Source organism: Mytilus trossulus, chromosome 7 (assembly GCF_036588685.1).
Source record: "Mytilus trossulus isolate FHL-02 chromosome 7, PNRI_Mtr1.1.1.hap1, whole genome shotgun sequence".
Classification (NCBI taxonomy): domain Eukaryota; kingdom Metazoa; phylum Mollusca; class Bivalvia; order Mytilida; family Mytilidae; genus Mytilus; species Mytilus trossulus.
In genome coordinates, this window is record NC_086379.1 from 16,513,374 (window position 1) to 16,657,552 (window position 144,179).

The 144,179-nt window shown below is 32.0% G+C and overlaps 6 protein-coding genes across 7 annotated transcripts in view; 4 read left to right on the forward strand and 2 right to left on the reverse strand.

Annotated features, from left to right (window-relative positions):
- LOC134724711 (DNA-directed RNA polymerase III subunit RPC8-like) overlaps nucleotides 1-5,709 on the forward strand; it is an 18,948-nt gene extending 13,239 nt beyond the window's left edge. The window contains exons 6-8 of one of the 2 annotated variants that reach the window (XM_063587893.1): nucleotides 2,291-2,377; nucleotides 3,263-3,380; nucleotides 4,181-5,708. In XM_063587893.1, the coding sequence (XP_063443963.1) occupies nucleotides 2,291-2,377; nucleotides 3,263-3,380; nucleotides 4,181-4,231 (256 nt within the window). In that variant the 3' untranslated portion in view covers nucleotides 4,232-5,708. Of the gene's footprint in view, nucleotides 1-2,290; nucleotides 2,378-3,262; nucleotides 3,381-4,180 lie in introns of both variants that reach the window. The other variant, XM_063587892.1, reaches the window with a different exon arrangement.
- Nucleotides 5,710-12,610: 6,901 nt separating this feature from the next.
- LOC134726859 (uncharacterized) lies at nucleotides 12,611-17,582 on the reverse strand. Its single transcript, XM_063591258.1, has 2 exons — nucleotides 17,274-17,582; nucleotides 12,611-14,703 (listed from the first exon to the last, which is right to left on the reverse strand). Exons 1-2 carry the CDS (start codon nucleotides 17,415-17,417, stop codon nucleotides 13,042-13,044), a joined length of 1,806 nt encoding a protein of 601 aa, XP_063447328.1. The 5' UTR covers nucleotides 17,418-17,582; the 3' UTR covers nucleotides 12,611-13,041.
- A 17,353-nt stretch (nucleotides 17,583-34,935) lies between these two features.
- LOC134724714 (nudC domain-containing protein 3-like) lies at nucleotides 34,936-82,014 on the forward strand. Its single transcript, XM_063587895.1, has 8 exons — nucleotides 34,936-35,120; nucleotides 40,802-40,883; nucleotides 42,140-42,251; nucleotides 42,578-42,800; nucleotides 43,537-43,639; nucleotides 51,160-51,336; nucleotides 58,730-58,918; nucleotides 81,691-82,014. The coding sequence occupies exons 1-8, from the start codon at nucleotides 35,014-35,016 to the stop codon at nucleotides 81,832-81,834; spliced, it is 1,137 nt and encodes a 378-aa protein (XP_063443965.1). The 5' UTR covers nucleotides 34,936-35,013; the 3' UTR covers nucleotides 81,835-82,014.
- LOC134724713 (uncharacterized) lies at nucleotides 75,144-76,637 on the reverse strand. Its single transcript, XM_063587894.1, has one exon. The coding sequence runs from the start codon at nucleotides 76,609-76,611 to the stop codon at nucleotides 75,193-75,195; it is 1,419 nt and encodes a 472-aa protein (XP_063443964.1). The 5' UTR covers nucleotides 76,612-76,637; the 3' UTR covers nucleotides 75,144-75,192.
- A 10,976-nt stretch (nucleotides 82,015-92,990) lies between the features above and the next one.
- LOC134726860 (uncharacterized) lies at nucleotides 92,991-107,886 on the forward strand. Its single transcript, XM_063591259.1, has 8 exons — nucleotides 92,991-93,104; nucleotides 96,468-96,527; nucleotides 97,017-97,310; nucleotides 100,257-100,376; nucleotides 101,696-101,989; nucleotides 103,009-103,134; nucleotides 105,504-105,632; nucleotides 106,631-107,886. Exons 1-8 carry the CDS (start codon nucleotides 93,026-93,028, stop codon nucleotides 107,119-107,121), a joined length of 1,593 nt encoding a protein of 530 aa, XP_063447329.1. The 5' UTR covers nucleotides 92,991-93,025; the 3' UTR covers nucleotides 107,122-107,886.
- A 21,141-nt stretch (nucleotides 107,887-129,027) lies between these two features.
- LOC134726206 (L-rhamnose-binding lectin CSL3-like) lies at nucleotides 129,028-132,577 on the forward strand. The gene is made up of 3 exons (XM_063590606.1): nucleotides 129,028-129,113; nucleotides 131,724-131,783; nucleotides 132,276-132,577. The coding sequence occupies exons 1-3, from the start codon at nucleotides 129,044-129,046 to the stop codon at nucleotides 132,575-132,577; spliced, it is 432 nt and encodes a 143-aa protein (XP_063446676.1). The 5' UTR covers nucleotides 129,028-129,043.
- Nucleotides 132,578-144,179: the final 11,602 nt, after the last annotated feature.

A 144,179-nucleotide genomic window follows, 5' to 3' on the forward strand; every position in this document is an offset into this window, starting at 1 on the left:
TTGGCCACAATTATCATTGGGGTATCTAGTTTAAAAAATGTGTGGCGTGACCCGGTCAACCAACCAAGATGGCCGCCACGGCTAAAAATAGAACATAGGGGTAAAATGCAGTTTTTGGCTTATAACTCAAAAACCAAAGCATTTAGAGCAAATCTGACATGGGATAAAAATGTTTATCAGGTCAAGATCTATCTGCCCTAAAATTTTCAGATGAATCGGTCAATCGGTTGTTGGGTTGCTGCCCCTGAATTGGTAATTTTGAGGAAATTTTGCTGTTTTTGGTTATTATCTTGAATATTATTATAGATAGAGATAAATTGTAAACAGCAATAATGTTCAGCAAAGTAAGATCTACAAATAAGTCAACATGACCAAAATGGTCAGTTGACCCGTTTAGGAGTTATTGCCCTTTATAGTCAATTTTTAAGCATTTTTCGTAAATTAAAGTAATCTTTTACAAAAATCTTCTCCTCTGAAACTACTTGGCCAAATTAATCTAAACTTGGCCAAAATCATCTTTGGGGTATCTAGTTTAAAACATGTGTGGCGTGACCTGGTCAACCAACCAAGATGGCCGCCACCGCTAAAAATAGAACATAGGGGTAAAATGCAGTTTTTGGCTTATAACTCAAAAACCAAAGCATTTTGAGGAAATCTGACATGGGATAAAAATGTTTATCAGGTCAAGAACTATCTGCCCTGAAATTTTCAGATGAATCGGTCAATCGGTTGTTGGGTTGCTGCCCCTGAATTGGTAATTTTGAGGAAATTTTGCTGTTTTTGGTTATTATCTTGAATATTATTATAGATAGAGATAAATTGTAAACAGCAATAATGTTCAGCAAAGTAAGATCTACAAATAAGTCAACATGACCAAAATGGTCAGTTGACCCCTTTAGGAGTTATTGCCCTTTATAGTCAATCTTTAACCATTTTTCATAAATCTAAGTAATCTTTTACAAAATCTCCACTGAAACTACTAGGCCACAATCATCTTTGGGGTATCTAGTTTGAAAAATGTGTCCAATGACCTGGCCATTCAACCAAGATGGCCACCACGGCTAAAAATAGAACATAGGGGTAAAATGCAGTTTTTTGCTTATAACTATGAAACCAAAGCATCTAGAGCAAATCTGACAAGAAGTTAAATTGTTAATCAAGTCAATATCTATCTGCCCTGAATTTTTCAGATGAATTGGACAACTGGTTGTTGGGTTGCTGCCCTCCAATTGGTAATTTTTAAAGAAATTTTGCCGTTTTTGGTTATCTTGAATACTATTATAGATAGCGATAAACTGTAAACAGCAATAATGTTCAGCAAAGTAAGATCTACAAATAAGTCAACATGACCTAAATGGTCAATTGACCCCTTAAGGAGTTATTGCCCTTTATAGTCAATTTTTAACAATTTTCATTAATTTGGTAAATTTATGTAAATTTTTACCAAATATAGTTCTCTGTTACTAATGGGCAAAGTTCATGATAGATATAATTGTAAGAAGCAAAATCGTTCAGTAAAGTAAGAACTTCAAACACATCACCATCACCAAAATACAATTTTGTCATGAATCCATTTGTGTCCTTTGTTTAATATGCACATAGACCAAGGTGAGCGACACAGGCTCTTTAGAGCCTCTAGTTTGTATCAGTTAAACCAAAGGTAGTAATTACATGTTTACCTTAAACATCAATAGATGAAACACCATTGTAACATTTTGTAAACAGTAGTACTAATCTGATTTCTATCAGAGAGTAAATATAAAGAATGCATGAAAAAAAAAGAAGAAGATTTCTTTCAATTAACATGCTTATTCAATTCATGAATATAAGTAAGTGCACAACATTAAAATCTCTCTTGACTCTTATCCAAAAATAGATTTATTTAGTTAAGGAATGACAGTAATATTTTTTTTATCAATAAACAAATAACATAAAAAATGTGGTGCACACTGAATAACCCTTGTAAACAGTTATTTGAAAGTGTGCACCACATTTTTAATGTTATTTCAATAGACAGAAAATTACAGTCAATACTTATAATATAATTGTAAACTCCATTTTAAATCAGAGAAAGTCATGAAAAAATGTTGATGATGTCACGGTCACATGACAAAATTATGTCTATGAGCTGATAAACAAAACACTGTCAGCCAATGAGATGACATGTTCCAAAATTAAATTACGGTATTGATCATTGTGTTATTTTTTCGTTCATTATATAATTTTAAGAAAAAGATGTCCTACATGACTTAAATGCCATAATTTATGTTTGCTTCCTTAACACATCCAGCGATGATAAAGAACAACTTTGGGCATGGAGTTATGAAGTTGAAGAAGAAAAACATGATCTTTTTATGGATATTGGTGAAGAAATTAGGTAAGGATATAATACCAATAAATTTTAGTAAGTTATCTATATTCCTTTTCATTCTTTTGCTTGTCTGTCCTTCTCTTGTATAAGGGTATATTGTTCCAAGTTTAAGGAATATCTGGTTTGGTGTGAATTAGGTTATGATACATGTATTGAAATGTTCTTTGATTCATAACAAATTATATAAAGAAATAATTTGTTGAATTCAGATTTCAACCTTAACTGCAGTTTAGAATCTGATTTATTTTCCATTAAAAAAATGGAATTAGTATTTCTATAAATAGTAGGTTTGATATAAGTGTTATTTTTTTCTTTTGTTGAGCCTGCAGCATTTTGTACAGAATTGATAGATAGCGTGAGTGGAACACTATGAAATGTTCAAATAACTTAAAAGATTTTTTTATAATTGCGGTTCCCCCTGTTGTCAACAATAACTTACTAGTGGTTTTAAATAGGCATCATTATATGAAAACATAGAGTCACCAGCACAGCCTAGTAATATCAGCAGCACATTTTGAATTTTAATGAATAACAGATTAATATTTCTGTTAAGAAGGTCTCACAGATTGAATAAGATGCCTAGTTTTAATAATTGGATATAGATTAAAGCAATATACACTAAAATTATCAACCCGTTAAAGGTTTGTAGAAAGACCACAGAGCCACAGACTACACAATTATTTAATAAACAAAACTCCCTTTGTATGCTTTCATTATGTTTGTGTTTCAGTTGTATTTATTCATGTGACCCTAATTTGTCTTAAATAAAGAGCCTAGAATTATATTTTTAAGTACTTTTTACAGAAACTCATTCAAATTAATAAAAATCACTAAATTTGTAAAAGTCATTGTTGTTTCTTCATTGTATACAACATATTATTTTGTTTACAGATTCCGAGTTGTTGACGAAACTTTTGTAGATACTACACCTACAGGACCAGATGGTACCAGTGTTGACACCAGTGAAAATCCTGATCCGGAATCAAAGAAATCCCCATACACAATTGTAGTATGTAACTTTTGTATCATAGTTCGTGAATGCTAATACATTTGTAATAATATCATGTGTAGCGTCGTATTATTTTTTTAGCTGAAAAATTGCCCATACTGTTTTGATTCGTGCATTTAAATCATAGTAAAATCAATGACAAGGTAGGAGATGTTGGAACCCCCCCTTTTTTTTGGCCAATCAATGCATTAGAATGGGGACATAAAGTTGGAACCCCCCTTTGTTATGTGTTGGGAACCACCCCTTTTTAAAATGGCTGGATCTGCCAATGATGTGTCTATTTTAGAGAATTCATGTATGAGAATTCTAATGCTCCACTAAATCTAATGAAAACATTGTGTAATATGCTCTACATTTAGATAGTTTGTGCCTGTTATAATAAACTTGAAATTCCAAAAGTTCCATGCTTCCTACATTACAATCAATACTATATAATTCTGTTTTAGCCAAAGTTTTTTTCCCCCATAAAAGGTTGGATCTGTAATTTATCGATGTATGAAATTGATCTCAGTATTCATATTAAAAATTCTTGTTAAATGTTGACTAGATAATTTGCAGAGAGATATATATATCAAATGTATAAATGTATTTTCTAGCCAAATTATTCTTTATGAGGACATATTTTTAAAAGCTGTTCAACTCATGAGTTAAACATGATTTAAGCATCATTTGGGAAAATTCTTTTATACAGTTTGAACTTTTTTGTATAAAGGTATGGCTGGTTAACAGCATGGACAGTTAGTGCAATTTGTCTTAAAAGGAGTGTATTATAATAACCAATTTTAATGATTGTTTTTTAGGGATCTATATCAGAACCTGGCCTTGGATTACTATCATGGTGGAACAGCTAACAGTAAATTTACATGTCTCCTCATCATTCACGGACATCATTCAATGTGAAGAAATTATTTCATGTTCAATGAATATAAGATTGAAAGGGATACTACATGTTTATAATTTTGAATATTTATCATATCATACTCATACCTGATGTCAAGATATTCACCCAAATTCATGGTTTCATGCAATATTTAAAAAAAAATTGACCATAATATGATGACTTATTTTTTTTTTTATAAGCATTTTAAATGTTGATATATAAGCTTAGATTGGTTTATAAACTGATCCTTGATCTACTGTTATAAAACCATCATTAGTAATATCCTTTTATATGATTCAAAGAAGAAAACTGATGTAAAAATTAGCTTTATAGAGCTTTCCCATAAAAATTATGTAACTATCTGAAATTTTCCTGTCTAATTAGACCGTTGGTTTTCCCGTTTGAATGGTTTTACGCTAGTTATTTTGGGGCCCTTTATAGCTTGTTGTTTAGTGTGAGTCAAGGCTCCATGTTGAAGGCCCTGCATTGACCCATAATAGTTTACTTTCTTAAGTTGTTATTTGGATGGAGAGTTGTCTCATTGGCACTCACACCACATCTTCCTATATCTATATAATGTGTCTTTTTTTATTTGAGTTAATGTTATATCTCACAAAAGATGATAAACAATTGTTTTTACTATTGACTTGTCTAAAATTGTCTAACAGATTTATATGAATGCTTGTGATGTTTTGTCAGATATTAACACATTTTTAAGTTATCACCAATCAATAAATTTAGTTTCGAAATGATAAATATTCAAAATAATGTTTACAGAGAGAAGCTTCAGGTAAATACATAAAGCTCATAATTATCATTTATTATTTGATCTATATCTCCTTTATATGTGAAAGTGAGCTACCTTGATTAGCATAAATGCAAAAGCTATGTCGCTACATGCTAAAATAAAAATGGACATTAACGCTTCCTTGTTTGTCAGGTCCAAGTTCCATACAGTTTCCAATGAAATTTCATTGTTCTTGTGATCACCATCAAAAAGGAATAAATACATATTCTATTCTGGTAGCATCCTAAATGCAGTATATTTTTTTTCCCTTATTGTTTTAAAGATTGACTGAATAATAATGCCCCATTTATGAGCATTATGTTTTCTGGTCTGTGCGTCTGTACATTCGTCCAGCTTCAGGTTAAAGGTTTTGGTTCAAGGTAGTTTTTGATGAAGTTGAAGTCCAATCAACTTAAAACTTAGTACACATGTTCCCTATGATATGATTGTTTTATTTTAATGCCAAGTTAGAACATAGAAAATGATAGTGTGCAGATGGGGCATCTGTGTAGTAGGGACACATTCTTGTTTTAATATTGTAACCATAAATCTTCGATATGGCAGTCAAATCCAAGCTTAAAAAAAACATTTATAAAGTGGTGTCATTATTACTTTAATTTTGACTATTTTGACATATTGTTTCATGTATTGGTAATCTATTTTAATTGAATAATCTTATCATAATGTTCCATTTGTTGATTGATAACTGAATTAGTTACAAAATAAAACGAATACTATTGTTTTCGTATGTCTGAAGTCTATTGTGGATTAATCTTCATAAAAAATGCTAAAACCTGAACAAATATTTGAAGCTAAGGTTGAGTATACATGTAGTATAATAACAAAAATACTAACTCTGAGTAAAATTAAAAAAAACAAAAACATTATCAAATGGCCAAATCATACCTCAAATATATTAAATGAATAGATAACAACTATCTTATTCCTGACTTGGAACAGGCATTTTCTTATGTAGAAAATGGTAGCTAAAACCTGGTTTTATAGCTAGCTAAATCTTTCACTTGTATGACAGTCACATCAAATTCCATTATATTGACAATGATGTGTGAACCAAAAAACAGATATAACAAGAAAAAGTGTTAAAAATAGGGTACAGCAGTCAACATTGCGTTATAATCTTAATAATTACAAAAACAAACAAATATAACAGAGACATATATACTTATACATGTCACTGATGTAAAAAAAAAAAGACTAGAGGCTAATGAAATGCTATAGCAAAAAAAGAATGAAAATCAACCAAACTACATACAACAGAGTTCAAAATAAAACATAGAAAACTAAAGACTGAGCAACACGAAATTTAATTCCGTCAAAATCTGGTGGGATCTCAGGTAACAAGAACATGACACTTGACATCTGTTGTATTTTTAGATGTGTCAACAAAAACCAAAGTCATTAAAGCCTTAGATCATGAGGCAGTTTTGAAAAGACAAAACAATAAAAAAAAAATCAGTAATCAGTCAATTTTATAATTATTCACAAGGGTTAATATAGTACTATATACTATATGTTTGCAGTCAATTAAGATATGTTCAGTCTTAGTTCAGACTTGTCCGTAGTTGCTGTTTACCTGTAATCATACACAACATATTGAAGTGTCCGATAACTGTAATGGCATACAAAAGATACCAGAGGGACAGTCACACTCATAGATTGAAAATCAACTGACAACACAATGGGCTAAATATAAAAAGACAAACAGACAAATGAAAGTACAGAAACACAACATTGAAAACTAATCACTAAGCAACACGAACCCCACCAAAAACTGGGGGTGATCTCAGGTGCTCCGAAAGGGTAAGCAGATCCTGCTCCACATGCGGCCCATGTCGTGTTGCTTATGTTATTTATACAAACCCTGTAAATTGTCTAATTCGGTAGATCACATTCATGAAAAGGGAAGCGTATGGTAGTTACGACATAGGGAACATATCCGATATCATCTATGAAGCAGTTATTCCGGAACGATCAACCAACTCGTGATGGCGTCTGTGAAATTTACGAAGTGACGATTTCAACTTCGCCATTTGGAACTCTTGGTTTAATAGCTTCCTTGTGAGCAGCAATCCTCTATCAAGGAAATCATGATAGTAAATACAAGCCCGGGAATATCGTATCAACTTCGAGATATACACTCCGTATGCAGATGCTGCTGGAATGTTGCTACATAGAAATAGAAAGTTCACAATTGGGAAGCTGAAATCATCTATTTTTGTCGATCCTGCAACTTTTGTTGCAGAAAGCTCGATATAGGGATAGTGATCCAGCGGTGGCGGCGGCGTTAGCTTACTTCTTAAAAGCTTTATATTTTAGAAGGTAGAAAACCTGGATGCTCCATACTTTGTATATAGATACCTCATGTTACGAACTTTCCGTCAGTCACATGTCCAATGTCCTTGACCTCATTTTCATGGTTCAGTGACTTCTTGAAAAAAAAGTTAAGATTTTTTGTAATGTTAAATTCTCTCTTATTATAAGTAATTGGGTAACTATATTTGGTATGTGCGTACCTTGCAAGGTCCTCATGCCCGTCAGACAGTTTTCACTTGACCTCGACCTCATTTCATGGATCAGTGAACAAGGTTAAGTTTTGGTGGTCAAGTCCATATCTCAGATACTATAAGCAATAGGTCTAGTATATTCGGTGTATGGAAGGACTGTAAGGTGTACATGTCCAACTGGCAGGTGTCATATGACCATGACCTCATTTTCATGGTTCAGTGGTTATAGTTAAGTTTTTGTGTTTTGGTCTGTTTTTTTATACTATATGCAATAGGTCTACTATATTTGGTGTATGGAATGATTGTAAGGTGTACATGTCCAACTGGCAGGTGTCATCCGTCCTTGACCTCATTTTCATGGTTCAGTGGTTATAGTTAAGTTTTTGTGTTTTGGTCTGTTTTTCTTATACTGTATGCAATAGGTCTACTATATTTGGTGTATGAAATGATTGTAAGGTGTACATGTCTAGCTGACATGTGTCATCTGACCTTGACCTCATTTTTATGGTTTAGTGGTCAAAGTTAAGTATTTGGTTTTGGGTCTATTTTTCTAATGCTTTATGCATTAGACAACTATATTTGGTGTATGGAAATGTTTTATGATCTATATGTCTGTTATGCTGGTTTTATTAGACCTTGACCTCATTTTCACGGTCCAAAACTTAGTGTTAAGTGTTTGTGTTTTGGTCTGTTTTTCTTAATTTATAAGCATAAGTCAACTATATTTGTTGTATTAAAGAATTGTTAGCTGTACATGTCTGCCTGGCATGGTTCATCTGACCTTGACCTCATTTTCATAGTTCATTGATCAATAGATATAGGAAGATGTGGTGTGAGTGCCAATGAGACAACTCTCCATCCAAATAACAATTTAAAAATTAAACCATTATAGGTTAAAGTACGGCCTTCAACACGGAGCCTTGGCTCACACCGAACAACAAGCTATAAAGGGCCCCAAAATTACTAGTGTAAAACCATTCAAACGGGAAAACCAACGGTCTAATCTATATAAACAAAACTCTTGGTTTAATATGTTTAGTTTTCTTTGGTTAATGTTGAGTTTATGTGACAGTTGTAATAAAGCTTTATATTTAGGTATATCAACATAATATCAATGATAAGTAAAGAAGGCGAGACATTTGAGCGTGTGCACACTTGTGTCGTAAAGTTTTGTTTTCAACCGACCTTCATTATCAATTTCTAGATGTAAGTCAAGATATGAGGTATACTTTACTGTATATGCAGTATCCTTTATCTCCAGTTCGATGGAATAGATTCGTTCAACAGTCACAAAGTTTTGTATTATTTAGTGAGAGAACATCATCTTTATAGCGGAATGTAAAGTTAAAGGATATTGCTAACTTTTTATCTTCCTTTCTTAGAAGTTCCTGTATGGAGTCAGCCTCAAAATAATAAAGAAACAAGATAGCAAGAAGAGGGACACAATAGGTTCCAAATTTGAACCCCGACGGTCTGTTGAAAAACACGTCATCCAAACGTAACAAATATGTTGTCAATCAAGAAATCAAGGATCTTGATAATGTCAGTTTCAGAGAATTTTTTGTTTGAATCGGAGTGATTCTTTATAAAGTAGGAGTTATCCCTCCCCAAGACAAGATGCTTGTAATTACGTTCGCCATTTTTTTTAATGAAACAAAGTAGTACAAACTCTTTCAATTTATCTTTTAGTTTGGACTAATGAATACTTGTGTATAGTGTAGAAAAGTCAAATGTTTTAATACTGTGGCAAGATGAAAGAGTCTTAGATTGTATGTACTCTAAAAGATCTTTGTAATTTGTTAGTATCCACATCTGATTCACTCCACCTACAGAATAGCCAGTTTCTGAATAACCTTGAAGCTCGGCCTTGATTGGTGATAACATAGATGTTAATAATTTAGAAAAAGAGGTTTCGTGGAGCACTTGGAAGACACATGCAGAAATATACCGTTGTTTGTAAGGACACTTATGTAATTTAGGTATCCAATACAGAGATAAAAGATCCAGTTCTCTTCATCTTTGGTTGAAATTCCAAAGGAACATATAACAGACCTTTGATTATCCAGGATTTCCTCTTTGGTAAGTGTCGTCAGGGTATATGTTGAGTACCAAGTGAATTGTCAATACATATAGCTAGTTGATTTATCAAGAAGTTTGTGTAATGATATTTACACACAAAACGATGTTGTTTGGGGCTTAATCTGCGGGGACAACAACAAAGTATCTTTCATGGAGGTAGGACAAGTGTTTTGCAACATTTGGATCTTTAAAAATTGACGTAGCGTGGGTATTGATAGACACATTTAGTTTCTTAATTCAGATTTGTATCAACAATCTCACAGCCTTAATCCATTCAGAAAGAGTATCTACGTCTTATTTCTCGCGTTTGGCCGATTGCCTGGCATAATGCTAGACTGAATCCATCAGTATTTTGATGTTGTATTTCCAATTGATTGATTTAGGCCCACGATATTTAGGACCTTTGGATAACAAATTTCGCAAGGAAGTGTCATTGACAATGTTGAGGTCTCCAGTAAAAACGTGGCCAGTCGTTTTAAATGTGATTTGGGAACTAGCACTGGTGCAATCTGGATGTTTAAACTTTAATTCGTCAATGTTAAGATGCTGCAAAACGTGTTTGATAATTGAAAATTTTAGAAGCAATTGGTTTGGTATAGGTATAAGAAATTATTGATACAGACTGATCTTTAATATAAGGAGGTATTTTCGACTGAACTAATTTATGATGAAGGATATTGCCTAAGTTGACGCCATCGAAACCTTTGTTGGCAAAGGTATGTTTAAGAAAAGATCTTTTCTCTTTTTCATCTGTTTCAATCAATGCGAACTGGTTTAAAAAGTCTGCATGTGACTTGCAATATCCGAAATGATAGCTGTAAGTTTGTATTGGTTTAAATGAGAGTTTGTTTTCCAAACATAAATTGAACATAGAATGAAGTTTTGAAAGGGGTAATGAATAAAGATTTGTGTGAATGTGATGAATATCTAACGGCTTTTGTATAAATGGCAGAAAGTGATTTATAGAGACATCATGCAAATAAGGTGATGTATAATGATGATGACCATGATTGCGTCGACGTCAAGGAGTAGAGTTCATACAAGTGAGAGATTTAATTAGCTACAAAACAAGGTTTTATCCACCATTTTTTACATACGAAGTCAGGAATATAACAGTTGTTATCCCTTCGTTTGATGTGTGTTAGCTAGCTGTTGATTTTATCCTTTGATTACGGACTTTCCGTTTTGAAAATTCGTCGGAGTTCGGTATTTTTGGGTTTTTACTTTCTTCTGAACTGTATTGAACTGACTGTAAGGTAATTGTCCGAACAGTACCAACATTACCGCAGTGGATAGGTATGATAATTGATTGAAAGGATTACCTTTTTTATCAGTCTATTCCAATAATTTAAAAATAAAAATATTTCTGGTACAACTTTCATTACTGTGGATTCATTTATTTTCGTGGGTACCAATTTTCGTGGATTGAGGAAAACTTGCATATTCGTTGATGGTTTTTGTAAAGTCTGCATACATTCCTTAAGAAAATTTGTTATTCGTTGAACATTTAAATTCGTGGTTCTTCGGTATCCACGAAATCCACGAAAATTGGTATCCAACGAATATTAATGAATCCACAGTATTAGTGTTTGTTTTTTTTTTGTATTGAGACAATAATTAAAAGTACTATAACCATGAGAGCACATCTTTATTGTAGACAAACATAGATATACACAATAAAAGGATATGGTGAGAGAAATGATCTAAAGAATAGAAATATGATGTGGTTAAATACAAAATAGAAAAATAGAAATACAACGTGGTTAGACAACTGATATTAAAATAGAAATATGATGTAATGAGATAAATAATCTAAACGTAGACATATGATGCGGTTAGAAGTTGAAATTAATATTTTACAAAAATACATGTTATGGTATCACTCCATTTGCAGTTTATGTAATACCCTTTATCAAGTTATTTTGTTAATATTTGAAATGGAAAACATAGGATATTGAAAATAAATCCATAATAAAAATCAGAAAATGCACAGCAAATACCACACATAAAGTATAAAAGGTTAAATTATTTAGTATCTTCTGACTTGATTTATAACTTGAATATCAGGAAACTACTGCTGCTTCTTCTACTGCCATGTTATTTGCAAGTGCTGTGTTTACGGTATGATGAAATAATATTGCCTCGAATCTTGAGTCATGATGTTTTAACGTGTTTTTTTTTAACTACAGTCACCACAAATTTATAGTCGATTTGTTTGAAAGTGTTAGTCTATACAGCAACAATTGTAGCCGCGAAACTCAAGTTTTGATTATTGAAAGTATTGTCCTTACAGCTTCTAATGATGTCTCGAAAATAAAGCCGTGTTATTTGACAGTGGTGTCTCTGCAAAGTAGAGTAGTATCATATGGAACTGTTGTCTATTCAACAAATTCTTTTGACTCGAATCTGAAGTCGTTTTGATTGAACGTGTTGGCTGTACAACAACAACTGTTTCCTACAATATAAAATTGTATTGTGTGAAAGTGTTGTCTATACTGCATCTAATAACGCCTTATGTTGTTTGAAAGTTATTTTTATAGGGTAGTTACTGTGAACTCAAATGAAAAGACGTATTGTTTGAAAGTGTAGTCTATTCGGAAACTAAGGCTGCATCGAATCTACAGTTATGCTTTCTTAAAGTCTTCACTATACAGAACCTAGTGTTGGCTCAAGTTTAAACAGACATGCTTATTGAAAGTTTTGTCTTTACATCATGTTTCCTCAATCTTAAGTCATTTGGTTCAAAAGTAGGGGCTTTACGACAAACGTATCTTGCCTCACATAAACTCGTGTTGCTTGAACGTATTATATCTATATCAAATACTGTTGAATCGGATCTATACTCGTGTTTTACAGTATTATCTATACAGCAGTGACTCATAGCTTCATACTATAAACTCGTGTTGTTTGAAAGTGTTGTTTATATAGCAACTTCTGTTGAATCGAATACAAACTAGTGTTATTTGAAAGTAATGTCTATATATCACATATTGTTGACTTAAATCTATTCTCGTGTTGTTTGAAAATTTTATATATAAAGCTAAAGTTCTGTTGTTTGAAAGTGTTTTTGTACATCAACTTATGTTGCCTCGACTATAAACTACTGTTGTTTGAAAGTGTTGTCTATGAAGAAACTTCTGTTGCCTCGAATGCAAACTCGTGTAATTTAAAGTATTGTTGATACAGTGACTACTGTGGCATAGAAGATAGAGCCATGACGGTCCAGTGTGTTGTATTTACGATAAACGACGGTTTAATCGAATATGTTATGTTGTTTCAACGAGTTGATCATACTATTTATACGGCTACAATCAAATTATATATATAGTAATAGGCACATATAGTCCAACATAGATTCTGTTTTATGGTTAGAAAAGGTTCGAGGTCCAGTCAGGTTTTTGGCATATTCAAAATTTTCAGTGAATTTCTTTCAATTTCTATTTTTTGGGTAGTTTGTTCATTTGGTCTGCAGAACATTTCGCTAATCTTTGATCTTACGTGGCTATTCAAACCAAATGATAGGAAGATGAATAATCCTTGTGAAGCATTAAAGATTATAAAAGCATACGAAAAGACATCGACCAGTGTCCACTGGTAAACGAATGCAAATATCCAAGTTATCCCTGTCAAACACGACATTCTTGTATAGATAACCAACATCGGGCGGTTGTTCCTGGTTTCAGATTTAACTTCAAGTGCCATTGCCAGTTGATAAATGACAACAGAAAATAAGATGATATTCAGGAGAAGGAGAACTCCAACGGGAATCGCAAATGTATACAGTATCATTGTTTTCTCTATGATATAGCAACTTTCTCCACCATATCCTAAATACCCCTGTGGGTTTTCGTCGCTGCTGAAAAAGTTCACTATATTTATAGCTACAAGAAGACTGGGAAGGGAAACACTATATATAACGTAACGTGTGAACTGCTTTATTCGATTCGAAGTACTTTGGTTATTGTAATAGAACACTCTGAACATGTGTAATGTGCAGATATGCATCCACATAATGGACCCTAACCAGAAGTAATGGGTGAGTAGACCAACAGCAGCGCAGAGGGTTTCAGTTGATTCCGCATTAATTCCAAATAGGTAGAGTGCGTGCGCAACCAACAAGTGGAATGACAACATCATTTGTTGTAACCCTGGGAGAGTTCGGAGATCCTTCAATAAGATGTAGACTATTAAAGTGAGGGTTAGTGATGTGATAGATGCAATTGAGCAAATCAATGACAATAATGTCTCGATTTTATTTGTCACAGCTACAACTTCTTGCACAAAGTTTATGCTTGATGTCATGTAAACATTTACACAAACTAAAAAATACTTTTCATTTTGAAGCACAGTATTGATATCATATTGTATCTTATTATTCAATACTATAAGATGATTGGTAGATAGTTCGACTTCATAAAATTTGAGCTTGATTCTTGGACAGAAGAAATTTGAAACAACTTGTATGGCCGGGTAAGTAGAAGCACATGCCATATTATCTTCTTCATTATAATACTGATAGTCATAATAAGAGTCATAGTAATCTGTTAAATCCCATTCTACAAAGTTTGAGGCAAGATCAAGCGCTTTGTGTGATATTGGTTGAACTAACAGTATATATCTAAGGTCAGCAGGTCCTGAATTCAAGTTGATTACATCTTCTTGACGATTGACTTCAAATGGTGATGAGAGTACTTCAACATACGTTCTTTGGTTATGAGACGTAATTGCTAAAAGAGATATACCAACTATATATTCGCGGCGATGTGTTACGCTTTTAATATCTTTTGGATAGTGATATTCCAAAAGATAACAACAGTCAATTCCACTAAGAGTTTTCTCAATATAAGAACAGATATCATATTCCACAGTATAAGAATCATCAGACACACAGCTCGTTGAACAGTCATCTTCATCCAGGTTTTTGTCTATAATTGTTACTTTGTAGTAAGCTTCGTATTTCCGTTTTTTGATTTTTCGAAAAATTTCTTCACATTGTTGATTCTTTTTATTAAAGTAGTGCATTCTGGGACATACAACTTCCCGACATTTATCCTTAAAATAAACATAGATGGACGACAATTAAGAAATCAAATTAACATTTGATTGGAGATTGAATCAACGTCAAGTAGTAACTAAGAAGAAATTAAATTCACATTTACAAAATTGTTTACACTACCACATGAAAAGTGTCGGTCTAATTTATAAATTAGTATTAAGTTATACAGCTTTTATTTGAAGGCAGAGACGTGAAAGATTTATCAAGTGTTTCGTTTTACAATTTTTTTTTATACATTTTGAGATCATTTTTATTTATTCTTTCCCATTAAAAAAAATGCTCCACAGGGCGCAGCTTGAAACGACCGCAGGGGTCGAACTCTGAATAATTGGGGCCAGTATGGACACAACATTCAAGCTTGATGCATCTCTGAATTTGGATTGTGATGATAAAATATTTGGCACAGCATAGTTTTCTGACACATAGTGAATGTGGTCTAATAATTTTTAAATAATTAAATTTACCTATTATGGTCCAGTATTCAAAATCTTAATAAATGGATTGATTGAGCATATTAAAGAATCCCAAGAATTCAGTTTTTGATGAAATGAAACAAAGTTCAATTTTACAGGGCCCATAAATAAAAAATCTTAATACATGTTTAGTTAAAATAAGTAAAATTTTAGACCCTTTCGACCTTAATTAATGTAGCACAATTTGAAAACAGGAACAAAATCTAAAAAAAACAGTTAGATTCGGCGGCATATTAAGGAACCCCAATAATTCGAATTTTGATGAAATCAAACAAAGTTTAATTTTGGACCCTTTTGACCTCAATGTGGATCAATTTGATAACGGGGCCCACAAATCAAAATTATAAATTCATTGTACATGGCTAGATTTAGCATATCAAAGAACACGATATATTAAATTTTTGTTAAAATCAAACAAAGCTTAGTTTTGGACCCTTTGGACCTTGGTGTAGACCAAATTGAAAACGGGACCAAAAATTTTAAATCTTAAAACACAGTTAGATTCGGCATATCAAAGAACCCCAATAATTCGATTTTTTATGAAATCAAACAAAGTTTAATTTTGGACCCTTTTGATCTCAATGTGAACCTGATGATAGCGTTTCTTCGTTTACATCGCACATGACGTCACAACTAAAATCCCTTACAACAGAAAACAAAATCGGAAACGTTACGGCATTTCCGTTTTCTTTTTGAGGCCATTTCAAAGTTGAAATGTTTGAATTGAAAATGAATATTCATACAGACTTCGTCCCCTTTCACAGGTAATGCCTGCCTCATATTATCTTCTTTAAATGTTTTTTTCGCTTAATCCTCAGCAAAACCTTTAAAATACGCCGATACAAAATGGATTTACCTAATTAAATTTATAACGCACCATCTTTTTCACAGAATTCTGAAATTGGGAAACGTAGTGTAGTATTTTATAAAAGTCCAGAATCAGATATAAACTGTTTGTTTTGTTAACCACGTTTTTGTAGATATTATGTTATTGATATTATTATGTTCTGAAGAACAAACGACAACAACATGATGCAAAAAACATGTTCCCGCCTTTTTAATGGTAGAACATTAATGAAAATTCAGTGTTTTAAAACAATTGATGTTTAATCGATGATAATTCATTAGAATATAGATCATGTTATTTGTTTTGTATCAAGTAAAATTACAGAGAAAAAAACGTTAGATCACCGTTCAATAAAAAGAGATATTACGAAAAGGCAGAATATCTGAACGGAGCAGATGTAGAGAGGCCAAAGATAGCACAGGGACAGTCAAACTCATAACTCGGAGATAAACAGACAACGAATGGCACATTTAAAGTAATAAAAAAACCGTCTGACAATTTCACAATCGGGATAGGACACAATCGACAAATAACAGATTATACGACTATTCTAACTAGTATGTATCATCCCAAGCGGATATATGGATATGTTCCCCCGAAACTAAGAAACAAAAGTGAAGTCAGGTAATGTCAAATTCTTCTTATTTTAATTAAATTCTACGTTTTTTTTATACTGATTCTTAATTACTTAATTTTTTTATTCTGATTCTTAATAACTTAATTAGTTACTAATTAGGACTAACTGGGATCATTAATTGGCTACCTCTCTCTTCAAAGAGTCAGAACTTGACCAGATTGTACCTCTTCAGAGAAGCATGTGACAATTTTAAACTTGTAACAAATTTATGCTTCAACTATATTCATTTGACGTTTTCGTAGTACAAAGTTCTATCATATTTAAGCTTAAAAAATTCTCTTCTGTAAATAATAATCAACTGTTTTCAAAGAAAATAATATAAATATGCACAACGCCAAAAGATTTTTAGTATACGGAATATATATATATAGACTAAATACTTTTTCTTATCATTGTTTCTTTTTTGTTTGCCTTTTGTCTATTTTTTATTTCTAAGAATAGTGTTGTCATTTTTGTTTTCGACTTTTTGATATTCTTCGCCTCTCTTATAGGGAACAACCATTTAACTTCAAGGTCCTGGGGGGGGGGGGATAATTTTTTGTTTGTCTGAGGCAGTTAAAGGGTCGTTCCTTTACATCATTTCCTCATCAATACTTTATGTAATCTTACCTCATATGCATCAAAGACTTCATCATTTCCACATATTTTATCTGTTCTCTTCTGTTCATCGTCCATGAAACTAATCAGGCCAACAAATGTTCCCGTTTTAATTCCCCCTTTACCTTTTCCAAGGTCAGAGTATTTACAACCCATAAACGGTATTTCGTTGGAATTACAAAGGAAGCAGAAAACATTTCTATATTTAGCAAGGTAAACGGAAGTATAACTGGTACAAGAATCCTCTATGAACTTGTCATAAGCCCCCCAGTTACCAGTTTGATTACACGTGGTATATATTCCCCAATCACATTGTTCTAGGTCAGAAATCGGATATAAGCCTTGAAAAAATATATTACAATCATCAGAATGACTGATCTCTTTCAGAACGTTCCCGGAAGCAGTAAGATTATCAAACGGTTCAAATGACCCAGCTGTATTACATGACAACTTTCCAGACCAAGAGTACATTTCATCAGATGCATGGTAATTACAAATGGCGCAGTATTTGTTCTTGAATAGAATAGAAGTGTTCAGAATTGAAACAGGTGTAAATAGGGAAATGTCAAATGGGTCAATTTCCCCCTGGCCGACCGTACATTTCCGGATAACAGTGTCATCATAAAAATCATTTGCGCAACTTGATATCATATAATACGCATCGTCAGCCGTCACGCTTGACCTTCCGTGTGGAAGGTACTGTGGGTATATACATGTCTTCACCGGCGTTGATAAGGTTATTTCGCTATTTGGACACTTTCCGTTCTTGCCTAATCCGTTCTCTTGGCATGCACATGAATAACAGCAACTTTCAACATCCGATGACGTACCATTTGGGTAAGAATCTTGTCTCGTCAAATTGTTGCAGAGAGGAACCATTGGACAGTACAATAATTGTTTTTCTAAGATTCTTCTCAGATTTGCATTTTGAAAGTTTTCTGTTAAATCATACACTTCTTTCAAATCTACATTCGACGGATAACGATATATAAATGAACCAGTCTCCTCAGCAAATGTGGCACAGAAGAAGGCAAACAGGCAAACATTGAAAAGCATAATGACTTTAAACTCGTCTACTGAAAACAAAACAAACGAATTGTTACCTTAAGATGGGTACATTGTAATATACGTGATGAAATGAAAGTAGAAAGTATTATAATTGAAATCTATTATTTACCCCTGAAACTGCAAAAAACGTAAAAATATCCAATTCGTTTGTAAATCATGCTTTATGTATTGTTAAGATTGATTGATTGACTGACTGATCGATGATACGATTGATTGATATGTATTTAACGCCACTTTTCAGCAATTTTTATTGGTGGAGGAAGCCGGAGTGAACGACCGAACTTCGATAAGAAACCTGACAATCATAGTCAATTAGGACAGGAGTCGAGCGCAGCAATCACGTGCCGAATTAGAACACACAATCTGAATGTTGACAAACTTGCGATTCAGCTGTGCTGCTAATACCCCTTGGCCACCAAGTCCATGGATTGTTAAGAGAGCTTTGAAGATACCTTAATGAAATTTAAACGCATAGGCCGAAAACAAATGGACAACGCATGCCAATCCAAAATAACGACAAAATGATTACTAGAATTGATATTGTTTACATATTCTGGATACAAAAGTGCAAGAAGATATTTTATCATGTCAATGCTGGTATCATGTCGTAGTTGTATTATTTGATTATTAGCATTAGCAACAATAATCTGACAAATTGCTCAATAGTACCTTCTGTTGAAGGGATCTTTCGGCATCCTTGAATTTAGTACTTAATGATAAACGCCTTTACAAAATTGGAAACAGCAATATGATTGACCGATATAAATAAAACCAATAGTAGTATACCTCCGCTCAATAGTCAGAAATCGATTTTACTGAAAAAAATCCGGGTCACAATCTAAAATTTAGGGAAACACATCAACTTTAAGTAAAACAAATCGGAACAACAGAAACAATGAACTGCTACAAAAACAAACACAAACATACAGAGAAACGGACTATGTGATAACAACTGACACATTCCTGACTTGGTTACACAGGACGTAATCTGGATACTTTAGCACATGATACCAACATTGACATACAAAATACCTTCTTGCACTTATGTTTCCAGATTATAAAAGTTATCAGAACGTTACAATGTATCAGAACAGTAGATGAAACCAAGTGTTTTCAAATCCTAGTGTCATTCAAATGAGTGAAAAAGGGATTGGCGTCATTAAGTAAAACTAAAAATGGGCATGGCGTCATTTAAAAATGGCATGGCGTCTATCCATGTTAAACATGCTTGGGGAAAACACTAGACGCATGATTTGTATTTCGATCATAGTGGGCTCAGATATGGGTCCGATTACTCTCAATGTAATTGATTAATACAATTAATTTGTTAATTGTACGATTAAATAAAATTTATGATTACATCATTTCCGAAAGTAGCTAATTAAATTAATCATTACATTGGCAAGTAATTATGATTATATCTAATTACAATGAATTTCAAATTCAATTTGAATGATGTTAATACTTTTTTTATTCTGTAGTTAGTCACCACTTCGGTTTTATCATGTATATCTATTATATAGTCATTTTATAAAATTTACTGCAAAAGTATGAATTATTCTAAATAATGAGGATGTCCTTATCCCAAACAAATAATTGTAGCCGTGTTGGTCACCACTTTTTGGAATCTTTGGTCCTCAATGCTTTTCAAATTTGTACTTGTTTTGGCTATCGGACTTTTTTCATTTGGACGTCGCTGGTTGGTCTTGTGTGGACGAAATGCACGTCTGGAGTATTAAATTTTAAACCTGGTACCTTTTGTTACCTATAATTCGTGTGTTTCTCTGTCCTTCATGATCTCCCATTTATTTGTATTGTAGTCCTGCCATGTAATGTTATAATTTAAATGGTATATTTAACAATGCCATAACAGCAGGATGTTTGTCATGCCACAAAACCAGATTCAACCCACCATTTTTTTCTTAAAATGTCCTGTACCAAGTCAGGAAAATGGCCTTGTTATATCGTAGTTCGTTATTGTGTGTGTTGCATTTAATGCCGTGTTTTTGTTATGTCGTAGTTATTCTCTTATATTTGATGCGTTTCCCTCAGTTTTAGTTTGTAATTCCATGACTAGTTATTTTCTCAATCAATTTATGAATTTCAAACAACGTATACTACTGTTGCCTTTATTTAATATATATATACTATAACTGTAGCATGTTTTGAGAAAGGATTGTATTCGATAAAATATTCTACATAAGAAATACCTGTACTAAATTAGGAATATGACAGTTGCTGTCCATTCATTTGTTGTGCTTGAGCTTTTGACTTTTCATTTTGAATATCCATGGAGAACGGTATTTTGTAATTTCACTTTTGGTATTTCATCAAATGATAACTTTAAAAGTAATCAATGTAATTGACCCAAAATATCATAACAGATATAAATGTACATTTTATCAATGGTTATGGTCCTTTGCACTTTCCATTATATAATTATTAATCTTTGAAATATTTTGGCTTCAACTGAATATTTCAAGGTTTGTAAAGAGGCGTGGTTATTGTTTTTCTGACATCTTACAGATTTTATATGTATTTCATTTATCAGTCAAAAACATTTGCATTTTTTACGTGAAATTATATATACCGATATTCGTTTATTTTAAACAACATCTTTGTGACAATTTTTGTTTATGCTACCTAGATTTTATCTTGTACTATATTGTCCTTGGTACACGGATATTGACCTTTATGCTCTAACAACACGTCCCTCTTGCAGCTCAAACGAAAATGCTTATATCTGCAACTACCAATTCTTGTCATCTTCATTTCAATTTGATTAATTAGTCATATGAATACGTACCGTCATTTCATTTCGAACAATAACTACGTAAACATGAAATATGCGTTTCTTAACGTAATTAAACCGTGCCGTCAATCAAACAACTGAACAATAAAAATCGATGAAATAATGAATGCTCAATCAATCAATGAACCTACCTACAAACCAATATATATGTATATAAAAAAGTCCCTTAATTGTATGCAACCAATTAACCAATCAACCAATCAATAAGGATGTTATGATGTTATATAAAATCACAAGAAACTGAACTCCGAAGAAACTTCAAAACGAAAATTCCCTATTCAAATAACAAAACCAAAAGCTCAAACACATCAAACGAATGGATAACAAATGTCGTATTCATAATTTGGTAGAGGCATTTTGTAGAAAATGGAGTATACCCTTTTTCAGCTAGCTAAACCTCTCACTTGTATGATCACTTTTTGAAATATCTCAACTGTAGACTCTCGACTTTAATTGTCTTTTGTAAATATATTTATCTAACATGTCTTTCAAATGATTATATTTAAGAAAACTACAATCTTCTGTATACATTATAATTAAAAAAAAAGATAACCCGTTATTAGAGATTTTGCATAATCTCTAGCATTTGAATATTCGTAACAGTTTTAGTAATTTTTTTTCGAATTCCAGAAACTTAAGCAATTTAAAATCTATTCTGAGGTAGAACTGTCAGTATACGTTCCAGGGCACAGTCCATCTGTCAAAATCAATTCTAGTATATTATTTTTAGAACGCGAACAGCCAAAAAAATTGTTCTCGGGTAAAACTTAGAATATGTTGCTGTTCTGTAAAATTAACATTGAATTTTTTTATTGATTTTTTAAACGTTTTGATTAAATCGAAGGGAAATAAATAAATTACCTGAGAACTAGTGATGGTCCCTGCTGTTTGATATCTTCATATTCTGAAATTGGTCATAATTGTCTGCGAAATGATTTTGTTTTACTTAAATGTAATAAGTAAGTGTGGTAAGATTTAATATCAAATAATTTATTATTTCAGTTTTGCAAATTTTATAATGAATTATTTTGTACTCTAACGGATATTTCCGGATGTAAACCAATATGCGACAAACATTTCTGTATCTTCGTGTCACACCTTATCAGTATCTTAATACTAGATTACTTTGAAATTGTTTTTTAATATAATGTATGATAATATTTTTCAGTCTTGAACATACAATGTACCTAAATGGACTGAAATGAACAAAATATGAAGTCATAAGTCTGACTCCGAGACGTAAGTCTTTAAGGCGTCTCCCAAATACCATATGCACCCTCACAAATTTCGTTCTTCTAAGTTAGCTGAGCATGATAGAACATGCTGTTTTGTACTTTCAAATAGTAAGATAACAAAAATATCGAACTCCGAGGACAATTTCACACGGAAAGTTCCTACGCAAATGGCAAAATCATTAGTTCAAACACATCAAACGAATGGATAACAACTGTCATATTGCTGACATGATACAGGTATATTATTATGTAGAAAATGGTGGATTAAACCTGTTTAATAGCTAGCTTAACCTCTCACTTGTATGAAAGCGGGACGAAAGATACCAGAGGGACAGTCAAGTATGACAGTCACATAAAATGCGTATTGAACGTTGGAAATTATTTTTTTTCAAACGTTTTGAAAAATCTACGTTAAATAATAAAATTACCTGACTATTTATAAACGTTCCTGAATTTTTTTTTCATCTGCTAAAACAAATCAATTTCTGCGTAAATATATAAAAAAAAAAAAGAAGTGGTATAATTGCCAATGAGACAAATCTCCACAAAAGACCAAAATGACACAGAAATTAACAACTATAATTCACCCACCTGACGGCCTTCAATAATGAGCAATGTCCATACCGCATAGTCTGCTATAAAAGGCCTCGAAATGACAAATGTATAACAATTCCAACACGAAAACTAACGGCCTAATTTATGGACAAGAAATGAACAAATACATATAACACATCAACAAACGACAACCAAGGAATTGCAGGATCCTAACGTTTTTTTTACGACTTCGTTTCACCAAAATTTATCAAGTTATATACATATATCATGTATATATAGTTATCAAATGGATTAATATTTTCAATATTGCGAGTTTTATAAAGATCTCTTTTGTTCTTTATCGGTCATTGACATGTTTTTACGTAAAACAATAGTATATATGTACTACATTTGTACGTGCCACACCTTGACAATATCCTAATAATAGATCATTTTAAAATTGTTGTAATATGATATGTGATAATCTTCTTGTGTCTTAAACATACATGAACATGGTAAAGAAGATTAAAACAAGCTTTTAAAGTGTGAAATCCGTGAAAAGTGAAGCCTCGATGATAAACGTTCATTTTGCATTACACAAGCACGACAGTCCTATTTAACTAACGTAGAAGACTTTGGAGACTCTTATGTTCAGTTCATTGCTAGAACAAACTGTCTTCCATTGAATATATTGTTTTTCTGCATTTAATTGAAATATCACAGGGGTTATTTGGTATATTGAGAAAGTGACCGTGAATAAAAAACTAACGGTGGTCAATCAATGCGATCGAATCGTGAAAGATCTTGTATCGAGTCCTGAAAGCAATTAAGTGCAATTCATTCAAAAATCTGGGAAAAATCAGCTGTATTTTCAAATGGAAAAATAGAAATATGTCTGTCAAAATGTTTCATATTTTTTGATAATACTTGCAATAAGTTAATAAAATAATGTACAGTAAACCACAAAAGGCGACACACAATCCTATGAGAATCATAACGAAAACAAATACGTTTTGTATTAATTATGGTCGTATTCTTTTCATAACTTAATTTTCAGTTTGTCAGATAGTGAAGTAAATTATATATTATGTTATTACTTGAACAAGTTCATATCAGTTCTGAAAAAGGTATAATTTGTTGGTTTTTAATCCAAATTGATCGTAAAAGATCAATCATTGCACTATTCTGATCGTGAAAGACAAGTCGTGACCAGAATCAATGACAAGGATACAACATTTGTTTTGCGCTTTGACAAACTTGTATTTAGTTGAAGCGTGTAATAACTTACTAAGAATGTCAATTAATAATCTCATTTTTAGTGATATTATAGGTTTTTAGGTTTCAGACATGGTATATACTATGACATTCTCGGCTTAGAGTTTATATAAAAAAATCATAATTGACGGATGCACGTCATTATTTTTCCTCTCTGAGCCTCTTACATTCCTTAGTGTTCTGCATAGCTTCTGACTACGTTACATAGTGAAAAATGAAATCACAAACTAACTCACGGAAATTCAAAACGGAAAGTCCATATTCTGATATTCAAATGGCAAAATCAAAAGCTCAAACACATCAAATGAATGGATAACGACTGCCAATTTCCTGACTTGGTACAGTCATTTTCTTGTGTAGAAATTGGTGGATTAAACCTAGTTTTATAGCTAGCTTAACCTCTCACTTGACAGTCACATCAAGTAACAGTTGATATGATGACGTTTTAGAGCTTCTTATTGGGGATCAAAGTGTTGTATTTTTTTTTTTACTTTGGTCATCTTATTGTTTTCAAATACAATAAGCAATCCTTGGAGGAGTGAAATTGTCCAACAAACAACCTCTACAGGCTATTTACGGGAGACAACGATCTTTACATCAAAGTCTATCTTTTTATTGGTCCAGTGTCCTACACGGAATATATATAAACTTTATTACAAAGAGTCTATTTGTCAAATTTAATGAATTATTCTGCTTTACAAAATCTTATACTAGTAACTTAAACTTGAAACGGAAAATTATTTGACAATACGAAACTGTAATTTAATAGAAATGTTGATGCATTTAAGTGGTCCACTGTGATCAGTCTCCTTCCGACAAAGTCTGTCTATCTGTCGATCCGTCAATATGGAAAATACAGTGTTCCACACTTTAGCTTGAAGATATTGATTTGATCTTTTATGTGTATTGTTTCATCGTGACAAGTTACAGATCAAGTTCGAATTTTGTTTCGGTCTGATGATTTTATGCAGAGTTATGGGTTCTTTGACTTAATTAATCAGTTTTGTTTTTCAACACTTTTGTTGGTCATGTTTGAAGATATTGACGAGATATTTGATATATAGTTTACACCATCAAATTATATATTAAGTGATTATTTTGTACCAATACAATGAATTGTTACCGGTAAGGAACTAGCTACGTATTTTCATGCAATACTCATACACTGGTATCTAGTTTCTGAAGCTCGTAAATCCAAAATTCCTCAATTTATGATCTGAAATTTCTAGTGAACGTCCATGGTCTAAAATTCTAGGAAAATGAATGAAGAAATAGGACATTTTAATGTTTAGAGTCGGAAAACATGACCTAGAAAACTGGCACCAGAGCAACACGAATCCTTACCAAAAACCAAGGATATGCAGGACCCGGTCCACATGTTGAACCCATCGTTTTGCTTGTTTAGTAAGTCAGCAAAATATATAAAAGAGGGACAAAAGATACCAAAGGGACAGTCAAACTCATAAATCGAAAATAAACTGACAACGCCATGGCTAAAAATGAAAAAGACAAACAGACAAACAATAGTGCACATGGCACAACATAGAAAACTAAAGAATAAGCAACACGAACCCCACCAAAAACTAGGGGTGATCCCAGGTGCTCCGGAAGGGTAAGCAGATCCTGCTCCACATGTGGCACCCGTCGTGTTGCTTATGTGATAACAAATCCGGTACATAGTCTAATTCGGTAGGTCACATTCATGAAAGGGAAAGGGATTGTAGTTACGACGTTAGGAACATATCCGATATCATTTGTGAAACGGTTATTCCATTACGGTCCACCAAATAGTGATGGCGTCCGTAAAAATTACTAAGTGATGTAAATGTCAATATCGAAATAAAAGAGGACAAAGCTGTGTTTTCGACTATTGGAACAAATAAGTTTATTACTAAATCGTCAACCAGCTGATGTAGTGCACAAAATTACGTGTTATTTAACACTTTTCTATACAGACGGTCACTACCATCGTGACATTTGTTATGAGGCCTGAATTTACAAAACTTTTGTATTCAAGAACACCATGAAATCGAAATGCAGAGGTCTTGAAATATTTGATATATAATTATGCTAGTTTTACCGAGTCAGGAAAATGACAATAGCTAAAAGTTGTTTGAAGGGTTTGATCTTTTGATTTTGCCATTTGATTTTTTAAAGGACTTTGCGTTTTTAATTTTCCTCTGAGTGGAGTATTTTGGTGATATAAATTTTTCCTACTTACCACACACCTGAGACTACTATTATAGTACACCACCACATACCACACACCACACACCACACACCACACACACACCATGCAAATCAATGTCTCATTGTTGTATTTATCTAACCTACTGATCATTCACTCACCCAATTCATCAATTGCAACTATTCAAAATAACTCCACTGCATGGTCAGATAATCTCGTACACCAACATTCTCCCTCTCTCACTCTCCCATTAACACTGTCTCTCATTCATACACGAACACATTTGGCAAACCACTTGCACAGGCATTTTTTTTATTCGCAACCATTCACACATTCAATTACCAATCTTTCTTTCTTCCCATTTCCCAGTTAATCTCTTTCTAAAAAAAATAAAAATACTATAGAAATACAATAGTTCTACTTCTTCAATACCGTGTTTGTCACAGTTCGTCGGGGAGAAAACAACAGTCTAAAATTATTTAAGAAAGAACGATACCGTATCGATATTACCCGTCCGTTCAGTTTTTCTGTAAACTGAATGAGTTTTTAAATGCCCATAATACATCAATCTTTAAAGACTAATTGTGTGCCAATCACCTGTCCTACTTCCAGGATGTGGTCGTCCCCGCATATAAAACCATAAGGAAATAAAGACAATTCACTTGGAAAAGCAACATATACCCCCGCGACAATCAACTGGTTGTTAGTTCTGATTAATCATAAGTCTGGAATTTCAACCAAAGATTGATAACTGGTTCTTCCGTCATTGTATTGGATGATTAAATTCAACAAATGTCCTTACAAATAAGGTTAATTGCTTGGTTGTTCAAGTACTCTGCGAAACCTCTTTCTATATTATTAACAAAATTAACATCAGCATTCAAAGCCGGGCTTCAAAGTAATGGTGAAACTACCAACTCTAGGAAAGATCACTTTGGTTTATTTTGTTGGCATAGTTGGTTTTTCATCATAGTGATTCAGATTTAAATAATTATAAAATGCTGTACCATAGTTTTTGACATTTTCACCAATTGTGTCTGTTTATTTTGCCTACACATTGTTGCCAGTATTATGGAATTATATGCGACTGTCATTTAATTAAGATGTTCAGCTAGCTAAACGCCAGGTTTAACCCACTACTCTCTGCATAAGGAAATGTCTTTACCAAGGCAGGGATATGACAGGATTTTTTAAAATTTGTTTGATGTAAATAAATAAACTCATCAAAGATATTAGGACTAAATTTAGTATTTACGCCAGACGCAAATTTTGTCTACAAAAGACTCATCAGTGACGCTCGAATCTACAAGAGTTAAAACTGCTAATAAAGTACGAAGTTGAAGAGCATTAAGGACCAAAATTCCTAAAAGTTTGCCACATACAGCTAATGTAATATATTCCTGAGGTAGAAAAGCCTTAGTATTTCAAACATACAAAAGTTTTGTAAAGAGTTAATTTATAAATATGACCATATCAATGATGTGTCTGACTTCTGGGCTGGTGATACCCTCGGGGAATTAAAACTCCACCAGCAGTGGCATCGATCCATTGAGCTTTTAATTTTGCGATTTCGATAAGAGACTTTTACATATAAAAATAATTCTTGGACATCAATAAACTCATCATAGCTACCAGGATAAAATTTGGTATTTAAGCTAGACGCACGTTTCTTCTACAAAAGATCTACACTCACCAGTGACGCTCGAATAAAAAAAAGGTTTAAAAGGCTAAATAAAGTACAAAGTTGAAGAGCATTAAGACCAAAATTCTAAAAAGTTTTGCCAAATACAACTAAGAAAATTTATTCCTGATGGTAGAAAAGCCTTAGTTTTTCAAAAATTCAAATGTTTTGTAAACAGTTAATTTATAAATATATTCATATATAAATAAAGGCAACAGTAGTATACCGCTGTTCAAAACTCATAAATCCTTGGACATCAATGATATTTCATGTCAGCACAGGAGTGCTGACTACTAGGGTGGTGACACCCTCGGGGAATTAAAACCCCACCAGCAGTGGCATCGATCCAGTGGTTGTAAATACACTCATCATAGATACCATGATAAAATTATTTACGCCAGACGCGCGTTTCGTCTACAAAAGACTCATCAGTGACGCTCGAATTCAAAAAAGGGGTTAAAAAGGCCAAATAAAATACAATATTATTATTTTTTTGCTCTTTTTTTTATTTATTTTTTACATTCAATCTTAAATTCTTTTCTCTTGCAATATAGAATTTAAACAAGTCATTCGACTTTTCTATCCTAACCACACACTTGTTTCCATTCAAACTTCTGGTAAAAATGAAAACAATGGTCCTGCTTTACTTTTGTTTCTTAAAAAAAGTTGCTAACGTATATACAGGAATGAACAGAGGCTAGCATTTTCCTTTAACTCAGCTTTCCGGTATATAAGATGATCACTTATCTCCTAGATAAAAAATCAAATTTGGTGACTATAGTGGACGTATCCATCCCATAGAACTTGATATTGAAGATACAACAGATACAGTCAGGTCTGTCTAATAATATGAGTAATTTCAAGAAATTGACAATGGACGTCGTTTTAAAACAAAAAAAATTAACACAAAGTTTACGAAATGCTTTCAATCGCCGAATTGTAGACTTTCCATTTTCATTTAGCAACATTCCAACAGCGCCTGCATATGGAATATATCAGTTTTGTTTATTCAACAATACGTCGGTGGAACAAATCTCAAAATTTAATCAATATTATCATCACCGACAGCTTAAAGTTAATCAACAGAAATCATTGTAGGTGAACATTTCGTGTAGATCTTATAAATGCCATATTACTTTGTTAGTCATGGATGTCTAATTACTAGAACATGTCAGGAATAATACTTATAACATAACAGGTCATAACAAGAGACATATAATTAAATTATGCAGTATGTTTTTTTATTTATTATAAACCGGCCCTGTGTTTTGGCTTATTGGTCGTGTCAGAATCGTTTTCAAATTTATTAGCCACCAAAAATCGGCACAGGAATATGAACCCACATTTTCTTTTCATTTTATTTTTTTTCAATTTCAACACCGAAATATAAAAAAAAACACAAGTGGAATGTTTTTTTAAACCATAAACGAATCAAAAGTATTTGGTCATGTTGGTAAAACCCAAATTTTTATAGTACCTAAAACTAACACAACTATAGGAGAGACGAAAAACATCACGTTTACTTCTGTTTTACAAAGTAATTCACCAGATTCCAGAATACTTGACACCGGCAAGAATGATGCGTCAGTTCAATCAACGACAATTTGTCAGATAAGGATCAAGTTTTGAACAAAAAAAAACATAGCTTCTTCGTATGAACCATCACAAACTCGAATGATCTACCACCTAGCCTATTGAACATTGATGACTAGCAGGCATTCAAGTCCAACCTCATATAACACGAACAATCCAACAGGCTTAACACGCGTACGCACAACAGTGATACCTGGGGTTTCAGACCACGACATTGTCTTCAGAGAAATAGACACCCAGTCCTTATCTAGGAAACAAAACCTCGGTACATCCCCTTATACAGAAAGGCAAACTGGGAAACCATCAAAGAGGAAATAATCCAAACTCATCAAAAGATCAGAAATCTAGCTTCAATTGAAAGCTCAGCAGATGAACCCTGGTTATTGTTCAAAACCAAGCTCAACCAATGTGTAACAAACCATATCCCGCACAAGATAGCAAAAACAAAAGATAGCCTACTTTGGCTAACACCGAATGTACGTAAATTAATACGCCGCCGTGACAGACTATACAAAAGAAAGAAAAAGGTCAGCGGATCCTAAGAATACATCAAAATTCAAAGAAGCCAGGCAAAAAATACAGAGAGAACTACGTCGTGCATATTGGAAGTACATCGAAAATATAGTAACACATAAAGAAGAAACCCAACCACACAGCAATATAAAACGTTTCTGGACTTAAATCAACCATATGAAGACTTTTCGTAGCGGTGTAGCACCACTTAATTGTAATGGAGTTCTTCACTCACACCCTGTGGACAGGGTAAGTAGTTTCAATCTGCAGTTCGTCCAAAGAAACATATAGTCCAGAAGAATTCAAATCTCGTTGTAACATGCCAGTTCAGTTCCCTTCTGCTAAAGATCTAAATATTACAGAAAGAAGATTGCTGAAATTTTTTACAAAAATAAATCCAAATAAAACTTTACTTTAGGACCAGATAATCTAAAACCTAGAATACTTAAAGAACTTGCAACCGAGAAAGCCCCCATTCTAACTATCATCTTTACAACATCACTTAATACTGGGGAAGTATCATTTGACTGGAAGAACGCCAACGTAAGCCCAGTCTTCAAGAAAGGAGAGAGATACAATGCAGATAATTATCGCCCAATATCTCAAACATGCATCTGCTGTATAAAACTCATGGAACACATAATAACTAGCCATATTATGAATCATGCAGATATCCACAACATTCTATATTCATTACAACATGGATTTCGTAGCAAAAGATCATGCGAAACCCAGTTGATTGAATTTGTGGATGACATCACCAACAACATGAGCACAGGAAAGCAAACGGATGTTCTCATTATGGACTTTTCGAACGCTTTTGATACGGTCGGTCACAGTCTCCTAATGCATTATCTGGAACACTATGGTATTAAAGGAAATGTTAATAAGTGGATCTCTAGCTTCCTGTCTAAGCAGTAGTTGTTGATGGCGAAAGTTCATCTCATATTGACGTAGAGTCAGGAGTATCCCGTGGCTTAGTACTTGGGCCGTCACTATTCCTGTTCTACATTAACGACATACCAGATGGAATTAAATCTACAGTCCGACTATTTGCCGACGACACAATAGCTTACCTTATGATATCATCAGACAAAGATTCACATGATTTACAACTAGATCTGGGCAAACTTGGAATATGGAAATCAAAATGGAAAATGTCATTCCACCTTGACAAATGCAACGTACTCGCCATTAGCAGGAAAAACAACACAATTGCAACTTCATACAGCCTACATGGTCAAATTCTTGAGTCAGTCAGCGGTGCAAAATATCGAGGCTGCACATTTACATCCGAACTCAGATGGAATGACCAGGCAAATCGAACAATTGGTTTCCTAAAAAAAAATTAAATAAAGGATCAACTACAGTGGAGGAGAATGCCTATAAAACATTGGTACGTCCAATTTTAGAATATGCCAGTCCAGTATGGGATCCATACCTTAAGACAGAGACTGACAGACTTGACATGGTAAAAAGAAAAGGAGCTCGCTATGTATCTAACAAACATCATAACCACTCCAGCGTTAACTTGATGCTACAACATCTGAAATGGACATCCCTACAACAGAGAAGGAAAGAAGCGAGACTTACAATGCTATTCAAAATAAACAACAATAAAGTGGTCATGTCAAAGGAAGGTAGGTCTAATACCACCGAAAAGAATGACACAAAATATGCATGGTAAATTCTTCCCAGTACCATCAGCATCCCGTGACTACCGAAAACACCGATTGGCCTTTAAAGCCTCGATTACAAAGCTGAATTAAATTTTAAAACAAAACTTTACGACATAAGTTATTATTTTAGCTTTCTAATTGTGAACTTTCTATTTCTAAATAGCAATATTCCAGCAGCACCTGGATAAGAGGTATATATCTCCCAATTGATACGATATTCCCGTGCTTGTATTTCCTATCATGATTTTCTTGATAGAGGGTTGCTGCTCACAAGGAAGCTATTAAACCAAGAGTTCCAAATGGTGAAGTTGAGATCATTCCTTCGTAAATTTTACGGACGCCATCACGAAATGGTTGACTTTTATGGAATACCCGTTTCACAAATGATATCGGATATTTTCCTTACGTCGTACCTACAATCCCCTTCCCTTTCATGAATGTGACCTACCGAATTAGAATATTTAGGCCTTTGAAAATAGTGGAATAAACTACTTTTGGAGTGTCAAAAACTCGTTGGAAGTACTTGATAAATTGCATACATATATTGGTGATTTTGAATCTGTTCGAAGTTTTGATTTTTCTACCCTATATACCACTTTGCTTCATATTCTTAAAAATGACCATCCCTAATTAACTGGGCATTTAAAAAGTCAGAATGCGAGTACATATGTTCAAACTCTTGTAGGTCATTTTTTTAGTAGCAATAAACAAATTAAAAGAAGTATGTCAATTGGACATGTTTTGATACGATATATGCGCTTGAATTTTTACTTGATAACATCTTTGTTCGCTTTGGAGATTCCGTATTTCGTCAAGTTATTGGAATTCCAATGGGAACTAAATGTGCACCACTTATTGCAGACCTGTTTTTGTATTGTTATGAGTTACAACTTCTGACTAAAATTAGCAAAGACCCATCGAAACAACATTTGATACAAAAATTTAACAATACTTTTAGATATTTTGATGATAAATTGGCTCTCAATAATGACGACTTCATTATGTATACTAAAGAAATTTATCCTGTTGAACTTACTTTGAATAAAGCTAATACTAACAATAACAACTGCCCTTTCCTCGATCTTGATATCTCTGTCATTAACAGGAAGCTTAATACAAAAAATAATGATAAAAGAGATAACTTTTCATTTCCTATCGTTAATTATCCATTTTAAACATGTTAAATTGTGACGTTCCCTTATCACCATCTTATGGTGTTTAAATATCTCAACTTGTACGATTCGCTCGTGTATGTAACAACGTTTCTAATTTTAGCGAGAGAAATTTATGTATCACTGAAAAATTATTACACCAGGGTTTTTGATATCACAAACTAGTCAAAACATTTACTAAATTTTATCATCGGTATAAGGAAATAATTTGTAAATGTAACTCAACATGCAGACATCTTAAACGTTCAGGTATTTCACATCCAATCTTTTAAGGCAATATTCATTGGAAAGCACAAAAATGTCAGTATTCACCTCAAAAGCTTAGAAAACCTTTACACAGACTTATTAAGAAGTGATATAGGTACGATACTGTTGTCAGGTCATTACAGATTGCTTATTTTGGCTTTAATAATGATTCATTAAAATAGGGTCTTTGCATCGGAACTAAACACATTTATTTAAAAAAAAAACAGGTTATGTTCTTCTCATATATTTTATGATAGTATGATACTTAATCCCTAACGGGAAGGATGTGACTGATATTCATATAATGAAGACATAATCTTTCAATCAGTTTAATTGAGGTCTGGAGCTGGCATGTCAGTTTACTGCTAATAGTCTGTTGTTATTTATGCATTATTGTCATTTTATTTATTTTCTTTCGTTACATCTTCTGACATCGGACTCGGACTTCTCTAGAACTAAATTTTAATGTGCGTATTAATATATTCTTATGCGTTTACTTTTCTACATTGGCTAGAGGTATAGGGGGAGGGTTGAGATCTCATAAACATATGTTTAACCCCGTCGCAATTTTGCGCCTGTCCCAAGTCAGGAGCCTCTGGCCTTTGTTAGTCTTGTGTGGTTTTTAATTTTAGTTTCTTGTGTATAATTCGGAGTTTAGTATGACGTCCACTATCACTGTATTAGTATTCATATTTTATAAGGGGCCAGCTGAAATACGCCTACGGGTGCGGGAGTTTCTCGATACATTGAAGACCCATTGATGGCCTTCGGCTGTTGTCTGCTCTATGGTCGGTTTGTTGTCACTTTGACACATTCCCCATTTCCTTTCTCAATTTTATTAACCGGATGTGTTATCACATAAGCAACACGACGGGTGCCACATGTGGAGCAGGATCTGCTTACCCTTCCGGAGCACCTGAGATCACCCCTTGATTTTGGTGGGGTTCGTGTAGTTTATTCTTTGGTTTTCTCTGTTGTGTCATGTGTGCTATTGTTTGTCTGTTTGTCTTTTTCATTTTTAGCCATGGCGTTGTCAGTTTATTTTCGATTTATGAGTTTGACTGTCCCTTTGGTATCTTTCGTCCCTCTTTTATACTGAAATTTTGGAGGGAGGGGTGGTCGAATATGCGTACCAAACCATGGCAGTAAATTCAGTCCGTTGATTGTGGCTATTACCTGGCAGAAGCAGAAGAAGAAGCAGAAGCACAGATATCCGTAAATCAGAACTCAAATGTTATTATCTACATATGATTTTAAAAGAGCACATATTAGATGACAAAACTTTAATTTTAACAGATTCGTGTAGAATGTTGATGTATACACATGCTACAATCATGTCATTTTACATTGTTTTCAATGGAAGTGCTGCATTACTTTTTTCCAGGTGTATAAAAAGGCGCCTAGCTGTACTTTTATACGTATTATTGAAAAATACATATCATTTGATTTACTTATACTAGCCGGATTCAGCTATATTATGCCACGGCAGGTTTCAGATAATGTATGATATTCAACAAACGTATCGTATAGTTTTATTAAATATTTGTCTATTTAATGCCAAATGAAATAAAATATCCTTCTAGTCTAGCCACTCATGACATAGTTTTTGTCGAGGTTATGAAGTGATATTACGAGTGCTCTTTAAATAGGAGGAACTTATATGGAACAATAATAATGACTTGCGATACACTGGTTTCTTTCCCCGTAAGTCTGCTGTCCATTAGGAAAAATAATTATAAAAATAAGACATATTACGATGGACGATAAAAACCAACAATATGACAATCTTTTGATTGGAATTCTTCAGAATGAAGGCAATATTTCTGGATTTCTAGACGCAGTATTTGGTTTTTTGTTTAGAAGGTTTGCATAAATATTTTATTGTCTTTTTTATCAGTTTATGTATCAACATCCTAGCCTGACCTAGGCTAGGTCCACAGACACTTGTTTCTATCCATGGGAAGGTTGACTATCCATATAAATAGGTGCTTCTATTTATATGGATATGGTCAACCTTCCCATAGATAGAAACAAGTGCCTAAATTTAGTGAATAAATCTAAATTTAAGGATCATAATGAGGATATCATATCCTACCGTAGTCTAAGATCGTTCATCTTGTCAGTTCGTTAGGTATTTGTGTTTGAACTTAACACACGGGGGAAACTCCGCATTGATGTCACTACGGTACTTCTGGCGTAGAAAAACAGTGCAAAATACGTTTTTTCTGCACTTTTGAATAAAAAAACATTTCTAAAGGTAAGTTTTCATTGTTGTTCTCAATTATTGCCAAAAAATGCCAATTTTCTAATGCCCGTTTCAATCCCAACTTCCGAATATTTAAAAACATTCTTGAACTTCACAAAATCCCATTTCCGGCCTCCATTGCTTTGTGTGCATTCCATTCAGCGTCATCAATCTTGTGGCAGGCAATACAGGTCAAGCAAATCGTATTTTTAGGAATTTAAAAATGACATGCTCCTTACCTCTTTCTCGATTTTCCCGTGAAAAAAACCCAACCAATATGAAAGGAAAACTATATGAAAAAACGATGTCCATGCCATAATTTTAAACAGGCATATAGAGTTGGTTGATGAGAAACAATTTACATTTATTTTTCATAGAATTTTCTTTTTATTCATTATAAAAAGATCGATATTCTGACCATCATGACTGTAGGTAAATATTCATACAAAATTCCCTTGATGTCAAAAGGGATGGCAAAAAAAGAGTTTTCCTGTTGAATAAAACCCAGAACTATTGCAAACTATTTTGAAGCAATATCCCAGAAAGAAATAACGTAATTGCTGTAGACTGAAAAATCCCCTAATTGACAGTAGAGCAATTTGATTGGATATAACGAATTGACATCACGTGATTTTGACGCCATTGAAATTTTAATGTAAACAAACAAGGTCAGAAGGTTCCGTATGGGACATCATCGTACATTTAGTTACTGACAAACAATTACGAGTTATCAAGCTTGCCAATGCATGGTTATAAAAAATTAAAGCTAAGTCTACAGAAAAAATAAGAAAAAAAATAGCCTTAGTATAACGACTTATCATTACACCTGGATACATTATTTCTTATGAAGGAATAATCTTGAAATCTGATTGGTTAACTACATTACCCGGGTGTAAATAATACCCCACCCCAGTTTACCCAGGGATAAAAAAAATAATATTTAACTACGCGCTGCAGTAATAAATAATAGAGTTACAAACATTTCCTTTCTAAAAACATTATAAAATGTGTTATTTATTACCTTTTTTATTAAAAGAAGTAATCTCAATTGTTATTTTGAATTATTTGCAATGCACTGTTTCGCTTGTGTAAGCAGTAAAGGGGAAGTAACTATTTGTTTACATCTGCTTGAACAATGGCGACAAAAAGATTTGCCTGTCATACTGAAGAGGAAATTTTGGTTAAAAGGGCAAATGTTGTGCCAAAAAACACTGCAAAATCAAACAAAAAGAGTGCAAACATGCTTAGGGCGTACCTGACAGAAAAAGAAGAAGATCCACAGTTCGAAAATTACTCACGAGTGAACTGAATGTTGTTTTGAGTAGTTTCTATTTGGACACCCGTACGTCTGATGGACACATGCATAAAACCTTATCTCTTGACAATTTTAGATATGGTCTAAATAGGCACCTGAAGGCTCCGCCGCACTTAAAACTTTTGATATAATAAAGGACACAGAATTTTTGTCGTCAAATGAAATCTTTAAGACAGCAATGACTGGGCTGAAAACACTTGGAAAAGGAGATGTACAGCACTACCCTGCGATTGAGGACTGTGACATACAGAAACTGTATTCAAGTATCAACATGTCAACTGCCACACCATGTGGGTTGCTGAGCAAGGTACAAATGGACATTCGTCTGTATTTTTGCCGTAGAGGTGTAGAAAACATACCAGAAATGACCAAGGACACTTTTATGGTTGATGTAAATCCAAATACAGGAGTAAAATTTGTCAAAAAATCAAAGGGATGAGTTAGTTAAAAATAGAAGATACAATGAAAAGGAGAATTTTGGTGGTTTTATGACAGAAAACAAGGACTCGCCCCTGTGTCCATTAACTTCTTTTGAAAAGCTTCTATCTAAACTTCACCCCGATAACAATCGACTTTGGCAGCGTCCCAAAGATACTTTTTTCTGACAATGACAGTGCATGGTATACAAAACAGGGGCTAGGTAGAGACTCTATAAGTTCTTCATGACAAAACTGAGTAAAGCTTGCAATTTATCCAAGATTTATACCAATCACTCAATAAGGGCCACCAGTACAACAGCTTTATTTAAGAATGAATTTGCAGATTCACAAATTATGGCCGTTACAGGTCACAAATCTGTCAACTCTTTAGCTGTTTATCATCATGTGTCGGACCAAGAAAAAGAAGAAACGGGCCAAGCCATTCAGAAGTTGATACAGCCTTCAGCTACCATGAATACACCTCAACTGCAGTTACCTGCTCCACATGCACACGAAATGTTAACTGCTCCAAAAGCACACAGAACGTTAACATTTCCTCCAATTCCCAATCAAAACAGCTTTTCAAATGAACTAGTACAAGCTCCTACATGTAGTTTGGATGAAATTAACACTTTAAATGATTTTGACATAAATCAACTATTTTCAAATGAATGTTTTTTCACAGAAATAGGAAATCGCCAAGTTGAGTGCAGCAGAATTTGACAATTACTAAAACTTCTAACAAGCCATTGGGACCAATATTCAGTAACTGTAATATCGGAAAAGTGGAAATAGTTTTCAAGCATTAAAACACATCATCAGATGTTTATTATAGACAAATTATGAACCTTCCAAAATGTTATCATGTTAATTAATATTGTTAAGTTAAAATAAAAATAAAAATTTGTATGTTTGAACATGTATGTTTATTAAAAAAAACAGTGTTGGATGCACACCTAATATTTCAAATGGTCTTGACTGCACACTTTGCATTCGTCGTCTGTAACCTGAAATGATCTTGACTGCACACTTTGCATTTGGTTAAAATATTACTTTGCTTTCATCTTTTATTTATAATCGTAAATGGTCCATTATTTTTGCGGCACACTTTGCTTACATTGTCTATAAACAGAAATGTTGTGAAACACACTTTACTTTTGTCGTTTAAATTTTTTTATCAGAATTTTACGACAAAGTATTAAAATAAGGAAAAAAAATTTTCTAAAGAAATAAATTCATTATCTTGGTGTAATCAGGGGTGTATGAATTTTCAACAACAGTGTAAAATTCTGTACACCCCTGACTACACCAAGATAACTAATAATGTCATATGACAAATGAAGTTACTGGTAATTTTTGGTGCATGACAATACAATGTAAATGTACACTTACTTTTTGATGATAAAAAAAATTACCTGAATTTAATGATTCACATGAAATTTCTTCCAAAAATGATAGTAGCGATAAAAATGAGAGACCTTGACAAATTACAATAAGGATATTTTGACAATCACACAGATTTTTTTTTACCAATTTGACGCTAACAGTTGCTGAAAAACCCTGTTTGATGCTAATGGTAAAGGCTGTTACCACACTCAAGTATAACAATCGCTTTACAGATCAGGTGTTGATCAGGAGCTCTTGTCATGCTTGTGGTCCTTGTGATGAATTTTGACAATTAGCAGTCCATAGTTCTAAATAACCATCATGACCATCATGACATAGACTTCAAGATGTCAATAAATATGAATTCAGGGCTGAAGAGCTACATGTACAGTTTTGTAGCTATTTAAACATTCAATTTAAAATAGACCTCTTTTTTAAAAATTTATAAATGGTGCAATTTTGTATGCTTTAATTCAGCAGGAATAAACTCTTTGTCATTAGTTCGGCCAAGTCGGTAGGGCTTAATAAACAGATACATGTACACCAGGATGGAACACCTTTTCAAAAGTGGGTATGCCTTTATTCAGCAGGATTGCAATCCTTGATCATTATTCATTTATTGGTAAGAGGGAGGTGCTAAAAATTTGACAATTTGAGTTGACTGCGAGTTGTAATGGAATCATGGATTGATATTAACTACTGGTAGGGAAAATAAGATGCTCATGATGCTCATATTCTCCACCTAAATCGGATTTATGTTTGATTGTGTAACACATTGTTCATGTTGTTTATATCACAGCATATTTTGGTATGAAAACTTGTAATTTGATAGCAATAATGTAACAGGTACTATGTTCCGTCAGTTACTTTGGTCCAGCGGAACTTTTCAACTAGTTATTTACTTCCAATAGAACTTTCCAACTAGTTGTTTTATTCCCTGTGCAGTCGAAAAGTTCCAGAAAAAAGTAGCTAGTTGAAAAGTCCTGGATTAATGACTAAGCTCATGAAGCTAGTTGAAAGTTCTTGCTGATCAACATGATCAAAACAACTAGTTAGCAAAATTTAAGTTGTATTTCATAGCTCACATAAAACGGAATAAGTTGCATTATCATGCAAATTTAGTATTCATAGTACCCTCAAGAGAGGGAAAAATACCTCTCCTCATGTGGGTACTTTTAAAAAATCAATTTCAGATTAATGTATAACAATTAATTAGAACTTATTCCGTTATTTTACTTTGCATTAATTTTCCAAATTGAACTTTGTGACTGGTTGATAAGTTCTGTTGGAACTTTTGTAATCAGTATCTTGGCAAGGTTCAAATATAATATGTTGCACTTTTATTTTGCATCAATTCTTTAAATGGAACTTATTGACTGGTTGATAAGTTCCGCTGGAAGTTTTGGGCTAGTTTGTTAGGTCCGGTTTTGACTAATTTGGCAAAAATAAACTTTCTAACCAGTTGATATGTTCCGTTGGAACTTTTCAACTAGTCACTTTGTTCCGGTGGAACTTTTAAACCAGAGGAAAAATAAAGTAACTAGTTAATAATTTCCGCCCGAAACTTTTCAACGTCAGAACGAAACAGCATTTACAATAATATATCATGTATAAGGGCATAAAATGACACCAAATTTACCTGCAAAACTTGACTTTACATCTTTTTCCAACTGAAAATTTTCAGAGAATACTGTAAAAGCAGAAATTTTCGTGGAGGATTTAATTTTGTTTATTTCGTGGAAAGAATATTTCCACGAAATTAAGACCCCCACGAAAATTTAACCTACATATAATATCACTTTCATTTACTGGAAACCACGAAATTAAACCCCATGAAATCTTATATAGAGACAAAACCACGAAATTTTAACCCCACAAAGATTAATGTTTCTACAGTATCTATTACAGGTATTATGATCATTATAAAGTAATTTAAAATTTTATTTCCGAATTTTGAAAATTTTATTGAATATTGGAGTTTGGTGTCAGATATTATATAATTGTTCACAAGTTTCAACATTGTAGAACTTGTTCTATAAAATGCATGTGTCTTAAATCCTAGGTGACAATTGAGACCATATGGTGACCCTATACTTGTACAGTATATTGTCTTTAAATGTTAAAGTTTTGAGAAGGGTCTTATTAATATCCTACATGTCCTACACTTATTCTATTACAGAACTGACTACTACAGAATAATGAAATCAAAGACAGACAAGTTAGGATTTCCACCGGGAACAGCTTCAAATTTAATGGTTTCTGTAGGTACACTGTATTATTGTAAAAACTGATATATGTTTGAGAGCAAGTCTTAAGGAAAAATGTATTCATAGTATTATATTTGAATTTAATTATATTGCCTATTGGTCAAATAAGATATTGAATATACATGATATATACATTACATACATTGTATGTACATGAACCTCAATCAAATATGTCCATTCTAGTTGAAAACATTTTGTCTACTTAGTCTTCTATTTAGTCATGTTAGTTATGCAGTTTTAGAAGTACTGTACATCATACAAAATTTAACAGAAATGTAAACCATATATGACATGTATGACTTATCTACAAAAATGATCTACAGATGCTGGAAAAAGATAGTATTCTACAGTAAAATAGTCACCCCAAAATATTAAATGATGGACAATTTTCCATCAAAGTCAGAAATAATCCACTAAATGTGAATGCCTTAAAATCAAATTTCACCATCATAATCATATGCAATCATGTTTTCATCCCCTACATGCCCTAGGGATTAAAAAATCCAGGGAAGGGTAAAATTTGGTCCCAACTTCTCAATCATGGTAGGAACATGGCTGATAGTAAGTCAATGATATTTGATAGGCAATTATTTACATGTTTTATACATGTAGCATACAATTAGAATTAAGAGAAGTGTACAGATAATAAACTATTTTAAACAATAAATACAATTTCTTGTTATTTGTTCATCATGTTCATACCAAATACATTTTTTTTTGTACTTTGAAATCATTCTTCTCATTTCTATCTTGTATGGTTTCAATTGTTATGACAACAAAATATTTATACATTTGTACGTTTAATTTAGGTACTTTTAAAGCTCACAAAATGTATATAGGGGCCTCAGTGGATGAGTGGTCTAAGTAGATACTACTGTCATTACTAGCCTGGTCCATTATTTAGTCAACACTGAGGTTGTGAGTTTGAACCCCATTCATTAAAGGTACACTCAACTTCAATTATAAATGACTAGGATTGTCGGTTTGCCTATTGAAGGTCATCATTGGTTTTCTCTGTGGACTCTAGCTTCCTCCACCAATAAACACTGGCAGCCACGAAATAGCCTAAATGTGGTGCTTAAAAGTGGTGTTAAAAAATAAATATATTCAAATAAAATCCCAAAATTAATAGACATGATAGATAAATGATCCCGATGACCATATACTCTATCTGATATAGAAATAAATAGATGTTGATCATTTTTTTTTATTATAAATTTCTATTAAATAATTGTTGAACTTTATGATAGGCATTTAAGAAGTATGAGAAGATTACCACTGGGGATGAACAGAAGAAAAGTAAAGGACACAGGATAGAGAGGGATAAAGAAAAAGCTTCAACAGTCACTCAACAAACTAAAAGTATATACTAGTATATTATATTAATTATACCTCAATAGATATTCAATAAATTTTGATAAAAAGAGGAGTTCAATATTGATTAGTTTTAATGTCATGATGACCATGATGAGATCATGAACATGTTGAAATTAATTTATGGTAATTTTAGGTATGAGCCATGGCTTTATCCACAAAAATATTTGACACATTTATTAATCAATCTTTGTATAAGAAATCTCGGCCTTTATTTTACATCTAGAAAAATAAAATAACCTGCTAAATGTTATTATTAATAATTCTTTTCATTTTCATTCTTTTTTATCTTTTCTAATGTTTGTATAACACAGATGTTTCAGATGCTACCCCTGAACACACAGAAGTTTCTAATGAGAATAAAACCACTCACCGTCCAAATCAAGACACAGAAAAAACTGTAAATAAATCAGGGGAGCAACCCAACACAGAAGTCAAACTTGATTCAAAACTACAACAAGATATTAAAGAGGATTCTGTTCCTCAAAAATCAAATAGTGCAAAAATAGAAGAAGATGCCAATCCTGAACTTGCAAGGTTTGTTGATTTATATTTCTTGCAATCTTTCATTTCGCCAAAAGGGAGATGTTGTATATGTTAGGTGCATACATCTTAGACATAAAAAGATGTGGTATAGTTATCAAAGGTACCAGGATTATAATTTAGTATGCCAGACGCGCGTTTCGTCTACATAAGACTCATCAGTGACGCTCATATCAAAATATTATTAAAGCCAAACAAGTAAAAAGTTGAAGAGCATTGAGGATCCAAAATTCCAATAAGACAACTGTCCATCCAAGTCACAATCTGTAAAAGCAAACCATTATAGGTCAAAGTACGGTCTTCAACACATAGCCTTGGCTCACACCAAACAGCAAGTTATAAAGAGACCCAAAAATGACATGTGTTAAACCATTCAAACTGTCTAATCTATATAAAAATATAAAATGTGTCTAAAAACTGCTTATCCTGTCAAAGTTAAGAATTTCAAAATAATCAAGAACAATGAGTAATAGGTTTCAATTAAGGACAATTCTTATCAAACATGAATAAATTCAATATTTGACAGCAACCAACTTTCTTTTTGTTCATGATGGCCGTTATTTTTCATTTTAATTTCCTACAGAATGAATGCAAGTGTTTCAGCTTCCTTGAAAATTGATTTGTTTTATATACAAATGTTGAAAAATTAAGTTCAATCTTAGGACATTGGACATCTATAACCACCTTTATGCACATTGTAAATATGCAACTGTTTCATTTTTTTCTCCAGACAACAAGCCATATACCAAGCCAGTTCTGAAAGTTACAATGGTGCAATCCGTGATAATTATTCCTGGTCTCAGAGCATTACAGATCTTGATATATGCCTAAAGGTACATTGTATGCACACGAAAACTTTATACAGAAAACCAATTTATCTCTAAAAGCATTACATTATGACTTATCCCTTATACAAATAGGGGTCCTGACAGAAGTTTCTGAAACCATGGCTTCCCTGGCTACTGTGACACAAGTTGGAGAACTTCAAATTAAATATCAATAAAATCTTATATATTATTATAATTGTCTTTTATTCCCTAACACCATGAACACCATAGACACAGTTTTTTTTATGTTTTAATAAAAAGTAATGTTAGAAAAAAATCAAATCTGCTAATCTTAGGCTTTGATGTACATTAAAGAAACTCACCTTTTGGACCCCAAAATTGTAAATATTTAACCAAAAAATGCATAATTTTTATGAGGTTGTAGGCCTAGGGTTATACAAATCCTTAACAGTGAATATGACCAATTTTTTATACACTGACAGTCCAGTCAATCTAGCATAAAATTTTACCCTTACCTTGAAGTAATTGCAACAGAAGATTTTAAAGTTTTAATCTTCAGCATTATACCCCATATTTTCACAGAAAAAAGTCCCATAAAATTTAACTTGAGGGAAACATAAAAAATCATGATTTTAAAATTCCTATGGAAATTTGCATTGATATAGAAGATACAGTACTTGCAACCTTAGGCGTTAATATTTCAGTGATCAATCAGCGGTCATCGATCAGTCACCGATCAGTCAAGTTCGTGTCATACGCACGTCAGCAATCCGTCAGACGGATAGTACCGATCGACCTTGATGATGGATTGAACTTGAATACGTCTCATGATAAACTAACACAAATTATGGAATCTAAGTTTCGTTTAATTTAATTAAAATGGCGACTGGTGAAAATCGAACGTTTAAAGAAACATTGGTTTATTAATTATTTAGAAAATTTTTATTAATTGAAATGAAAATAAATGTACAGATAAAACCTGAATTAAAATATCTTCATTAAAGAATGGTCTTTTTCGTTTTATTTACTAGGTAATATATTTTCAAACATGGCGAGTTCTAAAACGGTGTCTTCATCGCATTTTTGATTTTATTATTTTCCAAACATACTCGGGTAAAAATAAAATGAAAGGATCGGTTATTGAAAAATGTAGTCTATTTTTTTCAATATTTAAAATTTTTGTATCCTTATCATCATAAATTCTTTTTAAAAAATCTAGGACTTTCTATATTCCTGTCACAATCTAAGCCGTTAAAATAACAAATTACAAAAATAACTGCTGTTTTTTTAACAAGAAATATGAAAAATTTCAAAAAATGCAAATAACATTACATTATATTTTTCTGATAGTCTTTTTTTTACCTTAATAAAAAAGAACTACTCCTAAACAATGAAAAGTACAAAAATCCAATGGTGGTAAACATAAATATATTCCTTAAAAAGAAAGAAATAACTTTAAGCAGATTTATTCTTGAATAATTCACATTTTCTACCAAAAAACATATGAACATCATTTATAACAACTGATTGCAATTGAAATTACAATATTTTCCAATATGAGAAGAAAAATTTGTATTTTAGGTAATGCGTACAAAAAAAAATAATCTCTTTTTCCTTAAAGTAAGCATAATCTATGAAGAACAACCAATCCTGATATACAAAAAGTAATGAAATCATATGGCGGTTAATAATTTTAAGCAGATTTATTCTTGAATAATTCACATTTTCTACAAAAAACATATGAAAATCATTCATAACAACTAATTGAAATAGACTTTTAAATATTTTCCAATATGAGAAGAAATATTTGCATTTTAGGTAATGCGTACAAAAAAAATAATATCTTTTTCCTTAAAGTAAGCATAATCTATGAAGAAGAACCAATCCTGATAAACAAAAAGTACTGAAATCATATGGTGGTTAATAATTTGTATCCTAATAAAGCAATTACTGCATTCTTATTCCACAAAAATAAAAGTTTAAGTATTTTAAGTCTCATTATATCTCAATTCTAATTAGAAGACTTGTCTCAAGATGGTAAAAATAACTGATTTCAAATTAAATAGTATCATTTTTGATAAAAAGTAGAATAATTTTGGTTATTTTAAACAATGGGAACAAAATTTTAGTATGAATTTTCTGACATTCTTTTAATATTATGAAAGAAAAATATTCTGAAATATAAAAAGTACAAAAAACCAAAAGCAGTCAATAATTTTCAGTAAAATGAAGAAATATTTGCATTTAGGCAACGCATAAAAAATTTTAATATCTTTTTAATTAAAGGTTAGCATATTTTATGAAGAACAGCCAATCCTGATGTACAAAAAGTACTGAAATAATATGACGGTTAATAATTTGTATCAAAATAAATCAATAACTGCCTTCTTATTCCACAAAAATTAAATTTTTAGTATTTTAATTCTCATTATATCTCAATTTTAATTAAAAGACTTGTCTCAAGAATGTAAGATGGTAAAAATAACTGATTTCAAATAAAATAGTATCATTTTTGATAAAAAGAAGAATAGTTTTGGTTAATTTAAACAATGCGAATAAGATTTTAGTATGATTTCTCTCACATTCTTTTAATTTTATGAGAGAAAACTGTTCTAAACTATTAAAAAGTACAAAAATTCAATGGCGGTCAATAATTTTCAGTAAAATGTTTCAGTAAATATTTGCGTTTTAAGCAATGTGTACAAAAATTTAATATCTTTTTCCTTAAAGTAAGCATAATTTATGAAGAACAGCTAAACTTGTACAAAAAGTACTGAAATCATATGACGGTTAAGTATTTTTATCAAAATAAATCAATAACTGCATGCTTATTCCACAAAAATAAAAGTTTAAGTATTTTAATTCTCATTATGTCTTAATTCTAAGGAGAAGGCTTCTCTCAAGAATGCAAGATGGTAAAAATAACTGATTTCAAATAAAATAGTATAATTTTTAATAAAAAGAAGAATAATTTTGGTTATTTTAAACAATAGTATCATTTTTAATAAAAAGAAGAAATATTTGTGTTATTTTAAACAATGCGAATACAATTTTAGTATGAATTCTCTGACATTCTTTGAATTTCATGAAAAAAAACTATTCTAAATATAAAAAGTACAAAAATTCAATGGCAGTCAATAATTTTCAGTAAAATGAAAAAATATTTGCATTTTAGGCAACGCGTATCAATATTTTATATCTTTTCCTTAAAGTAAGCATATATTTTATGAAGAACATCCAATCGTGATGAACAAAAAGTACTGAAATCATATGAAGGTTAATAATTTGTATCAAAATAAATCAATAGCTGCATTCTTATTCCACAAAAATAAAAGTTTATGTATTTTAGTTCTCATTATATCTCAATTCTGATTAAAATACTTGTCTCAAAAAGGTAAAAATAACTGATTTCAAATCAAATATACTGAGTGCCAATGAAAACGCAACACTTGGTTTTTCAAAAATAAAATTTATACTAGAACTGATAATCTTTCAAAATAATTTTTTCTTGAAAATTAACAATTTCAACAATAGATCGATATCAAACAAAAACTGTTTCCTTGTCATCTTTCGGGTGCAATAGGAAAACGAAACATCCAATGTCGAATCATCAACTCACAGTCCTTACACAAAATGTTACAGCCCCGTGGTGCAGTGCAATCTCTACAGCGCCGTGAAGTTGATCATCCCGGACGTTTAATGTGATCTCGAGGAATGTTATTCCTCTTGTCCCGCAAAGCAAACTGAAGCTGACATTATGATATTGGTGGGGGTTCTCATCGTCTTAACCATGTTAAATCTGATGCAAAATTTGCTCGATTGGACCAAAATTCAGAGAAAAGCAAAACTTTTGGCCAAGGCGCGTGCCAAATGTCTATGTTACCACCACTGATGTTTTTTGGTACATAATGAATGTTTTTTGGTCTACAGAATTCGATGTTTACACCAGACGTCTGTTTAGATGTCACAAAGGAAAGACTGTGGTGCTCTTTAACAATTTTTGCGCAAATGGTGCTTTACTGAAATTGCTTCTAAAGTTCTACCGTGACCTCCATTGAACTCTCGTGACCTTTAAACAGCCATCATAGTAGATATCAGATATATGTTAAAGACCAAATGTATTGGTCTTGCGGAGCTGGATGTGGCTTATCATTAAAAGATTCATTTTGGTTGAATTTGTTGATGATTTGGGATATTGTAGAGGCTACAACTTCAGTCTTCTCGTAATTTTATACTGTGAAAGGCTTCACTGGATCATGCCCAAAACTGCATGTCGCTGATTGTCAGAAAGTCCTGGCATTTACTCAGATGTTTATTGCAGTTTGTTAACAATAAGGGCGGGAAAATTCATGACATTAGCCAAGCTTTAAATGACAAAATCGTGAAAATGGTGGGTATGTTGAAAAGCGGTAAACTCGGTTTATGTCCGTTCAAAATAACCCTTACTTCGCATTTGTTCCAAAAATCACTCAACCGTAAAATTGTCGACAATTGTCTTAAAAGTCATTTTCAACCAACTATACAAAGTTTTAATATAGATAAAATTAAAATTATAAGATTTTTTTGAAAAACAAAAGTGTTGCGTTTTCATTGGCACTCAGTATAGTATCATTTTTAATAAAAAGAAGAATAATTTTGGCTATTTTAAACAATGCCAATAAAATTTTAGAATGATTTCTCTGACATTGTTTTAATTTTATGAAAGAAAGGTATTCTAAACTATAAAAAGTACAAAAATTCAATGGCGGTCAATAGTTTTCAGTTAAATGAAGAAATATTTGCATTTTAGGCAATGCATACAATAAAATAAACGCATACACAAATTTAATATCTCTTTCCTTAAAGTTAGCATATTTTATGAAGGATAGCCCACTGTGATGTACAAAAGGTACTGAAATCATATGAAGGTTAATAATTTGTATCAAAATAAGTCAATAACTGCATTCCTATTCCACAAAAATAAAAGTTTATTTTTTTTTATTCTCATTGTATCTCAATTTCTCATTAGAAGACTTGTCTCAAGATAGTAGAAATATCTGATTTCAAATAAAATAGTATCATTTTTAATAAAAAGAAGAATAATTTTGGTTATTTTACACAATTCGAATAAAATTTTAGTATGATTTCTCTGACATTCTTTTAATTTTATGAAAGAAAACTATTCTAAACAATAAAAAGTACAAAAATTCAATGTCTGTCAATAATTTTCAGTAAAATGAAGAAATATTTGCATTTTAGCAACGCGTACACAAATTTAATATCTTTTTCCTTAAAGTAAGCATATTTTATGAAGGACAACCAATCGTGATGTACAAAAGGTACTGAAATCTTATGACGATTAATAATTTGTATCAAAATAAGTCAATAACTGCATTCCTTTTCCACAAAAATAAAAGTTTATTTTTTTTAATTCTCATTATATCTCAATTTCTGATTAGAAGACTTGTCTCAAGATAGTAAAAATATCTGATTTCAAATAAAATAGTATCATTTTTAATAAAAAGAAGAATAATTTTGGTTATTTTACACAATTTGAATAAGATTTTAGTATGATTTCTCTGACCTTTTTTATTTTATGAAAGAAAACTATTCTAAACTATAAAAAGTAAAAAAATTCAATGGCGGTCAATAATTTTCAGTAAAATGAAGAAATAATTGCATTTTAGGCAACGCGTACAAAAATCATAATAAAGCAATAATGACATTCTTATTCCACAAAAATAAAAGTTTAAGTATTTTAATTCTTATTATATCTCAAGTCTAATTAAAAGACTTATCTTGAGTTGATTGATTTCAAATAAAATAGTGTCATTTTTTAAATAAAAAGGAGATTACTTTCTGGTAGTTTTTTACAATACGAACAAAATTTTAAAATGATTTCTCTGACATTCTTTTAATCTTATGAAAAACGACTTTTTCTAAACTATAAAAAGTACAAAATTCCAATGGGGGAAAATAACTTGCATTTTCGTAGGAAAAGGTTCATGTTAACTGACACATTTAATACAATTATGTATTATATATGTCTCTGATGTTCACAATATTTAATACAACACTATTAATCAACACAAACAATTAGCACTTTAATTAAGCATCTTCTATTGTTATACTATTTTTACTTTTTTTATTGCAACCAATTTTATTACAAATTAACGTGTAAATTATGGTGTCTTCGTTGAGGTCCGCGTTCATGGATTGTAAACAGGTATCTTGAGTTCGGTTTACATAAGAATTTGAAATATATACGTATCTGTTCGATCCGTGCATAAATTTTATTTACTGATTGATCGATGACATGGTAACTCTCACGTAGGTTATTTGACTTATCTGACGGATCCTATGGGTCACCGATCACTGATCATTCATCGATCAGTCAAACATCCGTCATTGATCATTCACCGATCAGTCAAACATCCGTCATTGATCATTCACCGATCAGTCAAGTTCACGTCAAACAGTAACGCCTAAGGTTGCAAGTACTGTACATGTAGCTCTGGAAAAAAAGGCAGAAATATCAATAAAAATTGATACAAAATTATAACTTTACTGCTTCTTTTCAACAGAAAGTATTGATTCTTGATATTTGAGTCGTCGTATTTTTGGGGGCTTAATGCTATATATTAGAACTAAAACATTTTCACATTATAAAATGGTCAAAAAGCCATAAATTCTTTAAGTTCTTTAATGAAAAATGTGCCAAAAAATAAAATACCCATAACACTTCGGTTTTGTACACTTCATGAGCAGAAGATTATATATTATAGTCAAATACGAACTTTTATCCCCATGAAAGGATGATACTTTACATGAATTTAAAGGAAATCAACTAAAAACTGACAGAAAAAACCCTAATTTTTGCAGAGTTATCTCCCTTTCAAATGTTAATTCTTCAACTTCGTACTTTATTTGGATTTTTAAAAACTTTTTTGGATTCGATCATCACTGATGAGTCTTTTATAGACGAAATGCGTGTCTGGCATATATATGAAATTAAGTCCTGGTATCAATGATGAGTTTATTTCCATAAAACATTAGAAATGCTGATTTTGAGTTTTCCTCAAGTAAGATTTTATGGGACTTTTTTCTGTGTATATTTGGGGCTTAATGCTATTGATTAGAATTAAAAAAAAATCTGTTGCAATTAGTTTGAGGTACAAAGTTTTAACTTAGTTTGATTGAATATGAATGCAAGAGATCATTAAATTGATGTAATTATGTATTCACCCTTTCTGAAAATAATGATATTTATTGGGAATTTGAACATTCATACTACAAAACAACCACCAAAGCCTCATTAATTAATTGTTTTATTTTATCCCTTATTCTCAGCAAGAAAAACATTTTGAGACAAATTGCCGATAAAAAACAATGGCACTTAATTTTTGTTTCTGGCTTCATCAGGTTGATTATCAACTCACATTGTGGGTTTGCTTGGTATTCTTATTGATGAAGTCATTATTAAATTACATAAATGCAATTATTCTTTATATATCTCCGTATTTACAATTTAAATTAAAGCAAAAATTATTATTGTGAATAAACCTGACCTGAATTTTTCTTTACAGATTCCAAATTATATCAAAAAGGGTAAAGACATCAAAGTTTGTATTGAAAAGAAGCATATTAAAGTATCCCATAAGGATGAATCGGGACAGATGGTAGAGTTAATGAATGGAGAATTGTGCTGGGAAATAAATAAAGAGGAATCAATATGGAATCTCGTTCCTACAGAACATATTTTGGTTTGTATAATTAAATAATATTTTAGTCTAAAAAGGATGGGAACTTTTTAATGTTGAATTCAAATTCCCCAAGGTCATGGCACACATTTTCATTCTCAATATTGTAAACTTGGTGTTCTCATGGAGACAGAAGATAAAATCACAAATCGGAATCGATGATGTCATCACACTTAGGCATGAAGTTGCTTATCAATTTCTAAACAAATAAACACTGAACTTTTTATATAAGAAATAACACTATTAATATTTTTGCTGCAACTTTTTTTATGGGGAGGCATTATATTTATTCTATTTATTATATTATAAATGTGATATTGTTGCATTTTGAAGCAACCAGCAGGACTAAAGATACTGCATTACAAAATGGAAAACTTAACTATCTTAATAGTGAAAACCTATGGTCTGATTTATGCCAGAAAATAACAAACAACAACATGGCATAGAGCAACTAAATTAATCTTAAGGTTTCTGACTTGGAACAGGTATATAAGGATTGTGGCAGGGTGATCCATGTATGTAAGGGTTCAACCCCCTTACCAGATACAGAGTTGAGACAGTATAACACGAGAGCAAATTATACAAATCAGCTGGAAAAGACTTGACTCATCAGATTGTCACAAATATAATTATAAAGAAGATGTGGTATGAGTGCAAATGAGACAACTCTCTGTTCAAGTGGGATGAACAGATTTGTATGAAATGACTAGAGTCATAGCTAGTGTATCTTTGTATGAAATGACTAGAGTCATAGCTAGTGTATCTTTGTATGAAATGACTAGAGTCATAGCTAGTGTATCTTTGTTTGAAATAACTTAAGTCATAGCTAGAGTATCTTTGTATGAAATGACTAGAGTCATAGCTAGTGTATCTTTGTATGAAATGACTAGAGTCATAGCTAGTGTATCTTTGTATGAAATAACTTAAGTCATAGCTAGAGTATCTTTGTATGAAATGACTAGAGTCATAGCTAGTGTATCTTTGTATGAAATGACTAGAGTCATAGCTAGTGTATCTTTGTATGAAATGACTAGAGTCATAGCTAGTGTATCTTTGTATGAAATAACTAGAGTCATAGCTAGTGTATATTTGTATGAAATGACTAGAGTCATAGCTAGTGTATCTTTGTATGAAATGACTAGAGTCATAGCTAGTGTATCTTTGTATGAAATGACTAGAGTCATAGCTAGTGTATCTTTGTATATAATAACTTAAGTCATTGCTAGAGTATCTTTGTATGAAATGACTAGAGTCATAGCTAGTGTATCTTTGTATGAAATGACTAGAGTCATAGCTAGTGTATCTTTGTATGAAATAACTTAAGTCATAGCTAGAGTATCTTTGTATGAAATGACTAGAGTCATAGCTAGTGTATCTTTGTATGAAATGACTAGAGTCATAGCTAGTGTATCTTTGTATGAAATGACTAGAGTCATAGCTAGTGTATCTTTGTATGAAATGACTAGAGTCATAGCTAGTGTATCTTTGTATGAAATGACTAGAGTCATAGCTAGAGTATCTTTGTATGAAATGACTAGAGTCAAAGCTAGTGTATCTTTGTATGAAATGACTAGAGTCATAGCTAGTGTATCTTTGTTTGAAATGACTAGAGTCATAGCTAGTGTATCTTTGTATGAAATGACTAGAGTCATAGCTAGTGTATCTTTGTATGAAATGACTAGAGTCATAGCTAGTGTATCTTTGTATGAAATGACAAGAGTCATAGCTAGAGTATCTTTTTATAATATGACTAGAGTCATAGCTAGTGTATCTTTGTATGAAATGACTAGAGTCATAGCTAGTGTATCTTTGTATGAAATGACTAGAGTCATAGCTAGTGTATCTTTGTATGAAATGACTAGACTGTCATAGCTAGTGTATCTTTGTATGATATGACTAGAGTCATAGCTAGTGTATCTTTGTATGAATGACTAGAGTCATAGCTAGTGTATCTTTGTATGAAATGACTAGAGTCATAGCTAGTGTATCTTTGTATGAAATAACTTAAGTCATAGCTAGTGTATCTTTGTATGAAATGACTAGATTTATAGCTAGAGTATCTTTGTATGAAATGACTAGAGTCATAGCTAGTGTATCTTTGTATGAAATGACTAGAGTCATAGCTAGTGTATCTTTGTATGATATGACTAGAGTCATAGCTAGTGTATCTTTGTATGAATGACTAGAGTCATAGCTAGTGTATCTTTGTATGAAATGACTAGAGTCATAGCTAGTGTATCTTTGTATGAAATAACTTAAGTCATAGCTAGTGTATCTTTGTATGAAATGACTAGAGTCATAGCTAGAGTATCTTTGTATGAAATGACTAGAGTCATAGCTAGTGTATCTTTGTATGAAATGACTAGAGTCATAGCTAGTGTATCTTTGTATGAAATAACTTAAGTCATAGCTAGTGTATCTTTGTATGAAATGACTAGAGTCATAGCTAGTGTATCTTTGTATGAAATGACTAGAGTCATAACTAGTGTTTCTTTGTATGAAATGACTAGAGTCATAGCTAGTGTATCTTTGTATTAAATGACTAGAGTCATAGCTAGTGTATCTTTGTATTAAATGACTAGAGTCATAGCTAGTGTATCTTTGTATGATATGACTAGAGTCATAGCTAGTGTATCTTTGTATGAAATAACTAGAGTCATAGCTAGTGTATCTTTGTATTAAATGACTAGAGTCATAGCTAGTGTATCTTTGTATGAAATGACTAGAGTCATAGCTAGTGTATCTTTGTATGAAATGACTAGAGTCATAGCTAGTGTATCTTTGTATTAAATGACTAGAGTCATAGCTAGTGTATCTTTGTATGATATGACTAGAGTCATAGCTAGTGTATCTTTGTATGAAATAACTAGAGTCATAGCTAGTGTATCTTTGTATGAAATGACTAGAGTCATAGCTAGTGTATCTTTGTATGAAATAACTTAAGTCATTGCTAGAGTATCTTTGTATGAAATGACTAGAGTCATAGCTAGTGTATCTTTGTATGAAATAACTTAAGTCATAGCTAGAGTATCTTTGTATGAAATGACTAGAGTCATAGCTAGTGTATCTTTGTACGAAATGACTAGAGTCATAGCTAGTGTATCTTTGTATGAAATGACTAGAGTCATAGCTAGTATATCTTTGTATGAAATGACTAGAGTCATAGCTAGTGTATCTTTGTATGAAATGACTAGAGTCATAGCTAGTGTATCTTTGTATGATATGACTAGAGTCATAGCTAGTGTATCTTTGTATGAAATGACTAGAGTCATAGCTAGTGTATCTTTGTATGGAATGACTAGAGTCATAGCTAGTGTATCTTTGTATGAAATGACTAGAGTCATAGCTAGTGTATCTTTGTATGATATGACTAGAGTCATAGCTAGTGTATCTTTGTATGAAATGAATAGAGTCATAGCTAGTGTATCTTTGTATGAAATGACTAGAGTCATAGCTAGTGTATCTTTGTATGAAATGACTAGAGTCATAGCTAGTGTATCTTTGTATGAAATGACTAGAGTCATAGCTAGTGTATCTTTGTATGAAATGACTAGAGTCATAGCTAGTGTATCTTTGTATGAAATGACTAGAGTCATAGCTAGTGTATCTTTGTATGAAATGACTAGAGTCATAGCTAGTGTATCTTTGTATGAAATAACTTAAGTCATAGCTAGAGTATCTTTGTATGAAATGACTAGAGTCATAGCTAGTGTATCTTTGTATGAAATAACTAGAGTCATAGCTAGTGTATATTTGTATGAAATGACTAGAGTCATAGCTAGTGTATCTTTGTATGAAATGACTAGAGTCATAGCTAGTGTATCTTTGTATGATATGGCTAGAGTCATAGCTAGTGTATCTTTGTATGAAATGACTAGAGTCATAGCTAGTGTATCTTTGTATGAAATGACTAGAGTCATAGCTAGTGTATCTTTGTATGAAATAACTAGAGTCATAGCTAGTGTATCTTTGTATGAAATGACTAGAGTCATAGCTAGTGTATCTTTGTATGAAATGACTAGAGTCATAGCTAGTGTATCTTTGTATGAAATGACTAGAGTCATAGCTAGTGTATCATTGTATGAAATGACTAGAGTCATAGCTAGTGTATCTTTGTATGAAATGACTAGAGTCATAGCTAGTGTATATTTGTATGAAATGACTAGAGTCATAGCTAGTGTATATTTGTATGAAATGACTAGAGTCATAGCTAGTGTATCTTTGTATGAAATGACTAGAGTCATAGCTAGTGTATCTTTGTATGAAATAACTTAAGTCATTGCTAGAGTATCTTTGTATGAAATGACTAGAGTCATAGCTAGTGTATCTTTGTATGAAATGACTAGAGTGATAGCTAGTGTATCTTTGTATGAAATGACTAGAGTCATAGCTAGAGTCTCTTTGTATGAAATGACTAGAGTCATAGCTAGTGTATCTTTGTATGAAATGACTAGAGTCATAGCTAGTGTATCTTTGTTTGAAATGACTAGAGTCATAGCTAGTGTATCTTTGTATGAAATGACTAGAGTCATAGCTAGTGTATCTTTGTATGAAATGACTAGAGTCATAGCTAGTGTATCTTTGTATGAAATGACAAGAGTCATAGCTAGAGTATCTTTTTATAATATGACTAGAGTCATAGCTAGTGTATCTTTGTATGAAATGACTAGAGTCATAGCTAGTGTATCTTTGTATGAAATGACTAGAGTCATAGCTAGTGTATCTTTGTATGAAATGACTAGAGTCATAGCTAGTGTATCTTTGTATGATATGACTAAAGTCATAGCTAGTGTATCTTTGTATGAATGACTAGAGTCATAGCTAGTGTATCTTTGTATGAAATGACTAGAGTCATAGCTAGTGTATCTTTGTATGAAATAACTTAAGTCATAGCTAGTGTATCTTTGTATGAAATGACTAGAGTCATAGCTAGAGTATCTTTGTATGAAATGACTAGAGTCATAGCTAGTGTATCTTTGTATGAAATGACTAGAGTCATAGCTAGTGTATCTTTGTATGAAATGACTAGAGTCATAGCTAGTGTATCTTTGTATGAAATGACTAGAGTCATAGCTAGTGTATCTTTGTATGAAATAACTTAAGTCATAGCTAGTGTATCTTTGTATGAAATGACTAGAGTCATAGCTAGTGTATCTTTGTATGAAATGACTAGAGTCATAACTAGTGTATCTTTGTATGAAATGACTAGAGTCATAGCTAGAGTATCTTTGTATGAAATAACTAGAGTCATAGCTAGTGTATCTTTGTATGAAATGACTAGAGTCATAGCTAGTGTATCTTTGTATGAAATGACTAGAGTCATACCTAGTGTATCTTTGTATGGAATAACCAGAGTCATAGCTAGTGTATCTTTGTATGGAATAACCAGAGTCATAGCTAGTGTATCTTTGTATGAAATGACTAGAGTCATAGCTAGTGTATCTTTGTATGAAATGACTAGAGTCATAGCTAGTGTATCTTTGTATGAAATGACTAGAGTCATAGCTAGTGTATCTTTGTATGATATGACTAGAGTCATAGCTAGTGTATCTTTGTATGGAATGACTAGAGTCATAGCTAGTGTATCTTTGTATGATATGACTAGAGTCATAGCTAGTGTATCTTTGTATGAAATGACTAGAGTCATAGCTAGTGTATCTTTGTATGGAATGACTAGAGTCATAGCTAGTGTATCTTTGTATGAAATGACTAGAGTCATAGCTAGTGTATCTTTGTATGATATGACTAGAGTCATAGCTAGTGTATCTTTGTATGAAATGACTAGAGTCATAGCTAGTGTATCTTTGAATGAAATGACTAGAGTCATAGCTAGTGTATCTTTGTATGAAATGACTAGAGTCATAGCTAGTGTATCTTAGTATGAAATGACTAGAGTCATAGCTAGTGTATCTTTGTATGAAATGACTAGAGTCATAGCTAGTGTATCTTTGTATGAAATGACTAGAGTCATAGCTAGTGTATCTTTGTATGAAATGACTAGAGTCATAGCTAGTGTATCTTTGTATGAAATAACTTGAGTCATAGCTAGAGTATCTTTGTATGAAATGACTAGAGTCATAGCTAGTGTATCTTTGTATGAAATAACTAGAGTCATAGCAAGTGTATCTTTGTATGAAATGACTAGAGTCATAGCTAGTGTTTCTTTGTATGAAATGACTAGAGTCATAGCTAGTGTATCTTTGTATGATATGACTAGAGTCATAGCTAGTGTATCTTTGTATGAAATGACTAGAGTCATAGCTAGTGTATCTTTGTATGTAATGACTAGAGTCATAGCTAGTGTATCTTTGTATGAAATAACTAGAGTCATAGCTAGTGTATCTTTGTATGAAATGACTAGAGTCATAGCTAGTGTATCTTTGTATGAAATGACTAGAGTCATAGCTAGTGTATCTTTGTATGAAATGACTAGAGTCATAGCTAGTGTATCTTTGTATGAAATGACTAGAGTCATAGCTAGTGTATCTTTGTATGAAATGACTAGAGTCATAGCTAGTGTATCTTTGTATGAAATGACTAGAGTCATAGCTAGTGTATCTTTGTATGAAATAACTTAAGTCATAGCTAGAGTATCTTTGTGTGAAATGACTAGAGTCATAGCTAGTGTATCTTTGTATGAAATGACTAGAGTCATAGCTAGTGTATATTTGTATGAAATGACTAGAGTCATAGCTAGTGTATCTTTGTATGAAATGACTAGAGTCATAGCTAGTGTATCTTTGTATGATATGACTAGAGTCATAGCTAGTGTATCTTTGTATGAAATGACTAGAGTCATAGCTAGTGTATCTTTGTATGAAATGACTTAAGTCATAGCTAGTGTATCTTTGTATGAAATGACTAGAGTCATAGCTAGTGTATCTTTGTATGAAATGACTAGAGTCATAGCTAGTGTATCTTTGTATGGAATGACTAGAGTCATAGCTAGTGTATCTTTGTATGAAATGACTAGAGTCATAGCTAGTGTATCTTTGTATGAAATGACTAGAGTCATAGCTAGTGTATCTTTGTATGAAATGACTAGAGTCATAGCTAGTGTATCTTTGTATGATATGACTAGAGTCATAGCTAGTGTATCTTTGTATGATATGAGTAGAGTCATAGCTAGTGTATCTTTGTATGAAATGACTAGAGTCATAGCTAGTGTATCTTTGTATGAAATGACTAGAGTCATAGCTAGTGTATCTTTGTATGAAATGACTAGAGTCATAGCTAGTGTATCTTTATTTTTTTTTCTGTTTGTACCCTGTGGCAAATTCATAAGTGAGCCTAAAGTAACTTAAAATTTAAATTATATCATGTCTAAAAAGAGGTGTGATTATATATTATATATTAAATCAGCTATATTTACAAAGTGCAACTGTTTGTATTGTAGATTAATTTGGATAAAAAGCAAGAAAGATGGTGGGAGGCTATTTTAACAACAGAACCAAAAATTAATGTACAGAAGATTGATGCTAGCAGACCAATGACAGATTTAGATGATGAATCACAAACTAAGATAGAGGAAATGATGTTCAATGAGAGACAGAAGAAATTAGGATTACCACAGTCACATGAAAAGGTATTATGTTCTTAGATTCTGTGTATAAATAATGCTAAGTAAATTGTTTAATAAATATAAGATAAATAATGAGAGACTTGGGGTATCTAGAGTATAGTTTTTGAATAGCCTGATTTGCAATATAATTGAGACATAAAGATGCCAGTCTGTCACACTAGTAACCCGAATTTAACTTGATCGGACAAAAACGTGTTAACGCTGTTTAAATGAAATTAATCGTCATTTGATAAAGATTGACAAAAATTAAAAATCATTTTTAATTTATTTCAATGCATATCAAATCATTTTAATGCCAGTCAAATAGCTTCGCTTGCGGTCGTTCAATTTAATTCAAGTTGGCGGTAAGTTATGTCAAACAAATAGGCCACGCCCCCGTTAAACTATTTCAAACTGGTATCAATTCGTTTTAAACCGTTTTGCGACCCGAGCTTTTAACAGGTAAGTCACTCAAGCAAAACAACATCGATGTATCTTTCGTTTATTTGTTTCAAACTTTATCGACTTATATATATAAATGCGTGTATTCTTATTAAAGTAATATACTTCACAATTTAAACAAATGAATGATCAATACACGTAACATATAAAGAATTTAAATAAAAACAATAAAATATTGGTGCACGGTTTAAAAAATTCAAAACTTGTGAATCTGTTAAAAATAAAATAGTTAGATGTTTAACATATTTTTAATTTGCCCGAATGCAGTAGATCTTTACCTCACATATTCGTTTCAAAACTTGCAGAGTGCTATGAAAACTTGTGAATGTAAGTAACGTATGGTCCATTGCAATGACTTACAAACTTTAGGTATTCCTGTATATTTCCGTTTCTCTTTTTCTGTCTTACTATAGTGTACTCGTTAATTAAATATAGACACGGAAATTAAAGTATCTTACAAAAATTATTTATTTTTCACATAGTTTAAATCGATGAATCTTATAGTTTCGGTCAACAACAAATATTCCCTAGCTGTATATTGATATATGAAATAGCTTGTAATAAAAACAATGTTGTGTTAAATAATAAAATGAATGAACATAATGTTAACATTTGTTGAATTTAATCAACAGTTAAGTCTTGTACAACATTGCATATAAAGGAACAGCTCAAAAAACTTTTAAAACTGTGTCAAATTGTAATATCGGTCACTGACGCGAAACGGGCGTTAATTGCGGACAAGCAGCACATTACGGTAATTGTGAATTGTGGTTCCGATTCTGTAAGGGGATAAGTGTGCTGTCATTCACCGTGACGTACAAAAAGTCTTGCTATAAATAAAAATATATTCGGTATATATGAGATAAATCTTAGTCTGCGATAACGATGGGTTGGTTGATTTAAGTTTTACGGCCTTGACTTGCTCTAAGTCGACATTCTCTTACATCTAATGCATTTTATTTACGTTTAGGGCATATTATATAAGTCTACCTACCAAATTGAAATCAACATAAACATTATTAAAATAAATGGAAAAGAAACAATGATGCACTGTTGCTCTGATATAATTTTTATTAACTATATTTTAGCGGTAATGTCCAAATTAAAAACTAATTGTCGTACAAAAAAATAATATATCGAGGTGCTTTCGTTTTAGTTCGCGTTACATATCAAAATGAATGTCATTGGTCGGAACGTTTGCAAACTTTCAATCCAGGTGTTCTCATCGAGGTCCGCGTTCATTTTTCAATTCAATACACAATATTTCATCTAGGTGCTTTCGTTGAAGTTCGCGTTACATAGTAAAACGAATTTCATTGGTCGGAACATTTGCAAACTTTCAATCCAGGTGTTCTCATCGAGGTCCGCGTTCGTGTTTCAATTCAATATACAATAAGAAGTCCAATATTGTAAAAAAAAAGAATTTTAAACCGAAATTGAACAAAAAAGAAATAATAAAAAATATAGTCTATAATATGTAAATATTTTTTTAAGAAAGCTAACAATAAGATGAAAGAAAAATATGTGATGCTTAAGAACATTGATCTGGGCTGTAACACTCTATGTTGGAAATTTTAAAACAAAGTTGAAACAAAGGCTTGTCTTCATATCAAATTGTTTTCACGGCCAATTTCTTGCAAGAAGCAAACTCTCATTACTTCAGTGTCGCCCCTGCATGTTTTTGCGTGATCCATGCATGTTTCTGATTTACTTGTCTTTTGTTCATTTACTGTCCTACTGTATGGCTATAGTCTAAGTGTTAATTGTCATTTGAAATACTTTAAACTTGCTTATACTGGTCGGTTCCACGTGAATCTTGTGATAATAGTTCATGCATAAATCACCGGAATTTGGTACACGTAAAATGCACATAATTTTTAAAAATTACATTGTTAAAATAATATCTTTTTTCTAAAATTTAATTGAAATCATTAAAAATACCTTCATATTTTTGCAAAGTTCAAGTGAAAATAACATGAAAAATTTCACGTGTGATTCATTTGAAATACTGAGTTTTTTACTCCATCATTTAAGGCAATGGTGGTGTCGTTGCTTCATCCATGCAGAAATAGAGTACTTTAAAAATATGATTCAGTAAAGAGTTTTATAATTGCTCGGTTTTTTATGGTTGTTTTACGGCGGTACGTCTAAACACTGCTAAGGACTGCTTAGTGCACTAAGGACTATACAATGCCACTAAGGACTAGAAAGAGTACTGTTATACGTGTTATTTTTACATATTATGTTAAAGATTGATATTTAATGCTTAAATTTCAAATTTTATAGAAAAATAATCATAAATAAAAAAGATATTCAACATTTGCTTTGCTTTTGCGCCAATTGGCATTTCATTTGCGCCAAAAAAATCTTTCTTTTGCGCCACAAACCATATTTCATTTGCGCCAAAAATAAATCATTTCTTTTGCGCCATTTTACAGGTAAATATAAGAAGTTATAGGTTAGCAAAAACTCAACTAAATTTATTGAAATCAATAAAAAAAAAAATGTGATTTTATTGCCAAAAATGAAACAAACTCTCCACAAGAGACAAAATGACATAGAATTTAACAACTATAGGTCATCGTAAGGCCTTCAATAAAAAGCAAAGTTCATACCGTATAGTCATATATGAAAGGCTCCGAAATGACAAATGTAAAACAATTCGAATGAGAAAACTAATTTACTTTTTAGTACACCTAAACGACTTATTTCTATTTTTCAGGAGACATGATAACCCATATGTGTGGTCATCCTAAATTACAGATTTATTTCCTCTATTTGTCTCTGAATTGACAAAGTCTATCTTTTCATCTCAAACTATATATTAATTCCTAACCTTAGTGACCCTTAATTTTGAAGAAATGAGTATGAACTCTTTCAGTTATATAGGGGGAATATCGCAGAAACAAATCTTATTCGCGATAGAGCGTTACCTGTAAATTGGCGCAAATAAAATTTTATTTTTTGGCGCAAATGAAGTATAACCTTATGGCGCAAATGAAAGATTGGATTTTTTTAAAATTGGCGCAAATGCAATGCGTCCTTCTAGGCACGTGCCCATTTTTCTTTGATATACCGAAAATCAATAAACCGATTGACACGTGCCAAATAATATAACAACTGATTAAACTAATATATATTCTTTAATCTAAGCAATTAACAATTGTATCGAAAAGATTAATACTTGATTATTTTAATAAAATGTGTTGTTCTTATTTAAAAGTTAAAATGATTAAAAGGACAAATTATTTTGCTTTTGTTTCATTTATTTCCCGACATAGTTATTTGCCATAGGTTTTAATGTTGATGTGCGCCTAACTAATAAATAAGAGTGTGGTCAGCTTGGTAAAATGTTTATGTGAGAGACATGAAGACAAAATGAATATATAAATTTATAACTTTTTTGTTTTTATTTTAATTCCGACAAAGATGCGTTACAAATGGCTTCACTAAAACATGAGTAAATTCCGAAAAAAAAAACCACCCTATAAATCATGATTTTTATTTGTCCACTTTCTATTATGAATGTTCCACAGTGTTTAGTACATTATTTACGAATAATTTCCTGCATTTGTTAATTTAAAGTTAAAGATATGATGTTGACAGAAAAAGAGAGTGCTTTGTAAAAATGACTCACTGTTGAAGGCCGTATGGGTAACTTAAAGTTATTAATTTCTGTGTCATTTTGTCTCTTGTGAATAGTTGTCTCATCACCAACCCGGTTTTTGGACAATGAATAGAAGTTAAAAGCTACTACATGCTTTAAATTTGGAAGTACCCATGCAGCAGCAGTAAGAAAAACATGCTACAATGACGGACCCAAGTCCAAATAAAGGGGTAGGGAAGTAATTTTTCTTTAACTGGCACAATCGTATGTTCTATTTTTGGCGCAAATCATACCATCTAATTTTAAAACATATGGCGCAAACTTAACATTTGAGAAAAAAAGTTGTGGCGCAAAAGGACGCATTTTTGGCGCAAACGGATATCTCCCACCAATCCTACCACATCATTTTTTATATTGGTTGCAATTTTTTTTTATCGTATTGAAGTCGTATTTGTCCAGAAATATATTGCTCAAACGTGTTCTTCATATGATAATAAATTTTGAAAATGAACCATTATAGCATACGCACGAAAAAATAATTTCTGTTCAAATCCGTCTGTTTACTTGTAGCTGGCATTAAATAAGTTTGGTTACATGTAGTAATTTTTTTTTATCAGATGGTTTATTTTTGTCCTGAAATACATTGCTCAAACGTCTTCATATGTAAATTAAAAAAACAGATAAAATTTTGAAAAAGTTCCATAGCAAACGCACAAGGGTGGTTGCATGTAGTAAAAAGTTTATTATCTAATTGATTACGTGTTGTCCAGTAATACATTGTATAACGTCTCCATATAAGAAAATAAATTTTGAAAGTGCACCACAAGAAACAAAATAATGTGTTTCGGCTCCATACCTGTGCGAACGCATGTCCGTCGTCGCCCGTATTCTGTCATTTATTAATATGAACATCAAACTAAAAAACCTTCATTAGATATAATATATTGTTCTGGAGACATTTATTAGTTTCAAGAAATAATTACAAAATACACTTGAGAAAAAAATACTTCTTCATTCTGAAAAAAAACCACATTAATAGTATTTCAACAACAATTCATTTTTTGGGCCCCATTTTTTAAAAGTATCCAACTTTACCAATCTTGTCCATTAAAACAAAACAAATAGCATGATATTGATTTTCGGCACATCAAAGAAATACGGGCACGTGTCTGAATAATGTTGAATATCTTATTCATCTAAGATTATTTTTCTACAAAAATTGAAATTTATTCATTAAATATCATTCTCTACCATAATATGAAAAGAAATTACATGTAACAGCACCCCATCTAGTCCCTAGTGGCATTTAATAAGTCATTAGTGCACTAAGGACTCCTTAGCAGTGTTTAGACGCACCCGTTTTACGGTCAGTGGCAAATAGTGCATGCATGTTCGGGACGATACAATACAAGCTCAGCAAGTCGGACAAACATTGCAAATTGTATGCAAAATTTCACAAAGTTCAACCGTGTCATTTGTGGAAAATTATTTACGAAACAAATCATGAGATCATACATGCATTCTTTAAGTAAACCAAACTGCAAATGCGAAATGTAAAAGGTCCAGTTTGAAATTCCACATGTAGGAGTCTGCGTTCCTTTTATATTTTATCAAAACGTCTAATCCAGCAACCTGTCATGAACAAAAAATTAAGGAAATCAAGACGATATGCGCACCTTTAATATGAGTACACTTTAGTAACACCAGGTACATAATTTAAACCTGAAGCAAAAAGACAGTACTCATTCCTTTTAATAATAAGTCGTATAAACCCTATATGTATACACCAAGTGCGCGATTGACGTTAACTAGAACGGACACGGGTGAAACAGTATGAAGATACGTGCTCTTTTAGGATATTGGTGACAAAACATATTTTTGAATATGCAGTTCATATAATGGAATGGTAGTTTTGAGATATAAAATGAAGTACCAATGTAAGCAAGCTAACATTTCCGTCATTTTGTATTTGGTAGAAAGTTGATTAATTGTCAATTTTACCGCACCTCCTTATTTCATTATGGTTGAAATTTTCTCCAGAAGAACAAAAGTATTAGGACTTAAACAAATATGTACTAGGAGACTGAAATGTTACTGTGATAATTATACTTTCCTTTTTAGGGAACCGTCGTTTAGTAAACTGACTACATGCAAATTAGAATTTAAAAGCTACTCGTCCAATTAGCATTAGTCACAATTTGCTTGGTGTATTTGGTTTTGATGTAGTTAAATGTCCAACAGTAGCTATCTTATAAATTGCATATCCCATATCTCTATTCATCATTCTAACAACAGACCGGTGTACAAATAACATGTTACATATATATATATTTTATTCTATTAGTACTTCTACTGTTTATAAATAAAGTCTCATGTAACCCCATTTTCATAATTAGCAAGCGGTAACGTATATATTTCTTTTTGTGTAAACGTTCGTAAAATTTGTCGATTTCTTTGAAAAAATTAGAGGCAATGATTTAAATTTTAACAACTAAAGTTTCAACAGACGGGTGTAAATTGTAGGATTGATTGTTGGTTGCTTAACGTCCAGTGGCAAATATTTCCTGCATGTTCAGGACGAGAACAAGTTAACACTAACTTGAATACAATACTAGGTAGGTTTTGTAATAGAGCCGATCCGGGAAGATGTTTGAGAAAAATTTGGACTGACACTAGAAAATGAGGATATATTATGAGCAATATGCCCCTCATGGCCTAAAAAGGCAACTATGTTAATGCTCTCTCAGTCGTTTTGTCTCCGAACTTGTAAATGTTCATCATTTCCAACTCAAATCGCACACAAAAAAACTACACTACCAGCGAGTTCCCATGCAAGCGGAAATTAACACGAATAGAAAATCTAAATGATTTCAAGATCTAGCTATTTCAGTCTCTTTCTGCTATTTGAATACTAATACGTCAGTCGTTTGCTTGTAAATTTCCAGATTTTTTTTGTAACGGAACCAGTCTTACTCAGTGACTAAAGCCAGTCCCAACTATTAGCTTACGCTTATAGACGCAAGTGGATACTTGGGACTGGCTTTAATCAGACTCTAACGGGACCTGATTTTTTTTATTATTTTTTTTCCGAATAAAGTTGCTTTGTATTTTCAGCCTACGGTAACCTTCTCAGGCCTGATTCCGATGTAACTGTATGTCCTGTGTATAGACTTGGTCTAGCTAGCACTTTATTTTTAAAATGTTTCCGAAACGGATTTATGAGACTGTTTACATTTGGAACACATAGAATGTTATTCAGCAAAATAACCAAGTTAAACCACTTTTTTACATTGAATTTCCATACTAACAAACTATTTTCTTTTTGAGTTTCAAAGTCTGCTTGTATTGTACTTTTTCGCCTTATTCTATCCGTATTCTCATCCAAATAAATTACCTTTTTCCATTTTGCCCGAGCGGTGATTTTGACGACCATTTTAACACGAATTAATAGTTGTACGGATTCCCGTTTTTTTATGCATCATCCTAAGTTTCGATAGATACATATAAGATTTCTATTTTCAAAAAAAATAATTCATGGGGATACGGCATGCATCATGAAAAGTATTTATTGCAAAATAAACTAAGAATGAAATAAAGTGACAAAACTCAGTCTGTTTTGCATAAGAACATATAGATAAATCGTGCAGATGCTTAAATATTAAAAAAAAAGCAGAATATCAATTAAAAGTATATAGTAATTCATTTTTAAAGGTTAAAAATTAGCAGAAGAATTGCTGAAACACGACAAAGCAACCTATGCCAAAAAGTTAACCGTTACGTATTGCATAAAAACTTTCGACACTCTGCATCTAGAAAAAGTTACCATAAAAGTGTCAATTCAAATATGACGTCCTTATTACGCTTTGTTAACAAAGCCGTGTTCTAATGAGCACAAACAATATGTTTGACACATGCGCACGTACTTTTTTATTAACATTATTTCCATCGATATCCTTTAAAATATTTACTTTCAACAGAGACATATAATAATGTATTATATGTCTCTGCTTTCAAGCAGCTAACATAAACTTTTATTATATATTTTTATCAAACAACATATATTTTCCTTGCTCTTAGTTTTTAAACTTTTCAAATATGAAATGCAATAAACAGACTCCTCTCGGAGGAAACGGGAACAGCAAAACAGTCTTACGGTATTTTCGTACGCTTTGACCTATAAATATATTGCATTTGTCATGTTAGAATCCGAATAGTTCCTTCATGTCATGCTCTATGCTCATTTTAACATGGGTAGACATTATATTTGACCACATTTTACACCTCGCTTACGCTCAGTGTAATATATATATATAATGATCCCCCCAAAAAAACTATTTGAGTTTTCGCATACAATGTGCGCACATATGAAATACTTAACACTGAACATTGAACCTGGTTGTAATTTGCAATTTTTATTTGTAATTTTTCTCACTAGGTAGGTGAAATTATGTATAACATCAAATGTATTGTAAATTGCGAAAATGCATTACGAGCATGTTCTATAATTTTAAGTTTGAATTATAAAGAGTTTAATTTTTTTTCAAATATTGAATACGCAACAAAATCTCTGTAATTTTACCCATGTATTATTTATGTTTATGTTAAAGGCGTTTGATTGGATATTAGTTAAAGGTAGGCGTGGTTTTCGGTAACTTTCCTCCAATCAACTGGCCTATTCGACAAACATGTATGCGCTGATGCGTGCAAACTGGCTATTGTAACGGCACATGTCTTACATCAGAATCTATCGTGCGTGACCAATGTTTATTGTAAAATTTCTTGTCATGTGAGCAAATTATCAGACATACAAGTTCTAAAGGTTACAACTTGAATTTGCTTTTTGAAAGATTATTTTCGGCAGTGCCCCTGATATACGATGTAAAGTGTTTAAGAAAAACAAGACTTCAAATGAAGGATGCATATTACCAGAGAATATAATCTGGGACTATGCCAGATATAATACATGTATTTTATGGCTCGGATATTAACAATAAAATGTTCTGCAAAAATTAAGTGTCCGATAATTTGAATTATCTGATAAAGTTATCTCGATCACTGTCGACAAAATATTATTGCATGGATGGTAAACTGCTGATTTTTATTTCTAGACATGGTTTGTGACTGTTATAAGTATAGACAACTATATGCATTCTGGTTTACGTTTACAAACCAAAAATTGCTTCAAAATACTATAGGCCTGTATTGTTGTTATCTTTTTAGGGTCAATGACTCCCCCCCCCCCAAAAAAAAAAAGTAGTAAAATAATTGTATATTTGATTTGAATAATTGTTTGAAAACGTTATAAAAATAAAGGTCAGCCAAACCCAAATTCAGCAATAAGGAGTGTCATTCACCGGGTTTAATTTCTTTTACCGGTTTTGAACTTCTTGTTTTGTTCAATAAATGATAGTAATCTTCTTATCTTGTTCAATAAAAAATAGTAAAATTTACTTTCCATACACATGTTTGACTTCCTAAATAACACTAGGAAATAAAATTTGTCACAATTTCGCTTTTGTCGTCTGCTCAAGTTAGTTTAATTTGGTATTGTAATATGTACATGAGATACTTGTCACTGAACGTTGAACAAACAGTAGCTATCCACATTTACATGGGAATAACTTAGGGTGTATTCATGTATACTAGTATGTAATGATAATCAAAAGAAACCAACTGCACTATTTGACGAAGACGAAATTAAGGATTGAATTTTAACGTCCAGTGACATATATTACAATGATGTCGAAACAGAACTTGAAATTGTCAATAGGTATTCCGTCGCTTGTTCAAAGAATTCACGCTTAGTTGCGATTTCACGTGCTATTTTGAAGAGACATGTTTTGTCGAAATGCACATCTGGTGCAAGAAAGTTGGTACCGTTAATTTTATTACAACTTCGGGTTCGCATTATAGTTATATTTGTACAAAATAACTAACAATAAAAAAAATTGTAATGATTTCTTTAACTGTTCTTGAACGTTCTAGTTTTAATATAAATCTGTGATTTTTCTATATTCTTACTTTCGACGAAGCAAAGCAAGTTCGATCTAGACCTGGACAATTTGATGCATTTAGCAATATTCAATCGTTGTACAAATTTATTGTAGAACATGAAGAAAATCCGTCTTTTTCGGATAAAAAAAATATACTTTGTTAACTCGGATCGAAAACTTACAATATAGTTTATCCTATTGAAACATGAACGCGGACTACATTGAGAACATCTTGGATTGAAAGATTGCAAATCTACTGACCAATGAAATGCTTTAGATTTAGAACGCAGACCTCAACGAGAACACCTAGATGGATAACACTCTGTAATCTTTAGACCGTCGAACAGATAGCGATAATTCCAGACTTCTTCTTCTTCTTTTTCTTTTAGTTCAAATAAGGTCACAATATAGAAGAATACAAAGTCATACTGCCAAGGAATTGTATATTAGGAATTGTACTTTTACAATCCCTTGATGCTGCTGTACATGCCTGATTGACAAAGATTTAATAAAATTGAATTATTCATAAAAATGTGTATCACAATTTAAGTGTTTCTATATTAAGATTGTGATTAAAAATATGCATTTTATGTACTTGTTTTGGTTTGGATTTGTTTATTCAAAGCTCGCGAGAACAGCTGATCTCTCAAGACCATAACAGTGGTGGTAGATATTCACAGATTTTTTTTACATAAAAACACACTATTACATATTAATGTGACAATAATAATGTGTCTGTTTTTGAAACCAATTTAGAATTGGTGTATATATGTCTCCGCTGATAATAATTCTATGTTAGATAAACATAATTATTTGGAATTAAAAGTTGTATAGTTACAATAAGTACATTTTCAAAATCATTTATCTATTTAGGCTTGATGAATATCTACATGATTTAACGAATAAATGTAAGAAGATGTGGTGTACTTGCCAATGAATAAGATCACCGTACAGCCTTCAACAACGAGCAAAAACCTAACCGCATAAACGTTTATATCATTTCCCAAAATTACAAATATGAATTCAAACAATTCAAACAAGAAAACTATCGGCCTGATTGATGAACAACACTTATAGAAAAATATATACAAAAACGACAACCACTGGTCACTGGGGATTCAAACCATATGTCCCAATCGAAAAATAATTTCGTCAAACAAACGGGAGTTCTTATCTACAGAACAAAACCTGGATCCGTCATTGTACAGTCTCCTGGCTAGTATACCTGTAGGATAGTCAAAGATAATAGCGTTAAACAAATATTTTCTTTATTTATGTTTTTATTCCATTCAGATCTTCAATTTATCGATTGATTAATAAAAGAATGAAGCAAATATTTTAGTTAATCTACCAGTAATTAAATGTCAGTACGATCTTTCTGATAAGATTGTAAGACTATATATTGCTATTTGGCTGTGAAATTTGGAGATTTAGTTTTATTGATGCATTAGAAAGTTAAACTTGAAAAAAAATCAACCCTAGCTTTATGGTTTATGGAGAGCTAGGCGCTTATCCTATGTCAGTATATGTGGAACACCGTATGGTATATTTTTTGGTCTAACATTGTAAACAGTGCTGATAGTATACTATATAGATATATTTATAAACTCAACGTAGATGGTGGATTACTTAGCTATAGAAAGTGGAAGATTTTATGGTACAGCAAGAAATAATAGAATATGTACTTTTTGTAAAAATGATATAGAGGATGAGTTTCATTTCATCCTCAAATGTCCACGTTTTCAAGGTTTTAGAACAATTTATATTAAGCCATTTTATTGGAACAAATCGTCGATGTACAAATTTATTAAACTGATGAGTACTAATAATGTAAAAGAATTGTGTAATTTAGGTAAATTTACAGTTAGATCTTTTGAGCTTAGATCCGAAATGTTAAAATGATGTTTGTTTATTCTACAACACCTTCTGCTGTCACATAGTCTGTGTTTATGTATGTATTATATGTATTATTGCTGTTGATATAATTGTATACCTATAGTTTATATAGACTTTGGTAATAAAGATATATACTTTCGATTGGTTGATTTGTATAAAAAATATCTTGAAAAAATATGGATTTTAAAATATTTGGTTAAATCAGAGTAACTATAGTTTTAATCCAAACTATTAAACAGATTGTTTTATCATTTTCAGCAGACTTGGAAATCAGAAATGGAATATTCTCCAAAAGTATTATGTTTAAAACTGTTTAAAGAAAACTTTGAATTTGAAGAATATTTAGACGTATAACGTTATAAAGATAAGATAACGTTATGAAGGTTTAGAACTGAAAATCATCGGTTACCTATAGAAACCGGTAGATGGCGTAGAATTATGAGACAGGAAAGGTACTATGTACTTTGTAACTCTCAAGAGATTGGTTGATATATTTCACTAACTTCTAAACTGCACAGCTCTAACAGAAAGTAGAAGACCTTTTCTTAAACCTAACTATGTAAGCAGAGTAAATGTTTCGAAAATTGGGCACTTTATTTATTTAAAAAAATATTGTGTTTTGAAAATTTTGTGTAAATTAATTTGTATCATATATAAATAAAAGTATGTTCTCAAGTCTGATCACCAATCACTCATATTTGTTGCTCGTTTCAAGTTGTGCAAATTGTCATACGCAAAATCTGTATGTTAATATTATATGTAAAAATATTTTTCTTTTTATCGTTAACTTGGTTTTATAAGAAATAAAGAATCTAAATTAAATAATACAATTAATTTTATTTAGTTTTTTGGATTAAATTATCTTAAATTAAAGGATGTGAAAAGGTATATAATTGTAACTTTTTCAAAGTTCAAGTTGATCAATTATTGATTTAAGTGAATAAATCAAATGAGGAACATATATATTGTAAGGTATACTGTTCCCAACTTGAAAAGTATACAAATCATAGTAATAATTATTCATCAGCGAAAAGGATAGTATTTGTATTGTGTTTAAAGAATCGTAAAAGTGTTTTATTTTCTAAATTCTATTTATTCACTCGGACATCGTACAGTTTCAATTTTTTTTTTACCATATCGGACTTCATATTGTGTATTGAATTGAATCACGAACGCGGACCTCGATGAGAACACCTGGATTGAAAGTGTTCAAATGTTCCGACCAATGAAATTCATTTTACTATGTAACGCGAACCTCAACGAAAGCACCTAGATGAAAGATTGTGTATTGAATTGAAAAATGAACGCGGACCTCGATGAGAACACCTGGATTAAAAGTTTGCAAAAGTTCCGACCAATGACATTAATTTTGATATGTAACGCGAACTTCAACGAAAGCACCTAGATAAAATATTTTATTTGTACGACAATTAGTTTTTTTTAGACATTACCCCTTAAATATAGTTAATAAAAAATATATCAAAGCATCATGATTGTTTCTTTTCCATTCTTGTTTATTTTGATAATGTTGATGTTGATTTTACTTTTGTAGGTAGACTTATATTATATGCCCTGAACGTAAATATACGGTTTTTTGTTTAAATGCATTAGACGTAAGAGAATGTCGACTTAGAGCAAGTCAAGGTCGTAAAACTTAAATCAACCAACCCATCGTTATCGCAGACTAAAATTGATCTCAAATAAACGGAATATATGTTTATAACAAGACTTGATGTAAGTCACGGTGCATGACAGCACAATTATCCCTTTACAGATCGGAACCACAATTCACAATTTTCGTAGTGTGTACTTTTCCACAATTAACGCCCGTTTCGCGTCAGTGACCGATATTACAATTTGACACAGTTTTAAAAGTTTATTGAGCTGTTCCTTCATTTACAATGTTGTGTGCAAGACTCAACAAATGTCAACATTATGTTCATTAATTTTATTATTAACACATCATTGTTTTTATTACAAGCTATTTCATATATCAATATGCAGCTAGGGAATATTTGTTGTTGACCGAAACTATAAGATACATCGATTTAAACTATGTGAAAAATAAATAATTTTTGTAAGTTACTTTAATTTCCGTGTCTATATTTAATTAACGAGTACACTATAGTAAGACAGAAAAGGAGAAAAGGAAATATACAGGAATGCCTAAAGTTTCGTAAGACATTGCAATGGACCATACGTTACTTACATGTCACAAGTTTTCATAGCACTCAGCGAGTTTTGAAACGTATATGTGAGATAAAGATCTACTGCATTTGGGCAAATCAAAAATATGTAAAACATCTTAACTATTTTATTTTTAACAGATTCATAAGTTTTGATTTTTTTAAACCGTGCATCAATATTTTATATTTTTTTTATTTACATTCCTTATATGTTACGTGTATTGATCATTCATTTGTTTAAATTGTGAAGTATATTACTTTAATAAGAATACACGCATTTATATATATAATTTTAAGTCGATAAAGTTTGAAACAAATAAACGAAAGATACATCGATGTTGTTTTGCTTGAGTCAGAGACATATATACATATATATTGTGGGAAGAGACCAAGCAGTTGATATGATTATAAAAATCTGATATTAATATGAATTCCTGTATAACAAATTCCGGGAATGAGACTATTTTATTTAAAACAGATGAGATATATGTGGTAAAGGTTTAAACAGAAGCAGGAGATGTCAAGGGGCAAATCAAAAAGTACAAGGTCGTGTAACACAGAGGAAAAAAATAACAAATGAAATGAAAATAACTGCACAGAAAATTACCTTGAACAACATAAACCCACAAAAGATCAGATAAAACTTGTGCACAATTTTAAATCTTTCTAATTTCAAACTGAAGTTTCACTGTGTATATATGTCTCTGGAAAGAGTAAAGATAAGAATGTTGAAATACTCCAGTGGTTTATGAAACAAAACATTAAAATTCTACAGTTGAGCAGGAACATATTAACGTTAGATATAATGTTCCCAGAGTTGAGCAGAGCATTTTACTGTACTTATGAAACATATTGTTTTTAATCAAAGTCTGTGATATTAAGTCTTTAAAAAAACACAAATAATGACGGATTCATATTCAATATTTCATGGCAGCAAAAAATAGTGATTTCGACAACACTATAATGTACTTTCATTGAGGAAATTTACGCAAATGTTCCATAAATAATTTTATTTTAGGTCAATCGACAATTTAACATTATAATTAAATTAAAACAGATATAAATTCAGTTTCTCACGAGACAAAATTCGGCCACAAAATTCTACTGGCTACATATTTTTATATATATGACCAGAGACATATAATGTCTCTGATATGACAAAGTTGCCTCATTTCTTTTTTTTTACATGTTAAAAGACTCTTTTTGTTTTCCTGATTGAATATACACTATAGTATTGCCGAGTGCTTCTGTTAAAATAAAGTTCTGGTCATGGTTAAAATCATATGTCAGAATTTGTAAATTTAAAAAAAAACAATTGCCAAGTAATAATCCATTTAGAATTCACCTCCGGTAATATTCAGGTGATCGGAGGGCAATAAATTGCGCAATCGCACACCTGTGAATCAACAGTCACAACTCTATTTAGGACCTAATTACCGGAAAATCGGACACACACAATTTGGTGTGGTCACGTTTCTCCAACATTTTATATTTTTATATTCAGGTAAGGAATTTCTTGTTGGAGAAACGTGATTTTTTTACATTAAGGATTAACTAATTGTACCTGTAATTAGAGTTACAGTAAATCCCGCTAAAATGAACTTTTTAATGATATATTAGTAATATAATATATATTAAAGAAAAAAGTCAAAATTATAAATATATATAACTTTATTGTATCAAAGAGCATTAATATAACATATATAATACAAACAACAGAATCAGGTTTTTTTATTACCAATATAAGCACTAATAGACAAATACTTTAGAAAATCTTGAAATTCTGTATTTTAACCAAATGAACTATTTAATAAAATAATAATAATACCAAATGAAGGTCAAAATTAAAATAGATATATTTATTGTATAGAAGAGCACTAATATCATAAGAACAGAATCATTTATAAACAATGTATATAAGCACTACTAGACAAATATTCAACCAGTTTGTATATTGTACAATAAAATAAGTCATGTAATTAAATCATCAATTTGCACAGGAAAATGCATTAAATTAGAGATCATCAAATTTTGAAATTGAACACACAAACAATTAATAAACGACAATTGCTAATAGGAATGTACTTTACAAAAATATTGAGTCTATTTACTAATTGTCAATACTACATGTATACACTTCACACTACTGGCATACTACTGTCGAATTTCCATGTGGAGGAGGAAGGTTGCTTGGTCAGCGTAGTCCTGGACGGTAAGTTCACCTTGGAGGAAGCGTTCTTTCAGTGTTGCTAGTCTATTGTTGATATTTCTGTATTTTAAAGATGTTGGTCGCTGAGTCCCGCCTGCTGCTACTTGGATCTGGTTGGCTTCTGCGTTGGCTTGTGTCTTCTTAAGGATTTCAATCAGGATGTAAATGTTTGGGTGTGCATGGTTGACGTGCTTCTTTAGTTTACTGTGCCATCCCTCTAAATGGTTGTTGGTGCGTGGTCCTTCATTGCTGAAATGGTTCCAGTGTTGGCGATTGTATCCTTCTACCCAGTACTCTGTCACATAGTCGGCGAATGCGGTTGTGTCGATGGCGATCTCTTCGGCGTCTTCTAGTGCTGTAAACCAAACATCCTCAACTAGCTGTGGTGGGACAAGTGGTAATACTGCTGCACGTCTTACTAGTAGTCGTAGGTCTTCGTTGCTTTTGTAAGCGGTGGCGAGTCCAAGATTCTGTGTCTTCCTCCATATGCATTGAGTAAAGTGGAAGAAACAGCCTCTAAGTGTGATGTTGGCGAATGCTCGTTGGGCGGAATTCCGTATAGCTATCTCAAAGTCAGTGAAGAATACCTGTGGTGCTAGTTGGAGGTGATGTTGTTGACATGCAGTCTTCAGCAAGTTGAATAATCGGTCGTACGTCTGTTCACTTTTATTCGGTAGTAAACTGAAGACGAGTGGATACATGACTTCGTCGACCTTTGCGTGCAGTGTGTACAGTTGAAAAAACTGGGTTGGAGATGTGTAGAAGGTGCCATCTCCATAAATGACGTCTGCTGCTACAAGGTTGGTGAGATTCTGAGTGGTGGTAAAGATCAGGATTTTTTCTGCGTTGCCATCGTCTGCGAATAGGAACTGTTCCCCCGCCGAAGTTCGTGTCCATTTTCCTTCAAGGTTAACATCTATACGGGTGATTGGTAACAATGGTGTATCTTTATGGCGGGCTCTGTAAAGTGACATGCGTTTCTCGTAGTATGTAGGCAGTTCAGCGATGACATCATCATGATCTGGATTTACTTCCATATACTCTATGCTGCGTAACTTGGCCCTTTCCTCCTCGTAAATTGTTGGTATTGGTGTAGTTTCTTTCATACAGCGTTCTCTCATGATATTGAGCACTGCCTCAGCTTTTACCCTGATAGTACTTGCTGGGTGAGAATGGTGGTTTGCATTCTTGGTGACGGTGTCGTAGTGCGTGTTGATTGTAGCTGGACATAACGGCACGATGCATTTCCAATAACGCCTGTCACCTCTTGTAGTCTTTACCATGTACTGGTAACCATTCTGCTCTAGTCGAACTCTACCAAACTTGTTGGGTACAAAATTAACGGCAAGCATAGCGTTGGCCATACTGTAGTATTGTGTAAGTAAACGTGTTGTCGATATGAAAAACTATAAATGAATGATAGCTTATTGCAAACTGAGCACATATAAAGCCTAAATGAATTTTGTTCACATTGTTTGGTAAAGCTTTGAACAAGTACTCTCACTTTCTGAAGAGAAGTGGTCAGTTTGTTTGGCTTGGCTTTGCCACAATAATGGTACAAAATTGAAATAATTATTCTATAATTAACGTTTATATAGTATTAATTAAGTGTCGTGTTTAATTATTATAATAAAAATCATTATTCATCAATATATTTATGATCGAAATTGACTTATTTCGACAACAAATTGATAAACAAAGTATCATCTTTTAGTTTTTAAGATATAAATGCTTTTCAAATGGATAAATATTTTAATAAAAGATAAAAACGGTGACCATAAAAATCGGCAAATAAATAAGATTTTTTAAAAATTAATTCCATTAATATTTTTATTTGGCTGAATTTGCTTATTATTTTACATTTTTTATAAAAAAAAAAATATAAATTTAATTTATATATTATAAATAATCAGCTGGTTTCACTTTAACTACCTCAAAACAACAATTTTAATTGTTATATAAACACCAAGCCCATCTATTGTTTGATACTTGTTGGATAAACGTGAGTTGGATTTTTCAAATGTTGGAGAATCGTGACTAAACCCACAATTTCACTGTGTAATTAAACAAACTATTGCAAAGATATATGCCGTACCGAAAATTTTCTTGTTATAACAATTGAGCATTACCAGATTTGAAATTTTAATTATGAAATGCATATCATATAACAATATTTTTCTCAATAAATGCTTAAAGATAAATATAACATTCAAGTTTTTTTATTAGAAAAGAAATTATAATATGATCTGATAAAATTTTCCCATTGCTTCTCTTGATTATCTATCGAGGTTATTCATCCCCGACTTGATTGCATGTTCTAAATTTTATCGACGAGAATCTCATTCTGGGCCGCGATCTTTAACGGGATTTCACGGAGTTGCCAATCTCTGTGTATATATGTCTCTGCTTGAGTGATTTACCTGTTAAAAGCTCGGGTCGCAACACGGTTTAAAACGAATTGATACCAGTTTGAAATAGTTTAACGGGGGCGTGGCCTATTTGTTTGACGTAGCTTACCACCAACTTGATTTACATTGAACGACTGCAAGCGAAGCTATTTGACTGGCATTAAAATGATTTGATATACATTGAAATAAATTAAAAATGATTTTTAATTTTTGTCAATCTTTATCAAATGACGATTAATTTCATTTAAACAGCGTTAACACGTTTTTGTCCGATCAAGTTAAATTCGGGTTACTAGTGTCAGCAATGGTGGTGTTTAGAACATGCACTTGTTTAAGAGGCTGTCCAAGTAAATATCAGGCAAATCCTATGATATGTGTGGCACAACATAATTTTTTCCCCACTGAATAAATAAAAAAGATTAAATATATTTGATAAGAGACCTTGATGATCCATACCATACATGTGCCATATGTAAAGAAGATTTTTACAAGTTAAATTGTTTTGCCTGTTTTCTTAAAAATATAATAAATAGAAAGAAACAAAATACAGAAAAAAAAGATAAGCAATGCCACTATCTATATAAGAATTTTATTGTTGATATTGGTTTTGGTGACAGTTTACTTATGCAGTAATTGCGCCTTTCATTCTAATATTACATAAATCATTTATTGACTTTTTAGCTCACCTGGCCCAAAGGGCCAAGTGAGCTTTTCTCATCACTTGGCGTCCGTCGTCCGTCGTCCGTCGTCGTCGTTGTCGTCGTCGTCGTTAACTTTTACAAAAATCTTCTCCTCTGAAACTACTGGGCCAAATCAAACCAAACTTGGCCACAATCATCATTGGGGTATCTAGTTTAAAAAATGTGTGGCGTGACCCGGTCAACCAACCAAGATGGCCGCCACGGCTAAAAATAGAACATAGGGGAAAAATGCAGTTTTTGGCTTATAACTCAAAAACCAAAGCATTTAGAGCAAATCTGACATCAGATAAAAATGTTTATCAGGTCAAGATCTATCTGCCCTGAAATTTTCAGATGAATCGGTCAATCGGTTGTTGGGTTGCTGCCCCTGAATTGGTAATTTTGAAGAAATTTTGCTGTTTTTGGTTATTATCTTGAATATTATTATAGTTAGAGATAAACTGTAAACAGCAATAATGTTCAGCAAAATAAGATCTACAAATAAGTCAACATGACCAAAATGGGCAGTTGACCCGTTTAGGAGTTATTGCCCTTTATAGTCAATTTTTAACCATTTTTCGTTAATTAAAGTAATCTTTTACAAAAATCTTCTCCTCTGAAACTACTTGGCCAAATGAATCCAAACTTGGCCACAATCATCTTTGGGGTATCTAGTTTTAAAAATGTGTGGCGTGACCTGGTCAACCAACCAAAATGGCCGCCACGGCTAAAAATAGAACAAAGGGGTAAAATGCAGTTTTTGGCTTATAACTCAAAAACCAAAGCATTTTGAGGAAATCTGACATGTGGGTAAAAATGTTTATCAGGTCAAGATCTATCTGCCCTGAAATTTTCAGATGAATCGGTCAATCGGTTGTTGGGTTGCTGCCCCTGAATTGGTAATTTTGAGGAAATTTTGCTGTTTTTGGTTATTATCTTGAATATTATTATAGATAGAGATAAACTGTAAACAGCAATAATGTTCAGCAAAGTAAGATCTACAAATAAGTCAACATGACCAAACTGGTAAGTTGACCCCTTTAGGAGTTATTGCCCTTTATAGTCAATCTTTAACCATTTTTCATAAATCTAAGTAATCTTTTACAAAATCTCCACTGAAACTACTAGGCCACAATCATTTTTGGGGTATCTAGTTTGAAAAATGTGTGGCGTGACCTGGCCATTCAACAAAGATGGCCGCCACGGCTAAAAATAGAACATAGGGGTAAAATGCAGTTTTTTGCTTATAACTATGAAACCAAAGCATCTAGAGCAAATCTGACAAGAAGTTAAATTGTTAATCAAGTCAATATCTATCTGCCCTGAATTTTTCAGATGAATTGGACAACTGGTTGTTGGGTTGCTGCCCTCCAATTGGTAATTTTTAAAGAAATTTTGCCGTTTTTGGTTATCTTGAATACTATTATAGATAGCGATAAACTGTAAACAGCAATAATGTTCAGCAAAATAAGATCTACAAATAAGTCAACTTGACTTAAATGGTCAATTGACCCCTTAAGGAGTTATTGCCCTTTATAGTCAATTTTTAACTATTTTTCGTAAATTAAAGTAATCTTTTACAAAAATCTTCTCCTCTGAAACTACTGGGCCAAATTAATCCAAACTTGGCCACAATCATCTTTGGGGTATCTAGTTTAAAAAATGTGTGGCGTGACCTGGTCAACCAACCAAGATGGCCGCCACCGCTAAAAATAGAACATAGGGGTAAAATGCAGTTTTTGGCTTATAACTCAAAAACCAAAGCATTTTGAGAAAATCTGACATGGGATAAAAATGTTTATCAGGTCAAGAACTATCTGCCCTGAAATTTTCAGATGAATCCGTCAATCGGTTGTTGGGTTGCTGCCCCTGAATTGGTAATTTTGAGGAAATTTTGCTGTTTTTGGTTATTATCTTGAATATTATTATAGATAGAGATAAATTGTAAACAGCAATAATGTTCAGCAAAGTAAGATCTACAAATAAGTCAACATGACCAAAATGGTAAGTTGACCCCTTTAGGAGTTATTGCCCTTTATAGTCAATCTTTAACCATTTTTCATAAATCTAAGTAATCTTTTACAAAATCTCCACTGAAACTACTAGGCCACAATCATTTTTGGGGTATCTAGTTTGAAAAATGTGTGGCGTGACCTGGCCATTCAACAAAGATGGCCGCCACGGCTAAAAATAGAACATAGGGGTAAAATGCAGTTTTTTGCTTATAACTATGAAACCAAAGCATCTAGAGCAAATCTGACAAGAAGTTAAATTGTTAATCAAGTCAATATCTATCTGCCCTGAATTTTTCAGATGAATTGGACAACTGGTTGTTGGGTTGCTGCCCTCCAATTGGTAATTTTTAAAGAAATTTTGCCGTTTTTGGTTATCTTGAATACTATTATAGATAGCGATAAACTGTAAACAGCAATAATGTTCAGCAAAGTAAGATCTACAAATAAGTCACTTGACTTAAATGGTCAATTGACCCCTTAAGGAGTTATTGCCCTTTATAGTCAATTTTTAACAATTTTCATTAATTTGGTAAATTTATGTAAATTTTTACCAAATATAGTTCTCTGTTACTAATGGGCAAAGTTCATGATAGATATAATTGTAAGAAGCAAAATCGTTCAGTAAAGTAGGAACTTCAAACACATCACCATCACCAAAATACAATTTTGTCATGAATCCATTTGTGTCCTTTGTTTAATATGCACATAGACCAAGGTGAGCGACACAGGCTCTTTAGATCCTCTAGTTATGGTAGTTATTGTCCTATATTTGAAGAGATTATAAACATTAGCAATATGAACAAACTTCAAGTACTGTTAAATATACATGTTTTCAGATATACACGTTAAAAAGAAAATGTAACATCTTTTTTAATGCATACAATATATTCGAGGTATAATCTATCAGTAGTCATTGAAACCATGAGAATATTTCATATAAACATTGCATGTGTATCTATATTCTTGTTAATTTTTGTAAAGACTTGAAGAGATAGGTTATTAAATGAATATCTATCAAGCATGAATGTCCTTCATCCTAAGCATGTGTGGGTAATAAAACAAAAAGCAGGGAATTTACCAAATTTTTTACATAGTACTCCTCTGGTATCTTTCCTCCCTTTTACTAAAAGTATTTTAAGTACTAAAAACTCACACCAAACAGAAAATAACGACTTTTGGAAATAACAAAACACACAATCATAGACAAAAGACAACAGTTATTACTATATTCCTATTTTCAACTTATTTTCCCATTTAAAAAAGAAAACATATAAAATATTTTCTCATGGCTAAATATACTACATAGCAACTGAATATAATTTTTATTGTTTCATTTATAGAAAGTCCATGATGTTTTAGCACAAGCTTGGAATGCAGAGGGTTCTCCGTTTAAAGGACAGCCGTTTGATCCATCAAAGTTAAATGTAGGTCAAGGAGGAATGATAACAATAAATGATAGTGAGGCTAATAAAAATAGTTCTTGAGGAATGATAACAATAATTTGCAAGGAGGCTAATAAAAATAGATCTTAAAACAATGTTCACAGATGAGTTTGTTGACTTATTAGTGAATTTTAAGAAAGTCTGATTATTCTCATTAGCTTCATCGAGTTATCATATTTGAACTATTATCTTGAAATATTATGTGGAAAACAGCGCAAATCTTGTCTACAATGGAACGAGGAGATATGAACCCACAATTATCATCTGTTACTTGATACATTCAAGGAACTAGTGTTGTTATTTTATTTCATTTTATTAGTTGTGTTTTGGTTGATCTGATTAAAGACTGGGAAACACAGAGTTTTATGATATTTTATTCTATTTATTTAGTTTCTTGAGCATGAAGAAAGATGCAACACTGTGGCGTTTAGGAGGTACAAAAACTACTGGAAGAAAACTCTGTAAAAATCAGCAGAACATTTCAATCATATTCTATTGTTATTGAAATGTTTTGCTTGTGTCTATTTGTAATCATTATATGTAAAATACCCTTTATTGGCCTAAAATTGGTTTATTAAAGTATTGGTATTTATATTTATGATGTCCTGATTTTTCAAAATTTGCCGGTTTTTTTCCCGGACAAATCAATATCTTATCTTGCTTTAGAATACAAAATTCTTTCTGAAGTGTTTAAAAAGTTTTATAAACTTCAAATCTTCACTTTGATCCGCCAGTTACCATGGTATCTGTATCTATATAAATATTTATAATATATATTTAAGATGCAAACATTCATCCTCCATTCTGCCTATGATGAAGCTCCCTTTTCGACCAAAACTGGTCAGGTTATGAAATAACACTAGGCGCTGTTAAGGGAGTTCGCTTCTCAGTTTCAAAGTAATTGTCTTTTTAAAACACTAGTTTATATTGATGGGTGAATAATAAAGACACCCAAAGAGCAAAACAAATACATAGGTCACCGTTCTTGTTTTCGAGATATAAGCCATTGAAATTTTAGCGGGAAAATATTCTCTCTTGACTTTTCATAGCTTTATCATTGACAAGTTGAAGTTCTCAAAAGCTGTTTAAAAGTAATTAAAATTTTATAAGACTTTTACAGATGGCTTAGCTTATTATTATACATGTAAAAGATTTACAAAAAGAAAAATGGGGGTCACAGAACAAATTTTTTAAGGGCATTCAAATGGATAAAACCAAAGGATTCCGAAAATCTGACAAAAAATCCAAAACATGACAAGCCAGCTTCCTTAATTATGTGTATTGGCTTATATTATATTTTTATTGGTATACATATTTATGATGTCCTGATTTTTTGGTCCAAAAATATTCACTCTGTGGTTAAAGTTTTTGAAATTTAATAATTTTCTTAAAATAAACTGGATTTCTACCAAAGAACAGAAGCTTGTTTATGATTATAAGATATGGTATGGTTAGCCAAGGCTCCGTGTTGAAGGCCGTACTTTAACCTATAATCGTTTAATTTTTAAATTGTTATTTGGATGGAGAGTTGTCTCATTGGCACTCACACCACATCTTCCTATATCTATTAATCTCATTTTTATGGTTCATTGGTCATTGGTCAAATGTTCAACTTTCGTTATATAATCTGTCTTTTATGGCCCATCTACCCATGACCTCATTTACAATTACCGTTGATAATGATTATTCTATATGAAAATTATAGAAAAACCTTCATATTACACACTTCCAGCATAGATTCAATCATGATAAGTAAAGCAGGGGAGACAACATTTCAGTGTTTGCACCCTTGTGTAATAAGAAAAAGTATTATTTACCGCTGAATTAGTTGTAACACCACTGGGTTGATGCCACTGCTGGTTGATGTTTCGTCCCCGAGGGTATTACAAGCCCATTAGTCAACACTTCGGTGTTGACATGTATATCAATATTGTGGTCATTTTTGTCGAGCCTTCGACTTTAGTCGAAAAAGCAAGACTAAGCGATCCTACATTCCGTCGTCGTCGGCGTCGTCGTCGTCGGCGGCGTCCACAAATATTCACTCTGCGGTTAAAGTTTTTGAAATTTTAATCACTTTCTTAATTTATACTGGATTTCAACCAAACTTGGACAGAATCTTGTTTATGATCATAAGATAGTAATCAGAAGTAAATTTTGTAAAAATGAAATTGCATTTTTTCGTATTTTACTTATAAATGGACTTAGTTTTTTTCTGCAGGGAATCAACATTCACTCTGTGGTTAAAGTTTTTAGAATTTTAATAACTTTCTTAAACTATCCTGGGTTTGTACCAAACTTAGACAGAAGCTTGTTTATGATCATAAGATAGTATCAAGTAGTAAATTTTGTAAAAGAATAAATTATTTTTTTAGTATTTCACTTTTAAATGGACTTAGTTTTTCTGCGGGGAAACATTACATTCACTCTGTGGTTAAAGTTTTTAAAATTTAAATAACTTTCTTAAACTATCCTGGGTTTGTACCAAAATTGGACAGAAGCATGTTTCTAGTCATACGATAGTATTCAGAAGTAAATTTGTAAAAAGATAACTCCATTTTTTCTGTATTTTACTTTTTTAAATGGACTTAGATTTTCTTCCAGTTAACATTACATACAGTCTGTAGTTAAAATTTTCAAAACATTTATTAGATTCATTAACTATCCTAGATTTTTTCCAAACTTAGACAGAAGCTTCTTACAATCATAAGATAGTATCAAGAGGAATATTTTTATTGATTTTTTCCTCAGTGTTGTTGAGCCTGCAATTTACAGCAAAAGTAGGCGAGACACTGGGTTCCGTGGAACCCTTACAAATTTTTATAAATTTCCTGTTTACAAAACTTTGAATTTTTTCGAAAAACTAAGGATTTTCTTATCCCAGGCATAGATTACATTAGCCGAATTTGGCACAACTTTTTGGAATTATGGATCCTTAATGCTCTTTACCTTTGTACTTGTTTGGTTTTATAAATATTTTGATTTAAGCGTCACTGATGCGTCTTATGTAGACGAAACGCGCGTCTGGCGTACTGAATTATAATCCTGGTACCTTTGATAACTAGTAAGATAGCAGAAGATTATTTTTATGTATTAGGGTCGTTCATTTTTGTTTAAAATAAAAGCAAAAGTAGAAACAATTATTGGTCAGAAATGGCGTATTTTTTTTTGTATTATACAACCAAAGAAAGATTTAATATTGACACACTCTGAGAAAGAGTGACAAAAGGTACAAAAGGAGCAGTCAAACTCATACAGCGAAGAATCAACTGACAATATGACAAAAAAATGAATAAGAAAAACAGACAAACAATAGTACGCAAGGCACAACATCGACAACCAAAGACTAAGCAACTCGAATCTCACAGTATCAGGTGCCCCGAAAGGATAAGTAGATCCCGCTCCACATGTGGCACCCCTCGTGTTGCTCAAGTTATTAAGAATCCGCTATGTAGTCTAAATCGGTAGGTCGAAAGTAAAGTCACAAAAAACTGAACTCCGAGGAAAATTCAAAACGGAAAGTCGATAATCAAATGGCAAATTCATATGATTAAACACATCAAACAAATGAAAAACAACTGTCATATTTCTGACTTGTTAAAGGCATTTTCAAATGTAGAACATGGTGGATTGAACCTGGTTTTATAGCGCTAAACCTCTCACTTGTTTGTCAGTCACATCAAATTCCATAATATTTACAACGATGCGTGAACAAAACAGACATAATATGTAAAATTGTCAAAATAGGAATACAGCAGTCATCACCTTGAAAAGACAAGGGGGTTGTAGTAACGACATTAGGAACATTAGGAGCATATCCGATATCATCTCTGAAACGGTTATTCCATAATCCGAAATTGTAATTTCTTTTTATGCATTTTTTTAAAATTTTTATGTATATTTTATTTTTGAACTTCTCTGTAACCTTTGTACTGGCAATCCCATTTAAACTTGTACTTAAGTTCTCAATCTTGTTAGTGTTTTCATCTTGTTAAGTGATCTCGTCGAAATAATGTACACAAGAAATAGCACAAGAACATGATGAACATAAGCGAAAACAGCTGAAAAACAACTAGTATACAATCATAAGGATATGCAGCACAATTGTGAATTAAACAAATATATGCACCAAAGTTCAAACTAAGTTTCTGTCATCGGAAGTCCTTCAACGATTTTAACTATTATAACTTAGGTCCTTATTAGAAAAAAACATACCTTATTATGACTTGGAAAACCTGGAAGGATATTGAATTAACTCAAAGAATCATACACTGGGACTTCTCCAGATTTTAATTGTTTGGGACGTTGTAAGCCAATCACGGTGTTTTGGTATACAGTTTTGAAAATATTACCCATAATGCATTTGGATCTACATCGGCGAATTAAATAGCTACACATTAAAACAATGCTGTTTGACACTCTTAAACTTAAAAAAGAGGGACGAAAGATACCAAAGGGACAGTGAAACTCATAAATAGAAAATAAACTGACAACGCCATGGCTAAAAATAAAAAAAAAAACCAAACAGACAAACAATTGTACACATGACACAACATAGAAATCTTAAAAATAAGCGACACGAATATATTACAGATTAAAGTTCTATATACATATAGGAAAAAATGGCATTTTAAGGCCACTTAACTGACCACGTTCATTCGAAAATAGGGATGTATTAAAACATTTAACAAATAACATCCGTCAGATGTTCGCAATACATTAGTGTGTCATACTCGTATTAAAGATATTAATGTTGATAAAATACTTTTTTGAGTAAATGTTTGGCTCATTTTCATTTTTGCAAAACAATGTAAAAATAGTATAATTTAAAGTAACAAACGGCTCTTCGAGTATGAAAAACGATATGTGAGTATGATGTGACATTAAGTGTATGCTTATAAAATCTTTTTAAGTAAACAAGGACGCAAGAGAATGGAAAACACTATTAATTCAATTTTGCACGACCACAAATCATTCTTATTCTGTTGTTGCTATATATATATCTATTGTTTTGTAGCTGGTATTCCTATGTACGTGATTATTATCGTAACTGCATTGGTTTTCATGTTAATTGCTGCATTAGTAGTAATCATAGTTGTTTGCTACAAAAGAAAGAGAGCGAACCATTCGTCATCCCGTGTTATTCCGCAAAACCAAATCACAGAACAGAGAGAGTTGATTGTTCAGACTACACGACAATAAACAACAAAGTTATGACGAACAATATTATTCACAAGTACTGATAACAGAAATGAAAATATTATTCACCCACACAACTTGTCATTACAGTCTCAACTGAAGAGACGGTAAACAACTTTAAAACATACGCAAAAGTATTATATCATACAATTGGAACTCCGTTGAACTTCTTTAAAAATTAGAATCAATATTAAATTATTAACAAGCCAAAGAGATTCCAGTGACCATACTTATGAATATATTTAATATGCATATGAATATACTTATCAAACCAATGCATCTACACTCTACATGCATTAGCTGCAACGACGGAACAGGACATACATCAATACCAAACACTTACCAATCCTTCTGAATCTGTTACCCATACGTATTCGTCAACAGGTCTATAAAGTGATGTATTATGAATGATTCCATACACAAGGTCTCACATACTGAAAGTGAAATAACGATATGTGTCGTTTTAATTTTTGGAATTTTAAAGGTTTAGGTTTTGCACATATGACTAGTTTTTTCTGTGTTGTTTTGTTCGGTCGAAAAATGGATTTAACGGGTTTCGTTGAATTCATTATTAGGTAACATGATGCTATGATCTCAATTAAGGTTGTTTGGTCTCTTGTTTCAAAATTAAAATCTTATTAAAAAGACTGTTTTGAATTGTAAGTATATAGATAACGGAACTTGAAAAGCAGACAAAAATGGTAGATCTGTGTCATTGTTTTTGAGATCTCATCAATTGAAATCCTACTTTACACTGCACTATATAGTTGAAAAGAATGTTTAAACCCAACATTTTTTGGGGGTAAAATGTCTGTTATATGCCAGTTGTTTTACACTTGTTCTATTGATTTCAAACGTTTGTTTTTGTCAGTTTTTATGGAAATCCTCTTTTATAATTTTTGTTACACCTTTTTGCAGTATTATAGTACACACGGTAAAGTCTTGCCATATTATTGACACATTGTTTATGATGATAAAGAGTCGGCCATTTTCCGTACTAGATAAACAATATGAACCCATTTAATCAACGTTTAGTGTAAAGCGGTTGCTATTTTTTTTTTAATCCAAACAACGGCTTTTAAAATTATTCAATTGATAACGGCCTATATCTTTTGAATTATCTTGGTTTTATTGTTATCATCATTTTGCATTATTCCATAAAAGTTAGTTATATCAAATGTACACCAAACCTGCCATCGGAGTATTGATAATTTTTCCACATTTAACTGTAAATGTGACATTTTTTTTTTCGATAAAAGTATAAATGGTGACAACGAGTGTATGAAAATTAAAATCGAATGTTTTAAATGAATTCTATATGTCTAAATAAACGAGAGTCATTATCTTTTTTTCAACTATGTGTTTTAAAATATATGATTACAATCAATTCTTTAGTGGTTTTAATCTAAAATAAATTTATCAGTTATTTTTGGGGAGTCGATCAAAATTAAGTTGTGATGAGCGCGATTTTTCATACAATATTATTCGGCATTTAACTGCCCATTTGTTGTGAATATGTACCAATGTTGCACATAAGGTAAAGCTCATATGTTAATCACTGAATTATTCAAATGTAAATGTTTTGTTACTTTGTTAGTGATAAGTTTCCTCATCATGCAGGTTAGTTATTTAGCTGTCATTTTATGTGTACTTGTTACACGTGTGTGCTAAAAGTAAACCTTAGATGGTCATCGCTGAATTATATGTATCAATTTTTGATGTTTGTGCATTATACTCATATATTTCAGAAAATGCTTACCCTTCCGGAACACCTGATTTCACTCCCGGTTTTAAATAAATAGAGTTCGCGTTGTTTTTTATTTATTATTTGTAACTGTTGATGTAAATGTCTTTTAGTTTTATGAGTCTTTGTTTACTCCTTGGTTTTGATTGTTATTGTCTTCAATATTATTCCAAACGGAGTAGATATTATGTTTATCCTGCAACATGCTTATAAATATGAATATAAGTCTAATGAATCATAAGCTAAGGCTATTGATGTTCTCAAAATTAATTTCTGGATTACTCACCAGAACTTCAGAAAATAGATGTTCATCAGAGTCATATTCAGACAAGTCGTAAGACATGATTTCTTAAGAAACGAATTCGTTTTCAGACTCTATTTGCTGTTTCTCATGTTAGAATGAATTTTAATAAATTTGATAGCGCTCCAAAGACATGCAAATTTTAAAATTGAAAATAACATAGTATAGCAAGGTGAAAGTGTTACTATCACCGGTTTTAAAGTGTCATTCTCAGAGCTGGTATTAAAATGTCTCGACAAATAGTGAAAATGGTAACACATGACTTTGTGTTCATATGAAACAGAATTCATAGAAAAAATCCATCTAAAACAAACAGAAAATACAAATCTTGCAAATTTCACTGTCAGGTATATACATGATGTCTTGTTACAAAAAAAGAACACAATTACTCAAAACGGAATATAACTTATCAAATGGCAAAATCAAAAGCTCAAACAAATCCAACGAATGAAACACCTCAGGAGGAGGTCAGCTTCGTATCTTTCATACGCTCAACTTCTCATTTCTGTTCAGTGAGGCTCGAATAAAAAATGATGAGATGCCAAATAAAATACATAGTTAAAGCGCATTGTAGCAACCAACTTTTCAAAATACGTTTTTTTTTGTCTATATCAAGTATCATATTTCAAAGTGTTTTTTTGCCAAACCAATAAAATATAATTTGGAAGAAGAAATTGAGATTTGTAATATGACATTCGGTACTAGTTGCTCCTTGCAACAGGTCGTATTTCAAATTTTTTAACAATGTAACGTTGTATTGTTTCAAAATGTTAACTCTTTAAGTCTCTTCATTTTCATAAATATATAGATATGCATTGTTGAATAGTAATTGTCAAGTTTTGACGTATAACCTCGATCAAAGTTTGACTTTTGAAGTCAAAACAAAATATTCATTAAAGCTGCATCATTATTAGGCAGTTCGCTGCAATTATATAATCAATCTTTAGTTGTCTATCTATATTAATTTTGTTTATATGAAAAAAACCCGTAAGTTTGTTTTGGATACAATCCTTTCCATGTCAAAATAGCAAGATCACCTGGTTGTTTTCCAAATACGGATTTTTGTGTATATATGAAGTATCATATTTCAAAGTGCTTTTTGCCAAACCAATAACATCCTATTCTTACTTGAATACCAAAATTAGGCGCAACATCATATCCAAATACATCGACCATTAACACATTGGTTCTTGGTCAGGTTGTTGCTCAATTCTTCTAAGATATATAATCCATAATTCAAGGAGTGACGACAGATAACAGAGGAAAATTCAAACTCATAGATAGAAAATAAACTGACAACGTCATGGCTAAATTTAAAAAGACAAACAGACAAATAATAGTACAGAAGCACAACATAGAAAAATAAAGACTAAGAAGCACGAACCCCACCAAAATTTTGCGGTGTTCTCAGATGCTCCGGAAGGATAAGCAGATCCTGCCCCACATGTGGCACCCGTCGTGTTGCTTATGTTATTATAAATCCGGTAAATAGTCTAATTCGGTAGGTCATATTCGTGAAAAGGGGAAGGGTATTGTAGTTATAACATAAGGAACATATCCGATATCACGTGTGAAACGGTTATTCCATAACGGTCAACCAACTCGTGATGGCGTCCGTAAAATTTACAAATGGATGAGTTCAACTTAACAATTGGGACCTCTCGGTGTAATAGCTTCCTTGTGAGTAGCAATCCTCTATCAAGGACATCATGATAGGAAATACAAGCCCTGGAATATCGAATCAATTGGGAGATGTGTACTCCGTATGCAGGCGTTATGTATTTTATTTTTATTTATTTATGAACGAAAACACCGTAGAATAATACTTTCTTTTTAACTATTGCATGTCCGTACAAAAATCAAACTTTAACTTTAGTTTGAAGTGGGGTTGTATAACATAATCATGTGTCATTGAATATTCCGTGAAACATTAAAACAGGCAATATCATGAAATATGCCCGTTTTATACGCAACAACGATTATGGTGAAAAATGTTTGTGTTTATCTTAAAGATATGATTGACTCCAATTTATTAACAAGAATATAAGAACGAAAAATATTTCTGAACGGTGTATTTACGGCACACTCTCAAGATCGTCGCTTTGGCTTTGTAGAAGTTATAATTCAAGCCATAAAATATAATTTGAAAGAAGAAATTGAGATTTGTAATATGACATTCGGTACTAGTTGCTCCTTGCAACAGGTCGTATTTCAAATTTTTTAACAATGTAACGTTGTATTGTTTCAAAATGTTAACTCTTTAAGTCTCTTCATTTTCATAAATATATAGATATGCATTGTTGAATAGTAATTGTCACTGTTTGACCTTTGTAGTCAATACAAATTATTCATTAAAGATTCATCATTATTAGGCAGGTAGCTGCAATTATATAAGCAACCTTCAGTTGTATATTTATATTAATTAATATAAACAAGTTAAACGTAAGTTTCTTTTAGAGACCATCCCTTCAATGTCAAAATAGCAAGATCAGCTGGAATAATTCAATGTTTGTTAAAGTTATTTGAAACGAGTTTCTTGGATGGATAATGGTATGAAAATTTAGAAACCTAGGCCTGTAATATACTAAATTAAGTCATCTTTGCACGTATTTTCACAATTATTACAAATCCGTAACATATAATGTTTTTTTTTATTTAGTGAAAACTTTTTGGTTTAAATTCCGAGAATTACTGAATGTGACCTCAATAGAAAATCAACACTGACTCGTTGGCTGAGTTCACTTGAGTCTTGAAGAGTATCAAGTCAACGCACTCATCTGTCGAGTTGCTTTTCGGAACAACTTTAAGTAACTCTAGGATAAGGCCCTGACTAAGCATAAAAAAGGAAAACATCTGATTGGTTTGACGTCATTCAATGGTGTCTCGAGTTCAACCATGGCTAAGTGAAGGTTGGTACCGGAGTAACAGGGGTTAACTCGAGAGGTTGGAGTAAACTCGAATTGTTTAAACCTGAGTAAATAAAGTTAACTCTAGAATGTCACGTGAACTCGGCCATGAACACGTAAACAATACGCGAGATTAAAGACATGCATTAGCGATGTTGTCTTTTTAAAGATATTTTGCATGCGTAGTTATTTGTCTACTTAACTTTATCATAACAGTTAACTGTTCTGGTGTATTAAATTGTTTCTTTTCGCCAACATTAAACCCCATTTACATTCAAATACACGTGTGTTTACATTCTTTTAATTAGGGGTTTTCCTATGTATTTGATCAGTGCAGTTGCCGAAGTTGTATCGTGAGGTCTCATGGTCTTCACACGGAAAAACTATCAATGATTAAGGATAAAAGTAGACTATAAAAATAGCACATCTTAAAAGAACGTTCAAGTATTTTGAAATACTCAAATTTTTGTAAAATAAATATGTGTAAACAATAGAGCAATAATCTTTATTTAGAACCATCAATACCAAAAGTTGTTTTTTTTAAATATAAGAAAGATGACAGTATAAAAAAACGCTAAAAAAGGAACAACTGAACCCATCTGCGGACAGCCTTGTTTAAATAAGTTGCAACCCTTGATCTAGGTCAATAACATAAAGAATGAATAGTATTCGCATCTTAGAAAAATAATCCTGTCGAAGCCTTTTACAAAAGCTGCTGCGGACGGAAAGAATGCTGGAACATTACTATTTTATCAGCTGAATTATCAGCACAATGGGTGTAAATCAATATCAACCAAACCAGTAAACTGAATGAACAGTTTTTGTTTGGTCTGCAATTACTTTCAAGAAGGCTTAAAAACAGCAACCTAAGTAGCATTTTTAGCGAAATTCGTATGGACTATTTTCCTATTTTGTGATTAGTATAAAGTTGTTAAACAGTTAAAACAATTCTTTACATTTATATGAATTAGTGTGTTTTCATACGGATGAATATTTACGCACAACCTCATGTGACCTACTTCACGGGTAGAGTTTATTTCCGGAACAAATATCTACAAAAACGGTCATAACAGTAATATACAGATAATGTTTATGATGAGACGATTTTTCTTTCTTTATATTTGTTTGTTCATGAGAAAATACTGCTTAACATTTGCATTATCTGGTAAGGATGTTTTCATTAATATCTTAAGCAACATAGTTAAAAAGCAGAATGAATTTTTGAAAGTATGATTTTTTTTAATTACTTCAAAATATTTTAGAATATTGCTATTCCGGAATATCTGTGTTCACTTCGCTTTTTTTTTGGAAAGTATTAAGAGTTTAAAATGCAGATTTTTTTTTCTAAATTCCTATTGTTTATTATCCATCTTTATGGTGTTTATCATGTTTATATATCTCAACTTTTACGATTCGCTCGTGTATACAACAACGTATTAGATTTTAGCGATGTATTACTGAAAAATACTTTAAACAGAAGCTGGAAGAGTATGAGATAATGATTTAAAGAAACTAAATATATTGATAGGTCATGGAACTCCTTTTTGAGATATTTAATTTATAAAATATGACGGGAAAAGGCTGACTTGGACTTTTACCTTATATTTGCATTGCTATTATGTTGGTCTCAAATCAAAAGAAAGAAAATTAATAATCTTCTTGATTTTGTCAAATGTCTTTTTATGAATTCTTAAGTCTTATTATCTCATTAATCCACCATTTTCTACATTTGAAAATGCCTGTACCAAGTCAGGAATATGACAGTTCTTGTCCATTCGTTTTATTTGCGTTTTGTTATTTGAATTTGCCATGTGATTATGGACTTTCCTAATTGATTTTCCTCTGAGTTCAGTATTTTTGTGATTTTACTTTATGCTAAAAGATAAATCGGTGTTATGGGGCAAAATATTTTACCTTGTATCGTATGGGAAAACACTGAGGAGTCTGAACATTTGACACTTATTCTAAAACCTCACCTAAGTACACCCTTAGGAAGGGATATAGTTACGATATTGTTGTCAGGTCATTAAAGATTGCATATTTTGGCTGTAGTATTTATTTTCTTGATGGGTGTTGCATTGGCAATAAATAGCTATCAAAAGTGACAGAATTATACTGTTGTACACTAGACACGCGTTTCGTCTACATAAGATTCATCAGTGACGCTAATATCAAAATATTTATAAAGACAAAAAAGTACAAAGTTGAAGAGCACAGAGGATCAAAATTCCAAAAAGTTGTGCCAAATACGTCAAAGAAACATTTGTTCTTAAAACAGTTAATGACATGATACGGGTTATTTTCTTCTCATATATTTTATGATGGTATGAAACTTAACCCCTAAAGAGATTAATTTTGCTTGATATTCATATAATGAAGATATAAACTTTCAATCAGTTTTATTGAGGTCTGCAGCTGGCATGTCATTAACTGCTAGTAGTCTGTTGCTATTTATGTATTAGTGTCATTTTGTTTATTTTCTCCGGTTACATCTTCTGACATCAGACTCGGACTTCTCTTGAACTGAATTTCTATGTGCGGATTGTTATGCGTTTTTTTTTCACATAGTCTAAAGGTAAAGGGAAGGACTGGGATCTCATAAAAATGTTTTACCACGCCGCAGTTTTGCGCCTGTCCAAAGTCAGGAGCCTCTGGCCTTTGTTAGTCTTGCATTATTTTTAATTTTAGTTTCTTATGTACAATGTGGAGTTTATGATGGCTTTGTTAAATTATGTTGATTGTCACTTTGTTTAGTTTCTTTTGATACTTCTTCTGATATCAGACTCGGACTTTTTTTAACATAATTTCCGATATAAATATACTAACTCATTAACAGGGATATTCTCCATAAGCAGAAAATACTGAAGTGTGGTTATGATGAAGTGAAAGTGAGATCGGGACTACAATTAAGTGTGTGTAACAATATTTCTATTCAGAAAAAGATAAATAAATGCACACATAAATTAAATACAACACAATGGACTGGAAAACAATCGACAAGTCACTTACACAAATTCTTCTCCTACAGGAAACTAAGTAATTGGGATAACATGCATATAGAAGAGGAAATAAGTATAGTTATAAATCTCCAAAAAGCATGTAGTTGTAGAGCTCCACAAATCCTATAGTTTTAGAGCTCCTCTTAGGATGTTTATATACTCTTATTTAAACCGTTTTAACTTTTGAATACTAGAAGTTACATTATTATTGCTGGCTCAAAAATGCTGAGTCAAATAGGAGCAAATTAAACATGTTATATTAAATCAGACGAATTATACCCATCATGTTTTACTTAATTCATTGGAGGAATTTGCATCATTGGTCAAAATTCACATGTGGCGGCATTGTTTTCTCTTATATCAGTCCTTTAACGTCTCTAATAAATTCGATGAAGTCTGCAACTCATCATACTAAGTACTAAGTAGTAACACAATTATGTAGTTATTTCCCGAGAGTAACACCATCCCAGTAGTCAGCACTTTTGTGCTGACATGAATTATCATTGATAGGGTCATATTTATAAATTAACTGATAACAAAATTTTGAATTTTTGAAATACTAAGGCTTTTCTACCTCAGGCGTAGATTAGATTGCAATAGCCGTATTTGGAAAAACTTTTAGGAATTTTGGTCCTCAATGCTATTCAACTTCGTACTTTATTTGGCCTCTTTAACTCTTTGGTATTCGAGCGTCACTGATAAGTCTTTTGTAGACGAAACGCGCATCAGGCGTTTATACAAAATGTAGTTCTGGTATCTATGATGAGTTAATTTACTACCATGGGGTGAGGCCACTGCTGGTGGAGATTTATTTCCCCGAGGATACCACCAGCCCAGTAGTCAGCACTTTTGTGCTGACATGAATTATCATTGATATGGTTATATTTATAAATTAACTTTTCTACTTCAGGCATATATTAGCGTACCTTAGCTGTATTTGGTAAAGCTTTTAGAAACTTTGGTCCTCATTACTCTTCAACTTCGTACTTTATTTGGCCTTTTTAACTTGTTTGGATTCAAGCGTCACTGATTAGTCTTTTGTAGACGAAACGCGCGTCTGGCGTATATTCAAAATTAAGTCCTGGTATATGTGGTGAGTTTATTCATAACACTGAAATAGGGAATTTGTCAAAAAGATCACAACCCAACCAAATAGTAGAAAACAGCTTGTGTCTACCTATGGGTCTCCAACACAGCAAATCATACCTCTTAACAATGTAAAATAGCAAACACAGTTATATAAGCAGTTGAACTTCGTTAAAAAGTAGTCCGAGACCGATGTCAAAACAGGTAACAGAATAAACTAAGTACAATGAATATGACACATACATTAACAACGAAAATGTCGAAACTAAAACTGAAAATGGAAATATAGGTGACCATAGGTCAAAGAGAAAACAACCCGACAAAGGTGAAAAATACAGCCATTTGACTTTTAGCAGATACTGACATGCCACCCCTGACCTCGATTCAACTGAAAGATTATATCACAATAAATGCCTTTGTAGAATATAGTTAAAATATTGTAGATGTCATTACAAAATCTACCAGCACTATTCCAGATGAAGATGAAAAGATAATTAACCTATGTATGTATAATATTTACTTATAAATATAAGCCAAAATCTTACAAACTATGCACTATTCAGATAACAAGAAAACAAAACAATAATCCACACACCCGCCAATAAAGAGAAAACCCTGTTGAGGGAAAATAATCTTGTATCTTATAAATATCAAGAAAGCTATAAAATGCCACGCCTCAATAAGAATAAACAACCACATCAGTCAACATTGCATGATATTATGCATTTTGTGAATATTTCAAAAGAAATCGTAGAAATGTTGTCAAGATGTTATAACCAAACAAACATGAAACCATCCGTCGCAAAATTGCAATTTCACCTACACTTATTTCAAGTAAAAATATCCATGATGGAAAAATAAACAGCAATGATGAATATAAGAACAAATAAATTCTTCATATTCAAAAATAATATGCACTTTTATCAAACCTTTCATTAAACCGATTATTCTATTGTAATTGAATATCATGAATAATTTATGACTAATTTCAGATCTTTGTCAAGGAGAAACACTGAATATTACCTGTCCAAAAAACTTTGTTATTGTGTTTGATGATGCAAACTTTGGTCGTGGACATTCAGATAGTGAACGATGTACACAGTTCTGGGGCATAGAAAGTACTCATTGTGACCACCACGAACATACCCTTAAAGTCTTAAATGATAAATGTCATGACCAGCAAACATGCCTTCTTCCAGTGGACAAAACTGTATTTGGAAATCCATGTTTTATTGTTACAGAGTACCTATATGTGAAATATCACTGTAAAAGACAGGGAAATCATGGTATGTAATGATTTATTTAAAAAAAAAATGATTTCGAAATGAAAATTGGTGCTTTTTAGGGTTATTGTCTCTGATGCTGACGAAGGACTTTTGTTGGATCTCCCATCACTGTATTGGATACCTAAAGTACATAAGTGTCCTTACAAACAACCGTATATTGCTGGGTCTTTCAAATAATCCACGAAACCTCTTTCTTAATAATTAACATCTTTTATATCAGCAATCAAAGACGGGCTTCAAAGTTATTGTGAAACTGCCTATTTTAGAAGTGGCGTGAATCAGATGTGGTTACTTACAAATTCCAAAGATCTTTTAGAGTACATACAATCTAACTCTCTTTCATCTTGTAATAGTATTAAAACATTTGACTTTTCTACACTTTATAACTGTATTCCACAATCCAAACCAAAAGACAAATTGAATTGAAAAGAAGATACAAGCATCTTGATTTAGGACGGGATAAATTCTACTTTGTAAAGAATCACTATGAAACTGACATTATCAAGATACTTGATTTCCTGATTGACAACATATTTGTTACGTTCGGAGAACATGACCCTCAACAGTATATCGTCATTCAAATGGAAACAAACTAAACTTGTTTCTTTATTATTATGAGGCTGATTTCATACAGAAAAGAATGATGATAAGTTAGCAATATCCTTTAACTCTACTTTCCGCTATATAGATGATGTTCTTTCACTATATAATTCAAAATTTGGTGACTATACCGAATGCATCCATCCCATTGAACTAGAGAAAAAGGATACAACATATACAGTTTAATCTACCTCTAGAAATTGAAAATGAGGGTCGATTGAAAACAAAACTTAACGACAAAAGAGATGATTTCAGCTTTCTAATGGTGAACTTTCCATTTCTAAGTAGCAACATTCAAGCAGCACCTTCATACGGTGTATATATCTCCCAATTGATACGCTATTCCAGTGTTTGCATTTCCTATCATGATTTTCTTGATAAATTTTACGGACGCCACCACGAGTGGGTTGACCGTTATAGAATAACCGTTTCACAAATGATATAGGATATGTTCCTTACATCGTAACTACAATCCCCTTCCCTTTCATAAATCTGATAAAATTGAGAATGGGAATGGGGAATGTGTCAAAGAGATAACAACCCAACCATAGAGCAGACAACAGCAGAAGGTCACCAACAGGTTTTCCATGCAGCGAGAAATTCCCACACCCGAAGGTATCCTTCAGCACGCCCCTAAACAAATATACATAATAATTCAATGATAGTGAACGCCATACTTAACTCCAAATTATACATAAGAACCTTAAATTAAAAATCATACAAGACTAACAAAGGCAAGATGCTCCTGACTTGGGACAGGCACAAAAAGGGGCGGGGTTCAACATGTTTATAAAATCTCACCCCTCCTCCTATACCGCTAGCCAATGTAGAAAAATTAACGCATAAAAATACGCACATTTAAATTCAGTTCAAGAGAAGTCCGAGTCTGATGTCAGAAGATGTAACCAAAGAAAATAAAAGTGTTTAGTTCCGACGCAAAGACCCTATAAGTGAATTAATATTAACGCCAAAATGTGCAATCTAAAATGACATGACAACAGTATCGTACCTTTACCTTTCTTAATACGTCTATTCAAAGGTTTTGTAAGCTTCTGAGGGAAATGCTGACAGGTTTGTGCTTTATAAAGAATATTTCCTTAACATATTGGATGTGAAATACCTAAACGTATTTTAAGTCTGCATGTTGAGCTATATTTATGAATGATGTCCTTATGCCGATGATAAAATCTAGTAAATGTTTTGACTAGTTTGTGATAACGTAAACCCTGGTGTAATAATTTTTCAGTAACACATAAATTTCTCTCGTTAAAATCTAAAACATCGTTACATACACGTGCGAATCGTACAAGTTGAAATATATAAACACCGTAAGATGGCCATGGTGACAAGGTTACGTCATGATCTAAAAATATATAATTAACGATAGGAAATGAGAAATCATCTCTTTTATCATAAATTTGAGTATTAAACTTTCAGTTAATGATATATATATAAAGATCGAAGAAAGGTCAGTGGTCATTGTTAGTATTAGCTTTATTTAAAGTAAGTTCAACAGAATAAATTTCTTTTGTATACATACTGAAGTCGTCATTATTGAGATATATCATCCAAATATAGTAAAAAAAAAGTAGTATTAGCATTTGTGTATCAGATGTTATTTCGATGGGTCTTTGCTGATTTTTGTCATAAATTGTAACTCATAGCAATACGAAAACAGGTCCGCAATAAAAGGTGCACAGTTATTCTCCATTGGAATTCCGATAATCTAACGCTATACGAAATCTCCTACCGAATTATACTACTTATCGGATTTGATATCTCTTAGTTGACTGTCCCTTTGGTATCTTTCGTCCCACTTTAAAGCAACACAACGGGTGCCATATGTGAAGCAGGATCTCCTTAACCTTTCGGAGCACCTGAGATCATCCCGAGTTTTTCGTGGGGTTCGTGTTGTTAATTTTTTAGTTTTCCATGTTGTGTCATGTGTACTATTGTTTGTCTGTTTGTCCTTTTCATTTTTAGCCATGGCGTTGTCAGTTTATTTTTCGATTGATGAATTTGAGTGTCCCTCTACAATCTGTCTTCCCTCTTTTTTAGATTACACAACTGTCAAAATGTCATCATTCAAGAGAGGAAGTAATCTTTTCCGGATTTCCGCATAGCCTGTAACATTTTGAAATTTAGCCATAACTAGTAGTTCTTTTTATACGGTGTTTTACTTTTCCCCTTGCAATCCGCGTTGGATTGCCTTTTCCTTACTAGCAAAGCACAATCTGAAGGTAAACGCTCTGCTAACAAATAACAAAGAGAAGAGTGCACGCTATGCTAGCATTAACATTCTGAAGGGAGTTTGGAAATGCAGCTAATCTTTTTTTGTTTTTGAAGGTTTAGAGAATTCCAATAATAGTGCAACTTTTGAGCAAACTACATACGATGGAAAAGACATGAGGGATGACAGAAAAGGCAAATTAGACAGAAAAGACAGAAAAAACGACAGAAAAAAACGTAATATAAAGAAGATATATGTATATGAATAAACAATCATAGCTTTTCAAAGATAAAATTTTATGGGGTAGAAATTTAACACCAGAATAAACCTACGTACCTTAAAAGTGACTTTTTCAGGTTTGACTGATTTTTAACATATGCTTGAATGACTACAAAATTTCTTTATTATTTTTTAAATTCTACAAGATTTTTTTTGATAAATTCACCGACTTGATGATTTCATATTCAGGGTAAATTCCTAAAATTTTTGAATTATTCGTTAGATTTGGATTTCCATTATTCAGATTTTTAGTTATAGCATCAATACTTTTTGTAATTAGCTAGCTACAGGTTAAAACATCATATAGCTGCATCGAACATATACCTGAAGGATGTGTGTTGCGCTAGATCTCTTTGACAATAACAGCAGTTGTTATTCTTTATTCCGAAACGGTCATGTTGATACTAACAGCTCTTAAAAGATTGAAAAATACAAAAATAGCTATTTTCAGTCTATAAATAATGTGTAGACTTGTATTTTTAGGTACATTCAGTGATGATTAAACAATTGATTAAGATTTGTTCAAATGTTTAGATTGTTAAGTTGATGTTTTTTACCTGTACACATAATATTTGTTTTACAACTATTTTGTCATATGTGAATGGGTAGTAAAAACGTCTGTTTTTTCTTTGTTAAACTATCTTATATGGTGACAATTATACCAGTTATTTCATCTCTACAATGTTTTTACTATTACACTAAAATTTTCATATCAATAATGTGGTCATTTCTATACATTACCTGTTTAAAAAAATTAAAGCCTTTCGAAAAACTAAGGTTTTTCTTATCCCATGCATAGATTACTTTAGCCGTATTTGACACAACTTGTTGAAATTTTGAATCCTCAATGCTCTTCTAAACAAAATAACAATCCGCACAACCGCCAATAAAGAGAAAACCCTGTTGAGGGAAAATGATCTTGTATCTAATAAATGTTTAGTAAGCTATAAAATCCTACGCCTCAATTAGAATAAACAACCACATCAGTAAACATTGCATGATATTATGCATTTTGTGAATATTTCAAAAGAAATCTTAGAAATGTTGTCAAGATTTAATAACCAAGCAAACATGAAACCATCCATCACAATTGCAATTGCACCTCCACATTTCAAGTAAAAAAATATCCATGATGGAAAAATATACAGCAATTATGAATATACGAAGAAAACAAATTCTTTATATTTAATTAAAATATGCACTTTTATTAAACCTTTAATAAAATCGAGTATTCTATTATAATTGAATATCATGAATAATTGAAGACTAATTTCAGATCTTTGTCAAGGAGAAACACTGAATATTACCTGTCCGAAAAACTTTGTTATGTTGTTTGATGATGCAAACTTTGGTCGTGGACTTTCAGATAGTGAACGATGTTCACAGTTCTGGGGCATAGAAAGTACTCATTGTGACCACCACGAACATACCCTTAAAGTCTTAAATGATGAATGTCATGAACAGCAAACATGCCTTCTTCCAGTGAACAAAGCTATATTTGGAAATCCATGTTTTTTTGTTACAAAGTACCTATATGTGAAATATCACTGTAAAAGACAGGGTAATCATGGTATGTAATAATTTATTTTAAAACATTTTTGATTTCGAAATGAAAATTGGTGCTATTTCGGGTTGTTGTCTTTGATGCCGACGAAGGACTTTTGTAGTGCCAAATTTTTTGGCATCGTTTGTTTGAATATAATTACGTTACTGATTGCGACATAATCATAATGTTTCTCGTGGTGCTCAAATTAATGCAAATGCTATGCCCGATCACAAGATATAATATTTGGTTTAAGTCAAACAGGTTCTATTATGCAATTTTATCATATTAGTTAATTTCATTATTTCCCGGTTGAATATAAAGTATACTTCCTTGTCCTAATTTGTTTAAGGGATTATAAATGAAAGAAGTCCTTGTGCAAAGCACATACTTACAGTTAACGTCCTTAATTTTAAATGTCACGAACGACACCATTGTATTCGTCCCATGGACAAATACACATCAGGAAATACATTACTAAGTACATTGATACTATCGAAAGCCATTCGTAACGCTAAAATACTGTTACTGTATTGCTTGATTTATGTGCATATTATTATATTATATCCAGACTATAAACTACAGCTTTGGCTAAACAGCTCCTTTGAAAATAAACTTTATTACAGGTGGCATTTTCAGCCTAGTCATAACCGTTAGGATTATACAAATGACAAAATTTCATCTTATAAGGGAGAAAATAATCTTTTCCGGATTTCAGCACTTTTACCTCTTGTTCGTATTTGGTTTTCATTCTTTATACTTTTGAAGCTTAGACTTTGGTCTTCAAATAAAAATTACAAAACAACATTCATAACCTGTAACATTTTGAAATTAGGCATACATGTAACTAGTAGTCTTTTTTATACGGTGTTTTACTTTTCCCCTTGCAATCCGCTGGGAATTAATTAGTTTACCTAACTTGCGAAGCACAATCTGAAAAGTAAACGCTCTGCTCACAAATAACAAAGAAAATGGTAAACGCTGTGCTAACAATAACATTCTAAGGGGAGTTCGGAAATGTAGCTAATCTTTGTTTGTTCTTGTAGGTTTAGAGAATTCCGATTATAGTGCAAATATTGAGCAAACTACATGCGATGGAAAAGAAATTGGCATAAGGGATGACGGAAAAAGCGAATTGGACAGAAAAGACAGAAACAACGACAGAAAAAAACGTAATATAAAGAAGTTAAGTGTATATGAATAAATAAATAAAGCTTTTCAAAGAGAAAATTTTATGGGGTAGAAATCAAACACCAGAATAAACCTACGTATCGTAAACCATGACTTTTTCAGATTTAACTGATTTTTATCGTATGTTTGAATGACGACAGAATTTTGATTTGGATTTCCATTATTTAGATTTTTAGTTAAAGCATCAATTCTTTCTAAATTGTAATAAGTTAAAGGTTCAAAAATTATATAACTGCATCGAACATATACCTGAAGGATGTTTGTTGTTCTAGATCTAGATCTGTTTGATAATAACAGCAGTTTTTATTCTCTTATTCCGAAACGGTCATTGAGTCTGTAATTAAGTGGTTGTCGTTTGTTTATTTGTTACATATTTGTTTTTCATTCATTTGTTTTACATAAATAAGTCTGCTAGTTTTCTCGTTTGAATTGTTTTACATTGTTTATAGGGGCCTTTTATAGCTGACTATGCGGTATGGGCTTTCCTCATTGTTGAAGGCCTTACGGTTACCTATAGTTGTTAATGTTTGTGTCATTTTGGTCTTTTGTGGATAGTTGTCTCATTGGCAAACATACCACATCTTCTTTTTTATATGTTGATACTAACAGCTCTTTAAAGATTGAAAAATAAAAAAAATAGATAATTTCAGTCTTTAAATAATGTTCAGACTTGTCTTTTGAGGTACATTCAGTAATAATTAAACAATTGCTTAAGATTTGTTCAAATGTCCAGATTGTTAAGTATATTTCATTAACTTGTACACATTATATTTGTTTTTCAACTATTTTGCCATTATGTGAATGGTTAGTAATAACGTCTGTTTTGCTTTGTTAAAATATCTTATGTGGTGACAATTATACCAGTTATTTCATCTTTACAATGTTTGTACAATTACACTACAATTTTCATATCAATAATGTGGTCATTTCTATAAATTTCCTCCTTTTTACAAAACTATGAATTTTTCGAAAAATTAAGGATTTTCTTATCCCAGATCATAGATTACTTGAGCCGTATTTGGCACAACTTCTGAAATTTTAGATCCTCGATGCTTTTTTACATTGTACTTATTTGGCTTTATAAATGTTTTGATAGGAACGTCACTTATAAGTCTTATGTAGACGAAACACGCGTTTGGCGTACTAAATTATAATCCTGGTACCTTTGATATTGTTCAGGAAAGATAGATCTTCAAATAAGGCAACATGACAAAAATTGTCAATTGACCCCATAAAGAGTAATCAAACTTTAAAGACAATTTTTCGCAATTTCTCGTCAATGTTTGTAAGTTTTTTACAAAACTTTTCTACTCTGAAACTACTGGGCAAAATTGAACTAAACTTGGCCCAAATCACCTTCTTTAAAAAAATTATCCGATAACCCCGTTCATCAACCAATATGGCTGCTCTGACTAATAATATAACATGGGAGTGAAATATTTGTTTTGGCTTATAGCTCTGAAACTAATTTATTTACAGCAAATATGACGTTGGGTAAACATACATCAAAATATTTTATAATAATTTTTTAACCTTTTTTGTAAATTACTGTAATTTTTTTACAAAAATGTTCTCCTCTGAAACTACGTTTACTGAGACAAATCTAACCAAACTTGTCCGCCATCATCATTAAGGTGTTAATTTTAATATAATAAAGTGTCAGGTAACTCCGCCTACTAACTTATATGGCTGGCTTGGCTAAAATTAGAATATAGTTGTAGAAACCAATTTTTTCTATTATTTTGTTAACTGTTATTAATAGTGAAAATCAGATCTAGTAAGAAACAAATAATATGTTCAAAATAATATGCTCTACCAATTGCCCATATACATGATATATGTCGAAACTGTTAAACAAATTCTTATAGGAGATATGGGCTATAAGTTTTACAAATATTTATTTTTTTATTTTTGACTTGATTATTATGAAAACTTTGATGTCTTGAGAGAAGCATTTTTTCTGTTATATCTCATATGATTCAAATCAAAATAGATATAAATAGAAACTCTAAATCACAAAAATTGTCAGAAAGGAACGATCTATAAATAAGTGAAACAAACTAAACAGACTTAAAGTCAGTAATGCAAGCTCAACAAAATAGAGTTTTTTGTCACGAAGTCTCTTTCTGTCTACAAAATATTTGATATATGTCCAAAAACAAAGGTGAGCGACACAGGCTCTTTGGAACCTCTAATTTTTTTTACAGACTACTTAGCTATATATAAAATTGAGAAAGGAAATGGTGAATATGTCAAAGCGACAACCACCCGATCATAGAGCAAACAACAGCCGAAGGCAACCACATATATATATTTATTGTATCTGTCTTAATAATTCTTTTTTTCTCAGATTCAATAACAACGTCCATTTTGACTACACATTACGATAAGCAGCCAATAATTAATCCGTCCATTTTGACTACTGAGAACGTTCATCATTATTCGACAAAGGTTAAAAAGAACACAAAAGAAATAAAAGGTAGTGGCATCTTTTATGTAATCAATAGTCAAATTAATGAAAGAAAAAAGTTATCAAAAGTACCAGGATTATAATTTTATACGCCAGACGCGCGTTTCGTCTACATAAGACTCATCAGTGACGCTCAGATAAAAAAAGACACGAAACATCAAAAATCAAAAATAGTGAAAAAACAGCATCGCGGTCAAATAACAAACAATAATACATGTAAAAAGGATACATGCATCAGTTGCAGTATTAAATTTTTTTTTAATGTCTATTGAATATTGAAATCGTGGTCATAATTAAAATTCAAAAAAAATTAAAGCAGAAGTCCCTTATCGAACTAAATAATTAAAACGTCTAATAACGAAATGGAAATATTGTAATATTCAAAATTTCGCATGAAAGTTCAAAATTTGTCAAAACCATCAGGTTTATACTTAAATTAAAGTTGATTTGACAACTCTAAGATAAACTTCATTAACTGACACAACCTGGGCATGTAATTATTACACATTTTCACATGTCTTTTTTCAGCGACTAATGAAATCGGGTTAATAATGAGAAGTGTGCGGAAAAGTCCACGTCAAGATGAACATGGGTTTTATACTAGAATTGGATTTTTGATTGTTCATATAAACGATGATTGCATTGATAAGGGTTGATTCGTGCAAGTATAATGTGTTTCATCCTCTGTCAAATAAAGCATACACATTTGAATCCTCTGACTATACCACAATAAACCACAATGTTATGACGGCCATTAGTTACCAGAGATAATTATAAACAGTTTTGTTAACCTTTAACAATTTAAAATCATGTTAACGATTTGTCAAACAAAATTTAGTGCCCATTACAAACTATTTCCCAGAATCAAGGGACATGTCTCCAGTTAAAATTGTTTACATTGTGATTTCTCACCTGATCTTATGTTCATTTTAAAAGAACCATAATCTAAACCATTTGTATTAATTTCATTTGCATTTTGGTTAAGATGTATTTGTTTTATTTTGTAGCTAGTATGGACATGATTATTGTAGTATCTGCACTGGTTTCCATATCAATAGCTGCTTCAGTCACAATCACAGTTATGTGTTACCAAAGACACCAATCGAAGCATTCGCTAACCCGCTCAGTTCGCCAAGATCAAATTATAACAGAAAGGGTTGATTCGTCGAACTATACCGCGATATGGTACAATGAAATGACTGATATGAGTTTACCCGAGACAAATGAGAACTACTATGAAAATAATACAACTCCTCGTGAGCCTCAAGCCATTACAGATATAATACAACAGACGGGAGACACCTTAACTGAATACGAATCATTATCAAATTATCGAACCTCAGTTGAACAAGTTTATGAATCTGAATCTACCCAAAATCAATATCAGTTATTAACAACCCAACGTAATTTAAGTGTACATACTTATGAATCTACTGAACCTGAATTACATGCAACGACGGAATCGGATTTACATCAGTATTTTATAGTTATCCCATGAGGGCGTGGTGTGTCAGTGTAAGATCATCCCGATGGACGGAGGCCAGAGGGTGTTCTCACATTGACGCATCAAGTACGAATGAGAAAACTGCTTTACATACCAGCTGTTCCATGTCAGAAAAAAACTTATTTACATTTCATAAAATTTAGTCTAGATTGCCACAAAATCCTTGAAAAACACTATATATCAATATACAGACTGTATATATCTATATATACCTTTTATGAGCCCGGACACAATTTCAAATGTGTTAAAAGAGGGACCTAAAGATACCAAAGGGACAGTCAAACTCATAAATCTAAAACAAACTGAGAACGCCATGGCTAAAAATGAAAAAGACAAACAGAAAAACAATAGTACACATGACACAACATAGAAAACTAAAGAATAAACAACACGAACCCCGCCAAAAACTAGGGGTGATCTCAAGTGCTCCGAAAGGGTAAACAGATCCTGCTCCTCATGCAGTCTCGTCGTGTTGCTTATGTGATTACAAATCCGGTAAATAGTCTAATTCGGTAGGTCAAATTCATGAAAGGAAGGGGGTTTGCAATTACGACGTAAGGAACATATCCGTTATCATTTGTGAAACGTTTATTCCATAACGGTCAACCAACTTGTGATGGCGTCCGTGAAATTTACGAAGGGATGATTTCAACTTCACCATTTGGAACTCTTGGTTTAAAAACTTCCTTGTGAGCAGTAACCCTCTATCAAGAAAATCAACATAGGAAATGCAAGCACGGGAATATCGTGTCAATTGGGAGATATATACCCCGTATGCAGGTGCTGCTGGAATCAGGGTTTCCCCTGGGTCATTTTTTTTTTTTCGCCACCTCTTTTGCCAAAACAATATATTTTTCGCCACTTTATTATTTTTTTCGCCAAGTAACACAATTATATTTTTCTTTTAAAAATTTCCTTTTTTCCAGAGTATTGAATGATCGGTAAAGTTAGAGAAAACCGAAAAAAGTAAATAAACAAGATGGCTGAAAATAAATCGTTATATATATTTCTTTCGCCAAATTCTTTCGCCAATGACGAATTTTAATCGCCAAAATTATTATTTTTTCGCAAATTGCGAAACTGGCGACCGCCTGCGGAAACCCTGGCTGGAATGTTGCTACTTAGAAATGGAAAGTTCACAATTGGAAAGCTGAAATCATCTCTTTTGTCGTAAAGTTTTGTCTTCAACCGACCCTCATTGTTAATTTCAGTTACAGTGAGTTTGTATCGTGTCATCCTTGTTAGATATGGTGTAGGTCTTGAGTTCGAATCCTAGCAAAGACACTGGCTTTTTTCCAGATAAATTTGATAGTTACTCTTTTTCGTATGAATATTTCTTAGTTTTATTGTGAAATAAACATTCCCGCTAAACTGTAACTGAACTAAGGAAAGTAGGTGAAACAAAGAACATCGCACAGGAGCGATCTGGGAGGGGTGGTCTGGCTCAGATCACCTTCGGTAGAATAAAGGAGCTGGGATGTAACAATCGCTTACTAACCCTTCTGAATCTGATAACCATACTTATTCGACAACATTTATATACACTGATGTATTATGAGTGACAAGACTCACATCTGAACTTTTAAGAATTTTTATATATAATTCCTGTTATTGAAGCTTTAAATGTTGATGTTTTCCACATGTAAATAGCTTTTCGTCAGTTCGGTGGAAGGATATTTATTTATTCAATTTGTAATAATGATTATAGTAACATGATGAAGTTTACATTATATTAAGACTGTTTCCTCCTAAAAGTCAAATGCATTTATATTTTCTTTCAGAATGTGCATTGAGGATTTTCCAAGGAGCAAGAGTCTATCCCACTTTTCAATGTTTATGTATGAAAATATATGTTTGTAATCATCCCCTTAATGGTTGAAGTGATTATTTTAAGGGAGGTAATCTAAACATTATTTACCACTTATTTTCGGGTACTCGGTCACTATTAAATTATGTTAACTGCGAATTTCTTTGCAATGCAATTCGGTAATTTAACTGTCCAATTGTTGAGGTCATGTACTGAATTTGTGCATGAGGAAAATGTCATATGTTAAGATTTGGAGTTATTTTTAGAAAACTTGTTTTGGTTACATAATAACTTGTTAGTTGTCTAACCGTGCAACTCGGATACTTAGCTGTGATTGTATGTAATTGTAACACATTTAATTTGTTCCTCATTTTATGTAATTGGAATATTAAAGTTCTCAAAGTAAATATCTGGATTACTGACCGCTAGTTCAAGTTCTCATTACATAGCTCGTCATAGAGTGCTGTTTGTTTGGAAAAAAAAAGAATAGGTCAAAAGATTACTATCCTCGGACTCCAGTTCGAAAACTTGAATTATAAAATGAATTATCTGATATAATATAAACAGTCATCTTTTCAGTTACACACGTTATTGTCTTTGCTCGGGTCTGTAAACATATGTACTAGCAACATCCATGTATTTACTTAAGTAAAGCAAACGCATATGTATAATAAAAATTAAAAGAAAAAGTATGATTTCAAGGGCCTTGGTGGACGGGTTGCCTAAGCAGTCATATTGAATTCATTTTGAACAAATGATGCTGATTTGTTTTTGAAGAAAAGAAACGGTTATAATTCTAAAAAGCAAGATTAAATATTCATAAATTTTGTAATGTTGAATCAGCAAGATTTTTTTAGTATAAAAGAATATTATAAAACATTGTTCGAAAAACTCACGTTTCAGATAAAAGGACAGTTATTATTAGAACATACTTTATATCAGACAATTTCCTTATTACAGGTCCACAAGAGACCAAAATGACACAAACTATAGGTCACCGTACGGCCTTCAAAATGAGAAAAACCCATACCGCATAGTCAGCAGTAAACGGCTCCGAAATGAGAATGTAAACAATGCAAATGAGAAAAATAACGACCTTATTTATGTACAAAAACAAATATGTAACACATAAACAAACGACAACCACTGAATAACAGGGTCCAGACTTTGGACAGGCACATACATACATAATATAACGGGGCTAAACATGTTTGCAGATCCCAACCCTCACCCTAACCTGAGACAGTGGTATAACAGTACAACATAAGTACGAACTATAAAAATCAGTTGAAAAAGGTTTAACTCATCAGATTGACAAAAAACAAGTGGACCTGGCAGAGTACTTGTACATCCCAACAACAAAAAGACAGTAGCAGCAGATCTAAGTGTACTCGCAGTTATCTGACAGCTAGTTCAAAGCTACTAACAACTAAGAAAAAAGATCATACATCTTAAACTTTAACATTTTTGATGATTTTGTCACTACTGTGTTTGTTTGAGTGTTAGGTCACTTGCATATAAAAAGTAAAACAAGTACTTCTAATTATATAATCGGCAATTAGTTTTAGTAACTAGTTAAATCAGCAAACTGGTATATTAATAAAATCTCTAGTTGTCTAGTTTTTAGAACTATGAGATACAGTTCAACAATTTATCGAATATGGTTGAATCACCAATATGGCAAATAACAGCTTTTAAAATCAATGCTGGTGCATCTAGATTATTATCAAGTGCAAAGGAAGTTTAAGGTATTTATGTTGATAAAAAAAGTATGCAACATCCTTTTGTAACAAACTGAATGCTCCCTAGTAGATGAACCATGCTATTTTTTTTTTGGAATATGTTAAATCGAGTTTGAAGCTGATCCATCCATCCACACCCATCCATCCATCCATCCATCCATCCATCCATTCATCCATCCATCCATCCATCCATCTATCCGTCCATCTATCTATCTATCTATCTATCTATCTATCTATCTATCTATCTATCTATCTATCTATCTATTCATTTATTTACTTATTTACAAGATTGATCGTTTATATAAATATACAGCGTTAATTTCCATTGTTTAACGAGAGCGTACATTTTAAATGAATAAAATGAATGTAAACTACGGTTTCGTGTTTGTGCATTGTGATAAAAAGTTCGTATGTATAATTACTTTCATTTGTTTCTTACTCTGTCTTGTATTGTTCTCTTCGTACTTTTGCAAATATTCAATTTCATGACTGCATCAAGTGTTTCTATCAGTTTACCATAGTGATATCTCATGGTAAGGTTAGAAATTAATGGTAAACCCTAGTTTTAAGATCCGATTTTCGATTAACAGTGGTAAGGTAATCGATGCAAAAAATTCTGCTCAAACTTTTATGAAAGACGTTTTAACTTTGAATTGTTGCGAGAGTTTATGTTCTATGTTGAAGGCACTTGCATACAGTGACCTGAAATACAAGTACTGTTCTATTGAGTTTAGATACATGTCTTCTGTTTCTGTCCCTGACCTATGTTTGCTGTATTCGGCATGTGTAGTGCATCATGCTATGAGACATTGATACGTTATGAAATTTCGTGCAGGACTGCTTTGTGGTTTTTTTTTGGCATGGAACTCCTGACCAGACTATGACGTTTTGACTCTTGACCTATGCAGTGTGGGTGTATCATCATGATGTATACAGTGTGTTCCTTTGTATATTACCCTGACCTAGTAGTATAATTCTAAATTGACCTAGCTTGCTTCTGAATATGTAGCATGAAGATGTATTGTCATAAGATGTCTTGTGGCACGAGAAACTTTATATGATCTTGACCTTTGCCCTCATTGTACAACTTGTATATTATGTTTGAAGTATATGGAGAATTTTCTGATTGCACTCATATCTAATATTTTTATATTTTTATTAAATATTTAGTTATATTTGTATATTTTTAATTGTAAGATCGGTTTTATGTATTGGAGTTTGAACTAGTACACATTTTGAAGTCCGCCGCTGGGCGAGGGATTTTCTCACTTTGTTAAAAACCCATTGGTGACCTTTGACTGCTTTTTGCTTTTTTGTCATGTTACTGTCTCTTAACCACATTTCACATTTCCATTCTCAATTTTTGATATGAAGAATGTTTTGATCAAATGAAAACTAAATCTTTTTATTGCTGTGAAAATTAGAAAGAATATTTACTGCTCTAGTAGCACCATGTATTGCAAGTTGTGATAGATTGATAATTCAAAATGGTTTAATCATTTTACCTTGGATTTCATTTGATGGACATGTTGATATGGATAGTCTGTTTAAGCATCTTAAAAATCACATGAAGGTATACGCATGTCAATAAACTGAACTCAGTGCGAAGAACCTTTAAAGGTCACTTAGACAAAGAGCTCAATCTAGTGAAACACTTTTTTATGCTGGTCACTGTCTGTTATCAAACTGCACCGCAATCCTAAAAAAATATGCAAGTTAATTCTAATAGAAGTAGAAGCCAAAGGAAGTAAATAAACCGTTTACTGAAATAAATGTACAATATGTCTATGGGCCACAGATGCCCCTGCTTGTGAAAAGAAAACACAAGTAAACTCCACATATAGAAACAGGATTCACGTAATTTTGACTGTTAATTGACCATAAGCATTGTGTATAAGTTTCAAAACATTTGGTTGAGGCAAAGTTAAAGTTAAAGAACAGAAACAACAGATTAAGCATGATCTTTCCTATCTTTAGTCTACGTGTTGATATCTGTATCATTAGTACTAGTACCAACTTCTTATATCTAATAACTCTTGAACAGTAACACCACCAAATATCGAACTTGATAGAGCGTGTTATGGGGTAATACGCATTACGTATAAGGTTTATAAAATTTGATTGAGTCAAACTTATTTAAAAGAACGAAAACGCTAATTCAGCATTTTCTATGTTTTTAAAGGAACATGATAACTCTTGAACGGTAAAAGTGACGCTACCAAATTTCAAATTCATTTTTTTTGTATGTGGAAATAACCATTGTCCCAGCTAGGTTAGGGAGATGGTGAAGACCCCGCTAACATGTTCAACCCCGCCCTATATTTAGTATGCATGTGCCAGTCGCAAGTCAGTGGTCTATACATTTGTCCATTGCTTTCCTCGTTGAATTTCGTTTTATCGTGTTTTTTTCTATGTTGTGATGTTATAATAATGTGTCATCCAGCTGCAAATGTTTGCACCTGTCCTAAGTCAGGAATCTGATGTACAGTAGTTATCGTTTGTTTGTGTAATTTATACGTTTTTCTCGTTTCTCGTTTTTTTATTTAGATTAGACCGTTGGTTTTCTCCATTGAATTGTTTTACACTAGTAGTTTTTGGGCCCTTTATAGCTTGTGCATCGGTGAGAGCAAAGGCTCCGTATGAAGGCCGTACATTGACCTATAATGGTTTACTTTTATAAATTGTTATTTGGATATAGAGATTTGTCTCATTGGCACTCATACAACATCTTCTATACCTATTTGCTCATTGTTGAAAGCCGTATGGTGACATATAGTTGTTAATTTCTGTGCTACTTGGTCTCTTGTGGAGAGTTCTTCTTTGGCGCTCATGCCACATGAGGTGAAGGGTGGGGATCCTGCTAGCATGTTTAATCCGCCGCATTCTGTTTGTATGTACCTGTCCCAAGTCAGGAGACTCTAATTCATGAATTGTCGTTTGCTTATGTGTTACATATTTGTTTTTGTTAATTTTTTGTACATAATTTGTCCGTTTCTTTCTCAGTGCTTTTTATAACTGACTATGCGGTATACGGACTTTGCTCATTGTCGAAGGCCGTAGGGTGACTTATAGCTTTTAATTTCTGTATCATTTAGTCTTTTGAGGAGTTTTCTTATTGGCACTTATGACACATCTTCTTTTTATTTTGTGTATAAGTTTTGTAGTATTTGTTTGAGGCCACTAAAGTTAAAACAACGGAATCCTTTTTTTTTTACGTTCGGGACGAACGGACTAGAGTAACTCCGCAGTTTATGTTCCTTTTCTATGGTACCAACACAGAAGTTCTGACTAGTGTGCTGGTGCTACGCATTTCACCAGCACTGTCATTAATACACACACACACACACACAATTTTATAATAAAAATATTCAATCTTCATTTTGAAGTGATTCTTTTTGGCCTATAATGATTATATGCATGCCTTAATAATATTTCACAAGTAGTATCAAATTTGACAAATTTATTGTTATATTTTATAACTTATTTTTCAATTAAACTTAAATTGATCATCACTTTCTTTTTAAATGTCTTTTAAGATTCCGTTTTGAACAAAACGATTTGTTACATATTATATACTTCACACGTATTTCTATCAAATATGATATTATTACAAAGCGGCTATTAAATAAAATGCCTTCGAACTTTAAATGTGCATTTAAATATATATGCAATTCGTCAACTGGTGAAGTGGCTATATGCATATATCGTTGGCCAATTGAACGACAGGTCTCCAAATTTTGTTGTTTTAATACGTCTAGAAATATTAAAGGAAATAAATAAAAACAGAACGACTGAATTAAATAAAATAATGTTCGATATAATTAACCATTTCGATTTGTTTTTAAAATCTAAACGATGTTTTATTTTTATCTAGTTTCCTAATCATTAGAATGAGAAAATAAATACCTTACAGCTTCTTTAACCGTCGATCCTGAAATGTTTAATGTTATAAAACAATTTTAGCGTCTTTGACCTACTTTACCTTTTTATTCGGATACTTGTGGTTATCTTCTTCAAGTTCAACGGGAACATTAGAATAATCTAGAAAAGAACCCAGATGGAACCAGGAATTCGGGTTGCTATAACCAAACAACCCGGATGTTGAACCAGTTACCATGGTTTCGAACCAAAGAACCAAGGTTCAGAACCAAACAACCCAGATGGAACCAGGGTTTAGAACCAGAGTGCCCGGATAGAACCTTATTGCATTCGGAATTCTCATGACTTTTTATACCTTCAACGTATTTTCCAAATCATATATTTATTTAGTATATTTATATATAACTTATGAATTTATCTATTTAGAATACTATACAAAATCTACCAGTATTCTGCCAGATGAATCTGAGATTCCAATTACCAAAGGTATTTATACCATTTAAGAATTAATATTAGACGGTAGATAACATATCATCATCCCTGATTAATATAACAACTTATACTTTGGTTCAGATTCGTTTCCGTCACAAATAAAAGGGAAATGTTTATTAAACTATTAATCGGTATTAGCAGCTATTTCTGTTTTTTTTAATAATGTCTAAATTAGCTTAAATAATCCCTCAAATTATATGTCTTGCAATCTAAGTAGTTATAAACAGGCAGTGAGAAAATGATCAACATTTAATTTAAACTCTTGTCTGGATTTTTATGGGCATTTTTCGTTTCTAGTTCCTGCAGAAAATGCAGAAGATGTTAAAATAAACAGACACCTGAATTTTACTTAACACTGTGCACTCAATTTTACTCTTTAACTCAGCTATAGCTGTGTAGATATCTTATTTTCTGTCTATTGTTCAGGCTATTGAATACAATACAATAAGTTGTTACCCGAGTACCCGAGAGGGAGCATCTCAAAGTTGCATCCCAACTAACACGTTCTGCAGTAACGAAAAAAAGTTTCAATCAAAATCAAAAACGTTTTTATCTTTCTGAAACACACAATGCATGTAACTTTTATAAATATATCTAGTGAATGCCAGGTTTTAATTTTTTTTAGATTCAACAGGTTAGTCTGTATTAATAGTAGGTTTTTTATTTGTTATCACAGCCATGTTTTGCAATTTATTTTGATGAACCTTCACAGAAGGTCATCAGAATTAAAACCGAAAAGGACATCATTTTTGATTTATTTGACTCCTCATGTTTGTTTTGCCACACATTTGGTGGATGTATCTGCTACGTGACGATTAAGGTCTCCATTATATTTTAAGCATAAGGATAGGTGAATGATAGTAATATTTAAGAGTGTGGGTTTGTGGTAGCAAACCGAAAATTACTTGTTAAAAATAGTTTCCAAAATTACTTCTGTTCAAGATTATTGAAAAGGCTTTTTATATTTTGGCGAGGACTGGTACTAGACCAGTCCTTCCGAAATCAATAAAGTGATTCAATAATGATGGTTCTGTTCAGAAAATTGATAACTTTCTAATTGCCTAGATATATAAAGCGATGCAAAACTTTATGTTGAATTATATTTTTCATGAAATCTTTTCAAAACTTACAAGGTCGATGGTTTGATAGAGTTAGTAGCCATTAGCTTCTTCGTAAAAACTAACCTCGTATCTTTCAAAAATATATTAATACAAAAACCAAACATAAAAGATCACTTTATCTCACTTCGACTTATTGCAGGTCTGAAGATATTACCATCGATGAATTTGAACGACAACGATGAATATTTAAGAAACCGAATTTTGATCTTAAAAGAAAAGCATTTGTTCTTTTATCTGTGTATAAAATGATGACATTGCATATTTCTTTAATCTTTGAATATCTTGATGACATTATAATTCACAACATCATATAATTGATGATCAAGTTTAGTTCTTGAACAAGAATTATCAAGATCAATGATAGTAATTTTATGTGATTTCGTTAAAATATTTCAGATGAATACCAAGAAGAAACACTGGTTATATCATGTCCAAACAGCTTTGTCATAATGTTTGATGAAGCAAACTTTGGTCGTGGATATTCTGATAATCTATGTAGTTCTATCTGGGGTTAAGCAATTAGTAAGTGTGACAATCACAAGAATACCCTTGCAGCTCTAAATGCTGAATGTATACGTAGTGAAGTACAAACATGTGTTTTTAAAGTTGAAAAGAAGAAATTTGAAAATCATTGCGGGGGTACAACAAAGTACCTAAAAGTTAGATACCATTGTAAAAGAAAAGTTAACCAGGGTATGTAAAAGAGGGACGAAAGATACCAAAGGGACAGTCAAACTCGTAAATCTAAAACAAACTGACAACGCCATGGCTTAAAATGAAAAAGACAAACAGAAAACAATAGTAAACATGACACAACATAGAAAACAGTATGTAACATTTATTGCAAAATATAGATTTTTACTCTTAAGTATGTTGGCTTTAAGAGAATGTGACTTTGTAAATCTTTTCCTAAGTAACTTCGCTGAGTTTTCTATTCATATTTTTTATTTAAATTCAATGCCTATTTTTGCCATCAAAAAGAGTACAAGGAGCAAACATTCAACAATTTTCTAGGCTTCGGTATGAAATACCATTACAACATATACAGATTTATGCAAGGACACTTGTGAAATATTTTCACAAATAAATTTCTTGTATAAAATGTACAATATTTTAAAGTTAAACTGCAAATGTCCTTCGTCAGTATCATTTTTTTTTCTTTTTAATAAAATATAATTTTATTTACAACGATCTCATATCTTAATACTTTTTCCCTTAAAGTTGAATATACAAGAAGTTACCGAACGCATGTGTGTGTGCATATATGTATCTCAAAAAATCAAAATTTAATATAACTTTCAAAACTTTTTATGTGCTAGTACATATGTACATATACCATAGAAGAGAAGTAAAAATACAAATTCTGGACCCAGTTGGGAAGGAAGTAAATAATCAGATCTTCACTATATTTAAGGTTGATTTTCTCTGTCCTTTATGATAAAAGAGGGACGAAAGATACCAAAGGGATCATAGTCAAAATTCATAAATCTAAAACAAACTGACAACGCCATGGCTAAAAATGAAAAAGACAAACAGAAAAACAGAAAAACAATAGTACACATGACACAATATAGAATACTAAAAAATTAACAACACGAACCCCACGATAATACTCACGACTATGCCGTTGTCACTTCTCATAAAATGTAGAATACATTTCTAGACATAAAATGTTAGAACAACTTAGAATATTTTAATGTGGGATTATTTCATTTCATGTTTATTGGGGATCGCATAAAAAGATCATAACATGTAAAATAGATTATTTAAGAGTTTTTTTTATTTCTACAGAAAATTAGTACTACATGTCCCAGTCAAAATTTTATGTGGGAATATTTCATTTCATGTTTATTGGGGATCGCATAAAAAGATCATAACATGTAAAATAGATTCTTTAAGAGTAATTTTTATTTCTACAATAAGTTAATTTTACAATGAATATCCATGTGCTATAGATATTTCAGAAGTCATTGACTATTTACATGATTTATGAATGATATCAAAATTATTGTTACAGCGTCTAAAAGGTAAATTGTAATTCAATAACGGTTAATTACGAAGTTATAGATACTTCATAACTGCCATCCTTTTTTTGTGCCATTGCTACTGCACCATCGAAATATATATCTAACATGTTTAAGAAAATGTCTTAGTAAGCTTACCTTTCATTGTTATATTATGCAGAAGATTTTAGAAGGCAATGTTGACCTTCGCCAAATTTGGCTATTCCTTTTAGTTAAACTCCAATCGTTGAAAATATATCCGTGACTTTCAAGTGTTCAGGTTTGAGTGGTCGTGATGGAGGTTGATCCAGAAAAGCGTTTCAAATGCACGGAATGTATAATGTGTAATTTGTTATTTCTTATTAAGGCAGATTTTAACCATTATTAACTCTCCCTTCAAATTTAAGGTGGATCAGTTATTTATATACCTATATGGAGTTATTTTCTTTCAGAACGTCAGGTCATTCTTTTTCAGAATCAACCTGGACGATACCATGTTTCAATGGTATATGCTCCAAGGCATAAAATAATGACCTGTGTATAAGGTCATTATTTTCCTTGATAAACATGCAATCTATGATTTACTTCAAAATTTTATTCGTCTAATAGTTTTTTGTTGCCGATTTGGAAATTTATTTTCTAAAGTTCAACCGATGATAGATGTAAAAGAAACCGTCATTGTAGTCCCGCAATTTAATTTTAGAAACAAATTAAATAACGTGAAGTTTTGTTGATTTTTCGCTATAATAAAGAAACATTATCATATATGTCAGATGAATTTTAATGTAGACTTTCATAAGATAAATCCAGATTTAACATATTCGTGTGTAAGATTTTGAAAATCTTATTGAGTCAAACTGAATAGGTTGATTGATTTTTGGTTGCTTGCTTAACGTCCAGTGGCAAAACTTTCATGCATGTTCAGAACGATACACACTGAATAGGAAATCATACTGTGACCTACATGTATTTATATTCGTCTTCGTGTCAGTTCTTATCTTTTTAAAATTTATGTATACCTTTTACTCTATCAAATGATCAACTAATAAAATAATCTTATAATCTATTGAATAACATTAACGTAACTCACGAAAGGGTCGGGTGCGGAGGGTATATAATTTTATCCTGATTATCTTTTAGTAAAATGTATTGCTATATTCGAAAGACAATCTTTTTGAATTTTTCATTCAATTAAAGTAAAATGGTTAAATAAATAACAACTTTTCCGTGATAGAAATAACATAACAAATAGGAAAAAAAACACATATCCCCCCTTTTTCCATAAGCTAAGTGGTACAATAAATAACTTACAATGTGTCTTGTATTTGTCTTACACCGTTATCAGATGGTAACAATACATTTGTGTCTTACTTCATGCAGTTACAGTAATATTTTTATTGTGTATGGATAACAATTTTTGAAAGGTTTGTATCTAAATTATTAAGTGAGTTTTATTTCACATTTTAAATGAGCCGCAGGGCGTATTTAAACCTGAACGCATTAGAAAGGAATATCCCACTTTAGTGTTGTCGGTAAAAAAGGATACTAAATTTTACAAATCTTTATAAAATTGATATTTTTGACTGTATATAAGTCAGATAATGCATATTTTAAGGTTTTTCTTGTCGAAGAACACACCTCGGGGTGTCAGGATTGTTCAAAGAAAGACCTCCCTCCGGTCGGTCTTTCATTTTATCAATCCTGACACCCCTCGGTGTGTTCTACGACAAGAAAAACCTTAAAATAAGCCTTATCTATAACATAAACATATTGCATTTTAATACGGATGGCGAGATCACCCCAAGTTTTTGGAGGGATCCGTATTGCTTTGTCTTTAGTTTTCAATGTAGTGTTTTGTGGACTATTACTTGTCTGTTTGTATTTATTTTTTTAACCATGGCGTTGTAAGTTTAATTTCGATCTATGAGTTTGAATGTTCCTCTGGTATTATTCGCCTCTATTTTTATAAAGCATAGGACATAATAGATATAGGAAGATGTGGTGTGAGTGCCAATGAGACAACTCTCCATCCAAATAACAATTTATAAATTAAACCATTATAGGTTAAAGTACGGCCTTCAACACGGAGCCTTGGCTCTCACCGAACAACAAGCTATAAAGGGCCCCAAAATTACTAGTGTAAAACCATTCAAACGGGAAAAACAACGGTCTAATACTAATAAAACCGTTTCTTATATTTTCTTCAGAGCCAACTGGAATCACAGGAGAGCGAATTATTAGTGATAGTCAGATTACAACGTCTCTCTGGAGCAATGCTTCTCAAACTACAAGTACTTATCTAATACCAATATTATGTCACAATGAAATATGCAATGTCGTGACCTTCACCGTTTTAAGATCTATTGGTAACTGCAAGTGTAAAAGATTCATCATTGTAACAAAAAATCCACAAAAATGCCTTTCAGTTAAATAATCAATTTAATTTAGATTTGAAATAAGTTGATATAAATTCATTTGATATTGTCTTTGTAAACCACGTGTAAACTATTTGTGAAATTCCTGAAAATTCTATAAGCCTAAGTAATTTGTTTGTGAGCAAAATAATATGACACGGTTCATCGGTGGTGGTGAAATGGTCAAAAGTAACGGGTAGACTGTTACAGCATTACGTAATTGTGTTTCTTAATACACATATTATAAGCTTATTAATGATTTCGGAGAGCATCAAATAATATGTGATTTTTCGATGAGGTACTGATTAGATTTTGACAGAGCACACACTTAATCCATGATACTTCTTTAATAGTAATTGTCAGCGTGAAAAGTATGCAATAAGCTTGTAGCAATAATTTATGAGAAGCTTTTCGTATTTTTTTTCAAATATTATTTATGTTCTTTAACTTTTACATTTTGTATTTCTTAAATCCGCAGTCAACGTTGATTTTCTTTATAAAACTAATAATACTAAATTATGGAACAGCAGCTTTGGGATATATTTTTCTAATTAATTTATAATTAAAAAAAAATCTTTCGAAGTTGAATAATGATCGTTGACAGATTTTGGGATTTTAAATAATATGAATGTGTAGCCTAATCGTCAAAAGAATTCCTTAAGAGAATTACAAAACATGACTATAGAAATTTTTCTTGCTAATTAAACAATTTGTGGGTTGTTGAATTGAGAAAACAATATGGGATAACACTCAAGATAAACTACAGATGACATGTCATACACATCACTGTAAAATCCTTTTTGCATTAAACATTTTCAACAACCACTGGGTATAAGTTACCTTTTCCCTCAAGCATGTAAAATTTAAACCCTCTAATTTCTCTCGTACATCTTTTCCGGTTGTCATGTTTGATTGAAGATCTAGGTATGGTTAATAATGAAAAACAAAGATAGTTATTTGGCCCGAAATATGAATATAACAGCTTATTAACTGGATAAAGCAATATCAGTTACCGAATTGATTTTATCTATTAAGCTAAATTGTCCATTTTTGGTTTATCTGGTACATGAACTATTCATTTTCCGGTGTAGGTCTCAACATTGAGATTCACTGGCGTTTCATGCATCCATTGAAGGAGATGCGTACATGGTGGGCGCACGGGTATCGACCTTTTGTGAAATAACGTGATTCTCTTAAATTTTGTTTGTATTTTGTTCTTTCTTATTTATTGATTGTAGATTTGAACATTGGTAAACTACTGTTGCTTTAAAGTTAAATATCCGTGTGTATTGAGCTAATACTATGAAGCACTTCCGAGAATGGGAATAATAAACAAGATTTTATAATTATTGTACTCCTCCGATATGAGTTTTTATGTAGATTTAAATAAATACCCCTTTTATAGTTAGGTATCTAACATTATTTTAGATTTCTTTGTATATAGTTTTATTCTATTTGGTCAATTTGTTTTATTGACAGAGGTTTACCATTAACTCAGCTTTAACCACCGATTTATTCCATTTCATTTTCATTTTATTAAAATAAAAAGCATCAATGATGAATCATGAAAACCCTTAGCACGAAGCACTGCGCTATATTCGTGTCTAAGTTCCGCATTGATGGTCATGCAGTTTTATTGCTCATGTTTCCTATGACCAAATTGAAACAAAAAAGTATTATCATTATATAGTTTTAATTTTGCAATTTTAAATGTTTAGGTTTTGCATACGTGACTAGTTTTGTGTTAATTAGTTTGATCGAAAAACGATTTAACGGGTTTTATTGAACTCATTGTAAGGATTATGGCAACATTATGCTATCATATCAATTCATGATGTTTGGTCGTCTGTTTCCAAATTACAAGCTTATTTTTATAAGGTATCAACTGTTTACAAAACTTTTGCATTTTTGAAATACTAAGGGTTTTCTACCTTAGGAACAGCTGTATTTGGCAAAAATGTTAGGAATTAGGGTCCCTTTGCTCTTCACCTAGTACCTTATTTGCCCTTTCAAGGTTATTTGAATTCGAGCGTCACTGATGAGTTTTTTGTAGACGAAACGCGCATCTTTTACACTTGTTCTGTTGATTTAAAGCGTTTGAACTTGTCAGTTTTTATGGAAATCCCTTTTTTTTTGTTATCCCTTTTGCATTATTAAAGCACAAGGTGAAGTGGTTATGTTGAACATAAGGTAAAGCTCATATTTTAAGCGCTGAATTATTTAAATGTAAATGTTTTGTTACTTTGTTAGTGCTAAGTTTCCTCATTATGCAGCTCAGTTATTATCTGTCTTTTTATATGTAATTGTGACACGTGTGTGCTTCGTGTAAAGCTTGGATGTTGATTGCTGAATTATATGTATTAATTTGTGCATTATGCTCATATGTTTAAGGAAATGTTTACCCTTACGGAGCACCTGATTTAACTCCTGGTTTTAAATAAATGGAGTTCGCGTTGTTTTTTTAAATTTATTTTGTAACTGTTGATGTAAAGGTCTTTTAGTTTTATGAGTCTTTGTTGCACTTTACTCCTTGGTTTTGATTGTTATTGTCCTCAATATTATTCCAAACGGAGTAGATATCATGTTTATCCTTCAACATGCTTATAAGTATGAATTTTAAAGTTTTATGAGGTAAGGTATTGATGTTCTGAAAATGAATTTCTGGATTACTCACCACTATTTCCAGCACTCATTAACTAGATTTGTCCACCTTGTGAGTGCTGTTAGTTTATGAAATGTGAATAGTTTAAAACATGCAAAACAGACTACAGTTCGAAAATATGACAAAACTTAAATTTCTAAAATTTTTAAACATACTTCAGAAGCAATATCAGTAAACATACTTTTTCTTAGTTTTTGTTATATCTCAGGTCTTTGAAACATTGCTTTATTTACTGTAGTAAGTCAAGCGCGTATGTGCAATAACAAATTCAAAAAATAATTCAATGACTAAAGGTATTGAAAATTATTAACTTCCATAAATAAATGTTCATCAGAGTCATATTAAGACAAGTCGTAATATATAATTTCTTAAAAAACAAATTCGTTTCCAGACTCTATTTGGTGTACTATGTTCACGTGTTACAATGAAGTTTAATAAATTTGATACCTCTCCAACGACATGCAAATTTCAAAATCGAAAATAACATAGTACAGGAAAGTGTAAGGGTTACTCTTTCCGGTTTTTAAAGTATCATTCTCAGAGTTGGTATTTAAATGTCTCGACAAATAGTGAAAATGGTGACACATGACTTTGTGTTCATATGAAACAGAATTCATAGAAAAAAATCCATCTAAAAACAAACAAAAATACAAATCTTGCATATTTTCACTGTCAGATATATAGATGTTGGCTTGTTACTTTGCCAAAAAAAAATGGAATACAATAACAAGGAAAATTCTCAAAACGGAATGTTACTTCTCAAATGGCAAAATCAAAAGCGCAAACAAATTCAACGAATGAAACACAACACTTATTCCTGAATCACTTTTCAATGAGTGCTTGCATCTAATATATCCCAATAGGAAGAAGGTCAGCTTCATATCTTTCAAACGGTCATCTTGTCATTTCTGTTCAGTGACGCTCGAATTAAAAATGTTGAGATGCCAAATAAAATACGAAGTTAAAGTGCATTGTAGCAATATTATTAGGCAATTCGCAGCAATTATATAAGCGACTGTCAGTTTTCTATCTATATTATTTCTGTTCACATAAAAGGCAATCCCTTCCATGTCAAAATAGCAAGATCAGCTGGAATTATTCAATGTTAAAGTTATTCGAAACGAGTTACTTGGATGGAAATTAAGGACACCAGGCCTTTAATATACTAAACTAAGTCATCGTTGCACGTTTTTTCACAATTTTTACGAATCTATAACATATAATCGTTTTTCAGTCAGTCAAAACTTTTGGGTTTTATTGCCGAGATTTACAGACTGTGACATCAATAGACAATCAATACTGACCCGTGAATAACGTTAACAATACGTGACATGATAGACATGCAATAGCGATGTTGTCTTTTTTTTAAAGATATTTTGCATGCGTTATTATGTCATAACAGTTTATTGTTTTCGTGTATTACATTGTTTCTTTTCACAAACATTAAACACTATTTACATTCAAGTGCACTTGTGTTTACATCCTTTTAATTAGGAGTTTTCCTATAGATGCATTTGATCAGTGTAGTTGCCGAAGTTCTATCGAGAGGTATCGTGATTAAAGTCACTACACACGGAAAAACTATCGACGATTAATAGGTAGATTATAAAAACAGCACATTTGAAAAGATTCTAATAAATCGAAGGATTTTTTTAACAAGAGCGTTTAAGTATTTTGAAATACTAATTTTTTGCAAAATGAATATGTGCTAAAATGTGTGCAATAATCTTGATCATAAACGCTCAATACCAAAAAATTGTTATTTCAAATATAAGAAAGATGACAGAAAAAAAAAACGCCAAAAAAAGGAACAACAAAACCCATCTGCGGACAACCTTGTTTAAATAAGTTGCAACCCTTGATCTCGGTCAATAACATAAAGAATGTATAGTATTCGCAACTTATAAACATAATTCTGTCGAAGCCTTTTTCAAAAACAACTGTGGACGGAATGCACCGAAGCTTAAAGAATTTCAACGTCAGAAGAAGAAAGTAAAACTTGTTTATGATCAGCTATATGTCGACGGCCAGCTCTATAACGAATTTCATCCTCATCAAGAGAATTACACAATACCTGGACAGCCGGTGCGCTCGAATAATGAAAGTTAGTACAACACATAAGACAAAAATAAAGGTCATTCTACTGACAATTGTAATCAACTCAAAGTTACTTTTCTAAATGTATGTGGAATTAAGTCGAAATTGTTGAACCCTGATTTTGAACTGCTTATCAAACAATATGAAATCTCAATCTTTGTAGAGTCTAAAACTGATAAACTTGACCATTTGAATTTACCAGATGATTATACTGTTGTAGCCAAACACAGAAAAAAATGTAACAAAAAGTCTGGTGGTATAATAATTATTTATAAAAAAAGTTTGTCAACATTTTTGAAATTTTTAAAATCAGAGTCAGAATTTGTTCTATGGGTTGAAATTTTAAAAGACCCTACACAACTACATAATTTGAATTCTTCTGTTTTACTTGGTTGTTTATATATTCCACCTGAATTTTCTAAATATTCATCAGATGAAGCCTTCACCGAAGTGGAAGAAAAACTGTTAAAATTTTCAAAACATACTGAAAAAGATGCTTTGGTCGGCGATTTTAATTCAAGAACTAGAAAATTAAGTGACATTGTTGAAATAGATGAACACTTATTTGAGATTCTAGACATTGATAATGAAGTGACAAACGATCAAAATTTTATGTTATATAATCTTATGACAGAAAAAGGTATTCCTACTGAAAGATTTAGTTTAGACAATACACGTGTCAATAAATATGGTAAAAAACTTGTGGAACTATGTAAACGATGTTCAATTTGTATTGCAAATGGTCGTATTGGTAAAGACAAATGTATTGGTAAAACTACTTGCAAAGATGCAAGCCTCGTTGATTATTTAATTGTATCTCCGCATTTATTTGATGAAATTGTAGATTTTGAAGTAATTGAATTCAATCCCATGTTCTCTGATGTGCATTGTCGATTACATTTTTCGATTGACAGTGCACCTACAGTGGCACAAAAGACAGAACAAAATAATAATAAAGGTAATATTTACATCAAATGGAACCCTCAAAAGGCACCCGATTTTGAACAGATGCTTAGTGATGACACAGATCAAGTATTACAACAGGTGAACGGTGTACTCGATCATGTAAATATCGACGATGTCACGCCTGAACAGATTAACGGTATATTGCATGATGTTGGTAGCTCATTGATGAATACCGCATCTTCTGTCTTTGGTTCGAGAAAAAGAAAGCACGAAAAACGAAGTGATTTTAAACCGTGGTTTAATACTGACTGTAAGATAAAACGTAATGAATTTCACAAAGCCAGAGATTCTTACTCAAAACGCAAGACAACTGAAAATAAAGACTCCATGAATAAAATAGCAAAGGAATACCGAAAGGTTCTGAACACAAATTTCAAAGATCACTCTGAGAAATGTTCCAGAGAGCTTAGGTCTTTATCTAGATCGGAAACTAAAGCATTCTGGAAAACATTACATAAATATTCTAGTAGGCGAAAAGAAAATCCAGATATAGATATTGAACTATTTTATGAATATTTCAAAAAATTAAACGCTGGTGACTATGTCGGTGATGTTGAAGATGAGGACTGTGATATAAACGATGTTTGCAATAATCCAATTTGTGATGAGATCTTAAACGGAGTCATAACTGAACTAGAAGTTAGTGAAGCTATAAAAGGCTTAAAAAACAATAAAGCACCGGGCTTGGAAAAAATTTTGAACGAATATTTGAAACATTCGCCTCCTAGTCTAGTATCTATCTATTGTAAATTGTTCAATATCATTTTGAATACAGGTATTATACCTGAAAATTGGACTTCTGGTATTATTAAACCAGTTTTCAAAAACAAGGGTTGTAAAATTGATCCTGATTACTATAGAGCAATTACGCTCATCAGTTGCCTTGGGAAACTTTTCAATTGCATTTTAAATACTAGACTGAATATTTTTTCGAATGAACTGAATATTATATCTGAGAACCAGACTGGATTCCGTAAGGGATATTCTACACAAGATAATATTTTTGTATTACATGCACTTATTGAACTGTATTTTTCTTTTGGGAAGAAACTCTTTTGTACATTTGTGGATTTTAGAAAGGCATTCTATACTGTTTGGCGTACATGTACAGGGCTGTGGAAAAAATTACAAAAAAGTGAAATCAAAGGAAATGTTTTAAAGTTGTGTATAATATGTACAGTGGCATTAAGTCTTGTGTTCAATTTAATGACTCTCAGTCAGAATTCTTTCCATGTCTAACAGGTGTTAGACAGGGGGAGAATTTATCGCCTTTTCTCTTCTCGATCTTTTTAAATGATCTTGAAGACTATTTTTGTCAGCTTAATGGACTTCCCTTAGAATTAGTTAAAGAGAAACTTGAAAGTGAATTACATATTTTTTATAAAATTTTCATTGTATTATATGCTGATGACACAGTTATCTTAGCAGAGAGTAAAGATAGTTTACAAAAAGCACTTGATGTATTTCAGTCTTATTGTTCATTGTGGAAACTACAAGTAAATGTAAATAAAACCAAGGTTATCATCTTTTCTAAAAGAAAAGTAAACCACAATTTAAGTTTTACATTACAAGGTCAAATTCTTTTATTCGATATTAAAAAAACAGTTTTGTTTGGAAAATTACTTATTGAGACTTAGTGAGTTTAATCGAACGTGGTTAACCAAACTGCGTACATCTAATTTACATTTACCTATAGAAACTGGTCGTTGGTTCAATATCCCAAGGGAAGAAAGAACATGTAACTTATGTACAAATGGTATTGGAGATGAATTCCATATTATGTTTATATGTAAAAATGAAAATATTGTTTTATTAAGAAACAAGTACATACCTATGTACTACACAGCTCACCCGAGCATTATCAAGTTTGAAGGTTTACTCTCTTATTGTAATACTGAACTATACAAAAAGCTAGCATTGTTCATCAGAAAAGTTAATGTATTTCTTTGATTTATGTCAAATCGATCCATATATATTGTATATCTTTTTCTTTAAAATCATTCACACTGTTTGGTTCTAATGCGCTGTATATATTGATTTAAATATGTTTAATCGTTCTTCTGTCATGTTGTTTGCATATATTGTATTATATATTTGACCTCATGTTACACGTTTATATGTGTCTGAGTGTTTTCTAATAAATCGTTAAATCGTTAAGCAATTACTATTTTATCAGCTGAATTATCAGCTCAACGGTTGTAAATAAATGTCAAACAATCTAGTTAACTGCATGAACAGTTTAATCTGCAATTACTTTGAAGAAAGCTTAATAATAGAAACCTAAGTAGCATTTTAAGCAAAATTTGTACGGACTATTTATAGCGTTCTTTGTTCTAATTTCAATAAAATCTTGCATGAAGGCAAAACCTTCAAATATTCGACCCACTCAGTTGCAATAAAATAATTATTGTATTATATAAGTACTAGATTAAATGTTTACGACTTTGTCGATACATTATGTTGAGTAGCTTTCTTTCGTGAAGAAATTACGATAATCTCGTTTTTACCCATGACACATTTTTGAAAATTATGAACGAAAGTTTTCCCTTTTTCAGTTTTGTGATTAGGACAAAGTCGTTTAATAGTTAAAAACAATTCTGTACATTTATATAAATGAGTATGATTTCATACGGATGAATGTTTACGCACAACCTTATGTGACCTCCTACACTGGGAGAGTTTATTTCCTGGATAAATATCTACACATAACAGTAATATACAGATACTTTCACGATGAGACGATCTATCTTACTTTATGTTTGTTTGTTTATGAGAAGATACTGCTTATCATTTGCATTACGTGGTAAGGATGTTTTCATTACTATCTGTAGGAATATAATATAATTTGAAAGTATGATTACTTCGAAATATTTTAGCATATTGCTATTCCGGAATATGTGTGTTCACTTCGCGTTTTTTTATTTGCGTTAAGAGTTTTAAATGCAGATTTTTTATTCATTTTCTATTGTTTATTATCCATCTGATTGTGTTTATATTTTTCAATTTGTTCGATTCGCTCGTGTTTGTAACAATGTATTAGATTTTAGCGATTTTTTTTTTATGTATTACTGAAAATTTCAGATTCACCTCAAAAGCTAACAATACCTATAAACATGCAGAAGCTGGAAGAGTATTAGATAAGGATTTAATTTTGCAGATTTTGGTTTTAGTATTTATTCACTTTATCGGCCTTGCATTGGAAATAAATAGTTATCAAAGCTGGTAATATGATTATAATTTAGTACGCCAGACGCGCGTTTCGTCTACATAAGATACATCAGTTACGCTCATATCAAAATATTTATAAAGCCAAACAAGTACACAGTTGAAGAGCACAGAGGATATAAATTCCAAAAAGTTGTGCCAAATACGGCTAAGAAACATTTGTTCTAAAACAGTTGTTGGCATGATACGGGTTATTTTCTTCTCATATTCTATGATGGTATGATACTAAACCCCTAACGTGATTGATTGTGCTTGCTATTCATATGGTGAAGATATAATCTGTCAATCAGTTTGATTGAGGTCTGGGGCTGGCATGTCAGTAACTGGTAAGTGTCCTTTGTTAAATTATGTTGATTGTCATTTTGTTTATTTTCTTTTGTTACTTCTTCTGATATCAGACTCGGACTTTTTTTAACAGAATTTTAATGTGCGTATTGGTGTGTTTTTTCTACATTGCTATAGGTATGTGAGATCTAAACAAACCCATTTTTAACCCCGCCACATTTTTGTGCCTGTCCCAAGTCAGGAGACTCTGTCCTTGGTTTGTCTAAGGCGTCAGTTATCACTAATCTGGCACACATTTTTGTTTTGGGGTCTGTCAAAGAACGCCTCTGGGAGCGGGATTTTCTAGCAGGTTTCATTGGTGGTCTTAGCTTATTCCGCTCTTTGGTCGGGTTGTTGTCTATTTGACACATTCAACATTTCCATTCTCAAATTTAGCGTTTCGTTAACTGTTATGTGACTGTTTATTGTCTGTTCCTTTGATCAAAGTGATGGTATTTTTGCTGCAAAATACTTATTTTAAAACGAAATTCATACCGAACAGAAGAGTAAGCAGGCAAGGATACTACCTAGTTCTCCCTATTTTCTTCTTCAGATATATTTATGATGTTATGTACCACTATAAACCACCTTTTATGGTGCGATTGTATCTCATGAATTGATGTAAACTTAACTAAGGCTACTACACATTTCTAGCTTTTTCTTCATTTTCCCGATATAAATATACTAACTCATTAACAGGGATATTCTCCATAAACAGAAACCACTGAAGTTTGGTTATGATGAAGAGTGAGTGAGATCGAAACTTCAATTTAGAGTAGTGTAAACAATATTTTTATTCAGAAATATTTAAAGTGGTACCCAACACTTGAACTAAAATTAATTTGGCTCGTTTAATTTTCTTAAAATTTTAACAAAGTATTTAATTTGACCCTTTGACATAAATATAAAAATTTCAAAATATTTGAACCAACCGTTTTATCAGAAAAAATACACTGGTTATATAGTTGTTTGACAAAGACTTATTTTGATCTTTGAAAAGCTTAGTTTTTCCCAAACAACACAACGTCAATAACACGTATAGCTGATTTTACAGAGTTATCTCTCTGTAGTGTTAGGGACGACCTTAAATAAATGCGTACATTAATACAATACAATGGACTGGAAAGCAAGTGACAAGTCACTTATACAAATTCCTCTCCTTGAGGAAACTAAGTAATTGGGATAACAAGCATATAGCAAAGAGAAGGAAAATAGTTGTCAAGCTCCACAAAGCATAGTTTTTCTATCTCAGGCGTAGATTAGATTACCATAGCTGTATTTGGAAAAACTTTAAGGAATTTTGGTCCTCAATGCTATTCAACTTTGTACTTTATTTGGCCTTTTTAACTTTTTGTGAATCGAGCGTCACTGATGAGTCTTTTGTAGAAAAAACGCGAGCCTGGCGTATATACAAAATTTAGTCCTGGTATCTATGATAAGTTTATATATAACATTGAAATAGGGAATGTGTCAAAAAGATCACAACCCAACCAAATAGTAGAAAACAGTTTGAGTCCACCAATGGGTCCCCAACACAGCAAATCATACATCTAGACAATGTAAAATAAGCAAATACAGTTATATCAACAGTTAAACTTCGTTTAAAAGTCCGAAATCGATGTCAAAACAGGTAACAGACGAAACTAAGTAAAATGAGCATGACACATACATTAACAACGGAAATGTCGTAATTAGAACTGAAAATGGAAATAGAGGTCAAAGAGAAAACAACCCGAAAAAGAGAAAAAAAAAAACAGCCATCCGGACTATTAGCAGATGATGACATGCCAGCCCCTGACCTCGATTAAACTGAAAGATTATATCACACTAAATGCCTTTGTAGAATATAATTAAAATATTGTAGATGTCATTACAAAATCTACCAGCACTATTCCAGATGAAGATGAAAAGAGAATTAACATATGTATTTATAATATTTACTTATAAATATAAGCCAATATCTTACAAACTATGCACTATTCAGATAACAAGAAAACAAAACAATAATCCGCACAGCCGCCTATAAAGAGAAAAACCTGTTGAGGGAAAATAATCGTGTATCTAATAAAGATTTAGTAAGCTATAAAATGCCACGCCTCAATAAGAATAAACAACCTCATCAGTTAACAATGCATGTTATGCATTTTGTGAATATTTCAAAAGAAATTTTAAAAAATTTGTCAAGATTTTATAACAAAGCAAACATGAAACCATCCACCGCAAAATTGCAATTGCACCTATGCTTATTTCAAGTAAAACAAATATTCATGATGGAAAAAATAAACAGCAATGATGAGTATAAGAACAAATCAAATTCTTCATATTCAACATAAAATATACACTTATATCAAACCTTTTATTTTATCGAGTATTCTATTGTAATCGAATAGCATGAATAATTTATGACTAATTTCAGATCTTTGTCAAGGAGAAACACTGAATATTACCTGTCCGAAAAACTTTGTTATTGTGTTTGATGATGCAAACTTTGGTCGTGGACATTCAGATAGTGAACGATGTACACAGTTATCGGGCATAGAAAGAAATCATTGTGACAACCACGAACAGACCTTAAAAGTCTTAAATGATAAATGTCATGATCAACAGCAATGTATTATTCCCGTGGACAAAGATATATTTGGAAATCCATGTTTAACTGTTACAAAGTACCTATATGTGAAATATCACTGTAAAAGAAAGGAAAATCATGGTATGTAGTGATTTATTTTAAAACATTTTTGATTTCGAAATGAAAATTGGCGCTATTTAGGGTTATTGTCCTTCATCCTGACGAAAGACTTTTGTAGTGCCAATTTTTTGTAAATATTGTATTGGTTATTATTATTTGTATATAATCATGTTTTGACAGCATAGTTGGTTTTAATATAATGACGTTACTGATTGCGACATAATCATAATGTTTCTCGTGGTCGTCATTTAAATGCAAATACTATGCCCGATCACAAGATATTATATTTGGTTTAAGTCAAACAGGTTATATTATGCAATTTTATTATTATTAATTATATTATTTCCCGGTTGAATATAAAGTATATTTCCTTGTCTAAAATTTGTTTAAGCGATTATAAATGAAGGAAGTCCTTGTGCAAAGCACATACTTACACTTAACGTTCTTAATGTTAAATGTCATGAACGCCACCATTGTATTCGTCCAGTGGACAAATACACATTAGAAAATACATCACAAAGTACGTTGATACTATCGAAAGCCATTCGTAAAGCAAAAAGTTGGTAAATATTATGTGCATATTATCATATCCTGTCCAGATAGTGGGATATACCGGGGTATTATGGACATAATTGTGCAAATCGTGACACAAGCATAAAATTTGGTATAAAGGTTAACTAAGTAATACTTATAAAAAATCCGCTGCTGGCAAGAAAAAAAAATCATTTTTTTTAGGATGGCCACCACACATTTTGGAAATGACGTCAATACAAATTGGCAGTAACTCGTTAATCCTTTGAAAAGTGTGTTATATGTAAAATCTAATGTTAGATTTGATAAAATGTAAATGACAGTTCCTAATTTACGACTTGACAATACATTAATGAAACTAAAGATGATTTCCGGTTTCAAAATGCCGGCAAAAAAGTAAAAAAAAAATCAACTTTTATACTTTCAAGAAGGGATGTAAATCCTTGAAAGATGTTTTGTATGTGTAATCCAATGTAAGTTATGATAAAACGTTAAAAACAGTTCACTGGTACGACAAAACAACACTTAAATGAAGAAAAATAGTGATTTCCGGTTCCAAAATGGAGGCAAATACGTCGATTTTTTTTTTATATTATTTCCATCAACTTAACAAGTGATACGACTCTTGGTTAAGTTAAAATTCCTAATTGGTTAGGAAGACATATTGCTTATCTTATAAGTATCTGACAGTTGCCTTTACAACAACCTGTACAAGGAAAGCCAAAACGGTCATCGTTTTGTGTGTAACAATCGGTACATTACCTGCTTGATAAACGAATTAGGTATTGACAATTCACTTGGAAACCCAACATATACCCTCACAACACTTACCTAAGAGGAAATCCTTGATAATCATAGGTCAGTTCGATGTTCCTTTGTTATTTCAACCAAAGATGATGAACTGGATCTTCCATCACTGTATTGGATACCTAAACTGCATAAGTGTCCTTACAAACAACGGTATATTGATGGGTCTTCCAAGTGCTCCACAAAACCTCTTTCTAAATTATTAACATGAATTTCATCAGCAATCAATGAGGGCTTCAAAGTTATTATGAAACTGCCTATGCTAGAGGTGGCGTGAATCAGATGTGGATACTTAAAAATTCCAAAGATCTTTTAGAGTACATAAAATCTAACTCTCTTTCATCTTGTAATAGTATTAAAACATATGACTTTTCTACTCTTTATACATGTATTCCAAATTCCAAACTTAAAGACAAATTGAAATAATTGGTTTTGCTTTGTTTCATAAAAAGAATGGCCAACAAAGATACAAGCATCTTGTCTTAGGAAGGGATAAATCCTACTTTATATAGGATCACTCTGATGCTTGATTTCCTGATTGACAACATATTTGTTACGTTCGGAGGACGTGTTGTTCATCAGACTATCGGCATTCCAATGGGAACTTATTGTGCCGCTCTTTTTTCCGACTGTTTTCAGCTGTATTTGTACAAGGCTACTGTAAATAAGGTGTATGCGAGCTTTTAGCTAGCTACTACACCTGTTTCGAGCCATGTACACTGAAATACAGCTGATATTTAAAGACACTAAACAGTTATTGTCTTTATCACGCAATTAATTCTGTATATTGTTTGTTTTTTGAAAGACACAAAAACTAACATATTAAGCATTTATTTTCGATTTGTAATCCCTTGAGACCCGCGTAGTAATATCAAAGTCACACATTACGCTGAAGACGGGTTCACAAAAAAAGAATCTCGAATGGTCAACAATAATACATCACTCAAGGTGAATAATTATCTATTTTAACATAACTAATTTCAACAGTAAAAACAAATAACAAAACATTGTCAAATTTGAAACAGAAGTGTACGATTTGTCCCACGCTTCAGACTTGACATTCACTAAACATGCATGCTGAAATTGACATGGTCGATTTTGTAACACAATCATACACATTCAAGTTTTGAAATCGACAATTGTCATCGTCATTGGAATGCAACTGGAATACACTCTCTGGGGTCACACAGGTATAAACAATACTCAGTCCGATAGTGGGCGGAGCTTTAATGCGATATCTGTATAGTATACAGATACAGCATAGCGATATATGTAGGTCTGTATCTGTATAGTAGAACACCCAATTGCAGGATACATAATCAATATTGATCGTACAATTTTAAACGCGTGATGCCTTCGGCATATAATTTAAATGCATCGTAAGCTGTACACGACGTCTTTTAGACAAAGTATGGCCATCGCGCCATCATCGTAATCCATCGTGTAGCCTTCATAATCCATCGTGTAGCCTTCGTGGTCCATCGTGTAGGGTTCGGTTGAGAGATGAAGTTTAAATACCCGTCTTCGGTTAACCTTCGTATGTCCATCTTTTGCTATCGTATATAATTTCGGCACCATCGTATAGACTTCGTTATTCATCGAACTTGTTTAGGTCATTTTTTGATATTTTAACGGGATCGGGACCAACTTCGTACGAACTTACAATTTTCGCATTCGGGTGTCCATCGTATATAAAAATCGGGACAGTGTGAGTGCACCGACACGCTCTAGGCTCAGACGTCTTTTCTTTAATATTTTTTAATTAGAGGTGTATTGGAGGGGGTTCAATACACCATAACAGAGTGGTAAACAATCATGGCTAAGTAAAAATGGGTAATCATCTTTTCTATCATGTTTACTACATACCAAATACTTATTGGAGTAGAGGAGTTAAAAAGTTATAAATTTGAAATTACTGTGGAAAGGTGGGTGTTCAATATATCATTGCTTAGTGAAAAAATCCTAAGTATCTTTTCTATAACTATTAATACATGCACACTACTTATTGGAATACTATTACTATGTAATTGATTTAGAATACTTATTTCTATTTGAAATTAGAGTGGTATAGGATTGGTTTCAATATACTTTGAAAGGGGGGTCAAAATATTTATTTGAGTAGTATAAGTACGTCTGAGTCAGTGACAACTCTACAACAGAATGTACACAGCCATGTATCACCATCATTGATGGCGATCCGATGGATAAATCTGTTGTAGAGTTGTCACTGACTCAGACGTACTTAAAAATATATTTATTTTCTGTGACTTTATCTACATTAATTTGTGGGATCCTTTACTGTAGATAGTTGAGCTGATCTGTAACAATAACATCTCCATGCCTTATATATCATAAAGCTTTATTATTGTAGAGCCCAGGTGGTACTGTGGTCTAGCGGGAAGGCTGCAGTGCAGGCGATTTGGTGTCACGATATCACACTAGCATGGGTTCGAATCCCGGCGAGGGAAAATTAAAACATTTGCGAAAGCAAATTTACAGATCTAACATTGTTGGGTTGATGTTTAGACGAGTTGTATATATATATATATGTAAAGGAGTTAAAAAAGCTATATAATTTTGGAAATTACAGGTGTTAATTGATTCAATATACCATGGCAAAAGGGCGGGATGAAAAAATACCATGGTTAAGTAAAATTTCCAAACATCTTTTCTAGCAACAACTTTGTTGCTCTTATTTTTATGTCACCTGACCCAACAGCTTTTCTCATCGGCCTTTCTCGTCCGTTAATTTTTACAAAAATCTTCTCCTTTGAAATAATTGGGCAAAATAATACCAAACTTGGCCTAAAACAGCTTTATGATATCTATTTTTAAAAAATGTATCCGATGACTTCGCCCATTTCCAAAGATGGCCGCCATTACTTAAAAAAGGAACATAAAATGCAGGCTTATATCTCTGAAAATAAAGTATTTAGAGCATTTAAAAAAATAAAATGTTGACCTAGTCAAGATTTATCTGCTCTAAAATTTCTGACGCTTAAATTAGTAATTTTTATTGAAATTTTGCAGTTTTTGGTGATCATCTTGAATATCATAATAGATAAAGATAACTGTACACAGAAAAATTGTTCAGGAAAGTTAGATCTTAAATTAAGGCAAGATAAAAATTGTCAATTGACCCCACAAAGAGTAATTGCACTTTAAAGACAATTTTTCAAAGTTTTTCGTTAATGTTTGTAAGTTTTTTACCAAACAAATCTTCTCTGAAACTACTGGACCACATTGAACGAAATTAGTCCTAAATCACCGTTAAGGTATATCTTGTTTTAAAACTGTATCTGATAACCCCGTTTATCAAGTGATATGGCCGCCGTGACTAATAAAAGAACTTGGAAGGAAAATTCTGTTTTGGCTGATAGCTCTGAAACTAATTCATTTACAGCAAATCTGACAATGGGTAAAAAAAAATTTATTAGTTAAGATCTATTTTCCCTGGAAAATGTCAGACATATCAGACAACCTGTTGCTGGGTTGCTGCCCAAGAATTTGTATTTTTAGGAATATTTTGCAGTTTGGGTTTATTATCTTGATTATAATAATAAATAGAGATAAACTGTAGACCGCAAAATTGGTAAACAATGTACGATTTACAAAGAAGTCAAACATGATCAAAATAGTTTTTGCCCTTCATAGTCAATTTTTAACATTTTTTTGTAAATTATTGTAATCTTTTGCAAAAATCTTCTCCTCTGAAACTACGTATACTGAGACAAATTTAACCAAACATGTCCGCAATCATCAAGCTCAACAAAATAGAGTTTTTTGTCATGAAGTGCATTCTCGTCTACAATATCTTTGATATGGCCAAAGACCAAGGTGAGCGACACAGGCTCTTTGTAACCTCTAATTATGTTTACAGAATACTTAGCTATATCTATATTTATCTGTTTGTATAAATCTTTTTCACAGATTCAATAACAATTTTGACTACACATTACGATAAGCAGCCAACAATTAATCCACCCATTTTGACTACTGAAGACCTTCATCATTATCCAACAAAGAAATATGTTAAAAAGGAAACAAAAGAAATAAAAGGTAGTGGCATGTTTTATACAATCAATAGTCAAATTTATGAAAGAAAAGACACAGCACTTCTAAAATCAAAATTAAATCGAAAAACACTAACATCATCGTAATCTTACAACAAATAAAAGTACATGTCTGTAGGATTCCATGTCTATTGAATATTGAAATCGTGGTCAAATTTAAAATTTTAAAACATTCAAAGCAGAGGTCCCTTATCGAACTAAATAATTAAAACGGGTTACAACGTATGGGAAATATTGTAATATTCCAAATTTCGCAGAAACTATCAGGTGTATACTTTAATTAAAAATGATCTGACAACTTCAAGATAATCTTCCTTACCTTCCTGACACAACCCAGGCATGTAATTATTGCACACTTTCACATGTCTTTGCGACTAATGGAATTGGGTTTATAATAAGAAATGTGCGGAAAAGTCCACGTCAAGATGAACAAGGGTTTCATACTAGAACTGGATTTTTGCTTGTTCATATAAACGATGATTGCAAGCATAATATAATGCAAGTATGATGTGTTACACCCTCTGTCAAATCATAGCATACAGATATGATTCTTCGGACTATACCACAATAAACCACAGTGTAATGAAGAACATCAGTTTACCAGAGATAAACAGTTTTGTTTACCTTTAACATTTTAAAATCATGCAAACGATTTGTCAAACAAAATGTAGTGCCCATTGTAAAATTGAGAATGGAAATGGGGAATGTGCCAAAGAGACAACAACCCGACCAAATAAAAAAACCAAGAGCAGAAGGTCACCAACAGGTCTTCAATGTAGCGAGAAATTCCCGCACCCGGAGGCGTCCTTCAGCTGGCCCCTAAACAAATATATAATAGTTCAGTGATAATGAACGCCATACTAATTTCCAAATTGTACACAAGAAATTAAAATTAAAATAATACAAGACTAACAAAAGCCAGAGGCTCCTGACTTGGGACAGGCGCAAAAATGCGGCGGGGTTAAACATGTTTGTGAGATCTCAACCCTCCCCCTATACCTCTAACCAATGTAGAAAAGTAAACGCATAACAATACGCACATTGAAATTCAGTTCAAGAGAAGTCCGAGTCTGATGTCAGAAGATGTAACTAAAGAAAATAAACAAAATGACAATAATACATAAATAACAACAGACTACTAGCAGTTAACTGACAAGCCAGCTCCAGACTTCAATTAAACTGACTGAAAGATTATGATTTCATCATATGAACATCAGGCTAAATCCTTCCCGTTAGGTGTTTAGTATCATACTATCATAACATATATGAGAAGAACATAACCCGTGTCATGCCAATAACTGTTTTTAGAATAAATGTGTTTAGTTCCGACGCAAAGACCTTATCAGTGACTCAATATTAACGCCAAAATATGCAATCTTTAATGACTTGACAACAGTATCGTAATTATATCTCTTCTTAATAAGTCTATTCAAAGGTTTTGTAAGTTTCTGATGTGAATACTGACACCTTTGTGCTTTATAAAGAATATTTTCATAAAAAATTGGATGTGAAATACCTGAACGTATAAGAAGTCTGCATGTTGAGCTATATCTACGAATGATGTCTTTATACCGATGATAAAATTTAGTAAATGTTTTGACTAGTTTGTGATATCGAAAACCCTGGTGTAATAATTTTTCATTAATACATAAATTTCTCTCGTTAAAATCTAAAACATTGTTACATACACGAGCGAATCGTACAAGTTAAGATATATAAACACCATAAGATGGTGACAAGGGAACGTCACCATCTGAAAACGGATAATTAACGATAGGAAATGAAAAATCATCCCTTTTATCATAAATTTTAGTATTCAAATTTCCGTTAGTGATATAGATATCAAGATCGAGGAAAGGGCAGTGGTCATTGTTAGTATTAGCTTTATTTAAAGTAATTTCAGCAGGATACATTTCATTAATATACATACTGAAGTCGTCATTATTGAGAGCCAAAACATCATCCAAATATCTAAAAGTATTATTAAATTTGTTTATCAGATATTGTTTTGATGGGTCTTTGCGTATTTTTGTCATAAATTGTAACTCATAACAATACAAAAAGAGGTCCGCAATAAGTGGTGCACAGTTAGTCCCCATTGGAATTCCGATAATCTGACGATATACGGAATCCTCAAAGCGAACAAAAATGTTATCTAGTAAAAATTCAAGGGCATATATAGTATCAAAGCATGTCCAATTAACATAGATTTTTTGATGTATTGCTACTAACAAATTACCTAAAAGAGTTTGAACATATATATTCACATTCTGATTTTTTGAATGCCCATTTTATTAGGTGTGTGAATTTTTTCTTAATGAGAATGTAAGGCAATGTGGTATACAGGGTAGAAAAATTAAAACTTTGAACAGATTCAAAATCAGCAATATAAGCATGCAATTTATCAAGTACTTCAAACGAGTTCTTGACACTCCAAAAGTGATTTATTCCACTATTTTCGAAGGCCTTATTTGAACAATTTATTATGAGGTTTTTAATTGTACCAAGTGTGCTGGTAAGAAGAATAGACAATTTAGTAGTTGAACATTGGCTTGAAGACGAAATAAATCTATATTTGTAAGGGGTTTTGTGTAGCTTCGGAAGCCAATATATAGTTGGGACTTTTATTGTATTTGGCTCTGCTTGTACAGCGGTGGCTAAAGGTTTATGTTTGTTACAGATTTCGTTTTCTGAAAATGGAGTCAGTAAACTACTTTCAAGAATCAAGGCTCCATGTTGACGATAATACATTGACCTATAATTGTTTACATTGTGAATTCTCACCTGATCTTATATTCATTTTAGAAGAACCTTAATCTATACCATTTTTATTAATTTCATTTGCATTTTTGTTAAGATATATTTGTTTTTATTTTGTAGCTAGTATGGACATGATTATTGTCGTATCTGCACTGGTTTCCATTTCAATAGCTGCTTCAGTTACAATCACAGTTATTTGTTACCAAAGACACCAATCGAAGCATTCGCTAACCCGCTCAGTTCACAAAGATCAAATTATAACAGAAAGGGTTGATTCGTCGGACTATACCATGACAAACTACAATGAAATGACTGATATGATTTTACCCGAGACAAATGAGAACTACTATGAAAATAGTGCAACTCCTCGTGAGCCACAAGCCATTATAAATAAAATTGAAAAGACGGAAGACACATTAACTGTATACGAATCATTTTCAAACAATCGAACCTCAGTTGAACATGTCTATGAATTAGAATCTACTTAAAATAATCAAAATCAGTTATTAACAACCCAACGTAATTTAAGTGAACATACTTATGAATATACTGAAACGGCATTACCTGCAACGACGGAATTACATTTACATCCTAATGTTATAGTTATCCCATAAGGGCGCGGTGTGTTAGTGTAAGTTCATACCGATGGCCGGAGGCCATAGTGTTTTCTAACACCGACATACCAAGTCCGAATGGGATAACTATTTCACATACCAGCTGTTCAAGATTTAGGCGAGTGCCTTTTACCATAAAATTAGATTTTTATCGGGCCCACCTTACACGCGGATAAATTATATATCAATTGAAAGCTACACATCTGTACTATCTGTTTTGCCCGGTCGTAAAAAAATCGTATGGTGCAATTTCCGTCAATTCAAGATCAAAGGTCAATGACGAATAAGTGCATATTTTCTAAGATTTAAGCCTGCTTGCATAATATGACTTATATATACTAAATTCACCTATTTAAACAATTTGAACTTTTAGCAGACAGATAAATAATGCTTAATCAAATGCATTTTCAAATGTTTAAAGCTTGTTTTTGATAGACGGCAAATGTGTGAAAACTTATTTTTTTCTTTCTGAAGCAACTACTTATTAATTAAAACTAAGTAAAACCCTTCGATAATTATCAAAGAACTTATTGACACCATGAATTTCCTAAAAATATGCTTACTGCTTATCAAACAGCAAAGATCTCATACAGATGCCCAAAACATCACCATCTGCCAAAAAAAAAACCAGCTTTAAAGCATTTCTTTCTATTTGAACGTTGCATGTGGTCAATATAAGATTTAATAGCAAATTCTTTAGAATCTGAAAAATGTAAAGTAAAAAAATATATGCGCCAATCATACTATTGCTTGAAATAAAGGGGACGAAACTATTAATAAAGAGATTGCAATCTGCCTTGTAGCTACCATACTAAAATAAATATCTTTCGACTTTTCTTATTGTTCGATTTGTAGCTTCTTTATAAAAAATGATGTAGTGAAAAGACCTTTTAATTTTTTTATGTTAACCATAACAAATAAATTGAAAATTTAGACAAAAATAAATTAAAAAATAAATTGAAAATTTAGACAAAAATAGATAAAAATAAATTTAAAATTAAGACAAAAATAAATAAAAAATAAATTGAAAATTGAAATTTCAAAGAATGAAAAAACCAGTTAACACATTATAAAACTTGACTTCTTGATTGCTTAAACTGAGTTGGTTTAAATGCATTAATTAATCAAATGAGAATAGGTTTGAAGAAAATCATTCGTTCATAAGCAACGATTCTAGTTACAACTATACTTCCTTAACAGCTTGTGTTTCTAAAGACGACTGAAAAAAAGTTACCATTGTCTTGAAAATTCACTTTCCACTATAAAAATGATTTCATCTCACTGCATTAATAGTGCCAAATTTGTGACAATGATAGATTCGTTTTTTCATTGAAATTTACTTAACAGATATAGTTTACTCTATCAGGTATCTTGAAATCGACGATGAGGGTTGGTTGAGGACAAGTTATACGACAAAAGAGATGAGCATGAATCAACCCATTAAAAACACTCCTTACTACCCAATTATAAACTTTTCATTTTTATGTAGCAATATTATAGCAAGATCTGCATATCTATACTACGTATGGAAGAGACCGAATTCATTGAGCCTCAACTTCTCTAAAACAATAACAAGTCTGAAACATAATGATAGGACGTATAAATGTAAGGTTTTGTATTTCCTAAATTTGTTTTTGCACAACGGAATAACAGAAACACTGAACTGCTTCAAAAACAATCTCTAACATAGAAAGGAACATATTATTCGATTCCAACTGCCATATGCCTGATTTGGTACATGACATTTGAAGAAAAATAGTGGTTTGAACATGGTATTAAACCAGAGTTAAGATGCAAAGTTGAAACCATCCCTTTGAAAATTTTATTAACGCCACTTCGAGTTGGTTGACATATCTGTTTCGACAGATGTCGACTGATAAGTTCCAATCGACGTAATAAAAAAACGTCATCTCAGACTTGACTGTCACCTACCGAATAAGACTTGGCATCGAGTTAGAATTATATGAGTCACAAGACGGTTGTCACATGTGGAAAATGATCTGCTTATCATTCACCTAAAAAAAAATTGAAGAAGGGGGGGGGGGTATTCAATCTGTAGTCTAATATGTTGTGTTTTGTATACTGGTTTGATCTGGTTAAAATTGTAGATCATTGTAGTTAAAAGTAACATGATAACGATTTGATTATATATATATATATATATACATCACCGTAAGCAAAGTAAGTTATTTTCGCAGATATTTGTCTTATTGCGTTAATCTTCTTCACTTTACTTTGAGGCGTTTTTTGCCGATTTTCATAACTGCAAGTTTTGTCTTTAAAGTAAAAATCAACATCTCAAACCATGAATCAAAGAAACTAAATTAAAACCATGAACAAAATAAAAGAAAATACAAGAAACAAACAGGGTCAGGAAGGGTATTTTACTTTTCATATGTTTTTTTAATTTCACAACTGCTTATAGTGTTTTACATACACAATGACATGCATTTCTATTTTAAAAGCTTATGTTGAAAATACCCAAAGCATCTTTTATTCAAATAATTAAAGAGATTAAACTGGTAAACACATTTGATATGTCTAACACGATTTTAAATTAAATACGAAGTAGCAGCATTATATTTAGTTCGTTTACATCCCACTTTAGACAACAAAGTATTTCTAAACAAGGTTACCTATTTCAATGTTGCCTACAAATTAGTCGCAAAATCATGTTTGCAGTTAAACATGATTACAAATTTGACTTCGTAAAAACATAGATTACCTCAATTAGCTCGTATATATTCTTTTCGAACATTAAGTAACCCTTCTTTTATTATGGAAAATCATCCTCCTCCCTGATATTGACAATTACCGATGTGTAATCTTAACATAAAATAACAAAA

Bases quoted from the DNA above. Each gene is read 5' to 3' on its own strand.
- LOC134726206 (XM_063590606.1), top strand. From the start codon at position 129,044: ATGAGACGATCTATCTTACTTTATGTTTGTTTGTTTATGAGAAGATAC. The intron at 129,114-131,723 runs GTAAGGATGTTT...AAAATATTGTAG, and splicing joins CTTATCATTTGCATTACGTG to ATGTCATTACAAAATCTACC. The intron at 131,784-132,275 runs GTATTTATAATA...GACTAATTTCAG, and splicing joins TGAAAAGAGAATTAACATAT to ATCTTTGTCAAGGAGAAACA.
- LOC134726860 (XM_063591259.1), top strand. From the start codon at position 93,026: ATGTTTATGATGAGACGATTTTTCTTTCTTTATATTTGTTTGTTCATG. The intron at 96,528-97,016 runs GTATGTATAATA...GACTAATTTCAG, and splicing joins TGAAAAGATAATTAACCTAT to ATCTTTGTCAAGGAGAAACA. The intron at 103,135-105,503 runs GTAATATAAAGA...TTTTTTTCTCAG, and splicing joins AAACAACGACAGAAAAAAAC to ATTCAATAACAACGTCCATT.
- LOC134724714 (XM_063587895.1), top strand. From the start codon at position 35,014: ATGGACGATAAAAACCAACAATATGACAATCTTTTGATTGGAATTCTT. The intron at 43,640-51,159 runs GTACATTGTATG...TTTTCTTTACAG, and splicing joins ATCTTGATATATGCCTAAAG to ATTCCAAATTATATCAAAAA. The intron at 58,919-81,690 runs GTATTATGTTCT...TTTCATTTATAG, and splicing joins TACCACAGTCACATGAAAAG to AAAGTCCATGATGTTTTAGC.
- LOC134726859 (XM_063591258.1), bottom strand. From the start codon at position 17,417: ATGGGTTGTAAATACTCTGACCTTGGAAAAGGTAAAGGGGGAATTAAA. The intron at 14,704-17,273 runs GTAAGATTACAT...GTTTATTTTAAG, and splicing joins AAGTCTTTGATGCATATGAG to GATAAATGTCGGGAAGTTGT.
- LOC134724713 (XM_063587894.1), bottom strand. From the start codon at position 76,611: ATGGCCAACGCTATGCTTGCCGTTAATTTTGTACCCAACAAGTTTGGT.